Source organism: Bubalus kerabau, chromosome 3 (assembly GCF_029407905.1).
Source record: "Bubalus kerabau isolate K-KA32 ecotype Philippines breed swamp buffalo chromosome 3, PCC_UOA_SB_1v2, whole genome shotgun sequence".
Taxonomy (NCBI): domain Eukaryota; kingdom Metazoa; phylum Chordata; class Mammalia; order Artiodactyla; family Bovidae; genus Bubalus; species Bubalus kerabau.
The window spans coordinates 155,413,933-155,535,828 of NC_073626.1; the positions used below are offsets into that span (position 1 = coordinate 155,413,933).

General features: G+C 37.5%; 1 protein-coding gene across 4 annotated transcripts; it reads left to right on the top strand.

Annotated features, from left to right (window-relative positions):
• The first annotated feature begins 23,719 nt into the window (after positions 1 to 23,719).
• SPAG16 (sperm associated antigen 16) lies at positions 23,720 to 121,642 on the top strand. 4 transcript variants are annotated; one of them, XM_055573376.1, is made up of 10 exons: positions 23,720 to 23,934; positions 45,563 to 45,609; positions 46,826 to 46,921; positions 52,079 to 52,197; positions 59,197 to 59,334; positions 86,928 to 87,035; positions 88,521 to 88,638; positions 92,237 to 92,306; positions 104,384 to 104,493; positions 120,313 to 121,642. In XM_055573376.1, exons 1-10 carry the CDS (start codon positions 23,808 to 23,810, stop codon positions 120,544 to 120,546), a joined length of 1,167 nt encoding a protein of 388 aa, XP_055429351.1. In that variant the 5' UTR covers positions 23,720 to 23,807; the 3' UTR covers positions 120,547 to 121,642. The 4 variants fall into 4 exon arrangements, with proteins under 4 accessions (XP_055429351.1, XP_055429352.1, XP_055429353.1 ...); XM_055573377.1 differs by having other exon boundaries at positions 120,324 to 120,484; XM_055573378.1 differs by lacking the exons at positions 88,521 to 88,638; positions 120,313 to 121,642.
• Positions 121,643 to 121,896: the final 254 nt, after the last annotated feature.

A 121,896-nucleotide genomic window follows, 5' to 3' on the forward strand; every position in this document is an offset into this window, starting at 1 on the left:
ATCTGCATATCTGAGGTTATTGAGATTTCTCCCGGCAATCTTGATTCCAGCTTGTGTTTCTTCCAGTCCAGCGTTTCTCATGATGTACTCTGCATAGAAGTTAAATAAACAGGGTGACAATATACAGCCTTGATGTAGTCCTTTTCCTATTTGGAACCAGTCTGTTGTTCCATGTCCAGTTCTAACTGTTGATTCCTGACCTGCATACAAATTTCTCAAGAGGCAGATCAGGTGGTCTGGTATTCCCCTCTCTTTCAGAATATATAATCTGTTTATAACATTATTGTGGATTGCATTTTTGTCTACTTATTCTTTGATTGCCTCTATAGTTTTAACAGTATTTTTAATAGAGAGACTAGACCATTGAGATTTTCTCTACTATGAGTAACTTGACTTATTTTGTTATTTTTATATTTCAGAAAGGTTTATCTCAGCCTCACAACTTATTATGCTTATGATCCAATATACTGCAATGCATATAACATATGATTTTGCATACAGACATTTCCCTGCTTTTGGTATTACTATAGATTGCTGTTTTGTACAGAAATTCTAAGTTCTATTTCACATGGTGGTGGTGGTTTAGTTGCCAAGTTGTGTCTGACTTTTGCAATCCCATGGACTGTAGCCCACCAGGCTCCTCAGTCCATGGGATTCTCCAGGCAAGAATACTTCAGTGGGTTGCCATTTCCTTCTCCAGGGGATCTTCCTGACCCAGGGATCGAACCCAGGTCTCCTGCATTGTAGGTAGATTCTTTACTGAGCCACCAGGGAAGCCTCTATTTCATGTGACTGCCATCAAAAAATATAAAATGGGAAGAATGTTTAATAATAATCAGTCAAATAAATGTGGTCTTATTCAGTCCATTCATGACAGGAAGACATTTCTCTTATGACTGACTATTCTACCATGAGAACTGAATCCTTTGCTCACAATTTTACAGCTTTGTCTATTGGATTAATTTCCTACAGGCTAGTTTCTACAGCCAAACATTTCAAGCCTTCTTCTTCTTGCACTTCACACATTCTTGTAGTTCTTGGTGCCATAGGACATATTCATCTAGAAATACAGCCTCTAGCTTTTCCCATTACCATCATTATCCTGGCTAAGTCAATAAGGGGGCACAGTAGGCATGGAACACCAGGAAGGAGCAAAAACACAATTATGTACAGAATTGACTGCTGACCCCATGAACGTGTCCCATTTTACCTACACTAAATTTATTCTCTACTGGCCTTGTTCTCAGAAGGATTCCTGAAATGTCCTGGCCACTGCAATACACTTCTATTCAGGAGGAAAATAGGCCAGAGAGGATGTCAGAGTGGAAAGAGATGGACACATTATATCTTGCAAATTGTAAGTAGTTAAGACTTCTTATTCTTGCAGATTTTACAAAACTTTACCCAGTGAGAATACATCCCTGTGGTCTCTTGCAGGGCCTCTGAAGTGACATGAATATGAAAAGAACTGAAACATTAGCTTCATTAGTCTAAAGCAAACACATTTTAACCATAGCTCTTGTTGTAAGGGAAACAGTGAGGGAGATGCAGAAGGCGAGAAGACAGAGGAAGGACATTTCTATTGGGTCACAGGAAAAAAGTAGAGAATAAAGAGTTGGTTCATGTTTTCTACCAGATATGCTGCTAAGTACTCTGTATGGATTAGACTCATCATACCCTATAAATTAGATACCAACTCTTCACTTTACAGAAACCAAGGTGTAGAGAAATTAAGTAATTTGTCCATGGTATTCCTGAGTTTTTACATTTAATATGAATAATTTTTGTAAGCCTATGATAGTTGATTTTGATACAATGTGGGACTATAGATGTTATTGATGTTTGTAGAGCAAATGACTCTTTTTGACATTTTAGAATTGAAATTTAGCTTCAGAATAGTAATTTCCTTAATATGAGATTATATCTCAGCAATGCTGCCAGTTCTCTTAACTGTTCTTATAATTTATTTGTTAATCAGTGTTAATAAATTATTGATAATATCAAGAAAGTTTTTTTAAAAAAGGCTTTATCACTAGGTCATCAGTTATGTTAGTAGTGTGTCTTGGCTACAGGTTGACTGTGAATACAATAATTTGACACCCTCATCTTCTAGGGGGCTAATATTTGGATTTATGGCCACAACTACTTCATGACTATCTTCTTTAAAAAAACAAGCTATAACTACATTGGTAATTATGACTTGAATTATTAATCAATTTAATGTGAATTTTAAATAATTATTTTTGTAGCCTATAATTCACTCTGTACTCATTTGGTTTTTTATAATTATATCTAAAACACAGTGTCTGGCCCTGGGAGCAAAAGAATACTGTAGTTTTAGAGATAGCAATTGAGAGGCTAGAAAGGAAGAAGGAAAGACATGGCTTGAACAGTGATGTCTCTTTGGGGGATACTTGAATAATCAAAGGGCACTGAAAGCTGTTTTATCTTATAGATAGAATTATATAAAATCTGTAAGATTCTTACATTTTCATTACAAGCTGATAGATTTATTGAGTACATTTAAATGATTTAACATGGAGACAATCTCATGTGAAATCAGTACTTCAGTATTTTCTATTTTTCTTCTTTGGTCCAATGCCCAAAAGTTCATCAGATTATAATTCTAAAAGGCTCAAAACTGATTTGTAGAAATAATATAATAAATGATATGGGGGAGAAACTATCCATGTTAATTATGTTTGAGTACTTTTCTATGCCTGCACAGAGGCTTTCTAATTTGCCAAACCATCTCTGACTAAGGCTGGTTGAAGGCTTAATTTAAGATTGTCTCTTTTAAAAATTTTGATAGGTTGAATTATTGGGTTCCAACTCCAGTCCTTGATATGATCTCATGGCAGGGGCTTTCTTGACTTGATTTTTGGGCTTTATTTCAGATACATTTTGGGTTGGATTTTTGAGTTTCACTTTGGTCAGTGGGGATTTTCAGTAGATGCATTATTACGTGCTGGTCTCAGTCTCTGGGTAACTAACGAGTCTTTGTCCTGGCCCTTGTGGTTCTCATTGGGACTGCAAGATTCTCTTAGTAATACTCATCAGAAAATATTGAAAAAAGGGTTTATCATTCACAAGTCCTAAAAATTAGATCTATGCTATACCTGTGGCCACACAGTGAGGGGGAGAGAGACAGGGAGAGAAAGAAGAGAAAGAGAATCAGCCTGGGGTTCTGCTTTCACTGGGGTTGAGAGTGGGGTTTTGAAGGCTCACTCTATCTTGGTTTTAAACCATAAGGGCTGGAATTTAAAGCACTGGAAGAGAAAAATAAGTGGCTCAAATGGTAAGTTTTAGAAACCAACTAAGATCTCTAAAACAAAGGATCCTGGGCAGAGATGGGGATGGAGAAGCCTGGTTCTTTACATAGTCCTGTGACTGGCATGTGTTCATTTGAGATAGTCATCTCTAAAGTGGGCACCTCTTTGAACTGGGCGCCTGGACACTCAAAGCTTCAGTGAGGCACTTGCACAAAAAAGAAAGATAATAGAACTGTCAGAGCTTACATTATAGATTTGTGCAAAGGCCTGAAATGTACTTGGATGGTTGAATTTGCCCTCCTCTGCTCTTTCTTTTTCCAAGAGAAGATCAGGCTTTGTGGAACCTCTTGCCAAAGAGAACGGAAGACATCTGGAAAATGCCTGAATTCAACCAAACTTTGGAGTTAAGCATAATTGAGCCCTCTCTAGATCAGCTGAACCTTACTTGACTCACAAATGCATAAGCAAGAAAGAGCATGTAATTCTGTGTCTGCTCCAGTGTTTTGGAGTGCTTTTTAAGCCCACGATTTTGTGGCCATAGATGACTGATAAAGTGTTCAAGATATTCCGGTTGCCTAGTAAGAGTTTGGGCTTCATTTTGCCGATAAGACTAATGGATTGATTTTCCTGAAGTCAGATCAAACTTCCCACAGTAATCTGAGGCTACCTGTGTCAACATTACTTTCCTCTGAGGCAGGAAATTTTAAATCAGACTCCAAACTAACAAATATCTTTGCTGTTTGCATCAAGAAATTCTTGCAAGGCAATTTTTCTGGGCAAACAAATTGATTATTTGGGCAAATAACTATCTCCTCATCACAACATCAGTTTGCTCACCTGAATAAATAACTCACCTATTAGGACATGAATTAGCTTATCAAGACTTTCTTTAAGAATTTCACCTCTGATCCTAATCTATCAGACCATTGTGTTTGCTGTCATTCAGTCATGTCCAATTCTTTGTGAGTCCGTGGACTGCAGCCCATCAGGTTCCTCTGTCCATAGAATTTTCGAGGCAAGAATAAGGGAGTGGGTTGCCATTTCCTATTCCAGGGGAGTTTCCCAACCCAGGGATTGAACCTGCATCTCTTGTGCCTCCTGCATTGGCAGGTGGATTCTTTACCAATTCTAATCAGATTCCCTCTTAAATTTTCTACCTTAAAAAAACTAATACAATTATGTAAAGTTTAAAAATAAAATAAAATTAAAAAAAAAAATCTCTTGCAAGTAGGCTCCCAACTTTCTAAATATTCTTCTCTCACTTCTACTTTTCAAACATTACTCAGACTGTCAAGATGATAATCTCCCTTGCTGAAGTAAATTTTGTGGACTTAGCTTTGCTTGGTCAATAGTGTTTTAAGTGGTTTTTGTGTAAGAATACAGTTGACACACATTAGGATTAGTCCATTGAGGAGTAGTTAATCCATATACTGCAAGGAGATCCAACCAGTCCATTCTGAAGGAGATCAGCCCTGGGATTTCTTTGGAAGGAATGATGCTAAAGCTGAAACTCCAGTACTTTGGCCACCTCATGCGAAGAGTTGACTCATTGGAAAAGACTCTGATACTGGGAGGGATTGGGGGCAGGAGGAGAAGGGGACGACAGAGGATGAGATGGCTGGATGGCATCACTGACTCGATGGACGTGAGTCTGGGTGAACTCCGGGAGTTGGTGATGGACAGGGAGGCCTGGCGTGCTGCGATTCATGGGGTCACAAAGAGTCGGACACGACTGAGCGACAGATCTGATCTGATCTGAATAAGAATAGCAAAAACCTTAAGAATTTACTGGCCTCTGGTTCTCTTTTCTTTACCATTAACTTACACGTGCATCAGACTTAACATTTATAAAGCAAAGGAAAAAATTTCCATGCCTGAAACTATGATTCTAAACTTCTGAGGTTTTCAAACATATATGTTAAAAAAATCACTGAAATAATTTTTAGTTTGTTCTTGATCTTTCTTAATAAGTGCAAAAAATATAACATTATTTAAGTGATTATTCTATAATTTTATTTGTGTAGCTATCAATATTTATTTTTTGTCTATGATAAATGCCTTTAAAATCCTGATATAATTTATCCCTTAAGTAAATTTTTTTTTTTTGGTTATATAAATTGATTTGCATGAAGAGTCTAAATCCAAATATATACATTTCTGATATGTTTCAAATGATAACATATCACACATTTAGAATTCACCAGAAAGCTACATTACTTACCTGAATAGAAGTTCTATGAAGCTGGGCCCTCTGCAGTGAAAGGGTGGACTCCCAACTCTTACACTTGCAGGGAATTCCCTCATTTGGTCTTCTTGTTGAAGATATTTATTATTATTTTGCACAATTGTAACATGTACTCTATAGATTAGAAACAAAAAAATAAACTCTAGAGTGATCCTTATATGTAGACATACTGAGAGCATGGAGAAGTAAGAGAACAATGTACAAAGGAGAAAACCAGATAATTATTTGAAAGCTGTATGATCACAAAGTACAAAGTCTAAAGACATCACTAGTGAGGCAGTCTTATGTACTTTGACTTATGGATGGTGAAATAGAAGATGTTCATAACAATGGTGCTTGTCATCTGGAAAGTGACTCAGAGTTTCAGCAAAATCCATTATCCAAGGATTCAGAGAAATGTATGATACCTTTTAGAAACTTTCACATACCCAAATTTTACTTCTTATCTTTTAGAGGCAAAGCATTATATGCCTCTAAATATCTGACCATTCTAGATAGCTACAGCTACTACTACTAAGTTGCCTCAGTCGTGTCCGACTCTGTGCGACCCCACAGACGGCAGCCCACCAGGCTCCGCCATCCCTGGGATTTTCCAGGCAAGAACACTGGAGTGGGTTGCCATTTATGTAATATTTGACTTTTTGGAATGTTCCCTAATGTTTTCTGATTTGCTTTTTCTTAGTTTTACATCAGATTTCATTTTCAAGATTTATAATATACATATATTTCTTTCATATTTTATGAACAATTTATATTTTCACATTGACAAGAATAAAACTTTTGTTTTTTACTTATAGTTCTAACACTGGTTTTATTTCTTCTTATTCTTTTCCTTTCAAAACTCATTATTTCGAACATATCAGGAGGATTTTAAATGTGATTCACTGAGCAAAGATCAACTCTAAATAGGAAACTGTTATACTTTTGATTTAATCTTTTTTTGGTGTGGAAGTAAATTCAATTGTGAGAGAGATTTTTTTTTTCTTCTAAAGTCAAAAACTTTCATTTCTCATAAATAAGATATAGATTGATTACAGTTTGTGCTTCCATTGTAATGATCCATAGGCTTAGTAGAAAATAGTCTAGTCTCTGGAGGGAGGTTACAGCAGAAAGGAACTTTAAAGTCAGATGGCCTTTGTTAATAATCATGGCAGCTGAACTGTGGTATTTTTCATATGTGGAATAATTCAGGTGTTTATACAACTTATCATAAACTTTTAAATAGTGAGCACTCCAACTTTTTATGCCTAACAGCACTGTGACAATTAATATAGAAATGGATGAAAGGATTGGTAAAGAAAAAACTGAACTCTCAGATGATAGATGATAGATAAGTGAGAAAGAAAAGAAGTTATATTTTTGAATTTACAAATGGAAATTTCTTGGTACAATAATGATGGTTATATCAACCCCCTAAAATGTGGATATACTTCTGGCATAATGCTGATTTATTTCTTGGCTTGTTTATTCCAATTAACAATGGTTTGGGCAATTTATTTATTTTTTAATTCTCTACAATTATAAAATATTTTCTAACAGGCTGGAAGATGATGGCATAAGTCCAAGTTCAGTAGCTCTACAGGTATATTATTAAACTAGCTTGACAGCAAATATATATTTAAATAAACAACCTAATAACTTCTACAAAATTAATCACTAATTCCTACTTTTGGATACTGTCATAGTGTGCTGCTTTCCTTATACAATTATAATTTGTCCTTTTATATCAAATTATGTTTGTGGGAAATAGATGGGGAAACAGTGGAAACAGTGTCAGACTTTATTTTTCTGGGCTCCAAAATCACTGCAGATGGTGACTGCAGCCATGAAATTAAAAGACGCTTACTCCTTGGAAGGAAAGTTATGACCAACATAGATGGCATATTGAAAAGCAGAGACATTACTTTGCCAACAAAGGTCCATCTAGTGAAGGCTATGGTTTTTCCAGTAGTCATGTATGGATGTGAGAGTTGGACTGTGAAGAAAGCTGAGCGCTGAAGAATTGATGCTTCTGAACTGTGGTGTTGGAGAAGACTCTTGAGAGTCCCTTGGACTGCAAGGAGAGCCAACCAGTCCATTCTGAAGGAGATCAGTCCTGGGTGTTCTTTGGAAGGAATGATGCTAAAACTGAAACTCCAGTACTTTGGCCACCTCATGTGAAGAGTTGACTCATTGGAAAAGACCCTGATGCTGGAAGGGATTGGGGGCAGGAGGAGAAGGGGACGACAGAGGATAAGATGGCTGGATGGCATCCCCAACTCTATGGACGTATGAGTTTGAGTGAACTCTGGGAGATGGTGATGGACAGGGAGGCCTGGCGTGCTACAATTCATGGGGTTGCAAAGAGTCAGACATGACTGAGCGACTGAATTGAACTGAGCTGAACTGATGTTTGTGCTCACACATGTAGTTGTCAATTGAGCTGAAGTAGAAATAATTTTGTGTTTAGAATTTGACTATCAGAATGATAGATGATAAACTTCCTGTGGTTTCAGAAACTCGAGAATATGAATTGATCAAGCTGCAACCTTATAAATCACATTTCTAGTTTGGTGACTAGAAATCCCAGATCAGGTGTTTTTAAGTATTTCAAGTAAGATGAAATTCAGATTACATAAAGGAAATCAATATATATAAATGGTGTTCATTACATTCTTGGTTTCTTTCTTCTGACCAACAAATGTCATGTATAGAATTTCAAATAGTATGAAATTTAAGTATGAGAAAGGCAAAAAAAAGAGGAAGGGATGAATAGAAATCAATAGGAGTCTGTAGTAAGAGAATGTTTTATTGAATAATTAAACCTGAATCAATTGAGATTTTAAATTATTAATTTTTTTATTTGAATGTACCATGTTTCTTTATTATTTATTTGTGGTTTTATAATGTAATATTTCAAGATGAAGCAATCAATGTGGATATATTGATCAAAAATGAGTGAGAATAGAACAAAAACTAAATAGACTTTTACCTGAAAATAGTTTGTAAAGGACACTGATTAAATTCAATAACTGTTAAATAAGTCAAATGAAATGAAATTTTAAAAAATGCTTCACAGGACAAAATGAAATGATTTAAATCAAGGAACTCAACATAATTGGAAATTGCTATATATAAAATATTTTCCCAAGTAAAAGAACCATTTAGTTTTTGTAAAAGGTACATATTAAATGATTTGCCATACTTTTATAAATGTTTGAAATATTTCAGTATAAAATCTTATTGAAAAACAAAAAACACCAATACAGTATACTAACGCATATATATGGAATTTAGAAAGATGGTAACAATAACCCTGTGTACGAGACAGCAAAAGAGACACTGATGTATAGAACAGTCTTATGGACTCTGTGGGAGAGGGAGAGGGTGGGAAGATTTGGGAGAATGGCATTGAAACATGTAAAATATCATGTATGAAACGAGTTGCCAGTCCAGGTTCGATGCATGATACTGGATGCTTGGGGCTGGTGCACTGGGACGACCCAGAGGGATGGTAGGGGGAGGGAGGTGGGAGGAGGGTTCAGGATGGGGAACACATGTATACCTGTGGTGGATTCATTTTGATATTTGGCAAAACTAATACAATTATGTAAAATTTAAAAATAAAATAAAATTTAAAAACAAAACAAAACAAAATAAATAAATATTAGAGAGTTAGAATTATGGTTAGATTAAAAAAATAAACTTTTCATTGGTTTAAAAAAAAAAACAATATTGAGCAAATAAAAGGCACTACTATGATCTTAGTCAGGAAGATGTTGTTATTATAAAGTCAATTCTCCTAAAATTAGTATATGTATTTAATGCAGTTCTAATGAGAATCTCAATGTGATTTTTTAGGGAGAGGAGCATGTGTAAACAATATTAATGTTTATTACCCGAAAAGAGCTAAGAATAAAAGAGAAACCTGAAAAGGGACTTGACATTCCAGATATCAGTAGAGCAGAATGGAAAAACCATGAAACACAAATAAATACAGTATTGGTAAAGAAACTAACAAGTTACAGGAATAGAGAACATATTTCATAAATAAATCTCAGTAAAAATGATATTTTAATGTTTAAATTATATATTCAAATGAAAAGGAAAATTACTTTTTTTCTGATATTTTTGTTCAGATATTATTGGCTATCTACCTGGAAGAAGTAAAATTGGAATCTATCTTATCTCCTACACAAAAATAAACTCCAAATGAGAAAACATTTAAGATGGAAGATAAAGAATAAAACTTGAGACAAAAGACTTTAGAAGAGTGTTTATAATACCTAAGTTCTTGAAAAATATTCTTAATAGAAACTGTAAACCCAGAAGACAAAAAATATAGTTGTAATTGGCTACAGTTCAGTTCAGTCACTCAGTCGTGTCTAACTCTTTGTGATCCCATGAACTGCAGCACACCAGGCCTCCCTGTCCATCACCAATTCCTGAAGTTTACCCAAACTCATGTCCATTGAGTCGATGATGCCATCCAACCATCTCATTCTCTGTTGTCCCCTTCTCCTCCTGCCCTCAGTCTTTCCCAGCATCAGAGTCTTTTCAAATAAGTCAGCTCTTCACATCAGGTGGCCAAAGTATTGGAGTTTCAGCTTCAACATCAATCCTTCCAACGAACACCCAGGACTGATCTCCTTTAAAAGGAAGGACTGGTTGAATCTCCTTGCAGTTCAAGGGACTTTCTAGAGTTTTCTTCAATACCACAGTTCAGATGCATCAATTCTTCAGCACTCTCTCACATCCATATGTGATGACTGGAAAAACTATAGCCTGGACTAGACGGACCTTTGTTGACAAAGTAATGTCTCTGCTTTTTAATATGCTGTCTAGGTTGGTCATAACTTTCCTTCCAAGGAGTAAGCGTCTTTTAATTTCATGGCTGCAGTCACCATCTGTAGTGATTTTGGAACCAAAAAAAGTAAAGTCAGCCACTGTTTCCACTGTTTCCCCATCTATTTGCCATGAAGTGATGGGACCACATGCCATGATCTTAGTTTTCTGAATGTTGAGCTTTAAGCCAACTTTTTCATTCTCCTCTTTCACTTTCATCAAGAGGCTCTTTAGTTCCTCTTCACTTTCTGCCATAAGGGTGGTATCATCTGCATATCTGAGGTTATTGATATTTCTCCTGGCAATCTTGATTCCAGATTGTGCTTCTTCCAGCCCAGTGTTTCTCATGATGTACTCTGCATATAAGTTAAATAAGCAGGATGACAATATACAGCTTTGACATACTCCTTTTCCTATTTGGAACCAGTCTGTTGTTCCATGTCCAGTTCTAACTGTTGCTTCCTGATCTGCATACAGGAGCAGAAGATATTAAGAAGAGGTGGCAAGAATGCACAGAAGAACTGTACAAAAAAGAGCTTCATGACACAGATAATCCCGATGCTGTGATCACTCACCTAGAGCCAGACATCCTGGAATGTGAAGTCAAGTGGGCCTTAGGAAGCATCACTATGAACAAATCTAGTGGACATGATGGAATTCCAGTTGAGCTTTCAAAATCCTAAAAGATGATGCTATGAAAGTGCTGCACTCAATATGTCAGCAAATCTGGAAAACTCAGCAGTGGTCACAGGATTGGGAAAGGTCGGTTTTCATTCCAATCCCAAAGAAAGGCAATGCCAAAGAATGCTCAAACTACCACACAAGTTTACTCATCTCATACACTAACTAGTAAAGTAATTAGCTATAGGAAAACTGCAAATTGTTTCATTTTAAAATATATTAAAAATAATGCTAATGATAAGATGAGAAAAAAATGGGAAAATACCTGTAACAGATTTGATAGGCTAAGACCTAATGTCAATAATTTACAAGCAGCTATCACAATTTGACAAAAAATATAGAAAAGAGGAAAGTGTAAAAGACACTTTACAATATTGTAAATTGAAATGAAAACAGACATGAAAGAGACATTACAGTTCACTAGTTGTCAGGGAGTGAAAATTAGTGTAATACTGAGATGTCTTGTTATTCCTAGCAAAGTCAAAATTTAAAGGAAAGCTAAACATATACACACTGCAGATACAAATGTGAGGTTTAAAATATTTGTGGAAATTATCTGGCAACTATTACTGAGATTAAATACAGTATACCCTTGATGCAGATTTTCTACCAGCCTACAGAATCTATATGACAGAAATCAAAGCAATATTAACTATGGTTATATGTACATGGATTTTATTCTATTATTGCTCATGGTGGCATTTTTACAGCGGAAAATTAAATAATATTATATGTACATGAAGGAATAAAATACAGCCACTAAAAAGGGAACTTTATTTATACACATAATCTAGCATCTCTCTATCAAGTCGTGGTTTTCTTAATGTTTTTTAGTTACATATATGACTACAGAAACAGCTCAGTATCTGGAGATTGATAAGCCTTGTAATCTGACATACTGAGAAATAAAAGTAAATGATATTTACAGGTCATAGTGGGTGGCAAATGAGGAAAATATAGAAGGACATCATATTGTTAACATGGATAAACTCGATGCAAGTGAGCTGATGTGGGGGAAAGGTGAGGAGATTGGAAAGGGTGAGGCCAAAAAGAAAACATGAAAAAGGCTGTATATAATAAAACAAAGAAATAATCACACACCTATGTATGTACATATGCATTTATTCATGACTATATATTTGCTATGTCAGCAAATCTGGAAAACTCAGCAGTGGCCACAGGAATGGAAAAGGGCAATTTTCATTCCAATCCCAAAGAAGGGCAATGCCAAAGAATATTCAAACTACCACATGATTGTACTCATTTCACATGCTAGCAAGGTAATGCTCAAAATCCTTCAAGCTAGGCTTCAACAGTATGTGAACTGAGAACTTCCAATATACAAGCTGAATTTAGGAAAGGCAGGAACCAGAGATCAAATTGCCAACATCCGTTGGATCATAGAAAAAGCAAGAAAATTCCAGAAAAACATCTCCTGCATTACTGACTATGCTAAAGCCTTTGATTGTGTAGACCACAACAAACTGTGGAAAATTCTTAAAGAGATGGGAATACTAGATCATCTTACATGCCTCCTGAGAAACCTGTATGCAGGACAAGAAGCAATAGTTAGAACCAGACTTGAAACAATGGACTGGTTCACAACTGGGAAAGGAGTACATGATGGCTGTATATTGTCACCCTGCTTATTTAACTTATATGCAGAGTACATCATGAGAGATGCTGGGCTGGATGAGTCACAAGCTCAAATCAAGATTTCTGGGAGTAATATCAACAACCTCAGATATGCAGATGACACAACCCTTATGGCAGAAAGAGAAGAGGAATTAAAGAGCCTCTTGCTGTAGGTGAAATAGAGAGTGAGGAGCCTTGTCTAAAACTCGACATTCAAAAAGCTAAGATCAATGCATCCAGTCCTATTACTTAATGGCAAATAGATGGGGAAACAATAGAAACAGTTACAGGCTTTACTTTCTTGGGCTCCAAAATTACTGCTGACAGTGACTGGAGCCATGAAATTAAAGGATGCTAAAAGGCAAAATGACAGGATACTGAAAGAGCAATTCCGCAGGTTGGTAGGTGCCCAATATGCTACTGGAGATCAGTGGAGAAATAACTCCAGAAAGAATCATGGGAGGGAGCCAAAGCAAAAACAATACCCAGTTGATGATGTGACTGGTGATATAAGCCAGGTCCAATGCTGTAAAGAGCAATATTGGATAGGAACCTGGAATGTTAGGTCCATGAATCAAGGCAAATTGGAAGTGGTCAAACAGGAGATGGCAAGAGTGAATGTCAACATTCTAGGAGTCAGCGAACTAAAATGTACTGGAATGGGTGAATTTAACTCAGATGAATATTATATCTACTACTGCGGGCAGGACTCCCTTAGAAGAAATGGAGTAGCCATCATGGTCAACAAAAGAGCCCAAAATGCAGTACATGGATGCAATCTCAAAAACGACAGAATGATCTCTGTTCGTTTCCAAGGCAAACCATTCAATATCACGGTAATCCAAGTCTATGGCCCAACCAGTAACGCTGAAGAAGCTGAAGTTGAATGGTTCTATGAACACCTACAAGACGTTTTAGAACTAACATCCAAAAAAGATGTCCTTTTCATTATAGGGGACTGGAATGCAAAAGTAGGAAGTCAAGAAACACCTGGAGTAACAGGCAAATTTGGCCTTGGAATACGGAATGAAGCAGGGCAAAGGCTGATAGAGTTTTGCCAAGAAAATGCACTGGTCATAACAAACACCCTCTTCCAACAACACAAGAGAAGACTCTACACATGGACATCACCAGATAGTCAACACCGAAATCAGATTGATTATATTTTTTGCAGCCAAAGATGGAGAAGCTCTATACAGTCAGCAAAAACAAGACCAGGAGCTGACTGTGGCTCAGATCATGATCTCCTTATTGCCAAATGCAGACTTAAATTGAAGAAATTAGGGAAAACCACTAGACCATTCAGGTATGACCTAAATCAAATCCCTTATTATTATACAGTAGAAGTGAGAAATAGATTTAAGAGACTAGATCTGATAGACAGAGTGCCTGATGAACTATGGACTGAGGTTTGTGACATTGTACAGGAGACAGGGATCAAGACCATCCCCATGGAAAAGAAATGCAGAAAAGCAGAATGGCTGTCTGGGGAGGCCTTACAAAGAGCTGTAAAAAGAAGAGAAGTGAAAAGCAAAGGAGCCAAGGTAAGATATAAGCATCTGAATGCAGATTTCCAAGGAATAGCAAGAAGAGATAAGAAAGCTTTCCTCAGCAATCAATGCAAAGAAATAGAGGAAAACAAAAGAATGGGAAAGACTAGAGATCTCTTCAAGAAAATTAGAGATACCAAGGGAACATTTCATGCAAACATGGGCTCGATAAAGGACAGAAAGGGTATGGACCTAACAGAAGCAGAAGATATTAAGAAGAGATGGCAAGGATACACGGAAGAACTGTACAAAAAAGATCTTCATGACCCAGATAATCACGATGGTGTGATCACTGACCTAGAGCCAGACATCCTGGAATGTGAAGTCAAGTGGGTCTTAGGAAGCATCACTATGAACAAAGCTAGTGGAGGTGATGGAATTCCAGTGGAGCTATTTCAAATCCTGAAAGTTGATGCTGTGAAAGTGCTGCACTCAATATGCCAGCAAATTTGGAAAACTCAGCAGTGGCCACAGGACTGGAAAAGGTCAGTTTTCATTCCAATCCCAAAGAAAGGCAATGCCAAAGAATGCTCAAACTACCTAACAATTGCACTCATCTCACACGCTAGTAAAGTAATGCTCAAAATTCTCCAAGCCAGGCTTCAGCAGTACGTGAACTGTGAACTTCCAGATGTTCAAGCTGGTTTTAGAAAAGGCAGAGGAACAAGAGATCAAATTGCCAACATCCACTGGATCATGGAAAAAGCAGGAGAGTTCCATAAAAACATCTATTGCTTTATTGACTATGCCAAATCCTTTGACTGTGTGGATCACAATAAACTGTGGAAAATTCTTCAAAAGATGGGAATACTAGAACACCTGACCTACCTCTTGAGAAACCTATATGCAGGTCAGGAAGCTACAGTTAGAACTGGACATGGAACAACCGACTGGTTCTAAATAGGAAAAGGAGTACGTCAAGGCTGTATATTGTCACCCTGCTTATTTAAATTATATGCAGTGTACATCATGAGAAACGTTGGGCTGGAAGAAGCACAAGCTGGAATCAAGATTGCCGGGAAAAATATCAATAACCTCAGATATGCAGATGACACCACCCTTATGTCAGAAAGCGAAGAGGAGCTAAAAGTCCTGTTGATGAAAGTAAAAAAGGAGAGTGAAAAAGTTGGCTTAAAGCTCAACATCAGAAAACTAAGATTATGGCATCTAGTCCCATCACTTCATGGGAAGTAGATGGGGAAACAGTGGAAACAGTGTCAGACTTTATTTTTTGGGGCTCCAAAATCACTGCAGATGTTGATTGCAGCCATGAAATTAAAAGACGCTTACTCCTTGGAAGGAAAATTATGACCAAACTAGATAGCATACTGAAAAGCAGAGACATTACTTTGCCAACAAAGGTCCGTCTAGTCAAGGCTATGGTTTTTCCAGTAGTCATGTATGGATGTGAGAGTTGGACTGTGAAGAAAGCTGAGCACTGAAGATGATGCTTTTGAACTGTGGTATTGGAGAAGACTCTTTGAGAGTCCCTTGGACTGCAAGGAGAGCCAACCAGTCCATTCTAAAAGAGATCAGTCCTGGCTGTTCTTTGGAAGGAATGATGCTAAAGCTGAAACTCCAGTACTTTGGCCACCTCATGCGAAGAGTTGACTCATTGGAAAAGACTCTGATGCTGGGAGGGATTGGGAGCAGGAGGAGAAGGGGATGACAGAGGTTGAGATGGTTGGATGGCATCACCGACATGATAGAGGTGAGTTTGAGTGAACTCTGGGAGATGGTGATGGACAGGGAGGCCTGATGTGCTGCAATTCACGGGGTTGCAAAGAGTCGGACACGACTGAGCAACTGAACTGAACTGAACTAGTCCTTGAAAGAAAGGCTATGCAAACCTAGACAGCATATTAAAAGGCAGACACATGACTTGCCAACAAACGTCTGTATACTCAAAGCTGTGGTTTTCCTAGGAGTCATGTACGGATATGAGAGTTGGACCATAGAGAAGGCTAAGCATCTAAGAATTGATGCTTTTGAATTTTGCTGCTGGAGAAGACTCATCCCAAGGGATGAAATAAAATATTTTTTTCCCCCCAGAATCACCAACAATTTCCCACCAAGTCTCAATCACTCTTTTTAGGTCACATGCTAAGTTGGCAGCTGATCATTGCAGCCAAGAGAACTCTCATTATGCTAAGCTTGGGTCATGTGCTCCTCACCAAAGTCAGAGGATTGATTTAATTTGAACGACATGGACTAAGAACACAGTAACTTGAATTTGCAAATTTTCATCCATGAAAAAATGGAAAATATAGCTGTATGGCTGACTATAGTCAATTACCACTACTATGAATTCTGAAATTCTAAAACTGGCTACCATTTACTGTGAGCTTTTGAAAGAAAATAAGATAGGGAAAGATGTATCTGTATATGACTTGGGCTCTATCTGTAGTAAAGGAACACTCAACTTCTGAACATTGAATAGCAATTGACTAAACCTTTACATAAGAGCATTTTCTGCTTTGAAACAATGAATATGAAGGTAAATACATTGTCAGATTCTTTTCTGGTTTTGCTTTTAAAAATAATTTCACTTTTACAAAACTGGATCATTTAGTCTGGGAAGAATAAAATCTGTTCACCTTTGTGCTTTTTGCTTCATTTTGACTGTCTTCACTGGTTTTCTTTATTAACTGCTTTCAGGAACATTCAAGGGGAAACTAGATAGCTTTCTGTTCATTCATCAAAACGTTAAGGAACTTTTCTTTTTGTTACACTTAAAGGAAATTTGTAAGGAAAAAGTAAGGATTATAGGATGGAAGGACAATAAGATAGCATTATAACTGAAACCACTCTTGTGATCCGAAGCTTTTGTTTTTTCTTAATAAGGCTTTCAAACCTCTTTTCAATTAAACTAGCATTTAACAGAAGAAGAATTTCCAATGTAAAAGGATTATTTTCAAATTCATCCATTGCAAAGATATACTGGTAAGATATTAGCACTCACGACAGAGGTGGCATCCCAATTTTTATCTGAAGGCAATTATTGATTCTGTTTATTTTGTTAAGGTTATTTTTGCTTTTATTTAATTGCATTTTAAAATATTACTCATCCTTATAAAAATCTAAAGGTTTACAAAGATATTAAAGACTACTAATTTTAGTTTTTAAATACACTGTTGTCCAGGTCTTACGAAATGTGTTCAAATTGTAGGGGAGCCAAAATATCTTGGGTGACAACTAAAATTCATAAAATGGATGTAATCAAGTTGGTAATTCTAAGCTAAAGCTTTGATTATTTAGAACACTTAGAAAATGAGACTTCTCAAATTAAAAAAAAATTTTTTTTTGAGGAGTGGAGTAGTGATACTTAAGTTGTACGATTTATTTATTTATTTATTTAGTTTAGCTCTTTTGAGAAGAATCTTTTCCACTTCGTCTCTACTGTAAGCAGTGAATATTGGTCATAATTTATCTGTTTTCTTATTGTTAGGTAGAAAGTTAGTCATGAGCAAGGAGGCCAGGCCTGGCTGAAAGGGATGCCAGTTCAGTTCAGTTCAATTCAGTTGCTCAGTCATGTCCGACTCTTAGCGACCCCAGGAATCACAGCATGCCAGGCCTCCCTGTCCATCACAAACTCCTGGACTTCACTCAGACTCAAGTCCGTCGCGTCAGTGATGCCATCCAGCCATCTGATCCTCTGTTGTCCCCTTCTCCTCCTGCCCCCGATCCCTCCCAGCGTCAGAGTCTTTTCCAATGAGTCAGAACTTCGCATGAGGTGGCCAAAGTACTGGAGTTTCAGCTTCAGCATCATTCCTTCCAAAGAACACCCAGGGCTGATCTCCTTCAGAATGGACTGGATGGATCTTCTTGTAGTCCAAGGGACTCTCAAAGAGTTTCTCCGACACCACAGTTCAAAAGCATTAATTCTTCAGTGCTCAGCCTTCTTCACAGTCCAACTCTCACATCCATACATGACCACAGGAAAAAACATAGCCTTGACTAGAAGGACCATTGTTAGCAAAGTAATGTCTCTGCTTTTGAATATGCTATCTAGGCTGGTCATAACTTTCCTTCCAAGGAGTAAGCGTCTTTTAATTTCATGGCTGCAGTCACCATCTGCAGTGGTTTTGGAGCCCCCCAAAAATAAAGTCTGACACTGTTTCCACTGTTTCCCCATCTATTTCCCATGAAGTGATGGGAATGGATGCCATGATCTTAGTTTTCTGATTGTTGAGCTTTAAGCCAACTTTTTCACTCTCCACTTTTACCTTCATCAAGAGGCTTTTTAGTTCCTCTTCACTTTCTGCCACAAGGGTGGTGTCATCTGCATATCAGAGGTTATTGACATTTCTCCCAGCAATCTTGATTCCAGCTTGTGTTTCTTCCAGTCCAGAGTTTCTCATGATGTACTCTGCATAGAAGTTAAATAAGCAGGGTGACAATATACAACCTTGACTTACTCCTTTTCCTATTTGGAACCAGTCTGTTGTTCCATGTGCAGTTCTGTTTCTTCCTGACCTGCATACAGATTTCTCAAGAGGCAGATCAGGTGTTCTGGTATTCCCATCTCTTTCAGAATTTTCCACAGTTTATTGTGATCCACACAGTCAAAGGATTTGGCATAGTCCATAAGGCAGAAATAGATGTTTTTATGGAACTCTCTTGCTTTTTCCATGATCCAGCAGATGTTGGCAATTTGATCTCTTGTTCCTCTGCCTTTTCTAAAACCAGCTTGAACATCGGGAAGTTCACGGTTCACGTATTGCTGAAGTCTGGCTTGGAGAATTTTGAGCATTTCTTAACTAGCATGTGAGATGAGTGCAATTGTTAGGTAGTTTGAGCATTCTTTGGCATTGCCTTTCTTTGGGATTGGAATGAAAACTGACTTTTTCCAGTCCTGTGGCCTCTGCTGAGTTTTCCAAATTTGCTGGCATATTGAGTGCAGCACTTTCACAGCATCAACTTTCAGGATTTGAAATAGCTCCACTGGAATTCCATCACCTCCACTAGCTTTGTTCGTAGTGAAGCTTTCTAAGGCCCACTGGACTTACCATTCCAGGATGTCTGGCTCTAGGTCAGTGATAACACCATTGTGATTATCTGGGTCATGAAGATCTTTTTTGTACATTCTTCTGTGTATCCTTGCCATCTCTTCTTAATATCTTCTGCTTCTGTTAGGTCCATACCATTTCTGTCCTTTATCGAGCCTATCTTTGCATGAAATGTTCCCTTGGTATCTCTAATTTTCTTGAAGAGATCTCTAGTCTTTCCCATTCTTTTGTTTTCCTCTATTTCTTTGCATGGATCACTGAAGAAGGCTTTCTTATCTCTTTTTGCTATTCTTTGGAACTCTGCATTCAGATGCTTATATTTTTCCTTTTCTCCTTTGCTTTTCGCTTCTCTTCTTTTCACAGCTATTTGTAAGGCCTCCCCAGACAGCCATTTTGCTTTTCTGCATTTCTTTTCCATTGTGATGGTCTCGATCCCTGTCTCCTGTACAATGTCACGAACCTCAGTCCATAGTTCATCAGGCACTGTATCTATCATATCTAGGCCCTTAAATCTATTTCTCACTTCCACTGTATAATCATAAGGGATTTGATTTAGGTCATACCTGAATGGTCTAGTGGTTTTCCCTAATTTCTTCAATTTAAGTCTGCATTTGGCAATAAGGAGATCATGATCTGAGCCACAGTCAGCTCCCGTCTTGTTTTTGTTGACTGTATAGAGCTTCTCCATCTTTGGCTGCAAAGAACATAATCAATCTGATTTCGGTGTTGACTATCTGGTGATGTCCATGTGTAGAGTCTTCTCTTGTGTTGTTGGAAGAGGGTGTTTGCTATGACCAGTGCATTTTCTTGGCAAAACTCTATCCGTCTTTGCCCTGCTTCATTCCGTATTCCAAGGCCAAATTTGCCTGTTACTCCAGGTGTTTCTTGACTTCCTACTTTTGCATTCCAGTCCCCTATAATGAAAAGGACATCTTTTTTGGGTGTTAGTTCTAAAAGGTCTTGTAGGTGTTCATAGAACCGTTCAACTTCAGCTTCCTCTGCGTTACTGGTTGGGGCATAGACTTGGATTACTGTGATATTGAATGGTTTGCCTTGGAAACGAACAGAGATCATTCTGTCGTTTTTGAGATTGCATCCAAGTGCTGCATTTCGGACTCTTTTGTTGACCATGATGGCCACTTCATTTCTGCTGAGGGATTCCTGCCTGCAGTAGTAGATATAATGGTCATCTGAGTTAAATTCACCCATTCCAGTCCATTTGAGTTCTCTGATTCCTAGAATGTTGACGTTCACTCTTGCCATCTCTTGTTTGACCACTTCCAATTTGCCTTGATTCATGGACCTGACATTCCAGGTTCCTATGCAATATTGCTCTTTACAGCATCAGACCTTGCTTCTATCACCAGTCACATCCACAGCTGGGTATTCTTTTTGCTTTGGCTCCATCCCTTCATTCTTTTTGGAGTTATTTCTCCACTGATCTCCAGTAGTATATTGGGCACCTACTCACCTGGGGAGTTCCTTTTTCAGTATCCTATCATTTTGCCTTTTCATACTGTTCATGGGGTTCTCAAGGCAAGAATACTGAAGTGGTTTGCCATTCCCTTCTCCAGTGGGCCACATTCTGTTAGATCTCTCCACCATGACCTGCCCATCTTGGGTTGCCCCAGCTGATCTCTAACGCATCCTAGACACACCCAGGAGAGCTTACAGATATGCTACAAAATAACCACAGTTTACTAACTCCTGCACATGAGCTGTAGACAGACAATGGATACAAAATAACCACAGCGGTTTCTCAAAGTAACCTAAGCAGCAAGGAGACCATTAAGGATTTATAAATATTCTACATCTGATTATAACAGACTGAATTATGGAAAGACATAAACACAGTCTGCTGTTATATAACTTGCAAATGTCAATCAGCCTTGAGTGTATGCCCATTTGCCTTCCCTTTCATTGATTGGTGGTGGGTATAAGTCCTATTTTGCACAGGGCATAACCAGAAGGAGGAGACTGGAAATATAAAAAGGGGGGATGCCAACAAGGAAAAACAAGCCTCTTTTAAGGTTGGCCTGCTCTCATATTTTGGAAGTGTTTGTCTAATAAAATTTCTGTCTGCTTGAGCTAAACTAAGCTATAACTTGCCTATTTTAAACACTTTAGTCCATCATTCCAAATTTTTATTGTGATGAGGTAAGGACTGAGGGAGAAAAATAAACTGACCTGACATTATGATTCTTGTTGCTGTTCAGTTGCTCAGTCATGTCTGACTCTTTGTGATCCCATAGACTGCAGCATGCCAGGCTTCCCTGTTCTTTACTGTCTCCTGGAGCTTGCTCAAACTCAAGTCTATTGAGTCAGTAATGCCATCCTACCATCTCATCCTAGATAAGGATGAGATCATCCCTCATCCCTCATCCTTCGTCCGTTTCTCCTTCTGCCTTAAGTCTTTCCCAGCATCAGGGTCTTTTCCAATGTATTGGCTCTTTGAATCAGGTGGCCAAAGTATTGGAGTTTCAGCTTCAACATCAGTCCTTCCAGTGAATATTCAGGATTCATTTCCTTTAGGATTGACTGGTTTGATCTCCTAGCAGTCCAAGGAACTCTTGAGAGTTTTCTCGAACACATCTCCCTTTTTGAGTACTTGACATTTCTAAATGTATTTAAGTTTTGCCTTAGAAGTTTTTTGTGTATATGTAAATTTCTTATAAATTTAATATCCAATTGGGGATTGGCTAACTTATTTAATATTTTAAGTATATTTTATAAACATATACTGAAAACATTTGATATATTGAACACTGTTTTGGGGAGGGTAACTTTGATTTTAATAGTGATATAAAATGAAAATATCCAATGAAACCATTTTATAAAGCTGTATTGGAGTAGAGCTTTTATAAAGCTCTATTTAGATGTCTATTACACTTCTCTGTCAAAAAAAAAATTAAATTTCTGAACAAGCAAGATTTACTTTTGTAGGTAGAGACCTTGCTTCTTCATGGCCTTTAGTACTTCTCATATATTTCATTTCATTTAATCTATATTTTAGTAAGGTGGATATTAAAATTATTGTTTTAGAGAAGAGAAAACAAAGGCTTGATGCTTTTGAACTGTGGTGTTGGAGAAGGCTCTTGAGAGTCCCTTGGACTGCAAGGAGATCCAACCAGTCCATTCTAAAGGAGATCAGTCCTGGGTGTTCTTTGGAAGGAATGATGCTAAAGCTGAAACTCCAGTACTTTGACCACCTCATGCAAAGAGTTGACTCATTGGAAAAGACTCTGATGCTGAGGGGAATTGGGGGCAGGAGGAGAAGGGGAGGACAGAAGATGAGATGGCTGGATGGCATCACTGACTCAATGGACATGAGTTTGAGTGAACTCCAGGAGTTGGTGATGGACAGGGAGGCCTGGCTTGCTGTGATTCATGGGATCGCAAAGAGTCAGACACGACTGAGCAACTGAACTGAACTGAACTGAATGGTGGAGTCAGGCTCTGAATACAGCTTCTCTGGTTCCAATAATGAAGCTCTTAATCATTTCATTAGAAGTTACCACTTTTTTTTTTTTTTTGGTATTAAATGGGAACTTTTATAATGAGTTGCTGTTTGACATCAATTTTTCAAGAGTGTAAGATAAAAAAGAATCTGTAAAGGAAAGGGCCCTGTAGATGCTTCTGATACACACACAATATAAACCCGAAGAAAATTATGTCATAGCAAAATGATTGCACATGATTGGGCAAGCATTTATTATACATTATTTTAGGATCGCTTGTACTTCAAAATTCGTATGGAAACGGCCTTACTTTGGTGAAAATTAATGCTATACCTCCAAGTTCCAGAATATAAAACCAAAGTCAAAACAGACGTCCAGATAATTAATACTTTAAAGGAGCATGAGAACGGAATTGTTTAGGGTTTTTATTTGCAGTTCCCCGGGCCAATCTCTCAGTTATGATTTTTAGGATCCAATCCCCCCCTCCACCCACCCCCACCCCCACCCCCACCCCCACCCCCCCCACCCCCACCCCCCCCACCCCCACCCCCACCCCCACCCCCCACCCCCACCCCCACCCCCACCCCCCCCACCCCCACCCCCACCCCCACCCCCACCCCCCCCCACCCCCACCCCCACCCCCCCCCCACCCCACCCCACCAAAGGCGCTGAAGATCTTCCTCTTTTCGATTAGTTTTCCCTGGGAAAAGGTAGGACTCTACACATGCCTAAAATATCTGGGGACTGATGATGGGCATGTAAGAACCAAAAAAGACAATTTAGAGAAGAAAGCAAAATGAAAAAGAAATGCTTCAGGGTCAAAACTGAAGAAAACCAAGCCACTTCGGTTAGAAAATGTGTGCAAACCACGTCCACTGATTGATTTTACCTCTTCCACTCCAGGCACTGCTTGCTGAGTGTTAGGGTAACTAGGAAACGGAGGTTGCCCCGGTAACGTAGGAAGCGTGGAGGGCGTCAACGCTCAGGGCTCTAGACAGCCCTTCCGGGCCCGCGTGGTGGGAGGGGTGGAGGCTAGACTCTCGCGAGAGCTGTGTGTGTTCTACTCTACGTCTTCGCGGTTGGCCTTAGGGCTGCCGCGGCCAGTCAGGGGCAAGGCATCCGGAGCGTTTCAGATGGCTACTCAGCAAGGGACGCCCTCCTCGGCCCTGCGGGTCCTGGAAGAAGCGTTGGGCATGGGCTTGTCGGCTGCCGGGGACACCGCGGAGGCGGTGGCTGCTGAGGGTGCCTACTACCTGGAGCGTATCCTTCGAGTGTAGGCGCGGCACCCAGACTCTGGCCGCGGTAACGGGTGTTGGGAGCGAGGGCGCCCTTTGAAGCCTGGGGTCCGCCAGCTGGTAGAGGCGCCTGTTGGATCTCACGGTGATCGTTCCGACACCGCGACCCCGGAAACCTGGCCACTGTAATTTTTCGCCTTGTTGTAGTTGTAGGCTGATGTGTTCCTGTTGGAAAAAGTTCATAGTCACCACTCGGTAAACTTTGCAATTTTGTTTAAAGTAGCCCCACAAATTAATCCAAACCCTCCTTTCACTCAGTGGTTTTCTTAAACACAGAATGCCGTGAAAATAAATTCCATAGGGGAGCATCCGGAGGTTAAGGAAAAAACCGCTCCCTTTAGGATTTAACATCAGGATATCCATTCAGATCCTGTAGATGGCCCAGTTGTCCAGTGCTTCTATGATTTGTTTTGGTAGCAGCGACCCACTGGATAGTTTCATTGTGGGCTACTTAATGATGATAACTTTTTACCCCTTTTAGCAACTAAATGGTATCCTGGTGAGCTGACAAGTCTCAGCTATGCTATGAAGAAATCAGATAAGACAGAGATGAGCAGTTATCAATGGAAATAACTAGAAAAATTGAATAGCCACATGTGGATGTGTAGGCTCACTATTTCTTGGGTAAAACTTTTGAGCTCCACTTCTCTAAATTAATGATACGAAAGAGGGGGAGGGTTCGTGAGAAAGATAACTACTCTATTCTTCTGGCAGATAAGAGAGAGATGGGTAATCTGTTTTATTCTTAAAGGTATCAAGGAAACTGCAAAATCTGGTTTTTTGTTGTTCAAATATAATCCACCTGGATTTAATTCAAGATTTCAGAGATCCAGCAATGATTCATTGTGTAGATTTTTAAACTGATTAACCTGTCCTGACTCAGGCCCAGTACACATCCCTGCTACAAAGAACTTTGAAGAACTTGATTGAAAAGCTCAAAGAAAATATATGTAGTTTTTTCAATGCGGACATGATATTTATAGGAGTGTGTTTGAATAATTTGAAAGCAATTTAAGAGAAAGAAGTGGGTGCTTTAGTGTTTTAAGTGAGGTTTCGTATTCTGTTTTCCTGACCCTTAACAAGCTGTCTTTTCCAGTAATATTCCTTTTTAAATTCAGAAACAATTTAGTGACTCTTTCATAGCTGATTTATGTCTAAAACATGAAATTATTCAATAGCCATGTTAGTGATAACCAGGCATCTTATATCTACCTGCATTAAAATGATTTCTGTCACAGTATTTTGAGTGTTAACATGAGACAAATAGAGTGAAGTAAGTTTTTGCAAACATCTTTATGAAATAAGTCATGAGACTCCAATATAGTAGAACTTTCACTAATGAAAATCTGGTTTACTGAATTTGCATGGAGGTCACTGAGTTGCAACTGCCAACATATTAGACTTTTTCAAGTAATCACATATACAAATATAAGCAACTATAACTTTTTCAGGTCTGTAACTCAGTCGTGTCCAACTCTTTGTGACCCTATGAACCACAGGATGCCAGGCCTCCCTATCCATCACCAACTGCTGCTGCTGCTAAGTCACTTCAGTTGTGTCCGACCCTGTGTGACCCTATAGAGGGCAGTCCACTAGGCTCCCCCGTCCCTGGGATTCTCCAGGCAAGAACACTGGAGTGGGTTGCCATTTCCTTCTCCAATAGATGAAAGTGAAAAGTGAAAGTGAAGTTGCTCAGTCGAGTCCGAGTGTTCACGACCGCATGGACTGCAGCGTACCAGGCAGGCTCCTCCGCTCATGGGATTTTCCAGGCAAGAGTACTGGAGTCTACCCAAACTGGAGTCTACCCAAACCCATGTTCATTGAGTCAGTGATACCATCCAACCATCTCATCCTCTGTCATCCCTTTCTCCTCCTGCCCTCAATCTTTCCCAGAATCAGGGTCTTTTCAAATGAGTCAGCTCTTTGCATCAGGTGGCCAAAGTATTGGAGTTTCAGCTTGAACATGAGTCCTTCCAATGAACACCCAGGACTGATCTCCTTTAGGATGGACTGGTTAGATCTTCTTGCAGTCCAAGGGACTTTCAAGAGTCTTCTCCAACACTGTAGTCAAAAGCATCAATTCTTTGGCACTCAGTTTTCTTTATAGTCCAACTCTCACATCCATGCAGGATGACTGGAAAAACCATAGCCTTGACTAGACGGACCTTTGTTGACAAAGTAATGTCTCTGCTTTTTAATATGCTGTCTAGGTTAGTCATAACTTTCCTTCCAAGGAGTAAGCATCTTTTAATTTCATGGCTGCAGTCACCATCTGCAGTGATTTTGGAGCCCCCCAAAAATAAAGTCTGACACTGATTCCTCATCTATTTCTCAAGTGATGGGACCAGATGCCATGATCTTAGTTTTCTGAATGTTGAGCTTTAAGCCAACTTTTCCACTCTCCTCTTTCACTTTCATCAAGAGGCTCTTTAGTTCTTCACTTTCTGCCGTAAGGGTGGTGTCATCTGCATATCTGAGGTTATTGATATTTCTCCCAGCAATCTTGATTCCAGCTTGTGCTTCCTGCAGCCCAGCGTTTCTCATGATGTACTCTGCATATAAGTTAAATAAGCAGGGTGACAATATACAGCCTTGACGTATTCCTTTTCCTATTTGGAACCAGTCTGTTGTTCCGTGTCCAGTTCTAACTGTTGCTTCCTGACCTACATGTAGATTTCTCAAGAGGCAGGCCAGGTGGTCTGGTATTCCCATCTCTTGAAGAATTTTCCACAGTTTATTGTGATCCACACAGTCAAAGGCTTTGGCATAGTCAATAAAGCAGAAATAGATGTTTTTCTGGAACTCTCTTGCTTTTTCCATGATCCAGCAGATGTTGGCAATTTGATCCCTGGTTCCTCTGCCTTTTCTAAATCCAGCTTGAACATCTGGAAGTTCACGCACTGCTGAAGCCTGGCTTGGAGAATTTTGAGCATTACTTTACTAGCGTGTGAAATGAGTGCAATTGTGGGGTAGTTTGAGCATTCTTTGGCATTGCCTTTCTTTGGGATTGGAATGAAAACTGACCTTTTCCAGTCCTGTGGCCACTGCTGAGTTTTCCAAATTTGCTGATGTATTAATTGCAACATTTTCACAGCATCATCTTTTAGGATTTGAAATAGCTCAATTGGAATTCCATCACCTCTACTAGCTTTGTTCGTAATGATACTTCTTAAGGCCCACTTGACTTCACATTCCAAGATGTCTGGCTCTAGGTGAGTGTGAGTGATCACACCACTGTGATTATCTGAGTCATGAAGATCTTTTTTGTACAGTTCTGTGTATTCTTGCCACCTCTTCTTAATATCTTCTGCTTCTGTTAGGTGCATACCATTTCTGTCCTTTATGGAGCCCATCTTTGCATGAAATGTTCCCTTGGTATCTCTAATGTTCTTGAAGAGATCTCTAGTCTTCCCCATTCTATTTTTTCCCTCTGTTTCTTTGCATTGATCGCTGAGGAAGGCTTTCTTATCTCTCCTTGCTATTCTTTGAGACTCTGCATTCAGATGGGTATATCTTTCCTTTTCTCCTTTGCTTTTTGCTTCTCTTCTTTTCAAAGCTATTTGTAAGGCCTCTTCAGACAGCCATTTTTCTTTTCTGCATTTCTTTTCCATGGGGATGGTCTTGATTCCTGTCTCCTGTACAATGTCATGAACCTCTGTCCATAGTTCTTCAGGCACTCTCTCTGATCTGGTCCCTTAAATCTATTTCTCACTTCCACTGTATGGTCATAATGGATTTGACTTATGTCATATGTGAATGGTGTAGTGGTTTTCCCCACTTTCTTCAATTTAAGTCTGAATTTGGCACTAAGGAGTTCATGATCTGAGCCACAGTCAGCTCCTGGTTTTGTTTTTGCTGACTGTATAGAGCTTCTCCATCTTTGCCTGTAAAGAATATAATCAGTCTGATTTTGGTGTTGACCATCTGGTGATGTCCATGTGTAGTCCCTTCTCTTGCGTTGTTGGAAGAGGGTGTTTGCTGTGACCAGTGTGTTCTCTTGGCAGAACTTTATTAGCCTTTGCCCTGCTTTATTCTGTACTCCAAGGCCAAATTTGCCTGTTACTCCAGGTGTTTTTTGACTTCCTACTTTTGCATTTCAGTCCCCTATAATCAAAAGGAAATTTTGGGTGGTGTTAGTTCTAGAAGGTCTTGTAGGTCTTCATAGAAGCATTCAACTTCAGCTTTTTCAGCATTACTGGTTGGGGCATAGGCTTGGATTACTATGATGTTGAATGGTTTGCCTTGGAAATGAAGAGAGATCATTCTTTCATTTTTGAGATTGCATCCAAGTACTGCATTTTGGACTCTCTTGTTGACTATGATGGCTTTTTAGGATTTTTCTTTTTAATTGAAGTAAAACTGATGTACAATATTATATTAGTTTAGGTGTACAACATAGTGATTCATTATTTTTATACTTTATGAAATAGTTGCCACTGGAAGTCTATTTACTGTTAGTCGCCATACAGAGTTTTGCAATTTTATTGATTATATTCCCTATGCTGTACATTACTACACCATGGCATATTTATATTATAACTGGGAGTTTGTACCTCTTAATTCCTGACATATTTTTCACCAATCTCCACATCTCCCTGATATCTGGCATCCATTAGATTTTTTCTCTCTTTGAGACTACTTCTGTTGTGCTTGTTTTTTTATTTTCAATTTTTAGATTCTACATATAATGAAACCATACAGTATTTGTTGTTTATTTAGTATGACACCCTGAGGGTCCATACATGTTGTTTCAAATGGAAAGATTTTAGTTTTCTTATGGCTGAGTAGTATTCCATAGTATTTATGTGTACCACATCTTCTTTATTCATTCATCTGTTGATGGAAACTAGGTTATTTCCATATATTGACTATTGTACATAATGCTGAAATAAACATAGACTGCATATATCTTTTCAAATTAGGGTTTTGTTTTCTTCAGATAAGTACACAGAACTGGAATGTCTGGATCATATATTAGTTCTCTTTAAAAATTTTAAGGAACCTTTGTACTGTTTTCCATAGTAGTTGCACCAATTTACATTCCTGTGAACAGTGCATGAGGGTTCCCTTTTCTTCACATCCTCACCAGCACTTGCTATTTCTTGATTTTTGGTAATAGCTATGCTGACAGGTGTGAGGTGATATCTCACTGTGTTTTTCATTTGTATCTCTCTGATGATTAAAGATTTTGAAACCTTATCATATGTATGTTGGCTATCTAAATATAGTCCTTGAAAAAAAAATGTCTATAGGCCCTTTGCTCATTTTTAATTGGATTATTGACTTTTTTGATGTTGAGTTTTGTGAGTTCTATACTTATTTTGGATGTTAGTTCCTTATCAGGTATATGATTTGCAAATATCGTCTCCCATTCAGTAGATTGTGCTTTCCCTTTTCATTTTATTGTGTTTTTTTTTTTTTTTTTGTTTTGCCAAAGTTTTCTAATTTGATGAGTCTCATTTGTTTATTTTTGCTTTTGTTCCTTTTGCCTGAGGAGATATATCCAAAAAATCACAGAGCATACTACTGCCCATGTTTTCTTCCAGGAGTTTTATGGTTAAGGTTTTATATTTAAGTCTTTGATCCATTTTGAGTTTATTTTTGTATATGGTGAAAGAAAATGGTCCAGTTTCATTCCTTTGCTTATGTCTGTCTAGTTTTCCCAGAACCATTTAAAAGAGGCTGTATTTTCTTCATTGTATAGTTTTGCTTCCTTGATTGAGTGTCCATATAAATATGGGTTTATTTCTGGGCTCTGTATTTTGTTACATTTATATATCTGTTTTGTGACAATTTCTTACATTTTTGATTATTAAAGCTTTTTAGCAGTGTGATAATTTCAACTTTGTTTTTATATATTTAGATTGTTTTGATATTCAGGGTATTTTGTATTTCCTTACAAATTTTAGGGTTATTTTTTACAGTTCTGTGAAAAATGTTATTGATGTTTTGATAGGGATTTCATTGGCTCTGTATATTGCTTTGAGTAGTATGAATATTTTAACAATATATATTTTTCCTATCCATGAGCCAAAGATGGAGAAGCTCTATACAGTCAATAAAAATAAGACTGGGAGGTGACTGTGGCTCAGATCATGAACTCCTTATTGCCAAATTCAGTCTTAAATGGAAGAAAGTAGGGAATGCCACTAGACCATTCAGGTATTACCTAAATCAAATCCCTTATGACTATACAGTGGAAGTGAGACATAGATTCAAGGGATTAGATCTGATAGAGCACCTGAAGAACTATGGACAGAGGTTCGTGACATTGTGCAGGAGGCAGTGATCAAGACACTGAAATGTCTTGCCAAGAAAAAGAAATGAGAAAAGGAAAAATAGTTGTCTGAGGAGGCCTTACAAATAGCTGAGAAAAGAAAAGACATGAAAGCCAAAGGAGAAAAGGAAAGATATACCCATTTGAATGTACAGTCCCAAAGAAGAGCAAGGAGAGATAAGAAAGACTTCCTAAGTGAACAGTGCACAGAAATAGAGGAAAATAATAGAATGTTAAAGACTAGAGATTTCTTCAAGAAGATTAGAGATATCAAGGGAACATTTCATGAAAAGATGGGCTCGATAAAGGACAGAAATGGCATGGACCTGACAGAAGCAGATATTAAGAAGAGGTGGCGAGAATGCACAGAAAACTATACTGAAAAGATCTTCATGACCCAGATAACCATGATGGTATGATCACTCACCTAGAGCCAGATATCCTGTAATGCAAAGTCAAGTGGGTCTCAGGAAGCATCACTACAAAAAAAGTTAGTGGAGGTGATGGAATTCCAGTTGAGGAATTTCAAATCCTAAAAGATGATGTTGTGAAAGTGCTGCACTCAAAATTCCAGCAAATTTGGAAAGCTCAGCAGTGGCCACAGGACTGGAAAAGGTCAGTTTTCATTCCAATCCCAAAGAAAGGCAATGCCAAAGAATGTTCAACTACCACACGTTAGCACTCATCTCCCATGCTAGCAAAGTAATACGAAAAAATCTCCAAGCCAGACTTCAAAAGCACATGAACTGTGACCTTCTAGATGTTCAAGCTGGATTTAGAAAAGGCAGAGGAACCAGAAATCAAATTGTCAACAACCGTTGGATCATCGAAAAAGCAAGAGGGTTCCAGAAAAAAATATATCTGCTTTATTGAGTAAGCCAAAGCCTTTGACTATGTGGATCACAACAAACTGGAAAATTCATCAAGAGATGGGCATACCAGACCACCTGACCTGCCTCCTGAGAAATCTTTATGCAGGTCAAGAAGCAACATTTAGAACTGGACATGGAACAACAGACTGGTTTCCAAATCGGGAAAGGAGTATGTCAAGGCTGTATATTGTCACCCTGCTTATTTAACTTATATGCAGAGTACATCATGAGAAATGCTGGACTGGATGAAGCACAACCTGGAATCAAGATTGCCGGGAGAAATATCAATAACCTTATATATGCAGATGACACCACCCTTATGGCAGAAAGTGAAGATGAACTAAAGAGCCTCTTGATGAAAGTGAAAGAGGAGAGTGATAAAGTTGCCTTAAAACTCAGCGTTCAGAAAACGAAGATCATGGCATCCAGTCCCATCACTTCATGGCAAATAGATGGGGAAACAGTGAAAACAGTGGCAGACTTTATTTTTTGAGGCTCCAAAATCACTGGACATGGTGACTGCAGCAATGAAATTAAAATCACTTGCTCCTTGGAAAAAAAGTTATGACTAACCTAGGGCAGTATATTATAAAATAGAGACATTACTTTGTCAAGAATGTTCCATCTAGTCAAAGCTGTGGTTTTTCCAGTAGTCATGTATGGATGTGAGAGTTGGACTATAAAGAAAGGTGAGCACCAAAGAATTGATGTTTTTGAACTGTGGTGTTGTTCTGCATAATTTGAGAGTCTCTCTTGAGAGTCCCTTGGACTGCAAGATCGATCCAACCAGTCCCTCCTAAAGGAATTCTGTCTTGAATATTCATTGGAAAGACCGACACTGAAGCTGAAACTCCAATACTTTGGTCATCTCATGCGAAGAACTGACTTATTTGAAAAGACCCTGATGCTGGGAAAGATTGAAGGTGAAAGAAGAAGAGGATGAGATGGTTGGATGACATCACCGACTCAATGGAAATGAGTTTGAGTAACCTCCAGGAGTTGGTGATGGTGAGGGAAGCCTGGTGTGCTGCAGTCCATGGGGTCGTAACTGAGCAACTGAACTGAACTGAACTGATCCATGAGCATAGTATATTTTTCCATTCTTTTGTGTTGTCTTCAATTTATCATAGGTTTATGTCAAATTTTTCAAATGCTTTTTCTGCATCTATTGAGATCATCATGTGCTTTTTATCTTTTATTTTGTTAATGTAATGTATCACATTGATTGATTTGTCCTTATTGAACTATTCTTGCATTCATGGATAAATCCCAATTGATTATGAGGTATGCTCCCTTTCTGGTTGTTTCTGTAATTTCTTCTTCTATTGTCCTTCCTTGTGGTTTGATGATTTTGTTTACTGTTATATTTGAATTCTTTCTTTTTACTTTTAGTATATATAATAGGTTTCTCTTTGTACTTGCAAATCTATGTATACAGCAGTGTATTTAATAGTTGCTTAAGTTTTAAAGTATTATGAAACCACAACCTTTTTACCTCCCCATGTATGTTTTTTATTTAATATTTTATATCTTTTTGCTTTGTGTATTCCTTAACTACTTCTTGCAGTTTTAGCTGGTTTTGTGACTTTTGTCTTTAACTTTCATAGCTTTTTAAATGTCTGATCCACTACCTTTGCTATTTATTTGCTTTTACTAGTGACATTTTTCTCTTTTGTATATTTTCTGATATCTTGCTATGACCTACTTTCTACTTAAAGAAATCCCTTTATCATTTCTTATAAAGCAAGTTTAGTAGTGATGAATTCTTACTTTTTGTTGTCTGGCAAATTCTTTGTCTCTCCTCCAGATCTGAATGATAATATTGCCAGCTAGAGTATTCTTGGTTGTAAGTTTTTTTTTAAGCACATTAATCGTATCATGCCCCTCTTTTCTGACCTGTAAAGCTTTTGCTGAAAAATTGGCTTTAGCCTAGGGGTTTCCTTGTACGTGACTAGTTGTTTCTTTTTGCTGCCTTTAACATTATCTCTTTATTTAAAAATTTTACCATTTTAATTATAGTATGTCTTGGTGTGGCTGTCTTTGGGTTTATCTTGTTTGGAATTCTCTGTGTTTCCTGGATCTAGATATGTTTCCATTCCCAATTTAAGGAAGTTTTCAGTTATTATATCTTCAAATAGGTTTTCTGACCTATCCTTCTTGTTTCTTTCCCTCTGGGACCCCTATACTATGAATGTTAGCATGCTTGATAAAATTTTAGGGATTCTTAAATTATCCTCATTTTTTATTCCTTTATTTTTACTCTTTATACTGAGCGGCTTCCACTATTCTGTTTTCCAGATTGTTTATGTATTCTTCTGTATCTTCCAACCAGTTGCTGATTCCATCTAGTGTATTTGTCATTTCAGTTATTTTATTCTTCATCTCTGGTTGGTTCATTCCTATATTTTCTAACTCTTTATTGAGATTATCACTGTGTTCATTTCTTATTTTGTGTTTGGTGAGAATTTTTATGACCATTACTTTGAATTCTTTATCAGGCAAATTGTCTCTTTTTCATTAGTTTTTTTCCAGGGGTTTTATCAGGTTCTTTCATTTAGAGCATTTTCTCTGTATCCTCATTTCGTTTTGCTTTCTGTGTTTGTTTTTGTGTTTTAAGCAAAACAGTTATTTCCCTCAGTCTTGAAGTCATGGTCTTGTGTAGGAGCATTCTGCTATAGAATGCATGTGCTGGTTGGCTTTGGTGGGCTGGCTGGAACTGAAGTGGGCATGGGCTGGGAAAGAAGGAGGATCTTGAGTCATGCTGAGTGTGGGCTGCCTTGGCAGGGGACCTGGAGCTGGAGTGGGCACAGGTAAGGGACATACTACAGTGGATTTGGTAGGCATTATTCAGTCTGTTGCCTTTGTGATAGGATTCAGAGTGAGTGAGTTTGCGCATGAGCCTTTTAAGAGTGGAGTTTTGGTTTCTTGTCAGAGTCCTCTAGCTCTTCTGTATGTAAGACCCATTGGTTTTCAAAAGTCATACTTTATGGGGCCTCATATTTGTCATGCAGATCCCCTGTCCTAGAGTTACCAATATGGGACTTGAATTCCTTGCTCTTTAGCAAGGGCTTCCATGGTTGTGATAGCCCCTCCCACTCGTGGGCTTCCCTGGTGGCTCAGACAGTAAAGAATCTGCCTGCAATATGGGAAATCTGGGTTCAGTCCCTTGTTTGGTAAGATCCCTTGGAAGATGGCACAACTTGCTCCAGTACTCTTGCCTGGAGAATCCCCATAGATAGAGGAGCCTGGTGGGCTATAGTCCATGGGGTGCAAAGAGTTGGAACTGACTGAGCTACTAAACACAACACAGCACTCCCCCTTGTGTGGGTTGCCAGTCTATGGATGAGGGTCTTGACTTGATCTCACCTATATCCCTCCTACATGTCTTGATGTTGTTTTTTCTTTATATCTTGATGTAGCAGTGATGTTGTGCTAGTCTTCAAGTTGTTCTCAGAGAGAGTTGTTCTATATGTAATTGTAGTCTTGGTGTGTCCATGGGAGGAGGTGAGCTCAAGTTATTCCTACTCTGCCATTTTGATCCCACGCTGCTTTTAGGATTTTATTCTCTTTGTGAATTATCTAGTCACTGCATTTTCTCCATCTCTCTTTGGTTGCCTATTTTGGGTTTCATCCAGAGGGTAGTCAAGAGGTTACTAAACATTTAACCAGTCAGTTTTCCTGGATTCAGTCTTCAGGTCACGAGACTGAATGTCATTCAGTCTTTAGTCATGAGAACTTTTAACCCTTAGTTAAATGAAGTTTGAGGGTAAGTGTTGAATGCCAATTATTCCTGTATCCCTGATAGCTCGGGTGGTAAAGAATATGCTTGCAACAATGCAGAAGACTCAAGTTTGATCCTCGGTTTGGGAAGATCCCCTGGAGAAGAGGAGGGCAACCCACTCCTGTATTCTTGCCTGGAAAACCCCATGGACAGAGGAGCCTGGCAGGCTACAGTTCATGGGGTCGCAAAGAGTTGGACATAACTGAGTAACTAGCACCAAAAAAAAAAAAAAAAAAGGTGATTATGTTAGTTGCTGAAGTGGGACCTTTTTGGGTTTAAAGTCTTTAATTTTCAGGTAATTTAATTGAGCTGTTGCAGTGATAAATAAAAATTATAATATGCACAAATGAATCAGGAATCTGATGTTCTCTACTTTGCACATATACTTAATCACTTCTAATTCACTAATTTGGTCCTGGACTTTCCTTGTTTATGACTAAACAGTTGCTCCTAGGATACTAGACAATGAACTGTTAATATTGACCAAGGCTTGTGAAAGAGCTTGACTCAAATTCTCCAGGAAATCACCCTTTTCTGTACTCTTCAACATTCAGATATAAAGAACATGTATAGGCTAGTGTGGTCCAAACCAGAAATCTAGTCATGATCCATGGGAGAGTGGCTTCATTAGAAGTCTCACATTCTTTTAGCCAGTTTAGAGAATGTGTCCAGGAAACAGTATTATTACTGCTGAAACAACCCTCCTTTGTAACTGTCTAGCTACATTGGCACCACCTGTTTCTCTTCCACAGTACTTCATATCATTGCTTTTATGTTTTAAACATAAAATAATGAAACATACATGATGTTGTGTGCGGGTCTGTGTTTGTGTGTTAATTACTCAGTCATGTCTGACTCTTTGACACCCCATGGACTGTAGCCCACCAGACTCCTCTGTCCATGGAATTCTCCAGGCAAGAATACTTGAGTGGGTTGCCATTCCCTTCTCCAGGAGATCTTCCTGACCCAGGAATCGAACCCAGGTCTCTTGCATTACAGGTGGATTCTTTACCCTGTGAGCCATCGGGGAAGCCCCATACATGATAATAGTTCTTAACTATTTCCAGAATTTTAAAGATCTAGTCATGGAATATATGAATTCTCTGATGAACACTTTTTTAACATAGATACTGGCAGTTTTGTGAAATATAAGGCTGTATTTTAACTATGTGATCTATAAACTGGTTAGTGGGTGTCTCTAGTAATTGTAATGAAGGTTGATAGTCATTTATGAATGAATTCTCTATAAAAAATTAATGCTATTTGGAAGAGGTTTACAAGTGTAGCAGTGACCAGGGATGGTTGTCTTTTAACATGTGACTGCAGACATTTGGGAGTGCCTAATTCCAGTTGAGAGATGCAGGCTGGAATGAATTATACTAAGAAAGCTAATGCTTAATTGATTTTTTTTCTCCTTGTTCAAACAAAGGCCTTATTCAAGGAAGGGTAATGAAATGCATGAACTCCAGGGAAGTAGAACCACCAAAGTACTATTGTTTTTGTTACCTACCAACTTTGTGCTGATTTTCTGCTTCCCTAACTGGATTTTGATTATTATTTTGTCTCTCTAGGCATTTTAATACTAAAAATTTGACTTAGGACATCAGTTTGCTGGCCCCTGGAAAAATTTCCTTTGGCCCCAGCAGCAGTTTCTGAGGGTTGACTGAGTTTAAGCCTGTCCTTTCACAGAGTTAATCAACTCTGGATGCAGGCCCAAAGTCAGCTATTTCCAAAAATGCAAATTAAGGATTCCAGATCCTTAAATATGGTGATCACTCTAAACCAATACCCTATCAAAGATACATGTTCAGTTGCTCAGTCTTGTCCGACTCTTTGTGACCCCATGGACTGTAGCCTGCTAGGCTCCTCTGTCCATGGAATTTTTCCAGGCAAGAATACTAGAGTGGGTTGCCATTTCCTACTCCAGGGAATCTTTTTGACCCAGGGATCAAACCCTCGTCTCTTGAGTCTTCTGCATTGGCAGGCCGATTCTTTACCAGTAGGAAAGACCGAAGGAAGCAAAACTGCAGTGGAAAGTATGGGAACAAATGTGCCAGTTTTTTGCCATCTTTGGCCTATATTTTTCAGTTAACTTACTTTATTTAAACTAATTTTCCTAAGAAAGTGAAAGTTAAGTTGCTCAGTCGTGTCCGACTCTTTGTGACCCTGTGGACTGTAGCCCACCAGGCTTCTCCAGCTGTGGGATTCTCCAGGCAAGAATACTGGAGTGGGTTGCCATTTCCTTCTCCAGGGGATCTTCCTGACCCAGGGATCAAACCCAGGGTTCCCGCATTAGAGGCAGATGCTTTAACCTCTGAGCCACCAGGGAAGCCTGAAAGTGAACATGACTATAATGCTTTGTATTTATAGTATGTTTCTTTTATTTCAATTTGGTGAAATAAAATGTTGATCACGGAGAATCCACTCTAGATTTTAGATTGCCTCCAAGTATATTGATTCTACAGTGATGGCAAAGGTTACAAAGCAATTTCTGTCTACAGTAGCTTTGGGAAATCATGTAAAATATAATTAGCTATATGTTACACTAAAATTCTTTATAAAGCTGATGTTGCTGGCAGTGATCACTACCTACAGATGCAGTAGTGCAGGGGACCAGTATGTGAGGAACTTTGTATGCTGCTCTCATCTAAAAAGTGTTCATTTCCTTCTGGCTGTGGTCCATTTGCAGAACCTTATGTGTGACCCCATTGCACCAACTGTCACATCAAGTTCTGCTCCATTAGGCCAGCTGAAATGCTTCTCTTGCAGTTGTGTCTTCCGTAGTACTGTGATGTATTTAGAGATTCTTGACAGTTTCAGTGCGGGTATATATTTGCCTGTTTTCTGACAATATCTTCAAGGTCAGGATCTGGTATAGATTCTGTTAGTGCAGAAACTACCAGTTAGTTCACCCATGGTAATGAAGTACCAGGGAACTAATTCCTTGTGTGCATGCTCACAAGTGCTACTATGCTCCTTCCAGAGCAAGTGTACATATGGAGAAGGATCCTTAGTCTGAGACCAGGCCATGACTCTAGAACATAGCACCTGGCCTGGAAGATGGCAGTGATGAGGACTGTGCGTGCATGCCAGGGAGGAAGGGGGTGGCTGCAGATAGTACCCTGGGAAAGATCAGACTAGAAAACCAGGACGTTATTAAGTGTCAGGTAAAGCTCAAGCTGGCAGAGAAGCAGGACCAGATCTGAAGGGAATAGAGTAGAAAAAAAAGAATTTTGGAATTGAGAGTTCAGTGACGTTTTTTGAAGGAAAACTAGGCAGGTAATGAATGGGAAGGGAGTTTTGTAAGGACTCAGAGTCAGCTTTGTAATAAGAAACTGATTTTAAGCAGTGGAAAAATAACTTTGTATGAAAATTGTGACCAGCTTAATATTATGGAAATTTCCTGGAGAATAGAGATTAGATTACAGATGAGAAAGTTGCCCAATAAAACTGGAATTGGAGTAAAAGTTTTATCTTTCAGGCAATTCTTGATGAATTATGCATTTTTATTCTAGCAATATTGCTTCTAAAGCAGTGCTTTCCAATCTTTTTCACATGTTGCTCCATCAGATCTTGCTTCAGTCTGTCTTTCTGGCTGTCCCAAGGACTGAGGGGATCAATATCTGTACTGTCCAAAGTGTTCTCTTTATGAGAACTTAAGAGCATGATTTCTCTCAGGCTTCAGAACCAGAGATTGCTGTACATCTGCTGAGAAATTCATCTATTTTCTTTGGATGGATACTGAATTGGTATCTGATTACATTTCTGTCTGACCCTGACTGCTGGGAAACCTAGTCTCAAACCTGTGGCTTATATATATCAAAGTACAAGAGACCTTATGGACTGTACTTTATCTTCTGCAGGTTCCCTTTCTCTTCTAATTTCCATATTCATTTATTTTTAACTCCCTGTAGCTGTATGCATGTCTGAAAACTGCCACAGAATTCTTTGGGGATAATTTGTCCATGTGTCACGAGCCAGCTAGCCAGCTAGACAGATGCATACAAACATACATGCCAGAGTACATTTACTTCTTCAGTAACACTGCAATATCACATTTCAGTTGACTTGCTTCTGGGAAGATTTTTCTGTTCACATTCTATTGTGGCTACTAAAGATGATCCTGGTTCCTGTTTGGGGTACTTGTCCTCTTCCTGACCTTTTGTCTCATGAATCACTTGCCCTTGGTTTATTTAATCTTTGAGTCTATTGCTCTGTATCTCTTTAATACTTCTCTTTCCTTTAGGGTCTTCAGATGGAACTGTTTAAAGGATTTGATTTATCTCTTCATAGTATGACACTTGAGAGCTTCGAAAACATAGATTATAGAGTTCATTATTGAGAATATTGGTAAAAATTGTACATTGCTGTTGTGTCACTGTAGAAACAGTATGATGTAGTTGAGAATTCATGGTATTTGTATTCAAGAAACTTGTCTTTGTCATTCATGTCTTTGGTCTTGGCCAGATCTCTTCTTCCTGACTCAGTTTCCTTTTCTCCCCCGCCCCCAATTTTTCCTTTGTTTCCTGTGCCATTCACTCTTACAGGGTTTTAAGAGTACATATGGTATGTTCCATGTGACAATACTTTTAAAGCATTTTAAAATGGTATTTTTGCCTCCTACTCTTTTTTGATTGTGAGGAAATACGATATTATAAGCTGGAATCAAGATTGCTGGGAGAAATATCAATAACCTCAAATATGCAGATGACACCACCTTATATCAGAAAGTGAAGAGGAACTAAAAAGCCTCTTGATGAAAGTGAAAGAGGAGAGTGAAAAAGTTGGCTTAAAGCTCATCATTCAGAAAACTAAGATCATGGCATCTGGTCCCATGACTTGGGAAACAGATAGGGAAACAGTGGAAACAGTGTCAGACTTTATTTTTCTGGGCTCCAGAATCATTGCAGATGGTGACTGCAGCCATGAAATTAAAAGACGCTTACTCCTTGGAAGGAAAGTTATGACCAACCTAGATAGCATATTGAAAAGCAGAGACATTACTTTGCCAACAAAGGTCCATCTAGTCAAGGCTATGGTTTTTCCAGTGGTCATGTATGGCTGTGAGAGTTGGACTGTGAAGAAAGCGGAGCATCGAAGAATTGATGCTTTTGACTGCGATGTTGGAGAAGACTCTTGAGAGTTCCTTGGACTGCAAGGAGATCCAACCAGTTCATCCTAAAGGAGATCAGTCCTGGGTGTTCATTGGAAGGACTGATGCTGAAGCTGAGACTCCAATGGTTTGGCCACCTCATGTGAAGAGTTGACTCATTGGAAAAGACCCTGATGCTGGGAGGGATTGGGGGCAGGAGGAGAAAGGGATGACAGAGGATGAGATGGCTGGATGGCATCACCGACCCGATGGACATGAGTTTTGGTAAACTCTGGGAGTTGGTGATGGACAGGGAGGCCTGGTGTGCTGTGATTCATGGGAACACAAAAAGTCCGACATGACTGAGTGACTGAACTGAACTGAGTATTATATCTCATCCCTAGAATCTAACAAGGCAATGGCAACCCACTCCAGTACTCTTGCCTGGGAAATCCCGTGGATGGAGGAGCCTAGTGGGCTGCAGTCCATGGGATTGCTAAGAGTCAGACACGACTGAGTGACTTCACTTTCACTTTTCACTTTCATGCATTGGAAAAGGAAATGGCAGCCCACTCCAGTGTTCTTGCCTGGAGAATCCCAGGGACGGGGAAGCCTGGTGAGCTGCCATCTATGGGGTTGCACAGAGTCAGACACGAGTGAAGCGACTTAGCAGCAGCAGCATCCCTAGAATATTTTTCTTCGGTAGTAGTTACAGATATTGTTTAGTATTTCCAAAGCTTTGAGGACAAATTACATTTTTCTCTACATAGCCATGTTAAAGAAGCTTTGCTTTGACATTTCTTCCTCACAATAATCTTGCCAGCATTTGGTTTAAATTATAAAGTTTATCCAGATCATTTTAGAATATTTAATTATTTGTGAACTTTATTACGGAATGGGCAGTGATGAAGGATGTTTAGGTGCTAAGTTGTGTGCAACCCTTTTGCAACATGGACTGTAGTCTGTTAGGCTTCTCTGTCCGTGGGATTTCCCAGGCAAGAATACTGGAGTGGGTTGCCATTTCCTTCTCTAGGGGATCTTTCTGACCCAGGGATTGAACCAAGATCTCCTACATTGCAGGCAGATTTTAGATACTGAGCCACCCAAGAAGCCCTAGTGATGAAGGGTAGCATTAGTTTCTGGAAACAAATGACTGCCTACAAATTCAGCCTCTTTGTTTTCCCCAACTTAAATCTTTTTGTTTTGTATTGGGGTATAGATGATTAACAATGTTGTAGTAGTTTTGGGTGAACAGTGAAGGGACTCAGCCATATATATACATGTGTCCATTCTCTCCCAAACCTTGCAGGCCGGCACAAACGATGAGCAGAGTTACATGTGCTATATAATGGGTCCTTGTTGGTTATCCATTTTGAATATAGCAGTGTGTACATGACCTTCCCAAACTCCATAACTATCCCGTACCCCAGTAACTCTGTTTGTTTTCTAAGCCTGTCTCTTTCTGTTTTGTAAGTTCATTTGAGAAATTCGATATTTCTTCTTCTCTGTCTGATTTACTTCACTCTGTATGACACTTTCTAGGTCCATCCATGTTGCTGTAAATGGCCTTGTTTCATACTTTTTAATGGCTGACTAATATTCCACTGTATATTTGTACCACATTTTCTTTATCCATTCCTTTGTCAAGGGACATGTATATTGCTTCCATGTCTTGGCTGTTGTAAACAGTGATGCAATGAACATTGAGGTGCCATATCCTTTTGGATCATGTTTTTCTTTGGATATATTCCTAGGAGTGGGATTGTAGGGCTTTATGATAGCTCTATTTTTAGTTTTTTAAGGAACCTCCATACTGTTCTCTATAGTGACTGTACCAATTTACATTCCCACAAACAGTAAAGGAGTATTCCCATATCTCAACACATTCTCCAACATTTGTTGTTTGTCGATTTTTTTTGATTATAGCCATTCTGACCAATTTGAGGTGACATCTAATTATAGTTTTGATTTACATTTCTCTAATAACATCATGGCAAAAATGGGGAAACAATGGAAACAGTGACAGACTTTATTTTCTTGGGCTCCAAAATCAGTGGACAGTGGCTGCATGAAATTAAAAGATGCTTGCTCCTTGGAAGAAAAGCAATGACAAACCTAGACAGCATATTAAAAAGCAGAGACATTACTTTGCCTGCAAAGGTCTGTATTCATTGCTGTGGTTTTTCTAGTAGTCATGTACGAATGTGAGAGCTGGACAGTAAAAAAGGCTGAGTGCCAAAAAAATGATGCCTTCAAACTGTGGTGATGGAGAACACTCTTGAGAGTCCCTTGGACTGCAAGGAGATCAAACTAGTAAATCCTAAGGGAAATCAACCCTGACTATTCATTGGAAGGATTGATGCTGAAGCTGAAGCTCCAATACTTTGGCCACCTGATTTGAAGAGCTGACTCATTGGAAGAGACCGTGATGCTGGGGAAGATTGAAGGCAGGAAGAGAGGGGGATGGCAAAGGGTGAGATGGTTGGATGACATCGCTGGCTCAATGAACATGAGTTTGAGGAAACTCTGGGAGATGTTCAAGGACAGGGGGGCCTGGCATGCTGCAGCCTATGGGGTTGCAGAGAGTCAGACACTACTGAGTGAACAGCAATAACTAGTGATGTTGAACATCTTTTCATGTGCCTACTTTTGTTCTCTTTGGAGGACAGGTCTTCTGCCCAGTTTTTGAGTGGCCTGTTTGTTTTGATGCTGTTAAGCATCATAAGCTGTTTGTAAATTTTGGAGACTAATCTTTTATTGGTCACATCATTTGCACATATTTTCTCCCAATCTGTGGGTTGTCTTCATTTTATTGTTTCCTCTGGTGTGCAAAAACTTTTGAAAGTTCCCATTTGTTTATTTTTGTTTTTATTTCCATTATTCTTGAGATAGATTGAAAAAGATATTGTGATTTATGTCAGAGGGTGTTCTGCCTGTTTTCCTCTAGGAGTTTTATAGTGTCCAGCCTCACATTTAGGTCTTAAATCCATTTTGAGCTCCCAAAATCAACTTATAATCATTGTTTCTCAGAAAGGGTCATATTTTTCCATAAGAAAAGAGGCCAACTTCCTGTAGCTGAACTTCAGGAAATTTTATATCATTAAGTGAAAATGTGTCAGGAAAATATAAATCTAGAAAAGGAGGAAGATTCAGAATGCCTTTTATGTATCCATTCATCTTAACAGAAGATCATGGGAGATTTAGGAGACTTCTCCACAGGTACTCATATCTTTCCAGAACAAGGGAAAGAAAAACAGACGCTTGTTTTTATTACAAGCCAGGCACCATTCTAAATGATTTCCATATGCTAACCCTTGTTAACAAGAGATATAGGATAGCATAGTGAAAACCAAACTTGTGGGGCTGTTTCCCAACTCTGTTAGGTCCTGACTGTGTGACTTTGTGCATCTGAGTCATGATCTGTAAAACAGAGATAATAATAGTTCATCCTTATTGGTGGGATGAGGATGAAATGATTTAATACATGTAAAACCCTTAGGAAAGTGCCTGGCTCCTATTAAATACCATGTGTGTGTTATCAGTTCTCATTACAAACAACAGAAGTTGTTATTCAGACTGTCAGGTTACTCTTGGAGGATGGAATGACAGTTAAATTTCTGATAATCAGCAGCAAAATGAAAACTAGGGTAAACTCATGTTTGATTTTCATAAGCATTGCTATGTATTGAAGTGTTTATACCTTTTAAACTTGGCATAATAAAGTCTGTAAATGTGAAAAAAATGTAAATCTACTAACCAATCAACAAAACAAGTGTTACTGGCACATACTTTGATTTCTTATAAAATTAAATGCTATCTTGAAGTTTTCATTTGTAATTAGAGTAACTTAATTTTTGAAGCTCTTACAGAAATTCTTAAAAAAAATTTTTTATTAGAATCATTTCCATTGATATTTTAATGCTGATATATATTGATACTTTATGAACTGCTCTTATTATTATATAATTTATATTTGCTTAAAAATTAGGCTGCCTTTTCTGAGAATATAATTTATTAATTTTAAAATTGAAATACATAAGAAAGAGAGTGAGCTATAACTTTTATTGATGAAAACATTAAAATCTGTTTTTTACTTATATTTAATTTTAGTGTGCTTGTTTTGAAAGTTGCTCAGTCCTGTCCAACTCTTGGTGACCCCATGGACTGTATAGTCCATATATTCCTCCAGGCCAGAATACTGAAGTGGGTAGCCTTTCCCTTCTCCAGGGGAATCTTCCCTACCCAGGGATCGAACCTAGGTCTCCCACATTGCAGGTGGATTCTTTACCGGCTGAGCCACCAGGGAGGCCCAAGAATATTGGAGTGGGTATCCTATCCCTTCTCCAGTGGATCTTCCTGAACCAGGAATGGAACTGGGGTCTCCAGACTACAGGTGGATTCTTTACCAGCTGACCTACCAGGGAAGTGCTTTGTTTAATCCAAATAAAAAGTCATTGTGAAGGACTCAGAAATACTGGAAAATTCAGTGTGGTTTGAGATTTGTTTGAAAAATTTATTGTCATAGGTTTCCTGTCCATCATTTTTATATCTTTCTAATTTATGATACTCTGATACTATGTACATTTTTAGAAGCCTTTTTAGAATAGAGTTGGAAATTATTAGACAGTGGCTCAGCTGGTAAAGAATCCGCCTGCAATGCAGGAGACCTGGGTTCGATCCCTGGGTTGGGAAGATCCCCTGGAGAAGAGAAAGGCTACCCACTCCAGTATTCTTGCCTGGACTGTGCAGTCCATGGGGTCACAAAGAGTTGGACAAGACTGAACTACTTTCATTTTCACATAGACTAAAAATAAAGCTTTTCACGAGTTTCAGTTCAGTTCAGTTCATTTCAGTCACTTAGTCATATCTGACTCTTTGTGACCCCATGACTCGCAGCATGCCAGGCCTCCCTGTCCATCACCATCTCCTGGAGTTCACTCACACTCACGTCCATTGAGTCAGTGATGCCATCCAGTCATCTCATCCTCTATCGTCCCCTTCTCTTCTTGCCTCCAATCCCTCCCAGCATCAGAGTCTTTTCCAATGAGTCAACTCTTTGCATGAGGTGGCCAAAGTACTGGAGTTTCAGCTTTAGCATCATTCCTTCCAAAGAACACCCAGGGCTGATCTCCTTTAGAATGGACTGGTTGGATCTCTTTGCAGTCCAAGGGACTCTCAAGAGTCTTTTCCAACACCACAGTTCAAAAGCATCCATTCTTTGGCACACAGCTTTCTTCACAGTCCAACTCTCGTATCCATACATGACCACTGGAAAAACCATAGCCTTGACTAGACGGACCTTTGTTGGCAAAGTAATGTCTCTGCTTTTCAATATGCTTCATGAGTTTGGATTGTGTCAAATAGTAATTTAAGATAACAATTTAAATATTTTGTTTTAAAACTTCTATAATTATGAGCTGTATGAAGAAGAGAAATTAAAAAATAATTTACATGTATTTACTAACTTGGTAAGATATTTGAATCTAATAACTATTTTAAGGTTACATCAGTTTTTAAATGTACTAATTTTATTCCATGTATTTTGAGATTCAAACTTGACAGTATATTTAGAGGTCACTGTAACTGAAGCATCTGAAGATGATTATGAATATGAAGAGGTAATTTGTTCATTTTATGTATTTTTTCTGTAAATTCATTACTGTCATTCCTGTGAAATATTCATTTTATTTTTCATTAAACAATTTTTTTTTCTTCAGTGATACCATGTTTTTACCTGAATATAGCTAATCACATAGTTAAGAATGAGATCTGAAAATTGTATTTAAAAATTTAGCTAGGTTAACACATCTGGCTCTTTTTTTTTAATTTAAATTTATTTATTTTAATTAGAGGCTAATTACTTTAGAATATTGTATTGGTTTTGCCATACATCAACATGAATCCGCCACGGGTGTACACGTGTTCCCAATCCTGAACCCCCCTTCCACCTCCCTCCCCATACCTTGATTTCCCTGTTAATTGTTTTCAGAGTCAGCCTCTCATCACCTTCCTTATAGATCCATACTAAAGTCTGTCATCTCTGTCTAGCAGGTGTTCCCTGTCATCCACTCTGCTCTTGGCAGGGTTTCCCAGATTCCTACTACCTTCCTGGAGCATAGAGCCTATGCTTCCTTGCAACTTAGCTATATTTCCATCTAATAGTTACTGTCTCAGACCTTTCCTTTAATTCATTGTTCCAATGGAACATATCATTACATCTGAGACTATGAGGAGAGTGTTACTCTAAGATGATAGAAGCTGTAAAGAAAACTGTGGAAACAAGCCTGCGAGTTGTAGCCTGGGCAAGCAGGAGACATTTTACTACTGGAAAAGTGGAGATAATATTAATACATACCACACAAAATGTATTAATAAATGTAACAGGCTTAAAGCTGTGATCAACACAAGAAGCATGCAACAAGTATTCACTTTCATTTCAGACGTGACTTAGTGACTAAACAACAAATGGAAAGCAATGGTGGAGAAAATCTGCAATGGGGAGAGATTGGTAGCATTTAGAAGGCCTAGCTTTTTTTTAGCAGATTTTTTTTTCCAGTAGAGTTGTTAGACTATTTTTGCCAGTACAGATAAAAGAAATTGCCCATAGCTAATATCAAGTTATTAGAAGTAACACTGAGTGATGTTTATAAGGAAATCAGAGGGCTGCCTACTTGTTAGTTGTTAATTTTTCATAGGTCTTCAGAATGACATAGTGTCTTACATAAAGTGTATTTCTTTGATCATTTGTTTTGTGAAGAAAATTTATTATCTAAAATGAAATGTTATTTTATATTCTTCTAACTCTTTCTATCCTTATCTTTCTCTGTGATTTAGATACCAGATGACAATTATAGCATTCCAGAAGGTGAAGAAGATCTGGCAAAAGCAGTTCAGATGGTCCAAGAACAGGCTACAGATACCCAGATTTTGGTGAGAATTTTGAATACAACCAAAGCCTACAGTTTAACAGTGATCTTTTCTATGTGAAGTTTTGAAAGTCATTTAAGCTATAACTTCTTTACTTAACTAGATGCAGCTCTATAACCTAATGTCCTTTTCATTTCTATTTCTTTATCATCAAACTTTTACTTTTAGTACATAGTGGTATTTACTCTGCCTCGCATCATCATTTTCCACATGGTGGTCACTTTTGCATGACTTTGCCACAAATGACACTTTCTTTCAGAACTGTCTTTAAGCTCAATGATGTTTAAGGATTTTCAACACTTGCACAAAATTTGTTATTGTATACATGTACTGCAGTCTACTTTGTAAGCATCTGTGTCTTTTTTTTTAATGGAAGTATTTAGATCACAGGAAATGCTTGATATATTATTATTATTATTTTCTTATGAGGCCTATGAACTCATTTCACTAGAGAATATGGTAGATGCTTTCTAATTATAATACCACCAATTAACAGTACATAGAATGATGGCTTCATTGTAAAATTGAAAATTCATTTAAAATTGACAGTAATTTAATGATGGTGGAAAAATATTTGTAAAATGCTACTAATACTAATTAATACTAAAGTCATGTTAGTACTAATTAAGAAGATGGCTTTTTCTCAAAAATGAAACCTTCATGTGAAATGTGAAGGAAATTATTATACTCTTATTTAGGTGCTGATTTGGCTTCCTTAGTGCAGAATAATATGGGATAGACTTCACTGCATATTCTGCCCTGTGTCAGTCCTTCTGTATTTTGTAGATTTCCTCAGTTGAGAAATCCAGTAACTCCTTTCCAACATATCTGTCCATTCAAAATTGAAAAATGCTGAAGAGCAAAATTTCTTGAATCCAGGATTGATTATGTTCTAAGTGGAGGGCTTTAGCTCACAGTAAACTCTATTCTCTAATGTATCCTATGGATATAGTTCCTTCTCTTGCTGCTGCTGCTTAGTCACTTCAGTCGTGTCCAACCTTGCGACCCTATGGACTACAGCCTGCCAGGCTTCTCTGTCCATGGAATTCTCCAGGCAAGAATACTGGAGTGGGTGGCCATTTCCTTCTACAGGGGAACTTCTTGACACAGGGATCCACCCCGGGTCTACTGCATTGCAGGCAGAGTCTTTACTGCTGAGATACCAGGGGAGCCGCATAGTTCCTTCTACTGCTGCTGCTGCTGCTGCTAAGTCGCTTCAGTCGTGTCCGACTCTGTGCGACCCCATAGATGGCAGCCCACCAGGCTCCCCCGTCCCTGGGATTCTCCAGGCAAGAACACAGCAGTGGGTTGCCATTTCCTTCTCCAATGCATGAAAGTGAAAAAGTGAAAGTGAAGTCGCTCTGTTGTGCCCGATTCTTAGCGACCGCATGGACTGCAGCCTACCAGACTCCTCTGTCCATGGGATTTTCCAGGCAAGAGTACTGGAGTGGGTTGCCATTGCCTTCTCCATAGTTCCTTCTAGGTAGACATAAAGTGAAGTCTGCTACACAAACTTTATTAGTCTGTTGGATATCTCCATGCAGTAATTTATAGGTAAATTTAAAAATTTTGAATGATGAGCAGTGGATAACGTATCAGTTGTATGATATGTATTGCTCATCAACTTCCTTCTTGCTTTTTACATCAGTAAGTTAGTGAGTGAAAGTCAGTTGTGTCAGACTCTTTGCGACCCCATGGACTATACAGTCCATGGAATTCTCTAGGCCAGAATACTGGAGTGGGTAGCCTTTCCCTTCTCAAGGGGATCTTCCCTACCCAGGGATTGAACGCAGGTCTCCCACATTGCAGGTGGATTGTTTACCAGCTGAGCCACAGGGGAAGGCTGAGAATATTGGAGTGGGGAGCCTATCCCTTCTCCAGCAGATCTTCTCAGCCCAGGAATTGAACAGGGGTCTCCTGCATTGCTGGTGGATTCTTTACCAACTGAGCTATCAGAAAAGCCTCATCATTAAGTTGAGGAGCATTAAAAAAATACTTTGTGTACTACTCATATATAGCAGTACTTGGTAGCATAGATGTGTCTAACACAATGATTGACACATAGTAGGCACTCAATGTATAGCAGTTAAACAAATGAATGGATAAATGAATTATTGAATGAAAAAATTATGACCCAAAATATAATTGTATCTGTTATCATGCTAGAAGTTGTTTGTAAATACAAAGATAAATCCAAGAAGGGCAATTGGGGAATAAATTCAGTGTAGTAGCTCATATCTTCTGAACTAAATATCAGTAATTCTCTCATCAATTTCTCAAAAGCTAACTCAAACTCCTAACTTTGTGGGAGTTAACTTTCTAGATTTATGACATATTTATAGCTGATTTACTGTCTTTTAAGTTTTTATCTGTTTTTTTGAGCTCTTTAGAGAAATATTACTATGTAGAAAATTCACAAAAATTCTCTTTAGGCATTAAAAATTAAATATGGATTTATATTGTGATAAGCGCTTCAGTTTTATATTTATAATTTGGTTTTTGTTTTTATAGTGTTTTGTCTTCAAAAACTAACTTTGAGTTGTGCCATGGGCTTTCTGTTTTAAGAATATTTATTGTTTATGAAACAAACTTCCTTTTGTTATGATTTTATTACATCTGTTTATGATCAGCATATATTTTCTTCTATGTTAGAGGACAGTAGTAGTCCCAATTCAATGAGGAGTTTTAGAATTTTTATTAAAGTTTGAAAACAAAACAACATTACTACTAGGGTGTTGAATATATCTGAAGTTATTAAAAAGTTGAAATTTGGAAGTAATGTAAATAGCTTTATTTTTTAAAAACTGCTGCTGCTGCTAAGTCGCTTCAGTCGTGCCCGGCTCTGTGCGACCCCGTAGATGGAAGCCCACCAGGCTTCCCCGTCCCTGGGATTCTCCACGCAAGAACACTGGAGTGGGTTGCCATTTCCTTCTCCAATGCTTGAAAGTGAAAAGTGAAAGGGAAGTCGCTCGGTTGTGTCCGACTCTTAGCGATCCCATGGACTGCAGCCCACCAGGCTCCTCTGTCCATGGGATTTTCCAGGCAAGAGTACTGGAGTGGGGTGCCATTAAAAACTAACAAGGATTATTTATTGAAGAAGTGACATTTAAATGAATTCTTATAATTTTCTTTAAACCTTGGTAATATATATTATATATAAAATATATATATATATTTGAGAATTGATACATGTTTTATTTCATAAACTTTGAACTTTCTGTTCTATACAATATCAGTTTCCTTGATAGGTACAATGATTCTAAACTCTGAAAATATCAGTTCAGTTCAGTTTAGTCGCTCAGTCGTGTCCGACTCTGCGATCCTGTGAATCGCAGCACGCCAGGCCTCTGTGTCCATCACCAACACCCGGAGTTCACTCAAACTCATGTCCATCGAGTCAGTGATGCCATCCAGCCATCTCATCCTCTGTCATCCCCTTCTCCTCCTACCCCAATCCCTCCCAGCATCAGAGTCTTTTCCAATGAGTCAACTCTTTGCATGAGGTGGCCAAAGTACTGGACTGATCGCCTTTAGAATGGACTGGTTGGATCTCCTTGCAGTCCAAGGGACTCTCAAGAGTCTTCTCCAACACCACAGTTCAAAAGCATCAATTCTTCGGTGCTCAGCTTTCTTCACAGTCCAACTCTCACATTCATACATGACCACTGGAAAATCCATAGGCTTGACTAGATGGACCTTTGTTGGCAAAGTAATGTGTTTTATTATATTTAGAGTGATTAATGAAAAAATTAAGAAGATAGGAAATGTTATTAATCTATAATGAATATGTGGTTTGGTTATACTGTCAATTGTTTCTTGAAACTGAAGTCTTTTTTCTAAGTGTACATGTAAGGAGAAATAAGAATAGACACACACATACACACATATATTCTTTAGAAATATTTGTATGTAATTTTTTGAAAAAAAGTCTACTTACATTCAAGCTGGGTTTCCCCCCCTACAGCATGAGCCTTCTTATTAGCATATGATTGCCATTTGTGGGAGGTAATTCTTTAGCTGTTTTAGTTTTTGGTTTTGCTAATATTGGAGGTGCAGTCTCAAAGGTCCTTTTTTCCCTCATAATTCTATCATAATATAATTTTGATCAAATTATAATTTTGATCTTTAAAGATGACATTAGGTTCCTAATGTCATTCCTAAATCGACAGGTTCCTAAATCGTGTAATTGTTAAATTTCCTGACATCATCTCTCTACCTCCTCCTCTAAGAATATGAGACATTTCTTTGAAATAGTGTTTGTGGGAGGTTAATTAACTGAACAAACTACTATACTGTTTAACATATTTATCAATAGTTCTCAAATAACTTTATTCTAAGATATTTTCCTGTATATTTATTCAGAAACACTATCAAATATGTAAACATGTGGACATGGTGGGGTTCTAGTAAACTTTATTTATGGGAAAAGTTAACTCACCTCTGATCTAGTTGATAGACTTATATATTTCCATTATGAAATAGGAGTACAAGGGTGCATAATTTCCTCCATAGTGTTTCTAAAAATCAAGGCACCAAAACCACATCCTTTTTATAATGATTAATAAGTAAAAGAATTAAACAATCCATACTATTTTTTTCTTTTTTTGAGTGTGTTATATACTATTGTTAGGGCAAGCTGACCCCCTTATTGTTTTTTGGACAGTCTAATCACAGTCTTGTCTGCCTTTGTGCTTTCTGATGCTATATCTGGAACATGACTCCACCTCTTCTCTAGATATATGTTCACATGTCACTTTCTCAATGTAATCGTTCTTCATCATGCTACATACATAGCAGACCAGCTCCACACACATATCTGCTCCATACTTGGCTTTCCCTCACTTCAACCCTCTGCTTTTACCCCCAGTATCATCGGTGATACTGTATATTTTTAATTTAGTTACTCATTTTCTGTCCACATTTACTTGATTATTAGTTATAAGGACTTAGTCTTGTCTGTTTTCATCACTGCTTTGTCTCTAGTGATTAAAATAGTTCCTGGACGTAATATTCAACAAAATTGTTTAAAAAGTGAATGAATGAATGAATGTAAGGCCAATATACATTTAATGTACAATTAAATGTAAATTGTACATTTAATTAATGTACAATTAAAGCTTTGATAATTTTTAAATAAATAATTTCACTTTTAAATTTTAGGAGCAGAAAACAGTCTTTTCTCCAAAGCATACAGTACCTGAAGCAATAGAAGACTTTCTTTGTAATTTCCTGATCAAAATGGGAATGACCAGAACTCTTGATTGCTTTCAATCTGAATGGTAAATAATTAAGTAGATAAATAGTTTTCTAGAAATACTAACATTATTTAACATGTATACTTTTAATCATCTCAAAAGACTGAGTGACTCAGCTTATGTAAAGTGAAAGAGCTGGATAGAAACTTTTTCCATCACTGCCACTGAAACCACAGCACAAACACATACACAATCAGGATATCAATTTCAAAAAGGTTTTAAATTAAATATCTTTTCTAAATACTCAAATTTAAGTTATTCTCAAGAATCAAGAAAATGGAACATCTCTTGGAGTTATATAATCCAGGGCTACTTAATGAAATATTTAAAAATATCTTTTACATAACTCAGAGAAGGCAATGGCACCCCACTCCAGTACTCTTGCCTGGAAAACCCACTGGGCATAGGAGCCTGGTAGGCTGCAGTCCATGGGATCGCAAAGAGTAGGACATGACTGAGCGACTTCACTTTCACTTTTCACTTTAATGCATTGGAGAAGGAAATGGCAACCCGCTCCAGTACTCTTCTCGGGAGAATCCAATGGACGGAGGAGCCTGGTAGGCTTCAGTCCATAGGGTCGCAAAGAGTCGGACACGACTGAGCGACTTCACTTTCACTTTCACTTTACATAATTACTAGTATTATCTCCTACATAAGACACATCCTGTTAACAGTACTACTTTGCTTGTTTTACTTAGAATGTAATGCCCTGCTTTTCTCTACTCACACAACTGATTGTTTTTCTATAAATGTCCCTTCATTTATAAGTAAGTGAAATTACATTGTCAGATGATATCTACACAAGGCTTTCTTGTTGTAACTGAAAATTTTAATAACTTATTGTTATGAAAATCAGCAGGCATACTGTCTTTATTCCTTTGCTATAGTGATAATGTCATCAGGCATATTTTTGGACTCCTTAGCATTCTTTAACAAAATATTATTAAATAATTGGATAATAAATGTTTTGTTTTTTTTAAAAAGTCATTGCATATTATAGAAAGAAGCACTAATATGATATATAAATTTGGTTATGGTGTTTTGGAGTTCAATCATATAATTTTCATATAATTTTAAATATAGGCACAATTTGTTAATTTCTACTAATCCAACTTTGATTTAATTTTTATATTTTGCTGTTTTTGTTCAAATCTACAGAGACCATTCATATAGAAGTAATCAGTTTCATTATTTTAAATTGCATGTCTAGTGTTAATAAATTTAATGAGGAGAGCCATTTTTCACTAATTCAGTTTAAAAAAAAGAGCAGGTTTGATGGTAGAAAAATAATACTCTTATTAAATCTAGATATTATGTGAATGATTTTTATAATAATGTACCTATGAAATAATTACAAATGTATTAGAGAATATATTTTTGTAAGAGTAGATAGATGATTAATTTGCATTACTAATGAAATGATGATTAATGTAGTTAAGTTTCCCATTTTTCTTCTAAAGTTATGGGTTAGGATATGTAGTGCTTACATGTTGCGCCAAAGTGTGAAATGATTCCCTTGGAGAAATCTGGAACCAAGTATACTCTTAATTAGGTGTTTGTTGAAATATTATCCTTTTAGATTTAACAATTTGAAATTGCTAGATGAAATTTCAGAAAAAGTGCAATAATATTAAGATTTATAGAAACCCTAAGTAAGCAAATCATTTATTGTAATATGATTTTAAAGTAAAATTTGTATAAATATCTCTTATTTATTTGGGTTTAATAATACTGTGGTTCAAATAATTTTATTCTGATCCCTAGCTGCCAGTTTGTAATGAGATTACAAATTATTTGTAATGAGATTATACTGTATTGGATATTTTTGTTTCAAATGAAACATGTTTTACTTTGATCAGAAACCTGTGTTTATAATGTATAGTAAGTGTATAGGAATGTGTGCTTAGTCACTCAATCATGTCTGACTCTTTGTGACCCCATGGACTGTAGCCTGCCAGGCTCATCTGTCCATGGGGATTCTCCAGGCAAGAATACTGGAATGGATTGCCATGTATATTATTTTTATAATTTCTTATTATGGGGAAAGTGAAAGTGAAGTCGCTCAGTCGCTCAGTCGTGTCCGACTCTTTGTGGCCCCATGAACTGTAGTCTACCACACTCCTCCGTCCATGGGATTTTCCAGGCAAGGGTACTGGAGTGGGTTGCCATTTCCTTCTCCAGAGGATCTTCCTGACCCAGGGATTGAATCCAGATCTCCTGCATTGTAGGCAGACGCTTTACCGTCTGAGCCACCAGGGAAGTCTATTATGGGGAAGAACACTTGTAACTTATCATTTCTATAAATTCATTTAATCTTACAAAAGGTGATGAAACAAGGTTTCCCTCTTGTTGATTTGTAAAACAAACCCACAAAAAGCAAGCAAACAAAACTCCAAAAACCAAAACACCTGGGTAGTAGAATTTGACTTATGTTTTTTCATTCTTCAAACAGTAATTAACATTAAGTCCATTAAATCTGGGGTCAGCAAACTAAGACCCTGGGGCCAAATCTAACCTGCCTCCTATTTTGGTAAATAAAATTTTACTGAAACACAGCCATGACCTATCTTTTAGGTATTATCTGTTTGTCTGTGGTTGCTTTCACACTACTGCATATAACAGCAAAGTTAGTCACAACAGACCATGTGACCTTGGAAGCTTTTCTTTTCCCCCCAAATTCTAAATGTTTATTTTATGGCCATTTACACACACAAAAATTATACATTTATCTATATAGATATATGTATATATGCATGTGTGTGTAAAAAAAAAAATATATATATATAATCTTCTATGAACCACGAAAAGTCTATACTGTGGGTTTAGTCAGTACTATTTTTATGGCCATTTAGAAGTGCTCTGTGAACAATGATTATTTCCCTGGGGGAAAAATTAAAGTGTTACAATGGAGAAAATATGGTAGTGCATTTTATTTACCCTGATTGAGCATATGTCAACTGTCTCCTTTCCTCCTCTGGATTGTTCTGCTGGCTGTTAACAAGGTCAGAGCTCACTCACCCAAAATGTACATCCTTGCCTCTACCTTCTCCTCTTATTACCTCAACTCACTCCAACTCTTTTTCCCTTTACAGGCAAAATGTTTTTTGTAAAACTGGGACTTTATTTTCTTTCTTTACTCTTTTACATCCTTGTTTCTCTCCAGTTTAGCTTCTGTTTCTACCATTGCACTGAAGTTTGGGTGATAATAAAAATGCCATCAAAGGTAATAGTGAAATTATTAATAATATTTAAACTCCAATATTTGGCTACCTGATGCGAAGAACTGACTTATTGGGCAAGACCCTGATGCTAGGAAAGATTGAAGGCAGGAGGATAAAGGGACGACAGAGGATGAGACGGTTGGATGGGTATCACCAACTCGATGGACATGAGTTTGAGCAAGGTATGGGAGTTGGTTTTGGACAGGAAGTCCTGGCGTGCTACAGTCCATGGGGTTGCAAAGAGTCAGACATGACTGAGCTACTGAACTGAACTGATTTTAAATTTCTCTTAAATTGTAAAATATTGCTGCTTTTAGTCAATAAAATTTGGTGTAATATGTAATCACTCAAATGTGGGTAGTGCAGTTACAACTTTTACCACATATTAATTTATTTACATAACATTTAATTTAAAGGACTGCATGTCACTTTTTTTCTTATTGAAATAATTTTAGTGATTTTTTTCTGCATTAAATAAAGCCAGTGGCTGAAAGCCAATTAAAAAAAATTAATTTATTTTCATTGGAGGCTAATTACTTTACAATATTGTAGTGGTTTTTGCCATACATTGACATAAATCAGCCATGGGTGTACATATGTACCCCATCCTGAACCTCCTTCCCACCTCCCTCCCCATCCCATCCCTCAGCCAATTTTGTGGTCAGAAAATCTTTATGGTCCAATACTTCAGTCAGTCCTTATGTCTTTTCTTCTGAGATAAGTATAAACCACAGTCCAAATATGGATAGAAAAGTGATTTTATGATTAAATGATATGTGTTGTTTTGTAAGTTTTGGCAAATAGTGAACTGTAGTCCGCCAGGCTTCTCTGTCCATGGAGTTCTTCAGGCAAGAATACTGGAGTGAGTAGCCATTCCTTCTCCAGGGAATCTTCCAGACCTGGCGATTAAATCCAGATCTCCTCTGTTGAAGGCAGATTCTTTACCATTTGAGCCACCAAGGAAGCCCAAATATCACTTGATCTTGATTCAGTTGTCTTGAATTTTTGTATATCCAGCAGGGTTCTCTTGCTCTTTTTTGGTATCAGATAAGATATATAACACATAACACAAAACATATGACTACTAATGCGTAATATATTCGGAGAAGGCAATGGCAAGCCAGTCCAGTACTCTTGCCTAGAAAATCCCATGGACCGATGAGTCTGGTAGGCTGCAGTCCATGGGGTAGCTACGAGTCGGACGCGACTGAGCGACTTCACTTTCACTTTTCACTTTCACACAATGGAGAAGGAAATGGCAACCCATTCCAGTGTTCTTGCCTGGAGAATCCCAGGGACAGCAGAGCCTGGGGGGCTGCTGTCTATGGGGTCGCACAGTCGGACACGACTGAAGCGACTTAGCAGCAGCAGCAGCAGCAAGATATATAACACATAACACAAAACATATGACTACTAATGTGTAATATATTAATAAAGCTAAGATGTATAATAGGAAAATGCTGAAAAGTAAATATTTTAAACTTATATTTAGCTCATCTATAGCAAGGTTTGTAGGGAATTTTGGTTAATAACTGTATTACTTGAAATGTTTTTTCTATGCTCTGTTTTTTTCTTTAACTATTAATTGCCACATATAACGATTAAAACAAATTGTTAACTGATTTATAAATGATTTTCTGATGCACCTTCGTATTTCACTGAGAAAATAGAAGTTCCACAGGTCTTGTTTCCTTTCTACCATCCCACTACCTCTGAGCTTAGCATTCTCCATCTCTTCTTGCATGGCTGAGCCATAGACACTGTCATCTGAGGCCAGTTCTCCTCTACTGGATGCTCTCACCTACTCACTACATGACTCCTGCAGTCTCCCCTGTCTCCCCTGCACTGTAAAAGATTTCCCTCTCTGCTGAATCACTGCCATGAGCATAAGATGTACAATAACATGTCATGTATTAAAAACATAGGAGAAGACAGAGCACCCTGGACTCTACTTTCTCTTCAGGGTCATATGATTTCCTAGGCTCTGCTTTTATGGTCTGTCTCCTTGAAAGAGTTTGTTGCCACTTCCTCATTTCCTGCTTTCTCATTCCTACTCTAGTTCCACTTTCATCTCCATGACTCTGTGTATTTGTGTGCGTGTGTGGGTCTTAGTCACTCAATTGTGTCCAACTCTTTGAGATTCCATGGACTGTAGCTCTCCTGACCCCTCTGTCCATAAAATTCTCCAGGAAAGAATACTGGAGTAGGTTGCTAGTCTCTTCTCCAGGGGATCTTCCCAACCCAGGAATGGAACCAAGGTTTCCCACATTGCAAGCAGATTCTTTATCATCTGAGCCACCAGGAAAGCCCCTCCATGAGTCTACTGAAACTTTTTTTCAGTGACTTTATATTGGCAAATTCAGTGGTTGATCCTTAGTATTCTTCCTATTCTTTCTCCTTATATCATTTGTCACTGTTATGTATTACTTAATTCCTGCAGCACTTTCTTCATTTGGTCCCTCAGCCACAGTACTCTCCTGTTTTTTCACCGCTTCACTGATCCCTCTCTTTCTTAGTCTCTGTTTGGTAGTATTTCCTCTCTTCCCAATCTCAAAACAGTCCTAGAACTTTCTTACTTTTCACTTTATGTTTGCTTCCTGACTGGCCTTTATCCAATCTTGTGACTTTAAAGTATATCTACTTACTGATCTATCCCAGATTTAAATTTCATGTCCTGACTTTCCCTTTAACTTTTGATGTGTACTTACAATGTTTATTTTCACTTAATTGCCTTGCAGACATAGTGCATTGAACATGGATAGAAACGGTTCCTTGATTTCTCTAAACACCAAGTTCCTACTGCATTTGTTCCCATTTGACTAAATGTCTGTCCGTGGCTCAGCCAAAAACCTTGGAGTCATCCTCAATTTTCTTTTTTAACTAAAACATGATATCTAATCTGTAAGCAAATTCTGTTGGCTTCATCTTCACAGCATGTCCAGAAGGGACCCATTTCTCACAATCTACTGCTACCAAATTTTGTCTAATCTACGTCTCTCTCCTGAACTCTTACAGCAGACTCTCTGCTTCTACTTTTTATTCTCTAGAGCCAGTTTCTTCAGAGAGATGGTAGATTAATCCTTATTAAACATAAATGTGTTCAGCGTATTAAACATAAATGTCTCTCAAAGCCTTCCAGTGACTTTGGTCTAGTTCAGAGTAAAATCGCATTCCTGTTTCTGGCTCCCTGCTGTCTTTCCTGACTTATTTCTCACTACTCTCTTTCCTGCTCACTTGGCTCCATTTCCAGATACTCCAGATGTACTGACTTTTTGCTTTACATTGTACGTGTCAAACACCTCCTTATCTCAGGGCCTTTACACTTATTTTTCTGTCAGCCAAGAGTGCTTCTCTCCCACATATTCACATGGCTTAGTCTCTCTTTTCCTTCAGGTCCCTGATCAAATAGTCTGTTATACTTTCTCTGGCCGCCTTAGATAAAATAGCACATCACTCTCTACTTTAGTGTCTGTTTTTCTCATCTCGCTTTAATTCATAGACTGTGTCACCATCCATACTAGAATGGAAACTCCATTAGATAGGCAGAGGCTGAGACATTTTTGTTAATTTCACTAGTGCCTGGAGCATAGAAGCTGTTAAGTTACATTTTATGCACCATGATGATATTAATACTTAGCATTTCATTTTAAAAATATATTATGAATTTGACATTTTAGTTTAAAAAGTAATATTGCAACTTATTACTAAACATTCTCTTATACTTAACTTTTTGAAATGTACATAAGTAAAACCAATTTAGTAGAAAAAACAATATGAAGTCTTTTGTGTGATTTTATCCTAGGTATGAGTTAATACAGAAGGGAATAACTGAACTTAGAGACGGTGGGATTGTTCCAGATGTCTACAGTCAGAACATGCTTTTAGAAAATGAGAACAAAATTTTGAAGAAAGATTTGAAGCACTATAAACAAGCAGCTGAGTACGTTATTTTTTAATAACTTTTTTTTATTTTTCTATTTTGGACTAAATGAAAATAAGGCTTGAATTTGCTACTATATAAATGGTGGTTTATGCACCAGAGCTTTAGTTCTGGAGAACTGAATTATATGTCAGTGCAAGTTGGAAAGAATGTGAAAGGCTTCACCAGCACCTTAATTGAACAGATGAGCAGAACACTCACAACTGTAATTCACCATCAAGAGTGGGATGAGGGGGGTTGTGCAGGAGGTTGTTAATGTGCTATGTAACATTTGCTACCTGTGGGAACCCAGGTCTCCTGTATTGCAGGAGGATTCTTTACCAGCTGAGCCACAAGGGAAGCCCAAGAATACTGGAGTGAGTAGCCTATCCCTTCTCAGTGGATCTTCCCAACCTGGGAATTGAACTGGGGTCTTCTGCATTGCAGGTGGATTCTTTACCAACTGAACTATCAGGGGAACCCAGTTCTTTTCACTTTGACTTTCATTTGCTTCCTTATGTATTTTGAAAGTCACATGATTTGTGGAAATCTTCTCCCATGAAAGTAAAATGATTTCTGAAATAATAATAAAATTATAGAAAAACTAGAGGAAGAAAGAACCCCATGGACTGTAGCCTGCCAGGCTCCTCTGTCCATGGAATTTTCCAGGTAAGAATACTGGAGCAGGTTACCATTTCCTTCTCCAGGGGATCCTCCCAACCCAGGGACTGAATCCACATCTCTTACGTCTCCTGCATTGGTAGCCAAATTCTTTACCACTAGTTCTATTTGGAAGCCCCAGTGTGCTCTTAGTAGAGGAATTTCAGTGTTTGAAAATTCCCCAAAGAAAACTGTTATTTTGTAATTTTGTAGCATGAATTTATGTACAGTGGAGAAACTTAACAGAAAGCAAATCTCTCTGAAGATTTCTCTCATTCTAAAATTAATGAAAGACAAGCAATTTTTTGGCAAACAGATTTAGATAAATGGGCAGTGTTATTCTGGCAAAGACAAATATGTGAATGTGTTGACTTGAGGTGAATCTACTCATCTAAGACAATGTTAGATGAAAAATCAATACTTAGATATGGAGTGTAGCCAGTTTATGCTTTGTTCATTAATTTTTATTAAACATTTAAAGAGAGGTTTCTCTGTTAAAAGAATCATATTAAAAAAGTCAGATAAATAGAACTACCATATAGGAACGTAGATTTTCTAACAACTTCGTAAAAAAAGCTTAAAGAAACAAGACTGTATTGCAAATGGAAGGAAACATTTAAAATAAGCTTCTATTTTTGAAAGGTGGCAGTAAATAAAAATAATGTGTATGATTGTTTATTCAGTCATTATATGCACTTGTAGAATTGTATTTTGCAAGTTATACAAATTTCATATTATCTCTGTGTGTGTGTTAGACACTCAGTCGTGTCTGACTCTTGTGATCCCATGGATGGTAGCCTGCCAGGCTCCTCTGTCCATGGAATTCTCCAGCCAGGGGTACAGGAGTGGGTTGCCATTTCATCCTCCATCATATTATCTATGCATATACTATTTGGGGTTTTGGATAGAAGGATATGATGATCCACAGAATGATGCTACTAGAACCATCCTCTCTATTCTCAGTTCCATTTCTCAGAAGTGGTTTGCACTCTTGGCTCTGACACGCACTATGATTCTGTATAGATGCCTAATGGATGCATTGGGAATTTGACACAGCAGATTTCTCAGAGTGCTGCCTGGCATACTGTTTCAGATCTTGATCTCCTTTGAATTATTGCTTGAGTTTGCTAATTTCTTTTGAATATATAGAGCCTTTTTTCTGCAGTTTTTCTACAGTGAGATTTGTCCCAGTAATACAAAATAATCATTTTTATTACTTGTTGCTTATTGACTATTATATTTAATAACTATAATCAAAATGATACAAACTATTACCTGTATAAGTTATTAACTTAATGTTAAAAAGCATGATTCATACAGATATCACTCAAATGAAATCTATCTCTTATTCATGTTTACTAAAATACCAGGTTCAGTTCAGTTCAGTCATTCAGTCATGTCTGACTCTTTGTGACCACATGAATCGCAACACGCCAGGCCTCCCTGTCCATCACCAACTCCCAGAGTCCACCCAAACTCATGTCCATTGAGTTGGTGATGCCATCCAACCATCTCATCCTCTCTTGTCCCCTTCTCCTCCTGTCCTCAATCTTTCCCAGCATCAGGGTCTTTTCAAATGAGTCAGCTCTTCACATGAGGTGGCCAAAGTATTGGAGTTTCAGCTTCAACATCAGTCCTTCCAATGAACACCCAGGACTGATATCCTTTAGGATGGACTAGTTGGATCTCCTTGCAGTCCAAGGGACTCTCAAGAGTCTTCTCCAACGCCACAGTTCAAAAGCATCAATTCTACAGTACTCAGGTTTCTTTATAGTCCAACTCTTACACCCATACATGACCACTGGAAAAACCATAGCCTTGACTAGATGGACCTTTGTTGACAAAGTAATGTCTCTGCTTTTTAATATGCTGTCTAGGTTAGTATCAGGTTAGTAAATGTTTTTGACATTTACATGTATTTAGAAAATGAAAGATATAAGCATCTGAATGCAGAGTTCCAAAGAATAGCAAGAAGAGATAAGAAAGCCTTCTTCAGCGATCAGTGCAAAGAAATAGAGGAAAACAACAGAATGGGAAAGACTAGAGATCTCTTCAAGAAAATTAGAGATACCAAGGGAACATTTCATGCAAAGATGGGCTTGATAAAAGACAGAAATGGTATGGAACTAAAAGAAGCAGAAGAAATCAAAAAGAGGTGGCAAGAATACACAAAAGAACTGTACAAAAAAGATCTTCATGACCCAGATAATCATGATGGTGTGATCACTGACCTAGAGCCAGACATCCTGGAGTGTGAAGTCAAGTGGGCCTTAGGAAGCATCACTATGAACAAAGCTAGTGGAGGTGATGGAATTCCAGTGGAGCTATTTCAAATCCTGAAAGATGATGCTGTGAAAGTGCTGCACTCAATATGCCAGCAAATTTGGAACACTCAGCAGTGGCCACAGGACTGGAAAAGGTCAGTTTTCATTCCACTCCCAAAGAAAGGCAATGCCAAAGAATGCTCAAACTACCGAACAATTGCACTCATCTCACACACTAGTAAAGTAATGCTCAAAATTCTCCAAGCCAAGCTTTAGCAATATGTGAACCGTGAACTTCCTGATGTTCAAGCTGGTTTTAGAAAAGGCAGAGGAACCAGAGACCAAATTGCCAACATCCGCTGGATCATGGAAAAAGCAAGAGAGTTCCAGAAAAACATCTATTTCTGCTTAATTGACTATGCCAAAGCCTTTGACTGTGTGGATCACAAGAAACTGCGGGAAATTCTGGAAGAGATGGGAATACCAGACCACCTGACCTGCCTCTTGAGAAATTTGTATGCAGGTCAGGAAGCAACAGTTAGAACTGGACATGGAACAACAGACTGGTTCCAAATAGGAAAAGGAGTATGTCAAGGCTGTATATTGTCACCCTGCTTATTTAACTTATATGCAGAGTACATCATTAGAAACGTTGGACTGGAAGAAACACAAGCTGGAATCAACTACAAAGCCACCGTTATCAAGACAGTATGGTACTGGAACAAAGACAGAAATATAGATCAATGGAACAAAATAGAAAGCCCAGAGGTAAATCCACGCACCTATGGACACCTTATCTTTGACAAAGGAGGCAAGAATATACAATGGATTAAAGACAATCTCTTTAACAAGTGGTTCTGGGAAATCTGGTCAACCACTTGTAAAAGAATGAAACTAGAACACTTTCTAACACCATACACAAAAATAAACTCCAAATGGATTAAAGATCTAAACGTAAGACCAGAAACTATAAAACTCCTAGAGGAGAACATAGGCAAAACACTCTCTGACATACATCACAGCAGGATCCTCTATGACCCACCTCCCAGAATATTGGAAATAAAAGCAAAAATAAACAAATGGGACCTAATTAACCTTAAAAGCTTCTGCACATCAAAGGAAACTATTAGCAAGGTGAAAAGACAGCCTTCAGAATGGGAGAAGATAATAGCAAATGAAGCAACTGACAAACAACTAATCTCGAGAATATACAAGCAACTCCTACAGCTCCACTCCAGAAAAATAAATGACCCAATCAAAAAATGCGCCAAAGAACTAAATAGACATTTCTCCAAAGAAGACATACAGATGGCTAACAAACACATGAAAAGATGCTCAACATCACTCATTATCAGAGAAATGCAAATCAAAACCACTATGAGGTACCATTTCACACCAGTCAGAATGGCTGCGATCCAAAAGTCTACAAGTAATAAATGCTGGAGAGGGTGTGGAGAAAAGCGAACCCTCTTACACTGTTGGTGGGAATGCAAACTAGTACAGCCACTATGGAGAACAGTGTGGAGATTCCTTAAAAAACTGGAAATAGAACTGCCTTATGACCCAGCAATCCCACTGCTGGGCATACACACTGAGGAAACCAGAAGGGAAAGAGACACGTGTACCCCAATGTTCATCGCAGCACTGTTTATAATAGCCAGGACATGGAAGCAACCTAGATGTCCATCAGCAGATGAATGGATAAGAAAGCTGTGGTACATATACACGATGGAGTATTACTCAGCCATTAAAAAGAATACATTTGAATCAGTTCTAATGAGGTGGATGAAACTGGAGCCGATTATACAGAGTGAAGTAAGCCAGAAAGAAAAACACCAATACAGTATACTAATGCATATATATGGAATTTAGAAAGATGGTAACAATAACCCTGTGTATGAGACAGCAAAAGAGACACTGATGTATTGAACAGTCTTATGGACTCTGTGGGAGAGGGAGAGGGTGGGAAGATTTGGGAGAATGGCATTGAAACATGTAAAATATCATGTATGAAATGAGTTGCCAGTCCAGGTTCGATGCACGATACTGGATGCTTGGGGCTGGTGCACTGGGACGACCCAGAGGGATGGTAGGGGGAGGGAGGAGGGAGGAGGGTTCAGGATGGGGAACACATGTATACCTGTGGCAGATTCATTTTGATATTTGGCAAAACTAATACAATTATGTAAAGTTTAAAAATAAAATAAAATTAAAAAAAAAAGATTGCTGGGAAAAAAATCAATAACCTCAGATATGCAGATGACACCACCCTTATGGCAGAAAGTGAAGAGGAACTAAAAAGCCTCTTGATGAAAGTGAAAGTGGAGAGTGAAAAAGTTGGCTTAAAGCTCAACATTCAGAAAACTAAGATCATGGCATTCGGTCCCATCACTTCATGGGAAATAGATGGAAACAGTGTCAGACTTTATTTTTTTGGGCTCCAAAATCACTGCAGATGGTGACTTCAGCCATGAAATTAAAAGACGCTTACTCCTTGGAAGGAAAGTTATGTCCAACCTAGATAGCATAGTCAAAAGCAGAGACATTACTTTACCAACAAAGGTCCGTCTAGTCAAGGCTATGGTTTTTCCTGTGGTCAAGTATGGATGTGAGAGTTGGACTGTGAAGAAGGCTGAGCTTTGATAATTGATGCTTTTGAACTGTGGTGTTGGAGAAGACTCTTGAGAGTCCCTTGGACTGCAAGGAGATCCAACCAGTCCATTCTGAAGGAGTCAGTCCTGGGATTTCTTTGGAAGGAATGATGCTAAAGCTGAAACTCCAGTACTTTGGCCACCTCATGTGAAGAGTTGATTCATTGGAAAAGACTCTGATGCTGGGAGGGATTGGGGGCGGGAGGAGAAGGGGACGACAGAGGATGAGATGGCTGGATGGCATCACTGACTCGATGGACTTGAGTCTGAGTGAACTCCAGGAGTTGGTGATGGACAGGGAGGCCTGGCATGCTGCGATTCATGGGGTCGCAAAGAGTTGGACACGACCGAGCAACTGAACTGAACTGAATTGAATTAAAGTATAGTTTTAGTTTCAGTGGTCTTGTGGTATCTCAAATCTATCTTACTCAATAGAATTAAACTTACACAAATTAAAAAAGGAAAATATTTATTTAGTTTAATCTACCTGACATGGAAAGTCTGAAGGAAAGCTGCTTGTCCCTTTATAAATGCTTAACATTTATATCATGGAATGACTATTAAGCACACTGCTTCACAGCCCTTTTGATGACACGTTTTTCCTGTTTTGTTGGATGCTTTCTCAGAAAATGGAGACTGACATTTTGTACAAAATTCCCTAAACTACCTCTGTTATGCTACAAGTTTGTCCCAAATTGTAAGTCTCATCACACAGGTTTTTTTTTTTTTTCTTTTTTAGGGATAGAGGGTATTTACTGGAAAGCACTGGAGTAGCCACAGATTTGAGGAAAGTTTCTCCCCATACATCTTTCTTCCCATAGATATATTTGTATAGGAAGGCCCCAAGAGGGAGGCTTCCTTGCATTTCACACAAGGCCCCACCCTTTTTCCTCTGGTCCTGGCCTTGGCTGGGCGTTCATCTTCACAGTCTTCTCCTCTAGCTCCAACTTCAACAGTCTCAGCCTGAGACCTTCTTGGCTTGGATCACAGAGACATCTTGGATCAGACCCTCATCCTTGGGTCTCAGTTTTCTCATATCTTAAATGGATAGGTAAGACTAAATGTCTGTAGATTCACGAGGTCATTGCGTTCTATGGGAGACATGTCTTTTCATTCTGTATCCCTTAATGGTCTGTTGGAGATGGACCTTGTAGCACATGACATATAACACACAGCAGGTCTCCTTACATGTGTGAGAACATGTCTTTCTCTTCCCCAACATCCATTACAGCCCTGATCCACTGAGAACTGAATTCCATGGCATTTCTCAGGATCCTTGAGTCCTGGGCCAAGCCCTGGATTGGGAAAGACTTTTTTATGATGCAGACGAGGTTGGGGAGATTTTTCTCCAAAGGCGCATCACACAGGTTTTTCAGTTTGACTTGTGAGGATATTTTCCCAGTAACAATTAAGTGCTAAACATGGGCTTCTCTTTAAAGAGTTTACATTAAAGTTTACTTTTTTAAGATTAAGCCTATTTCTTCAAACAAGATGAATATAGTGTCAAATGCTAATAATAATAATTAATATTTAATATATAAAAAGAATCAGGTTACAGATGTGTTTTATATTATCTTGATTAAACTGGTAGCATTTAGTAATGTATCTGGAAAATCAGCAAAATCATATAAGCTTAATATTTGTCTAGGGGAAATTTGCCATGGAAGGAGTATTGTACTAAAAGTTCAAATACCTGGCTTCTAATATTCTGCTACTTATTAACTCAGTTTCCTTATTGTTATACTGGGAATAATTATGCATAATATTATTAACTCCTAGGGAGTAATGTGATAATTAAACAAGACAGTCTACATTAAAGAGCTGTGTAAATCACAAAGTGCTTTGAAAATGTCAGCTATTATTATCAATATCTCTAAAGGCTGTCATCTCTAGATTTAAAAAAATTATCACATCATTATTATTTTTGAAATCGGCAGTGATGAAGCATGAGGAAGAAATGAAAAGGGAAAATATTTCACTGTAAAATAATTGAGTTGCTATAATTAAAAAAAGAAATTGTCTTTTTCTCTGTTCTAAGCAATGGCAGTTTTAGAACAGAGGCTTTTCCTTATTTGCTGCAAATGTAGATTATCTTTTAAGATGTAAAATTTGGTGTACGGTATATCTGTATATATAGTAGTGCATGTTAACCAGACTTATTGTGATTATTTTGCAATATATGTAAACATCCAGTCAGTATATTATACGGCTGAAGCTGATACAATATTATGTGTCAATTATATATTGATATGAAAAAGTTTGGGACAAAACTGCTTGGAAAATTACTTTATAGGTGTTTTTAAGGGAAAAATAACATTATTAAAAAGGTTCATAGTTACATTGAATATATTAATATTGCATACTAAATACTGGAGAGGAATCATATGAGTAGTAGTTTGACATTCTTTGTTGGAATATTAGAACCTAATTGTACTTTTATATTGAAATGTGGCCCAATTGTTATTTTTTGGTAATTTTATTTATTTATTTATCTTTTGCTGTGCTGGGTCTTCACTGTTGCATGGGCTTTTCTTTAGTTGTGACGAGTGGGGGGCTACTCTCTAGTTGTGGTGTGTGGCCTTCTCATTGTAGCGGCTTATCTTCTTGTGGAGCAGGGTCTCTCGGGCACATGGGCTTCAGTAGTTGTGGTACATGGGCTCAGTAGCTGCAGCTCCCAGGCTCTAGAGCACAGGCTCAGTACTTGTGGCACATGGGCTTAGTTGCTCTGTGGCATGTGGGATCTTCCTGGATCAGAGATCAAACCTATGTGTGTCCCACATGGCAGGTGGATTCTCCACCACTGAGCCACCAGGGGAGCCCCAACAAATTATTTTAAGTTCAGAGGTCTAGAATTGAAGTGACCTCTCTCATATTTGCAGAAAAATGTTAGTTGCATGAACACTAAAAACATCACTTAGAGATATCTTTCACAGTTAAGACATTATTTCATAAACCTTGAGGAGAAGGCAGTGGCACCCCACTCCAGTACTCTTGCCTGGAAAATCCCATGGATGGAGGAGACTGGTAGGCTGCAGTCCATGGGGTCGCTAAGAGTCGGACATGACTGAGAGACTTCACTTTCACTTTTCACTTTCCTGCATTGGAGAAGGAAATGGCAACCCACTCCAGTGCTCTTGCCTCGAGAATCCCAGGGACGGGGGAGCCTGGTGGACTGCTGTCTATGGGGTTGCACAGAGCCGGACACGACTGGAGCAACGTAGCAGCAGCAGCACATAAACCTTGTTTTATTTGGTAACTGACCTGCCACAATAGTCACCTCAATCTGAGGTGAATAAAAAATTACGGATTTTATTGATTCGAAACCTTGATTTTCTTTTGTATCTTGACTAGCATTTTGTGTCTTTTGCTAATAATGTACAATGTAGACGAATGGTCCCCAACCTTCTAGGCACCAGGGAGTGGTTTCATGGAAGACAAGTTTTCAGTGTACCTGTCGGGGTGGGAGGGATGGTTTAGGGATGATTCAAGCTCATTACATTTTTTGTGCACATTATTTCTGTTTTTATTGCATTAACTCCACCTCAGATCATCAGGCATTAGATCCCAGAGGTTGGAGACCCCCTGATGTAGATATTGCAACTATTCTTAATTGGATGTCTTACTACTAAAAGCAACATTGTACTTATACTTAATATTCTGCAGTTTGGCTTTCACCCTGACTATTCTAGTCAAGTGGGCACCCTATTTTTCATTCTTCTCCCCTCTCCCATGCTGTGAGAATGTGCTTTTCTGCCTCCTCCTTCTGCCTTACAGACAAGCTTACCTTCATGCTGTTTACGCTCTCTAAGGTATGCTGTCCAATGAGATGGCTACTAACTGCACGTGGATGTTGGCAGAACATGTTGAATCAGGTGACAGTAGGTGCTACGCAGAAAAAGAACACAGGTAAAGGAAACAAATAAATGACACACTGCTTTATACAGGATAGTGAGAGAAGTCCTCTCAGTTATCTGGAAAAACTGAAGGAGAAGGCCATGTGTCAACTTGGGAAAAGGGAATTCCAGGCAGAAGGAAAAGGAAATAGTAAGAAACTATGTTGTAGACAGCTTAGCTTGTTGGAGGATGAGTAAGGTGACCATAGTGACTAGATTCATTGGGTAAGTGGTAGAGGCCTTTGTTAGAATTTTCTTTTTTTTCCTCTAAGTGGGATGTGAGGCTAATGGATAGTTTTGAGAAGAATCATAATGTAAAGTGGCTCCTGTATGGAAAGTAGACTGGATGGAGGGACATAATCGAACTAGGGAGAGTATTATATCCTGCATAATCTTATAGGCTGACTTATCTCGTTACTACATAATAATAAGTCAGACCAGCTCCTTATGGAACAATTAGGTCCTTGAAAGGAACACATATGTTGTTATCAAATTCTTCATTACTTACTAACCCCAAACTTTTACTCAGGATGGATAATAATATCAGGTCAGGTATTAAGGATAGAGTAGCACAAGTGCATACTGTCTGCCACCTATTAGCTATAAAAACATAATTATCTCTCAGTTTTCACATATGTGAGTGGGGTGACATTATCCTTGAGGGCATCATTTTAAAGTGTTTAACCCAATATCTGTCACATGATAAGTGCTCAGTAAAGTGGCTCAGCTGTAAAATATCTGCCTGCAAAGCAAGAGACCTGAGTTCGATCCCTGGGTTGGGAAGATCCCCTAGGGAAAGGCTACCCATTCCAGTATTCCCGTTCCATACCTGGAGAATTCCATGGACTCTATAGTCCATGGGGTTGCAAAGAGTCAGACATGACTGAGCCACTTTCACTTTCAGAAGGATTAAATCAATATTCTATATTAAGACATCCTTTTTTTCCCTCCTTTCAGAACACTCACTACAGTTTATGGATATATATATATATATATATATATATGTATGCATATGTTTTATTTCCTATTTCACTTTGTTTATACATCTGAGAGATAAAGATTGTGCTTGTCTTATTCATCACAGTGTAATGAGCATTGTATCTAGTACACAGTATTATTAAGTGGGCGGAATAGCATTATCATCTTCATCAACTTTATTATTAGCAGCATCAGTAACACTGAAGAAAGACCCAAGAGTGATATCCTTTCCAGAAGTCAGGTATAAGGCAATTTATTTATTTGTTTACATACATTAAGTTTTTAATTCTAAACAAATATCAATCGTATAGAAAGTAAACAAAATAGAATAATGGACCTCATGAGCCAGACAGTTTCAACACTTATCAACTTTCTGCCGTTATTTCATTTGTTTCCACCCACACTCTACCGCACATTCCATTTATTATTTTTATCATTTTTTGAGTTATAATTTATATAAATTGAAATGTGCATATCTTAGCTACATGATTTTGACAAACAAATGGAGTCTTATAACCTCCCAACTCATAATATAGAGCACTGCTGTCTATCCAGGGATTTCTTTTGTGTCCCTTCTTTGTCATTCCCTGCCCTGGCAATTAATGTTCTGATTTTATTTTCCACTTTGGATTAGTTTTGCCAGTTGGAGAACTTCATAAATGGAATCACAGAATGTTCATTTCTTTGTGTTTGGCTGCTTCTGCTCATCTAAAGTCTGTAAAATTTATCTGCGATATTTTCATTTATGAGTAATTTGTTCCCTTTTATTGCGGGTTCAGTTCAGTTGCTCAGTTGTGTGCAACTGTTTGCGACCCCATGGACTGCAGCACGACAGGCTTCCCTGTCCTCCACTGTCTCCCAGAGTTTGCTCAAATTCATGTCCGTTGAGTCAGTGATGATATCTGAATTATTTATTGCTAAGTAGGGTCCTATTGTATAGTGTATACCAGAATTTATTTATTATCCTTTTTCTATTGAGTTGTTTCCAGCTATAGTTATCATGAATGATACTGCTATGAACATTTGTGTACAAGTCTTTTTGTGAAAGTGTGTTTTCTTTCTTTTTGGTAAAAACTTGTTCAGTCGCTAAGTCATGTTTCTTTGTGATCCCATGGACTGCAGCATGCCAGGCTTCTCTGTCCTCCACTGTGTCCCAGAGTTTGCTCAAATTCATGTCCATTGAGTTGGTGATGATATCTAACCATCTCATCCTCTGCTGTCCCTTTCTCCTTTTTGCTTCCAATCTTTCCCAGCATCAGAGTCTTTTCCAATGAGTTGACTCTTCGTATCAGGTGGCCAAAGTATTGGAGCTTCAGCATCAGTTCTTTTTTTTTCTTTAATTTTATTTTATTTTTAAAATTTACATAATTGTATTAGTTTTGCCAAATATCAAAATGAATCCACCACAGGTATACATGTGTTCCCCATCCTGAACCCTCCTCCCTCCTCCCTCCCCCTACCATCCCTCTGGGTCATCCCAGTGCACCAGCCCCAAGCATCCAGTATCGTGCATCGAACCTGGACTGGCAACTCGTTTCACACATGATATTTTACATGTTTCAATGCCATTCTCCCAAATCTTCCCACCCTCTCCCTCTCCCACAGAGTCCATAAGACTGTTCTATACATCAGTGTCTCTTTTGCTGTCTCGTACACAGGGTTATTGTTACCATCTTTCTAAATTCCATATATATGCGTTAGTATACTGTATTGGTGTTTTTCTTTCTGGCTTACTTCACTCTGTATAATCGGCTCCAGTTTCATCCACCTCATTAGAACTGATTCAAATGTATTCTTTTTAATGGCTGAGTAATACTCCATCGTGTATATGTACCACAGCTTTCTTATCCATTCATCTGCTGATGGACATCTAGGTTGCTTCCATGTCCTGGCTATTATAAACAGTGCTGCGATGAACATTGGGGTACACGTGTCTCTTTCCCTTCTGGTTTCCTCAGTGTGTATGCCCAGCAGTGGGATTGCTGGATCATAAGGCAGTTCTATTTCCAGTTTTTTTAAGGAATCTCCACACTGTTCTCCATAGTGGCTGTACTAGTTTGCATTCCCACCAACAGTGTAAGAGGGTTCGCTTTTCTCCACACCCTCTCCAGCATTTATTACTTGTAGACTTTTGGATCGCAGCCATTCTGACTGGTGTGAAATGGTACCTCATAGTGGTTTTGATTTGCATTTCTCTGATAATGAGTGATGTTGAGCATCTTTTCATGTGTTTGTTAGCCATCTGTATGTCTTCTTTGGAGAAATGTCTATTTAGTTCTTTGGCGCATTTTTTGATTGGGTCATTTATTTTTCTGGAGTGGAGCTGTAGGAGTTGCTTGTATATTCTCGAGATTAGTTGTTTGTCAGTTGCTTCATTTGCTATTATCTTCTCCCATTCTGAAGGCTGTCTTTTCACCTTGCTAATAGTTTCCTTTGATGTGCAGAAGCTTTTAAGGTTAATTAGGTCCCATTTGTTTATTTTTGCTTTTATTTCCAATATTCTGGGAGGTGGGTCATAGAGGATCCTGCTGTGATGTATGTCAGAGAGTGTTTTGCCTATGTTCTCCTCTAGGAGTTTTATAGTTTCTGGTCTTACGTTTAGATCTTTAATCCATTTGGAGTTTATTTTTGTGTATGGTGTTAGAAAGTGTTCTAGTTTCATTCTTTTACAAGTGGTTGACCAGATTTCCCAGCACCACTTGTTAAAGAGATTGTCTTTAATCCATTGTATATTCTTGCCTCCTTTGTCAAAGATATGGTGTCCATAGGTGCGTGGATTTATCTCTGGGCTTTCTATTTTGTTCCATTAATCTATATTTCTGTCTTTGTGCCAGTACCATACTGTCTTGATAACTGTGGCTTTGTAGTAGAGCCTGAAGTCAGGTAGGTTGATTCCTCCAGTTCCATTCTTCTTTCTCAAGATCGCTTTAGCTATTTGAGGTTTTTTGTTTTTCCATACAAATTGTGAAATTATTTGTTCTAGCTCTGTGAAGAATGCTGTTGGTAGCTTGATAGGGATTGCATTGAATCTATAGATTGCTTTGGGTAGTATACTCATTTTCACTATATTGATTCTTCCAATCCATGAACATGGTATATTTCTCCATCTGTTAGTGTCCTCTTTGATTTCTTTCACCAGTGTTTTATAGTTTTCTATATATAGGTCTTTAGTTTCTTTAGGTAGATATATTCCTAAGTATTTTATTCTTTCCGTTGCAATGGTGAATGGAATTGTTTCCTTAATTTCTCTTTCTGTTTTCTCATTATTAGTGTATAGGAATGCAAGAGATTTCTGTGTGTTGATTTTATATCCTGCAACTTTACTATAGTCATTGATTAGTTCTAGTAATTTTCTGGTGGAGTCTTTAGGGTTTTCTATGTAGAGGATCATGTTATCTGCAAACAGTGAGAGCTTTATTTCTTCTTTTCCAATTTGGATTCCTTTTATTTCTTTTTCTGTTCTGATTGCTGTGGCCAAAACTTCCAAAACTATGTTGAGTAGTAATGGTGAAAGTGGGCACCCTTGTCTTGTTCCTGACTTAAGAGGAAATGCTTTCAATTTTTCACCATTGAGGATAATGTTTGCTGTGGGTTTGTCATATATAGCTTTTATTATGTTGAGGTATGTTCCTTCTATTCCTGCTTGCTGGAGAGTTTTGATCATAAATGGATGTTGAATTTTGTCAAAGGCTTTCTCTGCATCTATTGAGGTAATCATATGGTTTTTATTTTTCAATTTGTTAATGTGGTGTATTACATTGATTGATTTGCGGATATTGAAGAATCCTTGCATCCCTGGGATAAAGCCTACTTGGTCATGGTGTATGATCTTCTTAATGTGTTGTTGGATTCTGAGTGCTAGAATTTTGTAAAGAATTTTTGCATCTATGTTCATCAGTGATATTGGCCTGTAGTTTTCTTTTTTTGTGGCATCTTTGTCAGGTTTTAGTATTAGGGTGATGGTGGCCTCATAGAATGAGTTTGGAAGTTTACCATCCTCTGCAAATTTCTGGAAGAGTTTGAGCAGGATAGGTGTTAGCTCTTCTCTAAATTTTTGGTAGAATTCAGCTGTGAAGCCGTCTGGACCTGGGCTTTTGTTTGCTGGAAGATTTTTGATTACAGTTTCAATTTCTGTGCTTGTGATGGGTCTGTTAAGATTTTCTATTTCTTCCTGGTCGAGTTTTGTAAAGTTGTACTTTTCTAAGAATTTGTCCATCTTCCACGTTGTCCATTTTATTGGCATATAATTGTTGATAGTAGTCTCTTATGATCCTTTGTATTTCTGTGTTGTCTGTTGTGATCTCTCCATTTTCATTTCTAATTTTATTGATTTGATTTTTCTCCCTTTGTTTCTTGATGAGCCTGGCTAATGGTTTGTCAATTTTATTTATCCTTTCAAAAAACCAGCTTTTGGTTTTGTTGATTTTTGCTATGATCTCTTTTGTTTCTTTTGCATTTATTTCTGCTCTAAGTTTTAAGATTTCTTTCCTTCTACTAACCCTGGGGTTCTTCATTTCTTCCTTTTCTAGTTGCTTTAGGTGTAGACTTAGGTTATTTACTTGACTTTTTCCTTGTTTCTTGAGGTGTGCCTGTATTGCTATGAACTTTCCCCTTAGGACTGCTTTTACAGTGTCCCACAGGTTTTGGGTTGTTGTGTTTTCATTTTCATTCGTTTCTATGCAAATTTTGATTTCTTTTTTGATTTCTTCTGTGATTTGTTGGTTATTCAGCAGCGTGTTGTTCAGCCTCCATATGTTGGATTTTTTAATAGTTTTTCTCCTGTAATTGAGATCTAATCTTACTGCATTGTGGTCAGAAAAGATGCTTGGAATGATTTCTATTTTTTTGAATTTACCAAGGCTAGCTTTATGGCCCAGGATGTGATCTATCCTGGAGAAGGTTCCATGTGCGCTTGAGAAAAAGGTGAAATTCATTGTTTTGGGATGAAATGTCCTATAGATATCAATTAGGTCTAACTGGTCTATTGTATCATTTAAAGTTTGTGTTTCCTTGTTAATTTTCTGTTTAGTTGATCTATCCATAGGTGTGAGTGGGGTATTAAAGTCTCCCACTATTATTGTGTTATTGTTAATTTCTCCTTTCATACTTGTTAGCATTTGTCTTACATACTGCGGTGCTCCCGTGTTGGGTGCATATATATTTATAATTGTTATATCTTCTTGGATTGATCCTTTGATCATTATGTAGTGACCATCTTTGTCTCTTTTCACAGTCTTTGTTTTAAAGTCTATTTTATCTGATATGAGTATTGCTACTCCTGCTTTCTTTTGGTCCCTATTTGCATGGAAAATCTTTTTCCAGCCCTTCACTTTCAGTCTGTATGTGTCCCCTGTTTTGAGGTGGGTCTCTTGTAGACAACATATGTAGGGGTCTTGTTTTTGTATCCATTCAGCCAGTCTTTGTCTTTTGGTTGGGGCATTCAACCCATTTACGTTTAAGGTAATTACTGATAAGTATGATCCCGTTGCCATTTACTTTATTGTTTTGGGTTCAAATTTATACACCATTTTTGTGTTTCCTGTCTAGAGAATATCCTTTAGTATTTGTTGGAGAGCTGGTTTGGTGGTGCAGAATTCTCTCAGCTTTTGCTTGTCTGAAAAGCTTTTGATTTCTCCTTCATACTTGAATGAGATCCTTGCTGGGTACAATAATCTGGGCTGTAGGTTATTTTCTTTCATCATTTTAAGTATGTCTTGCCATTCCCTCCTGGCCTGAAGAGTTTCTATAGAAAGATCAGCTGTTATCCTTATGGGTATTCCATTGTGTGTTATTTGTTGTTTTTCTCTTGCTGCTTTTAATATTTGTTCTTTGTGTTTGATCTTTGTTAATTTGATTAATATGTGTCTTGGGGTGTTTCACCTTGGGTTTATCCTGTTTGGGACTCTCTGGGTTTCTTGGACTTGGGTGATTATTTCCTTCCCCATTTTAGGGAAGTTTTCAACTATTATCTCCTCAAGTATTTTCTCATGGTCTTTCTTTTTATCTTCTTCTTCTGGGACCCCTATGATTCGAATGTTGTAGTGTTTAGTATTGTCCTGGAGGTCTCTGAGACTGTCCTCATTTCTTTTAATTCGTTTTTCTTTTATCCTCTCTGATTCATTTATTTCTACCATTCTATCTTCTAATTCACTAATCCTATCTTCTGCCTCTGTATTCTACTATTTGTTGCCTCCAGAGTGTTTTTAATTTCACTTATTGCATTATTCATTATATATTGACTCTTTTTTATTTCTTCTAAGCCCTTGTTAAACCTTTCTTGCATCTTCTCAATCCTTGCCTCCAGGCTATTTATCTGTGATTCCATTTTAATTTCAAGATTTTGGATCAATTTCAGTATCATTATTCGGAATTCTTTATCAGGTAGATTCCCTATCTCTTCCTCTTTTGTTTGGTTTGGTGGGCATTTATCCTGTTCCTTTATCTGCTGGCTATTCCTCTGTCTCTTCATCTTGTTTAAATTGCTGAGTTTGGGGTGTCCTTTCTGTATTCTGGCAGTTTGTGGAGTTCTATTTATTGTGGCCTTTCCTCACTGTGTGTGGGTTTGTACAGGTGGCTTGTCACGGTTTCCTGGTTAGGGAAGCTTGTGTCGATGTTCTGGTGGATGGAGCTGTATTTCTTCTCTCTGGAGTGTAATGAAATGTCAAGTAATGAGTTATGAGATGTCTATGGTTTTGGGGTGACTTTGGGCAGCCTGTATCTTGAAGCTCAGGGCTGTGTTCCTTTGTTGCTGGAGAATTTGCTTGGTATGTCTTGCCCTGGAACTTGTTGGCCCTTGGGTGGTGCTTGGTTTCAGTGTCGGTATGGAGGCGTTTGATGAGCTCCTGTCAATTAATGTTCCTTGGAGTCAGGAGTTCCCTAGAGTCAGAGTTTGGACTTAAGCCTCCTACTTCCAGTTATCGGTCTTATTTTTACAGTAGTTTCAAAACTTCTCCTTCTATACAGCACCATTGATAAAACATCTACGTTAAAGATGAAAAGTTTCTCTACTGTGAGGGTCACTCAGAGAGGTTCAAAGCATTACATGGAGAAGAGAAGTGGGAGGAGGGAGTTAGAGGTGACCCAAATGAGATGAGGTGGAATCAATAGTGGAGAGAGTGGGCTAGCCAGTAGTCACTTCCTTATGTGCACTCCACAACTGGACCGCTCAGAGATGTTCACGGAGTTATACAGAGAAGAGAAGAAGGAGGCAGGAGACAGAGGTGGCCAGAAGGATAAGAGGGGGAAATGAAAAGGAGGGAGACAGATCCAGCCAGTAATCAGTTCCTTAAGTGTTCTCCACCGTCTGGAACACACAGAAATTCACAGAGTTGGGTAGAGTAGAGAGGGGTTAGGGAGGAGATACAGGCGACCTGGTGGAGAAAATGGAGAGTCCAAAGGGAGAGAGAGCAGTCAAGCCAGTAATCTTGTTCCCTAGTGAAAAATGGGTCCTGAAGATTGGGTTCTTAAAGGTACAAAATTGGTAACAAATACATAAAAGCAAAAATTAAAAATCTAGAGTAGAGTTTGGAATTTCAAAAATGTGATGTTAATGAAAAGAAGAAGGAAAAGAAAGAGAGAAAAAACGAACAAAGAAAAACAAACAAGGTTGCAAAAATTATAAAGAAACTACAGGTACAAAATTGATAAGTAATACCAAAAAGCAAAAATTAAAAATCTAGAGTAGAGTTTGGAATTTCAAAAATACAATGTTAAAAAAAAAAAGAAGAAGAAAAATAAAGAGAGAAAACAAACAAACCAACAAAAACAATGTCGCAAAAATTATAAAGAAAATACAGGTACAAAATTGATATCAAATATCAAAAAGCATAAATTAAAAATCTTGAGTAGAGTTTGGAATTGCAAATATACGATGTTATATAAAAGAAGAAGAGAAAGAAACAGAGGGAAAAAAAAGAAAAAAAAGTCACAGAAATTATAAAAAAAACTATATGTACAAAATTGATAACATATACCAAAAGGCTAAAATTAAAAATCTAGAGTAGAGTTTGGAATTTCAAAAATACGATATTAAAGAAAAGAAGAAGGAAAAGAAAGAGAGAAAAAATGAACAAAAACAAACAAAGTCGCGAAAATTATAAAGAAACTACAGGTACAAAATTGATATCAAATACCAAAAAGCATACATTAAAAATCTTGAGTAGAGTTTGGAATTGCAGATATACGATGTTATACAAAAGAAGAAGAGAAAGAAACAGAGGAAAAAAAAAGTCACAGAAATTATGAAAAAAACTATAGGTACAAAATTGATAACATATACCAAAAGGCTAAAATTAAAAATCTAGAGTAGAGTTTGGAATTTCAAAAATACAATGTTAAAGAAAAGAAGAAAAAGAAAAAAACAAAACAAAGCAAAACACGGTCAAAAAATTATAAAATATATATATGAAGTTTGCTGAAGAAGAAAAAAAAAATAGGGTCTTTTTTTTTTTTTTTGCAAAGTAATAGTTATAAAAGTGAAAATTAAAGGACAATAGAGGACTTAAAATTTTTTTTTTAAATAAAAAAAAAGAAAGAAAGATTGATCGTAAAAATAGTAAAAATATATCTAGGTCTTTCTCTGGTTTTGTTGTGAGTATTGTGGGTTCAGTTCATTTTTGGCTAGTTCCTTGGTCTGACTTATATTTCTCAAGATCTATAGGCCCCTTCCTATGTAATCTGTAGTAACCACAGGGTTTTAATCTATGGCCTGTAGCTTCCAAGGCGTTTCCCTCTGTTATAGCTTCTTCTGTTTGCTGGTCTCTTCAGTGTCTGGTTCCTGCCCTGACACAAAGGGGACGGTGGAGGACACTATTTTTTAAATTTTATTTAGGCTCACTTGTTCAGCCGCGCTGCGGGGAGGGAGGGAGGGATGCTGCAAACAGATAACACTGGCGTGCGCTCGCAGTGCCTCAGCCACACTGGGTCTGCCCCCGCTCACGGTGCGTGTAGCCTCCCTGCCCACACTGCTCGGGCTCTAGGTTGTTCCGCCGGGAACAATCAGAGGCCTGCCCTGGGCTGAGCTCCCAGGTCCAAGCCGCTCAGGTTCAGGCACTCGGGTAGTCCTCAGAGGCGCAGACTCGGTTGGGCCTGTGTTTTGTGCTCTTCCCAGATCCGAGCAGCTCAGGTGATGTGTTTGGCGAGCGCCAATGCTGCGACTTATCGCCTCCCCGCCACTCGGTTATCTGGGTGTAAAACTGGCGCACCTTCTCAGGCAGATGTTGACCGTCCAGACCCCCAAGAAGTTTTAGTTAGCAAAGAAGCCTGCTTACAGTTTTATAGATAGTGTCTCTCTTGGGCTGCGATTGCCCCCTTACGGCTCTGGCTGCCTGTCACCAGAGGGGGAAGGTCTGCAGCCGGCTATCTCTGTTCAGTCCTTTGTTCTGTGCGCGGGCCTGGCGGTGTCTTAGGTTAGGGCTGGCTTTTCGCGTGGTAGATATCCCACAGTCTGGTTTGCTAGCCCAAATTATTTCGCTCAGATAGCGCTCAGGACATTCGGCCCGATTCTTACTCTAAGGGACACAGCCCGCGCCCCGCTTCCCTGCCCAGCCCCCGCTTGCTAATGCCGTGTGCAGGCGTCTGCGCTGCTTCTCCGCTGGGGGAGTTACCGTAGGGCTCACAATCTGCGATTTTTAATTATTTATTTATTTTTCTCCCTTTTATGTTGCCCTCTGTGCTTCCAAAGCTTGGCACAGATTCGGCAGTGAGAAGGTTTCCTGGTGTTTGGAAACTTCTCTCTTTTTAAGACTCCCTTCCAGGGGCGGAACTCCGTCCGTCCCTCTTTTGTCTCTTCTTTTGTCTTTTATATTTTTTCCTACCTCCTTTCGAAGAGTTGGGTTGCTTTTCTGGGTGCCTGATGTCCTCTGCCGGCATTCAGAAGTTGTTTTGTGGAATTTACTCGACGTTTAAATGCTCTTTTGATGAATTTGTGGGGGAGAAAGTGTTCTCCCCGTCCTACTCCTCCGCCATCTTGGCTCCTCCCCCAGCATCAGTTCTTCCAATGAGTATTCTGGGTTGATTTCCTTAAGGATTGACTGGTTAGAGAATGTAATGTTATAAAGCGTAGGCGTTTAAGAAACTACTAGTCCATTTTCCAGCATTCAAGTTGAGTCATTTTACATTCTCAAAAGAAATATATGAGAGCTCTAATTGCTTCACATTATCACCAACATTGAGTTTTGTCAGACTTTTAAATTTCAGCCATTTTAGTGGTTGTATAATGGCAACTTATTATAGTTTTGATATTCATTTTCCTGATGACTAATGATACTGATAACATTTTTTTGTGCTTATTGGCCATTCATCCATCCTGCTTTCTAAGTCTTTTGCCTGCATTTTTTTTTTGCATTAATTGCCCTATTTGTGAGTTGTAAGAGTTCTTTGTATATTGGATACAAATCCTTTGTCAGAATATTTTGAATATGATACTTTCTGTGTAAGTCTTTTGCCTTTTTTTTTTTTTTTCATCAATTGTTCTATTTGTGAGTTTTAAGAGTTCTTTATATGTTTTGGATACAAATCCTTTGTCAGAATATTTTGAATATTTTTTCTAGTTTTGGCTCAATTCTTCAATTTCTTAATGGTGTCTTTGGATGAGCAGAAGTTTTAAATTTTGATAAAGTCTTAATTTATCTTTTTTAGAATACTGCTTTTGATATTTTGGCTAAGATATCATTGCCTACTTCCAGGTTAAAGAAATATTCTCTTTTCTTCTAAAACCTTTAAAGATTTAGAACTTGTATTTCAGCCTACTTTAATTTTTGTACATTCTGTGAGGTAGAAACTACAGATAAATTTTCTTTTCCATAGATATTCATTATTCCATAACCATTCTTAGAAAGTTTTTCATTCTTCATTTAATTTCTTTGGCATTTTTGTTGAAAATCAGTTTCACTCTGTAATTGTGGGTCAGTTTCTATTTTCTGTTCCATTCACCTATTTGTTTATCCTTATGCTAATGTTAATACTACACTCTTGATTCCTGCAAGTTTAAGTTCTTAAAGTCGGATAGATTAGTCTTCCAACTTTGTTTTTCTTTTTTAAAGATTGTTTAGCTATTCTAGATCCTGTATTTTCATATAAACTTTAGATTCACTTTGTCAGTTTTTATTGAAAGACTGGGGTGGCATTAGAATTAAGATTGAGTTCAATCTGTTAAAATTTGGGAAGAATGTGTACGTGTGTGTATACACATATATTTTCATATCCATACATTTTAGGGGGATGGATTGATGTATTCATATGTTTTAGTGTTCTATTCAGAGAAGCCAATGGCACCCCATTCCAGTACTCTTGCCTGGAAAATCCCATGGGCGGAGGAGCCTGGTAGGCTGCAGTCCATGGTGTCGCTAAGAGTCGGACACGACTGAGAGACTTCACTTTCACTTTTCACTTCCATGCATTGGAGAAGGAAAGGGCAACCCACTCCAGTGTTCATGTCTGAAGAATCCCAGGGACGGGGGAGGCTGGTGGGCTGCCGTCTAAGGGGTTGCACAGAGTCGAACACGACTGAAGCAACTTAGCAGCAGCAGCAGCAGCAGCAGTGTTCTATTTGTATATCTCATTCCAGTTATTAGATTATCTTAAATACTGTATATTTGTGAAGAAGCTTGATATTTGTGCCTTTTACATCTAATTATCTAATGTATTCACTTTTTGTTACATTATGAGCTCCATATAATAGGGAATTATCTTGTGCTCAATATATACTCAGGCCTTGTAGCTGTGCCTGACAAATATGAGGGGCTTATGTGAATGTATGTTTTTAATATTTTGGCTCTTTAGTTAAGTTTCCAATAATTTTTTGAGTAGTTGATTGATGATTTTTGCCTCTTTCATAGTATTCCTTAGGAGTAGGCATCCTTTCCTTTTTATGATGGTAATTTAAATAACTTCCTCCAGAGCTAAGTCTTGCTCATTTAGAATACTGTCTTCCTTTGCAGGGCTTTTATGTTAAGAAAATACAATTCAGGTCAGAAAAGTTTTATTGGGAGTCCTAAAGTTGGTGATGGACAGGCAGGCCTGGCGTGCTGCGATTCATGGGGTCACAAAGAGTCGGACACGAATGAGCGACTGAACTGAATTGAAAGATTAGGCAGGAATAATACTGACTGGAACTACTAAATAGAAGATAAAAATCTACCATTTTAAAATTAATGAAATGCTTGATTTTATCTTCTGTCAGAAAATATAGACATAAGGAGAATTAATGGCTATTAAGAAAATATTAGGTGCTTTACTAATGGACCCTAATTTCACTTACTTCTATGAAAGGTCAGACAGTACCCAGCTTTTCTGAAGACCTATTTAATTTAATGACTTTCAGAAACACACACTGTGGATAAAGATAATAATGGGACCCATAAAATTTCATGCTTTAATGTTTAGGTAATTGCTTGTTAAATTAAGAAGGTATTTTTTCCAGACATGGGTGTATCCCTGTCTTTTTTTAGTTAAGAATATAATGAAAGTTTGAATCTAATACAGTTGTGTGGCATTTTTACCACCTGACAATTATTCCAATATTAATTGTAGTGGGTTAAACTAATTTATTTCTAACCAATTGAAGAGAATAAAATAGTTGTTAATTGTACTGTTATCAAAAATCACTTTGATTCAAGTTTACATGTGAGAAAAATGCACAACAAAGATGGCCTACTTTGATTGGTGCATGGAAACCAGAAAATGTTTATATGGTACCTTTGGCCAAATTGTGGAAACAATAACTCTACAAATCCATTATTAAATGGTCACTCCAAAATACTTAGTCAAAGCTATTCCGTTAATAAAAATTATTTTACTGGGAGCATTCAGCTAAAAATAACTTTTTAGATACACTATTAAATTATATTTATATGTTAAACATGGAGTTTTGGGGACAGTGCTTTTATAGTGTGAAACATATGAGTATCTTGCTATTTTATATTTTATTTACATGTTTTGATTTGCTGCTTTCCTGAAATGGCTAAGTTAAATAGTTATTCTGTGATCTCATTAAGAAAAAGCATTTAAGTAGTGTGTTCTTTATGAACAAATCTAAATAGAATATCAAGTTCATTGTACTTGAAATAGAATTTCTATATTTTGTATGTCTTAATAAAATTTATCTTTTAAACACAAAGATGCTCTACTAATAAAAAAATACTAGATAGTTTAAATATTAATTGCATATATGATTATTTCAAACTTTATTTTTTGTAAAACTTCTATTTTTCTTTTATTAAGCAGTTGGGCAGCAGAAAGTTCATAATAGGAGAAGCATCACCACGAAATGAATTTAAATTGTTTTACTGAGTAGACTTCATTTTTGCAAACAGAAAGCAAGTCTCTGAAAACCAATTTAATGGTCAGAAAGGCTTTAAGGTCCAATACTTCAAACAGTTCCTATGCTTTCTTTCCTGGGATGAGTACAATAGGACTTAAAATATATATTTAAAAAGTGAGTTAATGCAATGCTACACATCTGTGGTTCTGCCCAAGAAACTTTCAGCATTATTTTTTTTAACCTATTATGGTTAACATTTCAGATAAGATAAAAGATATATAAGCTCATTAAGTAATAAATTAAGTTGTTGAAAATAAGACAGCTTTTAGTAGTTCAGTTCAGTTCAGTTCAGTTGCTCAGTCGTGTCTGACTCTTTGCGACCCCATGAAATGCAGCACACTAGGCCTCCCTGTCTATCACCAACTCCCGGAGATCACCCAAACTCTTGTCCATCGAGTCGGTGATGCCATCCAGCCATCTCATCCTCTGTCATCCCTTTCTCCTCCTGCCCCCAATCCCTCTCAGCATCAGAGTCTTTTCCAATGATTCAACTCTTTGCATGAGGTGGCTAAAGTATTGGAGTTTCAGCTTCAGCATCAGTCCTTCCAAAGAACACCCAGAACTGATCTCCTTTAGAATGGACTGGTTGGATCTCCTTGCAGTCCAAGGGACTCTCAAGAGTCTTCTCCAACACCACAGTTCAAAAGCATCAATTCTTCGGCGCTCAGCTTTCTTCACAGTCCAACTCTCACATCCATACATGACCACTGGAAAAACCATAGCCTTGACTAGACGGACCTTTATTAGCAAAGTAATGTCTCTGCTTTTCAATATGCTATCTAGGTTGGTCATAACTTTCCTTCCAAAGAGTAAGCGTCTTTTAATTTCATGGCTGCAATCACCATCTGCAGTGATTTTGGAGCCCCCCAAAATAAAATCTTGACACTGTTTCCACTGTTTCCCCATCTATTTCCCATGAAGTGATGAGACCAGATGCCATGATCTTTGTTTTCTGAATGTTGAGCTTTAAGCCAACTTTTTCATTCTCTTCTTTCACTTTCATCAAGAGGCTCTTTAGTTCCTCTTCACTTTCTGCCATAAGGGTGGTGTCATCTGCATATCTGAGGGTATTGATATTTCTTCCGGCAATCTTGATTCCAGCTTGTGCTTCTTCCAGCTCAGCGTTTCTCATGATGTACTCTGCATATAAGTTAGATAAGCAGGGTGACAATATACAGCCTTGACATACTCCTTTTCCTATTTGGAACCAGTCTGTTGTTTCATGTCCAGTTCTAACTGTTAGTAGACTCAAAATAAATGTTTATAAAGTTTAAATTCTTTTATAAAGATATACAGTGTTACTAATAATCATATATCTTGATATTTTTTATTCATTAGAGCATATTTAACAACTGGCATACCCCCTATTTTAGGTATATAAATGTAGCTATTTGAGGAATTGAATATATCTGTTCTACTATACTAAATAATAAATAATATCATGATAATAGTGATAACAATTACAGAAATAATTATTGAATATTTTTTATGTGTTGTATAGCATATAAGACACTTTAAGCACTTTTCTTTAAAATGAATGGGAATTCAGGTGATGTTCCTGTGCTTTCAAAACAAAATATCAACTCAGCCATTTATCTTTTCCAGTCACTCTACTTAAACTGTCTCTTCCTTTTCACTCTCCACTCTAATCAGTATTAGGCACATTTTAGTGGCAGAGGAATTCTCCCTTTTTTCCCTCCATCTTCACTTATATATATAACACAGAGTTAAAACCTGGAAAGAATAAATTATTTTTCCAATAGTTGGACTATTCCACAGATGACTTTTCAAGTCTGAATATTTTAATCAACATTTGCCTGTATGCCTTTAAGATTGTTCTCATGGAAATGAAGTTGAGGGTCAGATGGTTAGACTATGAAGTACTGTGACACATTGTTTATTTACATGTGATCAAAACTACAACATTGACAGTAGAATGAGGAATAGTACAGGTAATCCCTAATCAGTGGGAGATGGTGGGGACAAAGAAGGAAACATGGAAGAATGGAAAAGACACTTTTACCATATTCTGTGTGTGACTTGATCTTGCAGTAAGAAGTCTTTTTAATCATAATAATATGTGCCATCACAAGTCTGAAAACCTAAACTCATACCACTTTGGCAACTTCCCAGTCACCATTCCTCAATGATTATTCTCACATAGGTCCTAAAGAAGAAATCTATTGCACCCATTTATTTCATATGAATCTGAATTTTGAAATATGAGAGGTAGATTTATTCCATTCTGAACCTTTTGTGAGCTGTCAGTACTCTAATTCAGTCCATCCATTTTTTAGAATGTGAGAATCTCAATGCAGTAGCACTTTGTCAGTTAACTAAGACTTTTAGATAACTATTTTTCTATTATAAATTATACTTTATACTGTTATATTGAAATTGACTTATATTGTAGTGGTGGATAAAAAATTCCCATTAATTTTCTTCACATATGACTTGGGATTAAAAAGAATACTCTTGCTTGCTTTATGCCAGGGATCTGCAGAAGATACATCTAGTTAAAGAAGGCTTCTATGTCACAGCACTGATATTGGAGATTTTTTTCATTAAGTTACCAGTTATTTGTAATATGTAATATGATCTGTAGGTTGTGTAGGCTTTTCACATGCCTTACCAAAATGAATTCTTGATTTTTCTAGAATTTATATATATATATATATTTTTTTTTTTTTTTACAAATATCTGAACTAAGTAACCCACTTAACCATGTATTCAAGCAAGTTCAGAATTAAATTTGGCTAAGTCTTTTAGTTCATTTGTAATTATTTTGAATTATTCTATTTTGTGTATATTTCAATCTTATAAACATAGTGTCTTTGAAAATAGATGGATTGTAAGTTATTGTGGAAAAATACCTTTAATTTTCTTTATTTAAATGAAATGTGAATGATATTTTGAAACTACAGGTTTTAGCTTGTTCATCCCCCCATCCCCATATGTTATGTTGGTAGGCATATTTCAATGAAAATTATAGTGGAATTTTTGATTTTAAATTATCTTTTGAATTATGCAGTACTGGATTTATTTCAGTTCAAGTGCTCAGTCATGTCTGATTCTTTGCAACCCCATGAACCGCAGCACACCAGGCCTCCCTGTCCGTCACTAACTCCCAGAGTTCACCCAAACTCATGTTCGTTGAGTCGGTGATGCCATCCAACCATCTCATCCTTTGTTGTCTCCTTCTCCTCTTGCCCTCAATCTTTCCCAGCATCAGGGTCTTTTCAAATGAGTCAGCTCTTTGCATCAGGTGGCCAAAGTATTGGAGTTTCAGCTTCAACATCAGTCCTTCCAATGAACACCCAGGACTGATCTCCTTTAGGATGGACTGGTTGGATCTCCTTGCAGTCCAAGGGACTCTCAAGAGTCTTCTCCAACGCCACAGTTCAAAAGCATCAGTTCTTTGGTGCTCAGCTTTCTTCACAGTCCAACTCTCACATCCATACATGACCACTGGAAAAACCATAGCCTTGACTAGATGGACCCTTGTTGGCAAAGTACCGTCTCTGCTTTTTAATATGCTGTCTAGGTTGGTCATGACTTTGCTTCCAAGGAGTAAGCATGTTTTAATTTCATGGCTGCAGTCACCATCTGCAGTGATTTTGGAGCCCAAAAAAATAAAGTCAGCCACTGTTTCCACTGTTTCCCCATCTATTTGCCATGAAGTGATGGGACTGGATGCCATGATCTTAGTTTTCTGAATGTTGAGCTTTAAGCCATCTTTTTCACTCCCCTCTTTCACTTTCATACTGGATTAGAACTGATAAATAAATATTTTTTCAGAAAAGAATAGCAATGAATTTTAAGGTGGTTGTTATTTTTATTTTTACAGCAAGGCCAGAGAAGATTTGTTGAAAACTCAGAAAGAACGTGATTTTCATCGAATGCACCACAAGAGAATAGTCCAGGAGAAAAACAAATTAATTAATGACCTCAAAAGGTAAGCTGCTGATATTTGTTGGCCTATTTATTAAATGATTATTTAATTATTTTAAGCAATTTGGCCATAGAAGGATGTTCCAGGTAAAGTTATTGCACCAAGTCATTGGAGGAACATGACAATATTCACCAGATCCTTAGGCATAGAGAGTAAAGTGCAGAAGCAGCTGACCACCCCTGACCACCTTCCCCTCAAAATAAAAATTTATAATCTCTAACTAAAATTCTCCTTTGCTTGTTCTAGGGAGTGCTGCCCAATGGCACTTTCTGTTATGTTATTAATAATTTATATCTACACTGTCCCATATGATAGTCATTAGTCACATCCTCTACTAAGCACTTTCAAAGTGGCTAGTACAACTGATGAATTAGATTTCTGATGTTTATTTAATTGTAATTAATTTAAGCTTAAATTTAAATAGCCACATTTGAACCACATGACTTTGGGATGGTCATGATTACTGCTGTATTTTGTAGTGGTTATGGTCATTGTGGCTATTATGATATCTTAATCATAGCCTATCCTGTGGAGCTTCAGAATCAATATACTTTCAACTTAGCAGTATGTTAGAAATTAGCATTTTTCTGATTTTTCTTAATTGAATCCCTGTAGGAATAAATACCACTTTTATAAGAGAGAGATTGCATTAAGTTGGGGGGGGGGGGGAAGACCTTGAGAGTGTGAGAGTCATTAAGTCATTGACTTAATCTATTCTTTTGGTCTCATATACTGGCCTTATTTTTGTGTGTTTTTGGTTCATAAAATTGTTCCAAGTCCATAAAAATTCAGGGAAAAAAAAACGAAATGGTCTGTTTTCCTCTTAACAAAACATTGATTGAGAAGTAGTACAATGTAATGAAAAGAGCTTGGATTTTGAAATCAAATAAACATTGGAAGCCTGGTTCTGCCACTTACATTTGTGTGCTCATTGTAATTCTGTTTCTTATCTGTGAAAACTGTGATAATAAAAGTGCCTAATACAATGTCTGGAACAAAACAGATAGCATAATATTCAATAAACACATCGTAGAATATATATACAAAGGAATAAAATACTTAATTTTCTTAATATGAGGTTATTCATACTTGTTTCCAAGACCATCCTTAATTTTGATGTGAATAACACTCTGTTTAATCATCCATTGTTTGTAGCCCTTGTCTTGTTGAAAATTGTTTTTGAATAAAATAAACTGAAATTTTCTTTTCTGTCAATGACTGGCAGTGACTTCTGGGTGCATACTTGAATAGCGCAAAACGAAATAGAGAACTAACCAACTCAAGAGAAAGGTGACTGTTCCACCACCAGCCAGGTTGCTGGGAAGCTGCATGACAAATAATACTTCTTATACTTCTTGGCTTTGTTGTATTGATATGGTTTTCACTTTTCATTCAAATGCAAAAATAGGAGAAAAGAGGTTCATAATGTTAAGTGGAAATCACTAATTTAGCGCAATTACCCTTTATGATGCCCTTTATTTTCCATAGATTGAAGTTACATTATGCATCATATGAACCAGCTATAAGAGTATTACATGAAAAGCACCATGCTTTACTGAAGCAGAAAATGCTGACCTCTTTGGAAAGGGATAGAGCAATAGTACAGGTAAAGAGACCATCCGAGCTACCTGGAAATGATATTTAACCATTTATTTTTTTATAACATTATCAGAAATATTGGTTTTTGTTTCTGAGTTAAATTTTAAATGATTTTCACCAATTGTCATGTAAAAAAGATTAATTTGGAAACATCCAGGAAAATATTTTATCCACTTAAAAAATACAAAGATTATTATTGAATTAAAATTACTTAATTAAAATATAACTTTTTAGGAGATTATTAAAATATTGTTAGAGGGAAAACCTGAGCCATTAAAACATAACAACACTTAGACTGGGTTTTAAATGCTGTCTATGATGGCTATAAACCTGGACCTTACCTAAACATTTTAAACTCAGATTTTTCATACATAACATATAGCCATAATGACCTATCTTTTAATATTGTTGTGAAACAGATGGATTGAGCCTCCATGCAGTTTCCTCCTAAATGAATATTTGAAACAACTAGTTACTGACTCAATTTTCAGTCATTTTTGCTATTGACATCCCTTTTCTTCCTGTTGTACGACTAAAGTGACTTAGCAGCAGCAGCAGCAGCCTTTGGGTGGTAGAGTGAGGGACAGCTAGTATAGAGTTCAAGAATGATAAAACAGAATGTTTCTTGGTCATGGTGAAAATATGTAACAGTTGACTAGAAAGTATAAAACTGCTACTATGCTTAGCATTTTTTTATTTTTTCTGGAGATACTGATTTTTGGCCAGACTTTCAGAAGCTACAGAAGTTTGCACAATGGTTACAAAAGCATGAATGATTTTATTAAGGCATACATTAATCAAATGTATATTGTCTTTTCTTGAGTGTAATTCTTAGTTACTGAAATGAGAACATGACTTGTCTCCTTCTTTGTGCTTGAAATTTAATTGTGTGTTCTTGAATATATGAATTATAATTTGCAATTTTATGGCACTATATTGTCAAATCTTCAGAACTTCACCACTTTGCTCTTTTTCATCTAACCTGTTCCTACAGCCTCCTAACAGGAGGCACATTTCCATTGCCAGGAACACTATGAGCTAGATTCAGGTTGCTCTTGCTGCTTTTCCTGCCCCAAACCAACTTAGACTTTTGCTACCATCTTCCTCTCCTTCCCCCCCGTTCTCATGCTCATCTTCCTGTTACTCTTCTCCCAGGAGGAACTCATCAGTGACGTGGCCATATATTCCCAAGTGACCATGTGTGTTTAGTAGGACAGACCACTCATACTAAGTTTCACTACTCAAGGGTATCAGGGCCTTCTAGCACTCATGATGGCAAGTGCCTCCACTCCCCTCCAGATTGTTGATTTCTCCATCTGCCACCGGTATCTATCACTGGATCTTCTAGTCAGTATCTTTGTGATCAGGGATAAGTTAACTTCTTAATGGCCATCAGTTCCCCTGTCTCTAATATGAAGTTAGATCAGGCCATATTGAGACATATTTAGGCTGCGTACAGTCTTTGGTTCTTAAAATGTTCACCACTGGTTTAGTTAAGCTCAAGATGAGGAGTGGCAGGAGTCAGTCCTAGCTGTGCTGCAAAGTAGCCATGTGAACATTCAGGTAATTATATATATATGTCTCTTTTCTTACACATTAAGCAAAGGTAAAATTAACTTGCCTTATGATTGATAGGTATCTAAAGTAAAAACATGTTTAAAAATGAAAATCATTCTATGAGGAAGGGTTGGATTTTACACATTCACATGTGTAAAGGACTGTATCTACAACTTATTTTGTCTTTCAACTGCTATTCCCACTGAAGATGAAATAAAACATAACCTGCTATTAAAGACTATACAGTCTCTTTGAATTTAACATAGGGTATTTGGATGTTATATTAACTGATTATTTAGGTAAAGCATAACAATTAGTGTTAATTTTCAGTCTTCAAATAGCCTCCTCTTCTCACTCTTCTCAGATGACACCTAGTGCAAGGGACATTTGTGTATCCACTGGCCCAGAGTCTACATGGTGTCCTCCTGGTCTTCACTTTCTAGTGGTTTGGTTATATTCTGGTGCTTAGGCACATGGTTCTGGGTGGTTCTTTTGAGTGTGAACCTAATATAACTTGCTTATTCTATGGCTTCTGCCACAGCATCCGTAAGATCCTTAACATCTCTGACCTCATTGACCTGTGTCTCATTCACTGTCATTTCCTTGAAAGTGAAGTGAAAAAGTCACTCAGTCTTTGTGACCCCATGGACCATACAGTCCATGAAATTCTCCAGGAGATCTTCCCAACCCTTTTCATTTCCTTAAAAATCTTATCTTAATGGCCACTTAGCTTAGTGTGTTTTCTCAAATACTTTGTATGAAAAAGGGTTAGATTGTAGAATTTTTAATGCTATTTAGTTCATATATAAAAGAGTGAAAGTATACTGTGAGATGACAAAAATCTAATAAGTATGTGTTTCCAAATTCTTTTGATAGATAATAAACAATGTTGTTACTTTTAAATTTATTTAAATCTTATGGAAACATCTGTAATTTAATTATTTTCAACTTTACAAAATTCCTCCAAATGTCCAAAATTTGGAATTAGAGCCCCATTTTTGAAAAAAGATAAAATATAATTTATTTTTAGTATATATGTATATGTATAATAAATTACATGTTATCTTTTTTGGATCATGGAGTTCAATTCAGGAAATATTCTAAAAATACATATATATATATATATATATATATATACATACACATACATATACACACATGTATTTCTAGGTCTATTTGCTGAGAGGCTCTAGAAATAATGACACTGCAGTTTCTAATACTATTCTCCTGTAAGAGGAAGTGGTGCTTCTTGAAGTGGCTGATAGTAGTCTGGGTGAAGCAAATACAAGATGAGCCTGGGTGAGCATTTGAGGCATCTTGTTGTGCTAGAAAGTAGGAGATGTTCATAAAGTAAAAAAGAAAACAAAGAAAGAAGGAAGGATTAACTACTACTCAGTGACAGTAGAAAAGTATGTGTATCTGTATATAATTAAACATGATATTTTTTGTTGGTTATAATCATATGAGGGATGAGACAGCTCTTTAAGGTTGAATTTTTAATTTAAATCTATTGTTCAGGAAATATAGGTAAATATGTATGCCACCAAACTCACAAATGTTCTTAACTATAAAATAAGTTTAATAAAACAAGGAGTGTTTGTGGGTGGAAAATGAGCTAAGAGTTTTTAGGATAGCAACAGTCTCTTCATATTTACTTCCCAAGTAATATTTACCTCATCATTTCATGGATATGAAGATGAATTAGGCTATTGTGAAGCAGTTTCAACAGAGGAGAAAACTCAAAGTAGAGACCTGAATAATTATTATTAAAAGTGTGTGGCAAGTATTCTTGGTTCAGGAAACTATGTTGTGAAATAAATGTTTCAAATGTTTACCCATAATAGATACTTAATTCTTGCTGTGAACTTGAATTTAGACTTAAAATTATGTTTTCTTTTATTGCAATTAATATTTAAAAATTTAAAATACATAGGAATTAATGCAAGAGAGATAATATTTCCTATATTTTAAAATCAGTATTTAAGCATTTTAACCCATTTTGGAGTCATTTAGCATATAACCTCTTACCTTTGGATTTTACTTTTTAGATTTCTGGACTTCAAGAAACACTGAAGCATATGGAAATAGGGTGTAGTTACCATGCTCCTGAATTTAGAGGTAAAATTCAAATATGAAAAAACTAACTTATTATTGCTTGGTGATTTCTCAGTCTTGTCAGAACTCAAGTTATTCATTTGAGTAATTATTTACCATGAGTGAATACATGGTATGGTAATTTTCATAAACTAAAATGCTAATGAAAAGATCAAGAAAAAATATAGAATAGGAAATTGTATAAATTACTTTTAGAGAAAAATAGGGGTAAACTATTTTTTTTACTGCTTCTGCTTCTGGCCCTGATGGAGTATCTTGTACCAGACTAGCCTTCTCCTCATAAATAACTGTAAAATTATATTTGAGGCAATTATTTTTAGGCATTGGAAAGCATCACAAGTCACAGAATGCAAATGATAGAGGGAAAATTTATAAGTTGAACTTCATTATCACCATGACTGGGAAAATTTCCAAACCAGACTCTGTGTAGCTGGAGGTAGAGAAGAGCATGGCAGTCCTGTATGAACTGAAAAGGCAAAGACTGTAGTTCATAAGTTGTTGAAGCATCTAGAATCTGTAGTAAAGGGTACCAGATAAGAGGGTGCTGAAATGAATAGTGGCCTGGTTTATGAGGGAGTTTACTATGAGTAGTTAGGTAATGGCTGGGCTAGGTATGCAGGACTACCTGATACCAGAGAGAGAAGACTCTACAGGGTTAAGAGGAGACCAGTGGTCTATATTTCTGTTTTGTGCCAGTACCATACTGTTTTGATTACTGTAGCTTGTAGTATAGTCTGAAATCATGGAGCTTGATTCCTTCAGCTCTTTTTTTCCCCAAAATTGCTTTGGCTATTCTAGAGATTGTCATGCTGAGTTAAGTCAGTCAGACAGAGAAAGACAAGTATTATATTATAAATCTTATGTGTGGAATCTAAAAAGTTGGTACAAATGAACTTATCTATAAAATAAAAATAAGAGTTATAGATATAGAAAGCAAACTTATGGTTACCAGTGGGTAAGAAGGGGGAGAATAAATTGGGAGATTGGGACTGACATATATGCACTACTATATGTAAACTTGATAACTAATAATGACCTTTTGTATAGCACAGGGAACTCTACTCAACATTCTGCAATGACCTGTATGGGAAAATAAATGAGTGGATATATGGGTGTGTGTGTGTGTGTGTGTGTGTATATATATATAACTGATTCACTTTGCTGTACACCTGAAACTACTACAACATTGTAACCAACTGTGAAAAGTTAAAAAGTGAAAGTGTTAGTTGCTCAGTCATGTCCTACTCTTAGTGACCCTATGGATTGTAGCCAGCCAAGCTCCTCTGGAGAAGGCAGTGGCACCCCACTCCAGTACTTTTGCCTAGAAAATCCCATGGATGGAGGAGCCTGGTAGGCTGCAGTCTATAGGGTTGCTACAGTCGGACATGACTGAGCGACTTCACTTTCACTTTTCACTTTCATGCATTGGAGATGGAAATGGCAACCCACTCCAGTGTTCTTGCCTGGAGAATCCCGGGGATGGGAAGTCTGGTGGGCTGCCATCTATGAGATCGCACAGAGTCGGACACGACTGAAGCAATGCAGCAAGCTCCTTTGTCCATGGAATTCTCCAGGCAAGGAAACTGGAGTGGATAGCCATTCCTTTCTCCAGGGTATTTTCCCAACCCAGGGATCAAACCTAGGTCTCTCACATTGCAGGCAGATTTTTTACCATCTAAGCCAAAACTATACTCCAGTACAAAATAAAATACAGTAGAAAACAAGAGAGAGAGAGGGAGAGAGGGGACCAGGGATTCTAGATAGCAAGCAGTGCTGGGATACATTGGCTTTCTGGCCATGTCTGGATGCAGACATGTTTGCATCCAACAAAGATGCTGAATATTGTTTTCAACACCTTGGTAACACAGTATTAACATTAAGCATCCTGTGGTGGCTCTCTGGTAAGAATGTGCCTTCCAGGGTAGGAGCTGCTGGAGATGTGGGTTCAATCCCTGGGTTGGGAAGATCCCCTGGAGAAGGAATTAGCAACCCACTCCAGTATTCTTGCCTAGGAAATCCTATAATTTCTGCTTAATGCAAAGGTTAAGATTTCTTCTTAATTTTTTTTAAAGAATGACTGATAAAAACTGAAATTATAGTGTTGTAAAATAATGTTTATAAGGTATATAAAGGATAAGAAAATAATTTTGGGGGAAGTGCAAATGTTCTATATCTTGATTTTGGTGGTTATATGCCTACTTATCTTCAAAACTTACCCAACTCTACACTTAAAATGTATGTATTTTATTTTATGTAAATTATATCTCAATATTGTTAATTTACAAAAGAATGATGGAAAAATCTAAAATACAGAAAGACTGAAAAAGGGTACATTTTTAACAAAAATTATGTTACTTCCAGATGACTGTTCATTGTGTTTTCTGATTAATTAAGCTTAAAAGAAATATGTAGCATACTCATAATCAAAACTTTTTCTTAGCCTTGATTCAATCATTCCTATCTTAATTTATATTAAAGAAATATCAATTATGCTCAGTGATGCCTAGAGATTCTATGCACAGTGATGTTTATTGCACTTATATTTATAGTAACAAAACCATACAAGGAGTCTTAATCCTTAACCACAAGTGAATGGTTCAATCTAGTTGATCATACAATACTAGAAAGTCTTTATAAATCATGCATAAGGAAATGTTCATGTTACAATATTAATGTTAAGAATAAAAACGTGATATCAGATCATGTCTGTTAAATATGAGAGAGACTGAAAAATATTTACATAATTTTGTGTGATGTGATTATTTTTTCCTTTTTTCCTTACTGCATTTTTTTCAAAGAATATGTATTTCTGTTTACATCAAAAGTTACTTTTTTCATATGTAGATAATTTTTAGAAGACGTTGACTAGAAAAAAAATACATGCAACCTAAATGTTGAGAGTTAGATTTTATCAGAAGAGAGTATCTCAGGTGCCCCAGAGAACAACCTCCAAGGAGGTGGGGAGGAGCCAGGCTATATACAAGTTTGCAGCAAGGTGACAGGTAATCTGAATATTAAAAGATTACTCTTAATTAAGAAAATCCAAATGTCTCATAAGAGATTTAGCGATCTTCTATGCATGGGAAACAGTACGAAAGGCAAAAAGATACGACACTGAAAGATGAACTCCCCAGGTCATTAGTGCCCAATGTGAAGAGTGGAGAAATAGCTCCAGAAGGAATGAAAAGGCTAAGCAAAAGTGGAAACAACCCCCAGTTGTGGATGTGTCTGGTGGTGAAAGTAAGTCCAATGCTATAAAGAACAAATATTGCATAGGAACCTGGAATGTTAGGTCCATGAATCAAGGTAAATTGGAAGTGGTCAAACAGGAGATGGCAAAAATGTACATTGACATTTTATTTATTTATTTATTTTTTTTAAAAATTTTTATTTTTTTAATTTAATTTAATTTTTTAAACTTTACATAATTGTATTAGTTTTGCCAAATATCAAAATGGAAGTGGTCAAATAGGAGATGGCAAAAATGTACATTGACATTTTAGAAATCAGTGAACTAAAATGGACCAGAATAGGCAAATTTAATTCAGATGACCATTATATCTACTACTGTGGGCAAGAATCCCTTAGAAGAAATGGAGTAGCCCTCAGTCAAAAAAGAGTCTGAAATGCAATACTTGGATGCAATCTCAAAAACAACAGAATGATCTCGGTTCATTTCCAAGGCAAACCATTCAGTATCAAAGTAACCCAAGTCTATGCCCCAACCACTAATGCTGAAAGCTAAAATTGAATGGTTCTATGAAGACCTACATGATCTTCTAGAAATAACACCAAAAAAAAAAAAAAAAAAAAAAAAGATGTCCTTTCCATCATAGGTAACTGGAATGCAAAGTAGGAAGTCAAGAGATACCTGGAATAACAGGCAAGTTTGGCCTTGGAGTACAAAATAAAGCAGGGAAGTGGTGAACAGAGTACTGCCAAGAGAATGCACTGGTCTTACCAAACACCCTATTCCAACAAGACAAGGGACTAGTCCACATGGACGTCACAATATGGCCATACTGAAATCAGATTGATTACATTCTTTGCAACCAATGAGAAAAGCTCTATACAGTCACCAAAAACAAGACTAGGAGCTGACTGTGGCTCATGTCATGAACTCCTTATTGCCAAATTCATATGTTAATTGAAGTAAGTAAGAAAATCAACTAGGCCATTCAGGTATGACCTAAATCAAACCCCTTTTGATTATACAGTGGAAGTGAAAAATAGATTCAAGGGATTAGATCTGATAGAGTGCATGAAGAACTATGGACAGAGGTTTGTAACATTGTATAGGAGGCAGTGATCAAAACCATCCCCAGGGGAAAAAAATGCAAAGATGCAAAGTGGTTGTCTGAGGAGGCCCTACAAATAGTTGAGAAAAGAAGAGAAGGGAAAGGCAAAGGAGAAAAGGAATGATATACACATCTGAATGCAGATTTCCAAAGAACAGCAGGAGAGATAAGAAAGCCTAAGTGGACAATGCAAAGAAATAGAGGAAAACAATAGAATGGGAAAGACTAGAGCTCTCTTCAAGAAAATTAGATATAACAAGGGAACATTTCATGCAAAGATGGGAACAATAAAGGACAAAAAGTGTTGACCTAACAGAAGCAAAAAATATTAAGAAGAGGTGGCAAGAGTACACAGAAGAACTATAGAAAATAGATCTTAATAACCTGCATAACCATGATGGTGTGATCACTCAGCTAGAGCCAGACATTCTGGAATGTGAAATCAAATGGACCTGAGGAAGCATCACTACAAACAAAGATAGTGGAGGTGATGGAATTCCAGCTGAGCTATTTCAAATCCTAAAATACGATGCTGTGAAAATGCTGCACTCAATATGCCAGCTAATTTGGAAAACTCAGCAGTGGCCACAGGGCTGGAAAAGGTCAGTTTTCATTCCCATCCCAAAGAAAGGCAATGCCAAAGAATGTTCAAACTACCCCACACAATTGCACTCATTTTACTTGCTAATAAGATCATGCTCAGCAGTACGTAAACTGAAAACTTCCAGATGTGAAAACTGGATTTAGAAAAGGCACAGGAACCAGAGATGAAATTTTCGACATCCATTGGATCATTAAAAAAGCAAGAGAATTTCATGAAAAGAGCTATTTCTGCTTCAGTGACTACGCTAAAGCCTTTGACTGTGTGGATTTCAACAAACTGTGGAAAATTCTTCAAGAGGTGGGGAATACCAGACCACCTGACCTGTCTTCTGAGAAATCTGTATGCAGGTCAAGAAGCAACAGTTAGAACCAGACATGGACCAACAGACTGGTTCCAAATTGGGAAAGGAGTATGTCAAGGCTATATATTGTCACTCTGCTTATTTAACTTATATGCAGAGTACATCATGAGAAATGCTGGGCTGGATGAAGAACAAGCTAGAATCAAGATTGCCAGGAGAAATATCAATAACCTCAGATATGCAGATGACACCACCCTTATGGCAGAAAGCAAAGAAGAACTAAAGAGCATCTTGATTAAAGTGAAAGAGGACAGTGAAAAAGCTGGCTTAAAGCTCAACATTCAAAAAACGAAGATCATGGCATCCGTTCTCATCACTTCATGGTAAATAGATGGGGAAGCATTGGAAAAAGTGACAGACTTTATTTTCTTGGACTCTGAAATCACTGCAGATGGTGACTGCAGCTATGAAATTAAAAGATGCTTGCTCTTTGGAAGGAAACCTGTGACAAACCTAGACAGTGTATCAATAAGCAGAGACATTACTTTGCCAGACAAAGTTCCAGATGGTCAAAGCTTTGGTTTTTAGTAAGCATGTGAGGATGTGAGAATTGGACCATAAAGAAGGCTCGGCGCTGAAGAGTTGATGCTTTTCAATTGTGGTGTTGGAGAAGACCCTTGAGAGTCCCTTGGACTCAAGGAGATCAAACCAGTCAATCCTAAAGGAAATCAATCCTGAATATTCAGTGGAAGGACTGATGCTGAAGCTGAAGCTCCAATACTTTGGCCACCTGCTGTGAAGAGCAGACTCATTAGAAAAGACCCTGATGCTCGGAAAGATTGGAGGCAGGTGTAGAAGGGGACGACAGAGAATGAGATGGTTGGATGGCATCACTGGTTCAATGGACTCGAGATTGAGCAAGCGCCAGGAGACAATGAAGGACTAGAAAGCCTGGTGTGCTGCAGTCCATGGAGTTGCAAAGAGTTTGATATGAATGAGCAACTGAACAACAACAAATTTTTTGGAAAATGCAAGCATCTGGGCTTGCTGAAATCATTTCTTTCATATGCATCTAACTATCTGGGGCCAATTCTGCTTTCTTTATTGTTCACTTCTTATTTGCTTGTTTATTAGTAAGAGATGGTGGATGTGGTGGGTGACCACCTTTCACATCCCCCAGCTCCTTATCGCTATCTGGGAGGATGTAGCTGGTGGCTTCCACATAGCTGGGTTTTTTTCACCTGGGCTCAGATATTTGCATTTGGAAAAGGCTTGTTTCCTAGTAGAGCATAGAGCAGAAAATATTTCATTTCAGAAAGAACACAATCAAATATAAGTATGATGATTAAAATACCAAAATCTCAGGAACTCTGAACTCTCAAAATAACTAATGATTGTGAAAAATAATAAACACAAGAAGGCTTAAAGTTTGAGGAATTGTACATTAAATTGATGCTTACATCAGTTAACCTCTAAATGTTACATTCTACTTACTAGTTCGTGATTTTATTTATTTATCCTTGACAACTCTATTAAAATAAACTAATGGTTTATAGATAACTCCTTTATGAAATTATCTCCTGATATTTAATTAAAAATGAATTCATGATTTTCTAGACTGACACTTATAAGTTACTTTGAAGATAAATTTTGTAATTACATTTTTATCTGTATTTTGAATTGACTTTTGATCAAAATAAATTCAAACTCAAATGAAGAAAACATGTTTTATTTAAGTTGAGTAGATCTCAATTACCTGAATAAAAGTAATTCCTTAAATTATGTACTGAATAATACTGTGCTCCTTATAAACATTTTTATAAAGGATTTCTATTTTATAAAGGCTTTCTATTTTTATAAAGGATTTACAGTTCCTTTTCCTAAGCCTCTTGATTGATTTGTGCATTTGGCTATGTGATCTCAGAGTGTTATCACTCAGATTGGCTGATCAACTGGAACCCTACTTAGTCAACTTCTTTGAGAAGAAGTTGGTTTATTGATTAACTGCTGATTCTTCATAAATCTTGCTGTCTTTCACAATTATTTTCATATATTTAACTCTTTTCCTCTTCATTTTCTCATTTTAGTTTAAGTTTTAAAATATTTTATCTATTACTCATCTATTTTTCATTTATTTTGAGCAGAAATTTATATGGCAGTAGAAATTCTTTAGATTAAATATAATTTGGGAAGCAGTGACTTTATTACCATTTACTTTGTTATTTAATCTGAATTTAAGGAATAAGCGAAAACTTGGACTCACTTGGAGTAGTTCTCAAAGAATTTTAAATTTACCATATTTTTTTGACATTATATGTTTATTATGGAAGAATTTAAATGATAACAAATTGGAAAAATTATCCATAATTGCTTACACCTAGAGAGAATGTTAGAACTGGACATGGAACAACAGACTGGTTCCAAATAGGAAAAGAGTACGTCAAGGCTGTATATTGTCACCCTGCTTATTTAACTTATATGCAGAGTACATCATGAGAAACGCTGGACTGGAAGAAGCACAAGCTGGAATCAAGATTGCTGGGAGAAATATCAATAACCTTAGATATGCAGAACACCACTCTTATGGCAGAAAGTGAAGAGGAACTCAAAAGCCTCTTGATGAAAGTGAAAGTGGAGAGTGAAAAAGTTGGCTTAAAGCTCAACATTCAGAAAACGAAGATCATGGCATCCGGTCCCATCACTTCATGGGAAATAGATGGGGAAACAGTGGAAACAATGTCAGACTTTATTTTTTGGGGCTCCAAAATCACTGCAGATGGTGATTGCAGCCATGAAATTAAAAGACGCTTACTCCTTGGAAGCAAAGTCATGACCAAACTAGATGGCATATTCAAAAGCAGAGACAGTACTTTGCCAACAAAGGTCCGTCTAGTCAAGGCTATGGTTTTTCCAGTGGTCATGTATGGATGTGAGAGTTGGACTGTGAAGAAGGCTGAGCACTGAAGAATTGATGCTTTTGAACTGTGGTGTTGGAGAAGACTCTTGAGAGTCCCTTGGACTGCAAGGAGATCCAAGCAGTCCATTCTGAAGGAGATCAGCCCTGGTTGTTCTTTGGAAGGACTGATGCTAAAGCTGAAACTCCAGTACTTTGGCCACCTCATGGGAAGAGTTGACTCGTTGGAAAAGACTCTGATGCTGGGAGGAATTGGGGGCAGGAGGAGAAGGGGAAGACAGAGGATGAGATGGCTGGATGGCATCACTGACTCGATGGACGTGAGTCTGGGTGAACTCCAGGAGTTGGTGATGGATGGGGAGGCCTGGCGTGCTGCGATTCATGGGGTCGCAGAGTCGGACATGACTGAGAGACTGAACTGAACTGAGAGAGAATGTTATTAATACTTTAGTAGTTAAGTTTCTCCGGAGAAGGCAATGGCACCCCACTCCAGCACTCTTACCGGGGAAATCCCATGGATGGAGGAGCCTGGTAGGCTACAGTCCATGGGGTTGCTAAGAGTCAGACATGGCTGAACGACTTCACTTTGACTTTTCACTTTCATGCATTGGAGAAGGAAATGGCAACCCACTCCAGTGTTCTTGCCTGGAGAATCCCAGGGACGGGGGAGCCTGGTGGGCTGCCGTCTATGGGGTCGCACAGAGTTGGACACCCCTAAAGTGACTCAGCAGCAGCAGCAGCAGTTGTTTCTCACCTGAAAAGTGTTTATAATTCTATGTTTGCTCTTGTGTGGTATGTAGAATAGTAGAAATGTTCCTAAGAGAAACTATGATTTAATGATTATGAAACTAGATATTTGAAGTGATAGTTATGTTACAGTTTTCTTTGTTGTAATTGGAAGTATTGTGTATCTAATATTTACAATAAACTACACAGAAAACCTTTCAGTATGACATGTTATGAGATAAAACATTTTGTGCAAATTACATAAACTCAAAAAGTTTTTCATATGCTGTTTTTTAATTCTGTTTGTGTCAGCTGATATTTCTTTGATTTCACAGGAGGCTGCAAGAAACATATATTTTATGATATCTTATAATTTATGATAGGAATCTATGAATTCAAGAAAAATATTTAGAAATTGGAAATCATTTATGAAGTGAAAAACTGTGAAACTGACTTCAGAGCATCACAAACAGATGTCATATTTAGTAGAGCAAAGGTTTTAGCTTAAATAATTGCTTTTTGGGTTGGGTATTTTTTGTTGCTCAGAATTGCACTACAGGATGTCAGTTTCTTATGACTATTTGTAGTAAATGGTCTAGTTTAGATAGATACATGTCATCATTTAAAATATAGCTCTTTCCCTTTATCTCTATTACCTTTTTCTTAATTCTAATTAGATGTATACTTTGATCTTATTTGAGCTTTCTAATCTCTTGGATATTTTCTGTTTTTCTCCCTGGGATAAATTATGGATACTTTTTTCATGATATTTTTTCAGTTAAATTATTTTCTTTTCAGCTGTGTTTAATCTATATTGGAGTTAGGGACTGATATAATATAGGTACTTACATATTTGTTAAATTAATATATTCATGCATATCTGGCATTTAACCAGGGGCCTTAATATTTTTTTAGTTAACACTGAATTGAATGTGTACATCTGTGAAGAAGCGGTTTAATGGGTGAAATTTAGCATTGGGAGTACAATAACTATAATTTCTGTAAATTAAAAACGTGTTTATTTGATGTTTATTTCTCTTAAGGAATTGTACCTTCCTTAAGCTATGTTTGTGCCCAAGTAAAAACTGGCATAGCAGCAGTCAGTACTATAGGCCTTTTCATTAACAAATATCAGATGATAAATATAAGGATGCTCTTATGGGGAAATGGCCATTGTTAGTATATTACTAAACATTAAGAAGCATTTTGTGGAATTTTGAAAAATTCAGTTCAGTTCAGTCACTCAGTTGTGTCTGACTCTTTGCAACCCCATGAACCGCAGCACGCCAGACCTCCCTGTCCATCACCAACTGCCGGCGTCCACCCAAACCCATGTTCATTGAGTCGGTGATGCCATCCAGCTATCTCATCCTCTGTCGTCCTCTTCCCCTGCCCTCAATCTTTCCTAGCATCAGGGTCTTTTCAAATGAATCAGCTTTTTGAAAAGTAGTTTTCACTTAATCATGAATGTGACAAAGACCCAGTGTTTGAGCCTCTCATTTGTCCAATAAATTTTTGTATAAATAAAAGTGATAGTTATCTGATAGTGGAAATCATGCTATTATTGGTACCTTGAGAAATGATTAAGAAGTATTATTTTTCTTTCCTTTACACATACATTGTGCAATGTATATTCTCATGTTTTCATTGCAAATGTTGAATTTTTTCCTAAAATATTATTGAAGTGTAATTCTTGTAATTTCATTTTGCTTGTGGAACAACTACATATACTTGTAAACTAAGCACTTTTTTTGTTGTTTTACTTTCATTTATCCTTATCATCTTGCTTTTTATTTTATTTCTTGAAAATTTGTATAGCAATGTTTTACATTCTACATGAGGTTTGCTCATAGAATTATCCACTGGAATCCTGGATCTCTCTCTTCATTGCTTTCTCCTTTCTTCCTTGTAGATATTGCTATACAAATTCTCCTTATATGTAAAAGGGAACAAAAGATAGTGAACTACACAGTGTTATTGCCAGGCTGTCATGAAATAACACATATGCTGTTTAGATAAGTAGCTGTTATATAGTAAATCATCAATGAAGCATAAATGCTAGCTATTATTATTTTAAATCATCATCAATACCAGGCTTTCACTGTTGGTCATGGAAGAGGAAAATGCTATAAAAGAGAATTTGAAGTGAAAGTTTTTCTCTAATCTCAACGAGTTGTAATTGTTGCCTTTCCTCCACATTTTGACTTACAGATTCTGTGAGACCCTAAACTTGTAGCACCACTGAAGGAAGACAGACAGTCTGAATACCCTAGTGTTTGAAGTTTTTAAAGTACTTTTATGTAGTATTAACTTATGCAGCATTTGGCTTTTATGTTATTGTGGGGGTTATTTTCATGGTTTTCTTCTTTGAAACTGGTACTGAGTTGGAAAAATTGGATCAGGAAAGAAACTAAATGCTAGCTAGCATGTGCTTCCTCGCCTTCATAACATCATAATTATTTGAGAACCTTGACAAAGAATCCTTTGAGATATTTTTGTGTTCATTGTCTTTTCTCTGTCATATATTGATGTTATAAATTAGAACATTTAGTTATTTAAGAGTTAATGATTATAATCGTATTAATTATTTGAAATCAGCTGGCTGTTTAGAAATACAGAAGGAAATTATGTATACCTAAACTATATATGTATATGAAAAGATGTGAAAAAGAAACAGAGTTTTCATATCACTTTTCTATTCCCCTCAAATGATTCCTTAGGACTGTCCCTTATGTCCAGGGGAGTTTAGACACAAATATTACAACTACTTTGGAATGTTACCCTGTGTTTTCTGTTTTTTTTTTTTCCAACATTGTGAAGCATAGAGGATATATTATTAATACAATTTTCATTTAAAAATCTCTTCTTTATTATCCAGTTCCACTTGGCAAATTTTTGTTATTGCTTACAATTCTCTCCTTTGACCCCCTTCAGCTTTGTTTATAAATACATGAAATCTCATGAAAGCAGGAATTTAGATATAATTGAATTGCAGATTGGCTTACATGCTCTTCAGCTGGCTCGCCAAGCCAGTTCACTAACCTTGCAGCATTACCACCCTGCATTTTTGGAAAATGAATTTGAAACTTCACTTACAACATTTTGTTATGGTTTTAATATTATTATTTTAATACTTCAAAAAATACATGTGTGATGAATTTGGCTTTCTTTTTTGGTTGAAGCATTTCTTACAGACAAACAGTATAAACATTAAGAGTAAGTTGTATTATCTTTCAGTTGTTCCTACTTGTAAAAAGGAAAAAGCACCAGAAGGTCCTACTCAGAAACGTCTTCGTGAAGCCAGAGAACAAAGCAAATGTAAAGCAAAGGCAAAAGTTAATACAAAGGTATGGTTTTTGTTTCCATTGATCCATAATTAACTCTCAGATATTCAGATTCATGGACTCACATTGTATCATTATTTTATTGCAAAATGAATTTAGATGTTATGAATTCCAAACTACTTGGACTATAGATGGAAAATGGAGGTTCTTGAATATTAGTAGTAATTGACGGACATACATGTATCAGTGGTGGAGACAGCTCAGTGGATCACTCTGCCATGTCTTCAAACTTAATCATGGCCATTTCTGCTCCTTTTTCTTTGTCCAGAGAAATAACTGTCAAGTCATCCCTTATTTATTTTCTCATACTAAAACTTCAGACTTTCATCAGTCTTTTAAAAAAGCAGAATGGAAAGAATTAATGCCCCATTTAAGAACCTCATTATGTCTTAGTGCCTTTGCTGTGCAATCAGGCTGATAGTTCAAATCTTCTGCAGTGATTACAGAAAAATGGTATTAAAAATGTCTGGTCAAAGAAATAAAAAATTAGGAAGAAAGAAAATTATATAAAACCCATGAAGGGTTTAGTTTCTTTTCATGAAAATTGCATAAAGTTTTAGCTGAGATATTGAATATTTTTATAAAGTGGTTGTTACTTGTGAGTTCTAAAGTATCTGACATTTAAGAATGAAAACATTTACAGATACAATAACTCTCTCCTGGTAGTAATGCTATAACAACAACAGATTTTTTTTTAATGAATTCAAATAATCACTTAGCTAATATCTCTAATGTTTTTTCCTCAAATGTATTCCTTGGAATCTAGTGTCATATGTAACATTTGAATAAAACATGAAGTAAATACTTTTAATGATAGGTTATACTAAGGATTTGATAATCACCTTTTTGTGATGTTTAGACTAGTGTTTCGTTGTTCTTTTTGTGTGTGTGTGTGTGTGTGTGTGTGTAATAAAGTTTTATTAAAGTATAAAGGAGATAGAGAAAGCTTCTGACATAGGCATCAGAAGGGGGCAGAAAGAGTATCCGCTTGCTAGTGTTAACAACGAAGTTATATAATCCAAAGAATGTCTGGAGGTTGTAAAGACCTCATAAGACCTTCTCCCATAATTTACATTTTAAGATAACACTGTCCTCAGGCAAGATACATCCTTGTAAAGACCTTAACAATATTGATTTTTAAATTGTTGGTATTTGGGGGAGAATCCCCTCAGCCTGCCTCCAGCTTCCCTGTGCTTTCAAAGTCCCATCAAGACTGACCCTCCACTTCTCTCACCATAGAGCTTTTCCACGTCTCCTCCTGCCTGTAGTTTGAGTCTCTTCCAAATGGGGTGGTAGGTGACTCCATTGCTGTCAGTAAGTTGTGCTTCTTCTTGTTTGGATAATCTTTATATATCTCCACAGAGGGTATTAAGTCAGGGAGCAAATATAGCACTCACAATAATTAAAAAAAAATTAGAGCTAAGGATTTGGGGTGTGATAGTGGTGGTTTTCATCAAGAAACACTTTCCTTTTCTAATGTGGCTTAGGCATTCTTTTTAACATATTAATTCATACTTAGAAATGATTGTTTCAGGTTAGTAGTTAAAGATATTGAGCTCTGTGTCATAATCAAAATTCCAAGCTTGAATGAATTTCTTCTGTGTTTAAGGGTGTGTGACAACTGACTGTGGGCTGTCTGTAAGTGGGTGACAGTCAGGGATGTTGGAGCAGAGCAGGCAGGAAGGCTGGGCGGGCCATTGTTCCAACAGTGGCCAAATAAATAGAGACATTTTGGAACTTTGAGGTTAAAGCACATGGTATATTTTAGTGAGGCTGCCTTTCCTGTCCCATTCCCCGTCCCCCCGCCCCAATCCTACGGTTCTCTCTATGGTAAGATGCCAGGTCTGGTGTATGTGCTGGCTGCAGGGGTGCTCTAAAGTTAGCCCAAGCTTTGCTTTTCTCTTCAGTCCCGACATATAAGTGTGTCTCTCTCAAGGCAATTTCCCTCCTTTTATTAGGGATCAATTCTTGGCCTTTAGTCTACATGTAAAAGCTTTATCATGTATCCTCTGTATAAAAGTGAAGAAAAATAGGCTAGGAGGAGTGTTTTATTTGCTTTTGCAATTTTAAAAGCAGTTACTTAATGAATTTTCCCCATGTTTTGCCTTTTCATTCAGGAAAAATCAGGGTATCATTTTGGGTTTAAGTCAGAAAAAGAACTACTTTGGATCATTTTGAACAAAATAACTATAATATATGGAGTTGGTTGTATAGGTTACAGAAGATCTAAGATGTCATCTAGGAAAGAAGCAGACAGCTCAGAGACTGGCAATGGCAGGGCATTTTCCTATGTTGGGGACACAATGGGAGAAGAACATTATTATCAGAACTGAACTGGGTCCAGTAGGTAGGAAGAGTATGAAGTAAGAGGCTGTCTAGTAGGAGCTAGAGACATGGAAAGGATGCAGGGCATGGGGGAAGGAACTTGAAACACATAATACTAAGGGAGGGATTAGAAAAAACTCATTAATTGATATATATTAAGAAAATATTCATAGTCAAACAGTCTATTTCTAGTCATAACATGTACTTTATATACTTCTTCCTTTTTTTTTTTAAGTTCTCATTCAGGGTTTATGCTTTGTTTAACCAGCACCCACTGGAGTTCTTTATGTGGTAAGCTGGGGGCTTCTCAGGAGACTCAGTGGTAAAGAGTTTGCCTGCCAAGCAGGAGATGTGGGCTTGATTGCTGGGTTGGGAAGGTCTCTTGGGGAAGAAAATGGATGACCCATATCTTTAATACTTAATGGTCTGAGGATTTAGTGGTCCTATTATCTTGTTACTATTTAACATGGATGTACTAAGAAGGGCCCCAGATATTTTGCTGGGTTCTAAAATGTAATTCCATAATATATTTTCAAATATAACATCTTTGCTGATGACTTTCAAAGCTACATATTGACATACTTAGCTGCACACCAATAATTTATCTATTTATAATTTCCATCTTGAGATGGTACCATTGCCTCAAAAGAAACAGTGTCAGACTTTATTTTTTTGGGCTCCAAAATTGCAGCAGATGGTGACTGCAGCCATGAAATTAAAGACGCTTACTCCTTGGAAGAAAAGTCATGACCAACCTAGAGAGCATATTCAAAAGCAGGGATATTACTTTGCCAACAAAGGTCCGTCTAGTCAAGGCTATGGTTTTTCCAGTGGTCATGTATGGATGTGAGAGTTGGACTGTGAAGAAAGCTGAGCACCAAAGAATTGATGCTTTTGAACCATGATGTTGGAGAAGACTCTTGAGAGTCTCTTGGACTACAAGGAGATCCAACCAGTCCATTCTGAAGATCAGCCCTGGGATTTCTTTGGAAGGAATGATGCTAAAGCTGAAACTCCAGTACTTTGGCCACCTCATGGGAAGAGTTGACTCATTGGAAAAGACTCTGATTCTGGGAGGGATTGGGGGCAGGAGGAGAAGGGGACGACAGAGGATGAGATGGCTGGATGGCATCACTGACTCGATGGACGTGAGTGTGAGTGAACTCTGGGAGATGGTGATGGACAGGGAGGCCTGGCGTGCTGCGATTCATGGGGTCGCAAAGAGTCGGACATGACTAAGCGACTGAACTGAATTCACAAATCATCTTAATTCATAAATAAGCTAATTTCTTCATTTAAAAACTTTCTTTTAATAGTGTCTGCAATCTACTAAAAGAGTCAATTCAAAAATATGTCATTTATCATCTTTGATACTCTCCTTTCAGTGTCTTCCAAGCTCCCTCTGATGCCTTTTTCACATTAGTTGGCAAGTTCTGAATTTTTATACTGGGGTTATGTAGGAAGGGGAGACTTAGGGGTTAAAAATCTGATAGAAAAGTACCTAACAAGCTTATCTTGAAGTTTTTTCATTGGAAGAACAAGTTTAATTAAATTAAATTGGGGGATTAAGGAAGAGTACATCATGAGAAACACTGGGCTGAAAGAAGCACAAGCTGGAATAAAGATTGCTGGGAGAAATATCAATAACATTTTGATATTTGGCAAAACTAATACAATTATGTAAAGTTTAAAAATAAAATAAAATTTAAAAAAAAAAGAAAAAAAAATCTACAAACAGTAAAAGAAATATCAATAACCTCAGATATGCAGATGACACCACCCTTATGGCAGAAAGTGAAGAAAAACTAAAAAGCTTCTTGATGAAAGTGAAAGAGGAGAGTGAAAAAGTTGGGTTAAAGCTCAACAGTCAGAAAACGAAGATCATGGCATCTGGTCCCATCACTTCATGGGAAATAGATGGGGAAACACTAGAAACATTGTCAGACTATATTTTTTTGTGTTCCAAAATCACTGCAGATGGTGACTGCAGCCATGAAATTAAAAGACGCTTGCTCTTTGGAAGAAAAGTTATGACCAACCTAAAGAGCATATTCAAAAGCAGAGACATTACTTTGCCAACAAAGGTCCATCTAGTCAAGGCTATGGTTTTTCCTTTGGTTATGTATGGATGTGAGGGTTGGACTGTGAAAAAAGCTGAGCACTGAAGAATTGATACTTTTGAACTGTGGTGTTGGAGAAGACTCTTGAGAGTCCCTTGGACTGCAAGGAGATCCAAGCAGTCCATTCTGAAGGAGATCAGCCCTGGTTGTTCTTTGGAAGGAATGATGCTAAAGCTGAAACTCCAGTACTTCGGCCACCCCATGCAAAGAGTTGACTCATTGGAAAAGACTCTGATTCTGGGAGGGATTGGGGGCAGGAGGATAAATGGACGACGGAGGATGAGATGGCTGGATGGCATCACTGACTTGATGAATGTGAGTTTGAGTTAACTCCGGGAGATGGTGATGGACAGGGAGGCCTGGCATGCTGCAATTCATGGGGTCGCAAAGAGTCGGACACAACTGAGTGACTGAACTGAACTGAACTGAACTGAAGGAGGAGATTATGGGGGACTTTCAAAATTACCTTTAAACTACCTATTGCACTTCTCGTTTTTCTTTTTAATTATCACTCCCACCCTTCTAAAGCTGATCTTCATGGAAAACCTTAGCTTCCTCCTAGACTGTTCTCCAGTAGTCCATTCTGTGTGACACTGAATATTTTTGCCATAAACTTGCAGTTATAAATTGGATTAATCTTCCTTAGACAGTTGTATAACTTTACTTTTCAAGCCAGTTTAGTATCCAGATAGCTCAGTTGGTAAAGAATCCACCTGCAATGCAGGAGACACCAGTTCAATTCCTGGGTCTGGAATATTGTCTGGAGAAGGGATAGGCTACCCACTCCAGTATTCTTGGGTGTCCCTTGTGGCTTAGCTGGTAAAGAATCTGCCTTCAATGCGGGAATCCCACTAGGGATTCCCTGGTGGCTTAGATGGTAAAGTGTCTGCCTGCAATGTCGGAGACCTTGGTTCAATCCCTGGGTCGGGAAGATCCCCTGGAGAAGGAAATGGCAACCCACTCCAGTACTCTTGCCTAAAAATTCCATAGATGGAGGAGGCTGGTGGGCTACAGTCCATGGGGTCACAAAGAGTCGGACATGACTGAGTGACTTCACTTTCTTTAAATGCGGGATACCTGGGTTTGACCCCTGGGTTGGAAAGATCCCCTGGAGAAGGGAAATGTTACCCACTCCAGTATTCTTCCTTAGAGAATTCCATGGACTATATAGTCTATGGGGCCTCAAGGAATCAAACAGGACTGAACAACTTTCACTTTCACCTCACTTTTCCTGATATGCCATGCTAATTTCTCTATATTTTTCTATAGCATATGAGATTGTACTCTAAAAGTTAATTCTTATGGTTTAAACTATTTTCTATAAAATTATGGAAACAATTTCCCTAAATACTGGAGAAAAGCCATTTTTCTTCCCTCTGTAAACCAAACAATGGGTTACTAAAATAGTCAACAGGTTAGTTTTTGTGAAGACAACTATACATTCGGAGAAGGCAATGGCAACCCACTCCAGTACTCTTGCTTGGAAAATCCCATGGACGGAGGAGCCTGGTAGGCTGCAGTCCAAGGGATCACTAAGAGTTGGACACGACTGAAGCGACTTCACTTTCACTTTTCACTTTCATGCATTGGAGAAGGAAATGGCAACCTACTCCAGTGTTCTTGCCTGGAGAATCCCAAGGACTGCAGAGCCTGGTGGGCTGCCGTCTATGGGGTCACACAGACATGTGGGTCGGACATGACTGAAGCGACTTAGCAGCAGCAGCAGCAGCAGCAACTATACATTATAACACAGTTTCCCTCTATCTGTGAAATATATTTTACTCTAAAAGAAGTGAGAATCATTATGCAGTTAATTGAATGTCTTTTGCAGTCACATAAGTCACAGATAAGAGAAAGAAATTACTACTTTCAGTTCAGTTCAGTCGCTCAGTCTTTTCTGACTCTTTGCGACTCCATGGACTGCAGCACGCCAGGCTTCCCTGTCCATCACCAACTCCCAGAACCTACTCAAACTCACATACATCATGTCAGTGATGCCATCCAACCTTCTCATCCTCTGTCCTCTTCTCCTCCCGCCTTCAATCTTTCCCAGCATCAGGGTCTTTTCCAATGAGTCGGTTCTTTGCATCAGGTGACCAAAGTATTGGAGTGTCAGCTTCAGCATCAATCCTTCCATTGAATATTCAGGACTGATTTCCTTTAGGATGGACTGGTTGGATCTCCTTGCAGTCCAGGGGGCTCTCAGGAGTCTTCTCCAACACCACAGTTCAAAAGCATCAGTTCTTCAGTGCTCAGCTTTCTTTATAGTCCAACTCTCACATCCATACATGGCTACTGGAAAAAGAATTTACTTCTTTAGAGGCTTTGAATGGTGATCAGACATGTGAAAAGTTAAAGACAGTAGCTGTTTAGTCGCTAAGTTGTGTCTGACTCGTGTGATCCCATTGATTGTAGCCTGCCAGGCTCCCCTGTCCATGGGATTCTCCAAGCAAGAATACTAGAGTGGGTTGCCATTTCCTTCTACAGGGGATCTTCCTGACCCAGGAATTTAACCCAGGTCTCCTGCATTGCAGGCAGATGGTTTACCAACTGAGCTATGAGGGAAGCCCATCCTCCCAAGAAGTTTATGGTGGTGGTGGTTTAGAAACCACCATACCTTTATAAAGTTAAAGGTATCAACATTTTTTGTTGTTCAGTCTCTAAGTCATGTCCTATTCTCTGTGACCCCATGGACTGTAGCACGCCAGTCTTCACTGTCCTCCCCTGTCCTTCACTATCAATTTGATTTCTGGTTCCTCTGTCTTTTCTAAATCCAGCTTGTACATATGAAAATTCTTGGTTCATGTACTATTGAAGCCTAGCTTGGAGGATTTTGAGCAATACTTTGCTCGCATGTGAGATGAGTGCAATTGTGCAAGTAGTTTTGAGCATTCTTTGGCATTGTCTTTCTTAGGGATTGAAATGAAAACTCACCTTTTCCTTCCTGTGGCCACTGCTGAGTTTTCAAATTTTGCTGGCATATTGAGTGGAGTACTTTCACAGCACCATCTTTTAGGATTTCAAATATTTCAGCTAGAATTCCATCACCTCAACTAGCTTTGTTTGTAGTGATGCTTCCGAAGGCCCACTTAACTCCGCGGTCTGGCCCTATGTGTGTGATCACACCACTGTGGATATCTGGCTCATTAAGATCTTTTTCTGTGTAGCTCTTGTGTGTATTCTTGCTACCTCTTAGCATCCTCTGCTTCTGTTAGGTCCATACCATTTCTATTCTTTTTTGTGCCCATCTTTCCATGAAACAGAGCTTCCCTAGTAGCTCAGAGAGTAAAGAATCTACTTGCGGTGCTGGAGACCTGGCTCAGGAGGATCTTCTGGAGAAGGAATGGCAACCTAATCCAGTATTCTTGCCAGTCCAGGATTCTATGGGAGAATCCCATAGACAGAGGAGCCTGGCAGGCTGTAGTCCATTAGGCACAACTGAAATGACTTAGCACTAGCAACTTGTATGAAATGTTCCCTTGATATCTCTAATTTTCTTGAAGAGCTCTCTAGTCTTTTCCATTCTATTGTTCCCCCCACCCCCAGCCCTTTTTTTTTGCTTTTTCACATAAGAAGGCTTTTCTCTCCTTGCTTTCTTTGGAATTCTGCATTCAGATGGGTATATCTTTCCTTTTCTCCTTTACCTTTTGCTTCTTTTCCTTTCTTAGCTATTTCTAAGGCCTCCTCAGACAACAATTTTGCCTTTTTGCATTTCTTCTTCTTGGTGATGGTTTTGATCACCTCCTCCTGTACAATGTCACGAATCTCTGTCCATAGTTCTTGAGGAAATCTATCAGATCTAGTCCCTTGAATCTGTTTGTCACTTACACTGTATCATCATAAGAGATTTGATTTAGGTCATACCTGAATTACCTGGTTGTTTTCCCTACTTTCTTCAATTTAAGTCTGAATTTGGCAATAAGGAGTTCATGATCTGAGCCACCGTCAGCTCCTGGTCTTGTTTTTGCTGACTATATAGAGCTTCTCCCTCTTTGGCTGCAAAGAAAATAATCAGTCTGGTTTTGGTATTGACCATCTGGTGATGTCCATGTGTAGAGTCGTCTCTTGTGTTGTTGGAAGAGGGTGTTTGCTATGACCAGTGCATTCTCTTCACACAACTCTGTTTGCCTTTCCATGCTTCATTTTGTACTCCAAGGTCAAACTTGCCTGCTATTCCAGATATCTCTTGACATCCTACTTTTGCATTCCAGTCCCCTATGATGAAAAGGACATCTTTTTTTGATGTTAGTTCTAGAAGATCTTGTAGGTCTTCATAGAACTGTTTAACCTGCGCTTCTTTGGCATTAGAGGTTGGGGCATAGACTTGGATTACCTTGATATTGAATGGTTTGCCCTGGAAATGAACCAAGATCATTCTGTTGTTTTTGAGATTGCACCCAAGTACTGCATTTCATACTCTCTTGTTGACTATAAGGGCTACTCCATTTCTTCTTAGGGATTCTTGCCCACAGTAGTAGATATGATGGTCATCTGAATTAAATTCTCTCACTCCTGTCCAATTTATTTCACTGATTCCTAAAATCCCAATGTTCACTCTTGCCATCTCCTGTTTGACTACTTCCAATTTACCTTAATTCATGGATCTAACATTTCAGGTTCTTATTTAATATTGTTCATTACAGCATATTTGCACATAACTCTCAACTTCTTTAGGGGCTATTTTATATTTTGATTTGCTTAATGAAAACATGGAATCTTATTTAATATCTTTGTCATGATATCTTTGGTATTTATATAAAATAGATTGCAGTTTAAATATAATGATATGAAAATGTAAAGAGGAGTGAAAGTTCCTTTTAACTCTGATATGCCAATTTATGTCATCATGTTGTATGATGCCACCCTGGCCTGTTAATGGTGCACTTCAAGAACAATTAAATACCATTTCATGCTAATACCTTGCTTTATTACAGCAAATTTAGCTGCATTTTGTATAGTATTGAATATTGTTAAGCAGTAATTATTTTTTGCCGGAAGTACTGTGATTCTGACATCAACCAATGATGATCTTGGCATTTTGCCAATAATTATGAATACTAGTTTAGGATGTTAAATTAGCATTTTTCAGACATAAGGTTGCAAAAAAGGAAATTAGATTTGCATTATTTTTAGAGTTTAGAATTATGTAATGTATTAAAAAGTCTAAAACCATATGCAAATGAAAATTTTAATGCCTGTAATTTGATAATAATGTTGACTATATTTAAGAGTTGAAAATATCATTAAAAATCCCTGAGGAAATATATTAATCAAAATATTTATTCATAATATTGTGCCATGTTAAATACATAAGGATTAAGCCAACTTGTTTATAATTCTGTTCTGAGTAGAAAATCAAATAACTAGAAATACATTACACTAAATTTATTCTGCTTTACATAAAAAGAAGTAAATGTTAATCAGAATAGAAGTAATTAAGAAATACTAATTATTCTCAGGTTTTCAGCTCTACCATTTATTTTGAATCATGCATAAACATGAAGGATTTAGAAAATATGAAATCAATTTGCAATGGGAAAATGCTTAAGTTCAGTTCAGTTGCTCAGTTGTGTCCAACTCTTTGCGACCCCATGAACTGCAGCATGCCAGGCCTTCCTGTCCATCACTATCTCCCGGAGTTCACTCAAACTCATGTCCATCAAGTCAGTGATGCCATACAGCCATCTCATCCTCCACTGTCCCCTTCTTCTCCTGCCCCCAATCCCTCCAAGCATCAGAGTCTTTTCCAATGAGTCAACTCTTCGCATGGGGTGGCCGAAGTACTGGAGTTTCAGCTTCAGCATCATTCCTTCCAAAGAATACCAGGACTTATCTCCTTTAGAATGGACTGGTTGGATCTTCTTGCAGTCCAAGGGACTCTCAAGAGTCTTCTCCAACACCACAGTTCAAAAGCATCAATTCTTCAGTGCTCAGCTTTCTTCACAGTCCAACTCTCACATCCATACATGACCATTGAAAAACCATAGCCTTGACTAGATGGACCTTTGTTGGCAAAGTAATGTCTCTGCTTTTGACTATGCTATCTAGGTTGGTCATAACTTTCCTTCCAAGGAGTAAGTGTCTTTTAATTTCATGGCTGCAATCACCATCTGCAGTAATTTTGGAGCACCAAAAAATAAAGTCTGACACTGTTTCCACTGTTTCCCCATCTATTTCCCATGAAGTGATGAGACCAGATGCCATGATCTTCGTTTTCTGAATGTTGAGCTTTAACCCAATTTTTTCACTCTCCTCTTTCACTTTCTTCAAGAGGCTTTTTAGTTCCTCTTCACTTTCTGCCATAAGGGTGGTGTCATCTGCATATCTGAGGTTATTGAGATTTCTCCCGGCAATCTTGATTCCAGCTTGTGTTTCTTCCACAGCATTTCTCATGATGTACTCTGCATACAAGTTAAATAAGCAGGGTGACAATATACAGCCTTGACGTACTCCTTTTCCTATTTGGAACCAGTCTGTTGTTCCATGTCCAGTTCTAACTGTTGCTTCCTGATCTGCATACAGATTTCTCAAGAGGCAGGTCAGGTGGTCTGGTGTTCCCATCTCTTTCAGAATTTTCCACAGTTTATTGTGATCCACACAGTCAAAGGCTTTGGCATAGTCAATAAGGCAGAAATAGATGTTTTTCTGGAACTCTCTTGCTTTTTCCATGATCCAGCGGATGGTGGCAATTTAATCTCTGGTTCTTCTGCCTTTTCTAAGACCAGCTTGAACATCTGGAAGTTTTTATATTTTCAAACTTAAGTCAATATCAACATCTATAGTTTAAAATACTATAGATTTTAGTGTTCAAGTAATATTTGAACTTGAAATATTCAGTGTTCAAGTAATATTTCCTTAACTTATTATAAATATATTTGACTATAATATTTAAATGTACAAATTATATATTATATTGATTACATATATATAAAAAGCATAAATGGAAATTATACACTATGGTCTTATACAACTTGTTTTTTTCTTTTGGTGTTTTGCTTCTGAGAGTCTTCCATATTCTTGTATGGGGCTGTAATTCATTTCACACTATTTACATGAATGTATGTTCAGGTTGTTCTCAAAGTCTTGGTCCGGTAAACAGGCTGCCATGTACATGCTCCCAAGTGCACATATGCAAGGTTTTCTGTAGGATGTTAAATTTCCTGTGAAATTGCTGGAGAGATGAGGATTTTACTAGATAATGTTGTATTATTTTTCAAATTATTTTAACATGTCTATAAACCCACACATAGAGTTCCTATTACTCTATGTCCTTTTTGACACTGGATATTACAGATTTCTTTGTTTTTGCCAATTAATGAGTAAAATAAGTTGCCTCATTGGGTCTTAATTTTCATTTTTCTTACTAATAATTAAATTTAACATGTTCTCTTTTGCTTATAGGCAGTTCTTATGCTTGCTTCTATAACATGTCAGCTCATAGTTTTTTTTTTTTCCCATTTTTCTATTAGGTTCTTGATCTTTGAAGAATATTTGTGGTATATTTTAATATTGAGTCCTTGATCAGTTGCATGAATGTAGATATCTTGTCCCAGATGATGACTTATATTTTCTGTTCCTTTGTAGTATCTTTTAATGAATAGAAGTTCTTCTTTTACATGGTTTTTATTTTTTAAGAAGTAACCCAGCAAAAAGTTCATTTTAATGTATTTAAATTTATCAATACTTTCTTTTATGGTAACGATTATTGTCACTTGCTCTTAAGAGATATTTTCCTATCCCAAGATCAGAATACCTTGCTTGAATATTTTCTTTTAAGATGTTTGTTTATTATTTTCCCTTTACTAAGTGTTTGTGTGTAATTCCTAAAAATATAGATATTCTCTTACATACACACAATATGGTATTTAGATGAAAAAAATTAACATTGATACAGTACTTTTTAATCAATTGAATTTATTTTTGTTCTATTAATGTCTTTGATTTTTTTGAAACCAGCCTTTTTATTTTGGGAGTTGCAGATTCACATGCATTTGGAAGAAATAATACAGAGATCTTGTATACTCTTTATCTACTTTCCTTCAATGGTAACATCTTATAAAACTAAAGTACAAAAAAAACTAAAATACAGTGACACAGTCCTCAGTGGTCATTGATACAATGAAGGTGTAGAAAAGTTGCATCATCACAAGAAGTATTAGTGTTGCTGTTTATAGTCATATCCACTTTTTGCTCTCTATTCCGCTCTCCTTAATCTCTAATGGTTAACAACCACTATTTTTTTCTCCAGCTGTATAATATTGTCATCTCGAGATTGTTATTTAAATGGAATCATACTGTACTTAACTTTTGTGATTGACTTTTACATTCAGCATCTTTCTCTTGAAATTCATCCAAACTTTTGCATGGATCAGTAGTTATTTTTTTTTTTTTTTACTGAGTAGGTGTTAATTCTTTTTTTAAATATTTGGTAGAATTCTCCAAGGACCATCTGGACCTGAGGATTTCTTTTTTGGGTTACCAGTTCAGTCTTTTTTTTTTTTTTTTTTTTATTATGGTTATGGGGCTATTCAGATTATTTCACCTTAATTGATAGTTTTGGTATTTTGTGGTTTTTGGACTTGTTGAATTTATGAGCATGAAGTTATTTATAACATTCCCCTGTGATATTTTTAATAGCTGCATGATCTGTGGTAAGATCCTCCATTCCAGTATTCTTAATATTTTTTATTTGTATCTTTTGCCTTTTTATTTTTGTCAAACTTGCTAGATACATTTTAATCAATTTTACTGACTTTTTAAAAAGAATTTCTTTTTTGTTTCATGATTTTATGAATTGTTCTACTTTCATTTCATTTATTTCTGCTTTCGTTAGAGGAAACACACTGACTGAAACCTCCCACCCTGGCCAGGCATCAGGATTATTTTATGACAGGAGGTTGCAGTAAGGAACTAAGCCACCACCCATTGAAAGAGGTCAGGGGAGGTCTAAAGGAGACACCCTGTGTCCTACCACCTCTGAGAATTCCTCTTGATGGCTTCCATCTTGGCTGAGTGATGCATGCACCACCAGGAAGGACCCTGAGTCAGAATAATTGGCTAAAGATAACCTGGAAATTAATCCCATCACCATAAAACCTGAGAATCTGAGCCATGTGGCAAAGTAGTTCCCCTGGGTTGCCTTACCCTCCTGTTTTATGCCCAGGCACCCCTTCCCAATGAAGTCTCTTGCTTTGTCAGCATGAGTGGCTCCTTGGACAGTTCATTTCCTAGTGTTAGACAAGAGCCCCCTTTTGGGTCCTGGAATGGGTCCCCCTTCCTGTAACAGTTTTATCTTTATTATTTCCTTTATTCTTTCTCTAGCTTTGAGTTTCTCGTGCTTTTTTACCCTAATTTTTGAGTTAGAAACTGAGATTATTAATTTAAGACTTTTCTTCTTTTGTAATGCAAGCATATAGAGCTATAAATGGCCCTCTCAACATTACTTTAGCTGCGTGCCACATATGTTGATATGTTATACTTTCATTTTCACTCAGTTCTATGTATTTTTATTTTATTTGGGACTTCCTCTTTGATCTGTGGATTATTAGAAGTGTTGTTCAATTTCCGTGTGTTTAAGAGATTTTCCTATTGTCTTTTTGTTACTGACTTCTAGTTTGATTTGATTATGGCCAGAGAATACATTACCTTTTGTTTCACATTAGGGGTCAGACCTAAGTCCCCTTCTGTTCATTCCTTACTGAACAGAATGGTATAATGTCCTCCCACTATGCTTTTCCTTCAATTCTGGTATCTTGAACTGGTTTATGTTTCTGTTTTCCCCTTTCAGATTTATACTTTCATTGTGTCTTGCATTATTTCCATGGTTTATAGTTGTCTTAGCAGGGAAAAGCAGGGGGAGAGATAAGTCTATTCCATCTTGTCTTGACTGGATGTCTTGTCATAAAATTTTGCTTTCAAGTTGTATTAATAATGTTGAAATTATCATCAAATTTTTTATGTAGAGACAAGTAGGAATCCTGTTTCACTTGAGTTTGTTACTGAGTCTAAACTTGCTCTACTCATTCCATAAAAGGCCAATAAATCTGAGAGATGAGATGTTGAGGCAAGAAATAATGACTTTACTCGGAGAGCTGGCTGACCTAGAAGATGAGACACTAATGTCTCAAAATAACCACTTGTTGGGGTCTGGATGCCAGGTTTGTCTATGGATCAGAGATGGAGAGGGGAGGTGAGGAAACAAAAAGGACATCTAATCTGCAAATATCTCCCAGAATAACAAGCCTCAGGCAGGGTGATGTTTTAATTTCTTTTTTCCTGCCATCTAGAGATGGACAGGGTTCTGAACAAAGACACTTTAGATGAACTAGGCAGGGGGCAGGACTCTCTGAGGCAGGCAATTATGTATGATTATAACAAACATAGTGAAAAACAAGGGTTAAAGTCAAAGAAACAGATTTAGCATGGAAGAGTCAAAGTTGACTCTTCCTTGTTCCAGTTTCACTCAGATAACTGCTTATTTCAGCACACTTTATTATATGTCTTTTCTTTTTCCCAGTGGTCTGCAAGTACCAGCTCAGTCATTTAGGTAGTTTCTGTATATTACCTGGGTTTGCTTTTGGACGTCTTTTATGTTCCATTGGTGAATTTGTTTACTTCTGTGTCAGTACCTTTTTTTTTTTTTAGTAAATTTGACATGTAACATTGTGTAAGTTTAAGGCAGGCAAAATGTCACTTGTGTTATTTTGATACATTTATATATTGTGATTTGATTTCCAGTAGAGAAATAGTTATCATATTACATTATTATAGTACAATAGTATTTTCTATAGTCATTGTACTGTGTATTAATTAGATCTCTATGTCTTATTTACTACTCATTACAAATTTGTATTCTTAACATCATACTTACAGTTCACCCTCCATCTGCTGGTAACAACTATTTTACTATTTAAAAAAAAGTTTTAACTTTTTTAGATTCTATATATATGTAATATCATACAGTTCACTGTGCTTTTAAATTATTACAGTTTTTAATAAGTTTGGATATACCTTAGGATGGTTTCCTCAGCCCCGTTCTTCAGAAGTGTTTTGCTGTTCTGTAAAATTTAAAATAGGCTTGCCAAGTTCCTAAAAGCTTTTCTTCTTAAGACATTTATTAACATAGCTGTGGTTTTGTAGATTTATATAGAGATAAGTGGCATCTTTATGATATTGAGTGTCTCAATGCATGAATGAATGTGGTTTATCTCCCCATTTATTTGGTTTTTAAATATTTTAAAACATTTTTATACTTTTTCCATACAGATCTTATACATGTTTTTGTTAAATATAATTATCAGTACCTTATAATTTTTATGATATAAATAATATTTACAAGTAGTTAAAATAAATAACTTGTCCCTTTGTCGGCTTTGAGGCCTCCAACAGAAATCAAGAGGGCGTCTATGAGCTCAGAGCAAGATCAACCCTCTGTCCAACTCCACGCCTCCATCCTCAGGAGTGGAGAGGGAACTCTCAAACTTGGAATAAGATCACAGCTCTTCAAGACACCATTGACAGGAGACAACAAAGTTCCCAAGCACTCCGAATAAGACCTCCCATTTACAGGACATCCTGCCTCTGTCAGCAGGAGGCAAAGGGGGGATTCTGAGCAACTTGTGCTTCTGGCTTCTTCTCTCCCAGACCTCTTTCTTCAGCACCCATGTCCTTTATCCCGTTCTTTTTAGTTTTCTTAAGGAGCCTATAACTCTCAGTTCATCATGTATTCCAGAACTCTAATCCTCCCTAAGACTCCTTATGTCATGTTTTTTTACTCAGTCTCTTAGTCTCCTTTTTTGATTCCCTAATCTTTCACTGTGTACTCTCTGGAACTCAAGATCGTTGATCAGCAAAATCCACTATATTTTCAGCTTGTACTATGAATGTCCCTTCACCTTCTGTGCTAATAGAAATTCAGCCTTTTCCATGCTTATAGTTTCTCCTACAGCCAGCAGACTTCTGGTAAATGTTTAATGATGAGCTCTTTGAAGGGGAGGAAATAAACCTTTATTTGTAGTATTTTCCAGTTTCTATGTTTGAAATACTCAGGCTACTATCTTACTTCACCAAATGTGAGGTTGAGAAGTGACATCCATAGTCAGCTTTCCTGACATAGCTCATGTCTACCGTGATCTTTAGCAGTCTCAAGGGTGACTTCTCTGATTCCCCACTAAGCCACAGCATTGGACCTGCAGGTGACATAATTGTCCCCTTTGCTTCTCATTGCTGCTTTCAGTCCCTTCTCCTACCCTCATTAATGAATACACCTTGCCTTGACTCTCATATCATCAGTTTATCGTACTCAATATAACTATTTCAGGCAATTTTTTGTCTTTTTTTTTTGTAAAATGAAAAAAGTAGTCACTGTGACATTGTCACTTCTGTAAAAATGATTCCTGCTATAATTCTTATTTAGATATTCACATGGATGATCCTTTGAACACTCTTTCAGTTCCTCAACAGCTGCTTCTTTAAATGATCTTGTTCTCCATCTAGTCTCAGCCACTCACTTTTTGGTCATTCTCTAGGCCTTGATGTTGCCAATAACTTCCATAATTTGTCATTTCGTTTGCTGTTTGCTCCTCATCTCCCTGACCTCTTTGTATGTTGAGGTTTTCCTGGGATCAGTTCTGGGGCCTCTTCTCTTTCAATGTCATTACTCCCTAGGTTGTCTCACCCAGTCTCATGACTTTAAATTACCTGTATGTTAGTGACTCATTAAGTTATATCTTCAACAGAGATCTCTTTTCTGTCCTCTGGTTTTATATATTCAACTGCATGCTCAACCCTCCAGTCCTCCAACCCTCAACCCTTCCATATTGAGTCTGCATTAAGGCTCTATCTCCTGCAATTTTCTCCATCTTAAGGAAACTCTGTCCTTCCGGTTCCTCAACCAAAATCCTCTGGAGTTATCTTTGAGTCATTTCTCTCTGACATTTTACATCAGATATGAAAAATTATT

Coding starts and splice junctions, on each gene's coding strand:
- SPAG16 (XM_055573376.1), top strand. CDS start 23,808: ATGGCTACTCAGCAAGGGACGCCCTCCTCGGCCCTGCGGGTCCTGGAA. Junction 45,610..46,825: donor ATGATTATGAATATGAAGAG/GTAATTTGTTCA, acceptor TCTGTGATTTAG/ATACCAGATGACAATTATAG. Junction 92,307..104,383: donor CCATGCTCCTGAATTTAGAG/GTAAAATTCAAA, acceptor ATTATCTTTCAG/TTGTTCCTACTTGTAAAAAG.